Source organism: Macaca fascicularis, chromosome 17 (genome assembly GCF_037993035.2).
Source record: "Macaca fascicularis isolate 582-1 chromosome 17, T2T-MFA8v1.1".
NCBI classification, from domain to species: domain Eukaryota; kingdom Metazoa; phylum Chordata; class Mammalia; order Primates; family Cercopithecidae; genus Macaca; species Macaca fascicularis.
This window is the reverse complement of record NC_088391.1, coordinates 25498250-25621842: the sequence shown is the minus strand read 5'-3', so window position 1 is coordinate 25621842 and position 123593 is coordinate 25498250. Positions and strand designations below refer to the sequence as shown.

Genomic DNA, 123593 nt, shown 5'->3' with positions numbered 1-123593 from the left:
AACTCCGTCTCAAGAAAAAAAAAAAAAATCTTTGGCTCAGGTGGGGTGGCTCACGTCCGTAATCCTAGCACACTGGGAGGCCAAGGTAAGCAGATCACTTGAAGTCAGGAGTTCAAGACCAAACTGGCCAACATGGTGAAACCCCGTCTCTATGAAAAATACAAAAAAATTAGCCAGACATGGTGGCGGGTGCCTGTAGTCCCAGCAACTCAGGAGGCTGAGGCAGGAGAATTGCTTGAACCTGGGAGGCAGAGGTTGCAGTGAGCCGAGATTATGCCACTGCACTCCAGCCTGGGTGACAGAGCGAGACTGTGTCTTAATAAACAAACAAACAAACAAACAAACAAACCTTTGTAGCTATTTTATTTAGGAATAAAATGGGAGGTAGGTTTGCCTGACAGAGTTCCCAGCTTGACTTTTTCCTTTGGCTTAGTGATGTTGGGATTCCAAGATTTATTTTCCTTTCACAAAGCCAAAGTTTAAAGGTCAAGATAGAAATGGAGACTAAAGTTATTTGCTGTCATTCTTTGTACATCTGACACTTCTGGTATCTAAACCATTAATGTATCCCTTGGTCTCCAACTATATAAATAGAGCTTGGCCCACTCTTTTGTATAAAAAGTGAATTATACCCGGGAGTATGTGGTGGAATGATAATTTTATTTTTGAAGCAATGAGCATTGGTTAAATAAATTGTGGATCAGTCATATAATGGACTATTACACAGTCATTCAAAATCAGGTTTTCTGAAAAACATTTAATGATTTTAAAACTGCTTATGCTATAATGTTGTTTTTAAAAGCTAGATATTTGATAAGATGATTTTTTAAATATGCGCATGTGTAACTTATATAGTATGCACTCATATATGCAAAAAAGACTGAAAGAAAATATGCCAAAGGATTAATAATGATTATAAGTTTTAGGATTATATATGATTTAGACATTTTGAATATTTTTCCATTCCAACTATTGTACAATGAACATTTTATTTAATGTCAGAAAAAAAATATTTTTGTTTAAGAATTGCTATCACTCCCAAAGTGTCTAATCTATTTTCTGGAACGTTACCAAAAGATGAACATTAGATGTTGGTAATGTCAGGAAGACATATTAGATCATTTTGCAAACTATTTACTTTGGTTCCTTGGCCACATGCTACCCCAAATCTGCAGAGCTGTCTCTAAAACAAGAGATAGAAGAGACACTGATAACTGCTGGTGAAGCAGCTTGAAGTCCTTGTCTTTTTTTTTTTTTTCTTTTCTTTTTTTTTTGAGACAGAGTCTCACTTTGTTGCCCAGGCTGGAGTGCAGTGGTGTGATCTTGGCTCACTGCAGTCTCCACCTCCAAGCTTCAAGCAATTATCCTGCCTCAGCTTCCCAAGTAGTTGGGATTACAGGTGCCACCACCACACCTGGCTAATTTTTGTATTTTTAGTGGAGACAGGGTTTCACCATGTTGGCAATCTGGTCTCAAACTCTGGACCTCAGGTGATCCAGCAACCTTGGCTTCCCAAAGTACTGAGATTACAGGCACGAGCCACCATGCCTGGGCTGAAGCCCTTGTCTTTTCTTGTGTTTTGTTTTGTTTTGTTTTTTTGAGACGGAGTCTCGCTCTGTTGCCCAGGCTGGAGTGCAGTGGCGCGATCTCAGCTCACTGCAACCTCTGCCTCCTGGGTTCAAGCGATTCTCCTGCCTCAGCCTCATGAGTAGCTGGGATTACAGGCACCCACCACCACGCTCCGCTAATTTTTTTTGTATTTTTAGTAGAGACGGGGTTTCACCGCGTTAAGCAGGATGGTCTCAATCACCTGACCTTGTGATCTGCCTGCCTTGGCCTCCCAAAGTGCTGGGATTACAGGCCCAGCCCAAGCCCTTGTCTTTTAATGGGTCAACTGCATCATCCTCACCTATGAATGACAGCACTGGAAATGGTGACTCCATGGGTATATACTTGGTTTTATTTTTCCTTTTCTTTCCTTTTTGTTGAGATGGCGTCTCTGTGTTGCCTAGCCTGGTCTTGAACTCCTGGGCTCAAGTGATCCTCCTGCCTCAGCCTCCCAAAGTGCTAACATTACTGGCGTGAGCCACCATGGTTCCATATAGGTGAATAGGAAGAATTTCTTTCTCATTATTTAGATGTCTTTGAAAGATCATCAGTTGTTTAAAGCAAAATTAGCTCCATACTAAATATTCATACTAGTTATTTTAATTTTTATAATTATACTAATGAAGTGGATACTCTTATGCAGACTTTACAGATGAGCAAACTGAAGTTTAGAGATTCTAAATATCTTGCCCAAGGTCAAATAGGCGTATCATTATACTGTCTATTGCTCAATGCCCTAGACAGTGCACAGTTCCTTGGCTAAAAGTATGTGGAAGCAGGGAAAAATGAATCCAGCAATTACTATATTTAGCTGCTTTTACAAATGTCTCTTTGTTAAACAACAAAAAAAGACATTCATTGGTAGACATTACCACATGGCCGAGTTACTCATAAATCTAAGTACGAAAGTCAGTACAAAAGGATGATGTTATCTGATTCACTGAAAGGGAAATAAGCTGAAATCTGATGGGTTAGGACAAAGGCCAGCTGGGCTTTATGAGAATTCAGATGGCAAGGAATAAGCTTTTTATGGCAGTGACAGAGGAAGAGGAGAACAATACTATAAGGAAGAATCTTCATGGTTCAAACAGATTATGTGGTTTATTATTTTCTTTTACATTAGGGGAAAAAAATGAGTGGGCACAGAATAAATAGCAATCGCCTTTTTCACCCTCCCCAGCAAGCAGAATATTCATTTCCTCTTTGAGGAAAGGATATATTAAAAAGAATACTCTTGAGATGATAAATATGCTAATTACCCTGATCTAATCCCTATACATTATATATATGGAAACATCACTATGTACCCCATGAATGTGTACAATTATTGTCAATTTAAAAATACAATTTTAGAAACACTCATTTTATTTTTTAAATTAATTGTTTTTATTTAAAAAATTATTATTATTTTTTAGGGATGGGATCTCACTGCATTGCTCAGGCTGGTCTCGAACTCCTGGGCTCAAGCCATCTTCCTGCCTTAGCTTCCTAAAGTGCTGAGATTACAGGCATGAGCCACCACTCCCAGTCAAAAAAAAAAAATACTCATTTAAATCTGCACAAGTTTGATGGCAGAAGTCTATATAACTAGATCTGTGCCTTTCTAAAACCTCAAACACTGCAAAGGTTCATGAAACAATGTATAGATTTTCTTTTTTTTTTTTTTTTTTTTTTTGAGACGGAGTCTCGCTCTGTCGCCTGGGCTGGAGTGCAGTGGCCGGATCTCAGCTCACTGCAAGCTCCGCCTCCGGGGTTTACGCCATTCTCCTGCCTCAGCCTCCCGAGTAGCTGGGATTACAGGCGCCCGCCACCTCGCCCGGCTAGTTTTTTGTATTTTTTAGTAGAGATAGGGTTTCACCGTGTTAGCCAGGATGGTCTCGATCTCCTGACCTCGTGATCCACCCATCTCGGCCTCCCAAAGTGCTGGGATTACAGGCTTGAGCCACCGCGCCCGGCCTAGATTTTCTTCTTATTCACTGTCATCAGTGGTGACCAGGGAAAATTGCACAGGTGCATGTGTGTGTGTGTGTGTCTGTGTATGTCTGTGTGTGTAGGGCTAGTGAAGCAGGCAACTACCAGAGATATATTTTTAAAAAGCTAACATTTATTGGCCAGGCGCTGTGGCTTATGCCTGTAATCCCAGCACTTTGAGAGGCCAAGGTGGGAGGATCACCTGAGTTCGGGAGTTCGAGACCAGCCTGACCAACAAGGTGAAACCCCGTCTCTACTAAAAATACAAAAATTAGCCAAGCATGGTGGTGTGCGCCTGTAATCCCAGCTACTCAGGAGGCTGAGGGAGGAGAATTGCTTGAACCTGGGAGGTGGAGGTTGCAGTGAGCCGAGATCGTGCCACTGCACTCCAGCCTGGGAGAAAGAGCAAGACTCCATCTCAAATAAATAAACAAATAAATAAAATTAAAAAAAAAAAGTTTTTAATTAAAAAGCTATCATTATTAAGCTCTTACCATGTATCAGAGAGTGTACCACACATAATTTAAATATGATCTCATTTAATCTTCATAAAAACCTATACAAATAGGTTTTATTATCCTCTTTCAAAAACAGAGAAATTAAGTTATAGCTAATCATTAACATTACTAACAGATAGTATGTTTTTGTTTATATATCTGCCATGTTGACCTCTGATTAGCCCCAGTCCAATGAATGTCTCCTGATTCCTACTTTATTTACTGTCCTCAGGATAGGAACATGTCAACCTTGATGTTAGCTCACAGATTATAAGCACATGTAACATTTTGCCTATTCTGGAGGGTTGCCTTTAATCATCTTGCACAAAGCACATATACCCTTTCCCTATGGTATATAGGCCCTGGGTCTGGGGAGTAACAGTGCAGAGATCTGCCTATCTTGCAGCCACCTAAGACCATGCTTCTGTCTGTAAATTACCCCAATAAACCACTCTTTACCTACAAACTGATTTGTCTGTCGGAGGCCAAAAGAATGAGGATCGTGATCAACTCAGTACACCACTGGAGGCTATATGAGTAAACAGCAAACTGTTCTCATGAAAGCGGGATGTTGACAAACTGACAAACTGTGTCTGCTGCCCAGAAGGAATGCTGAGGGCAGTCATGACCCAGGCACAGTGTTTCTTGTAATTATCTGCAGGCACAACTGAAGCCTGTTAGGGATCGTGTGAACCTGTGATAAATTAAGCAGCTGACCAACTGATAGCACCTCCTCCCTGCTCTTTCTACCCAATAAATACAAAGCACTGTGGAAGCTCAAGCCCTCCCTGGCCCCTTCTTTAAAACCATTTCTTTTGTCTTAAGTTTTCATTTCTGTATTCGTCCCCCTTTGTTCAGTCCTGTAGTGACCACCTCATTTGTCTGCCTTGTCCTTTGGCTTGTTGGCTCCTTTGGCGTTTGAGAGCCACTTTGCACACACAGCCTTTTCACGAAACAGTCCCCATTATTGCTTAGCATATCTCTGAGAGATCCATCCCAATACCAGATAGAGAAATTTGGGCCAGTTACATCTTTCATTTATGATAATCCATGAGATATTGAAATAAAAAAGATTCCATGTCTTCAAACCTGCACCTCAGTCTATGAAATATGTCTATTTTTCATTAGTTTTCATAATAATGTGTGATGTACACTAGTGTGTGGAGCACTGGACAGCTGACTTATAGTCATTGCACCCAAAGTTGGCAGCTATGGACTGTTGGCAACTCTATTTATATCCACTTTCAATTATATGCAAATTAAGAGGTGGGCTAATGCAAATTTAGGGGCAGGTTATTCATAACTTTCTAGGAAAGGGGAAGTAACTTCTGGGTGGTTGTCATGGCATTTGTGAACTGTCATGGTGCTGGTAGGAGTGACTTATGCTAATGAGCAGCTAGGGATCACTTTTCTGGCCATCTGCTGGTTCCTGCCAGTTTCTTTACTTTATCCATGGGCACCAAGAAATAAGTCCTGCCAGTGGTCTCCTACCTCAACTGAATGCAGTGAAGTAGGGTAGAGAGTTATGATCACCTCTGATGATCCTTAAGAAATGCAAAGAAAGGGCCGGGCGCGGTAGTTCAAGCCTGTAATCCCAGCACTTTGCGAGGCGGAGACCAGCGGATCACGAGGTCAGGAGATCGAGACCATCCTGGCTAACATGGTGAAACCCCGTCTCTACTAAAAACATACAAAAAAAAAAATCTAGCCGGGTGAAGTGGCGGGCGCCTGTAGTCCCAGCTACTCGGGAGGCTGAGGCAGGAGAATGGCGTGAACCCGGGAGGCGGAGCTTGCAGTGAACTGAGATCCGGCCACTGCACTCCAGCCTGGGCAACAGAGCGAGACTCTATCTCAAAAAAAAAAAAAAAAAAAAAAAAGGAATGCAAAGAAAGAGTTTTGGTTGCATTATATTTATTGGTGGGGTTTTTTGTTTTGTTGATGTTTTTTTCTTTTATTGAGACATGACCTTGCTCTGTCACTGAAGCTGAAGTATAGTGACACAATCATGGCCTACTGCAGCCTTAATATTGTTGGTTTTTGAAATGTGTTTAAGGCCGGGCGCGGTGGCTCAAGCCTGTAATCCCAGCACTTTGGGAGGCCCAGACGGGCGGATCACGAGGTCAGGAGATCGAGACCATCCTGGCGAACACGGTGAAACCCCGTCTCTACTGAAAAATACAAAAAACTAGACGGGCGCGGTGGCAGGCGCCTGTTGTCCCAGCTACTCGGGAGGCTGAGGCAGGAGAATGGCATGAACCCGGGAGGCGGAGCTTGCAGTGAGCTGAGATCCTGCCACTGCACTCCAGCCTGGGCGACAGAGCGAGACTCCGTCTCAAAAAAAAAAAAGAAAAAGAAAAAAAAAAGAAATGTGTTTAAGTAGATTTGATGCCATTTCAATTTCATAAGAAAGCATAAGATAGAGTCACAGGAATAGGAACTGTGCTGGAAAATTGTGCTGCTTTCAGAATTATGTCCATTGGCACTTCATCCAATCCACATAGGCAAAATAATCGGATCTCATGAATTTTTCAGACAAACATGATTACATTAAATTGTTTTCTTTCCAATAAAGGCTAATTAATACATGTTTTCAAGTAAATTTAGCACAATTTTAATTACTTTATGAATTGTGTAATTAAAAATCAGAAAATGTCATTCATCAGGCTATATCCTCAGTTTTGGTTCTGGAAACATTACTGCTATATATAAAGAAACTGTGAGCCTCTCTTGAACTCCACAATAAGCTGAATAAGCTCCTTCCTCTTTCCTTCCTTCCTTCCTTCCTCCCTCTCTTCCTTTTCTCCCTTCTTCCTTCACTCCTTCCCTCCCTTTCCTCCTTCCCTTCCTCCTTTCCTGCCTTCCTTCTTTCCTTTTCCTTCTTTTTTGATATTACTTTTATCCAGTAACTACTATAGTGACCTTAGAGACTGTGAGACTCAGGATATGCCTCTGTGGACTCTGCTGCTGGAGTGTGAACCAAAGAAGCAATGACGGGAATCTTCTGTTATCAGAACAGCAATAGTGGATGTAAATTGGACCTGGGTTGATAGAGGAGAAGAAAAATGTTTAATTTATACGACATGATCCCATTCCTCTTGGAGGTGAACTGAAGAAATAATTGTGGTGAGCTAGGAAAAGTATGCCGAGGGCTTCTGAAGAAGAACATCTGATTACATCCTAAGGAGAGTTAGCAGCACTTCAGAGGTGGAGAGAAGCACACAGCACCCTCCTTTTGATTGCAGTCACTCCCTGGTCACTTCCCTAACAAATTAAACTGATGGTCTGGATAGGGATGCTGAAAGAAATGCCACATCATGTTCCAGATGCCCTTTCTGCCCTGGGGCAGTGATGGGGGTACGAGGGGGAAGGGAATGAGGTTTGCAGTGAGAGAGGTAACTGAGGTTGAACTTCTTTTTTTTTTTAGAAGAAAAAGTTATTTACTCTAGTTTTTTTGCGGTAAGATCTCTGTATTCTGATAAAACTCCATTCAGTTTCACAAATGTTTGTGGAGCCCTCATTATGTGGTAGGCTCTGTGTCAGTTGCTGTGGAAGATATAGACACAAACACAAGCTACTGTGTGTGTTGAGTAACTTCCTGTAAGAAGTGGCATTTGGAGAGTGACAGACACTTGGGAGGAGGCTCTGGGTATCAATGAAGCAGAGGGGAGGGGAAATGGAATGCAATGACGTAGGTTGGCGAGTTATGAGTGCGATTGCCTTTGATGGTCCTGAAGAAGTGCAAAGAGGCTGGGCACGGTGGCTCATGCCTGTAACCTAGCACTTTGGGAGGCTTAGCTAGGCAGATCACCTGAGGTCAGGAGTTCGAGACCAGCCTGACCAACATGATGAAACCCCATCTCTACAAAAAATACAAAAGTTAGCTGGGTGTGGTGGCAGGCACCAGCTATTCAGGAGGCTGAGGCAGTAGAATTGCTTGAACCCAGAGACAGAGGTTGCAGTGAGCTGAGACTGCACCACTGCACTCCAGCCTGGGCAACAGAGTGAGACTCTGCTTCAAAAAGAAAAAAAGAAAAGAAAAAAGTGCAAATAAAGAGTTTTGGTTGCACTGGTTGCATGATAATCGTTGTTGGTTGTTGACGTATGTTTAAGTAAATTACTTTACCTCCCTAATCCCCTCACCAAGTCTTACCATAGGAAGGTAATTCTATTGACAGAAGAGGGAAGGAAAGCTCATCCAACTTTAATACATTATTCAAAGTGGAGCCAAGATGTGATACAAGATTTTCAGATTTCAGATTGAATGCATCTGCTTCAATCACTAAAAGACAGAAAAAGACCTTACCATAACTAACAGGAATATAACCTGGAGAAGTAGGAGTGCTGGGAATGCAGGTGTGGGGCACAGGAAAATGAATATTTTGAGTCTCCTTCCTGGAAAGAAAGTGTTTGGGGGAAGTTTCTAATTTCCAGAGGCTTAGAAGAGCACAGATAAGGGAATGGTGACTGCCGGGAGAAATTGACCATTGCCTGGCCGCCTGCTCAAACTAGGGCGAGCTCAGCAAAGACGCAGGCCCCACAGAGAGCCCTTGGTGAGGCACCACTCTCAGGACTGGCAAACTTAAGGGGCGATTCAGGTGATGAACAGGAGGAAAAAGAGAGAACAGTTAGAAACTGAAGAAGATGGAGAGGTTCTTGAAGATGAATGCTTCACGTTACAGTGGCTTGACTTCTCCATTCTGTCTTAATTCCAAACAAGGTTATCATGAGGATCTCTCAGGGGTTTTGTTTAACTATTAAACAATTGAATTTATTTTGATCTCAGCAGTTTTCTTGTTAATGTTATTTTTAACTAAAAATATTTGATTATAGTAAAATATACATAACATAAAATTTATCATTTTAAACCATAAAGATACACCCAGTCTTAATTGTGGAATGAGTGTCATTGCAATGGCAGGAAGGAAGGGAGAATCCCAAAGCTCCATGAGCTCCTGCCATACCTCCTCACACTCCCATTCATGCTGTCACCACCAAAACCAGCCTTGGAGTCTCTTGGAACTAATCTTAACCTACCGCTTATGCAGTGGTGTGCTGAAGGCCAGTTGTTAAAGATTTATCAGCACACCACTGTTGTTATTCCTGTTTAAGTCAAACTTTATATTCTCCTCCCCTCCAGTTCCCCACCAACCACCACCTCCTCTCCCTCCCCTTTCTTCTCTTCCCCCTCTCTGCCCTTTTCTTAATCTCTTGCTTCTCCTCCTCCCATCCTCTCCTCCTCCTCCCATCCTCTCCTCCTCCTCCTTGTCCTCCTCCTCATTATCTCCATCATCATCACCATCGTGAAAGCTATGGTGTATTCAACATCTATCATGTGCCAGGCACTATCCTAAAGTGCTTTACACATGTTACTTAACTTTCACATCATTTCTGTAAAGCATGTATTTCCCACTCCCCTCTTTTTTCTCTTTTTTGAAATAGGGTCTCACTGTGTTGCCCTGGCTGCAGTGCAGTGGCTCGATTATGGCTCACTGCAGCCTCGAGCTTCTGGGCACAAGCAATCCTCCCACCTTAGCCTCTCAAATAACTGGGACTACAGGTGTATGCCACCATGGCTGACTAATGTTTTAAAATTTTTGTAGAGACAAAGTCTCACTGTGTTGCCCTGGCCGCAAGTGATCCTTGGGAGGCCAAGGCCTCCCAAAGTGCTGAGATTACAGGTGTGAGCCATGGCATTCAGACTTAAAGTAGGTATTTTGATCACAATAGCTACCATATACTGGATATGTAGGGGCCAAAAGAAAACTTCCCCTTTGCCCTCTGAAGTTTCACTGAAAACTCAACTTGCAAAACACAGATTAATTGCGGAAAATGCTTACAATTTTTTTAATATGTACATTGGGAGAATCACAGAATAATTACCCAACCCCCAGTGGAGTACAGAAGGTTACAGAACGCACAGGGGCTCAGAGTATGGCCAGAAACAGGTTCTGGTAATAAACCAGGTTATAGTGGCAAGGTAAGTTACATGAGAGAGAGAAAAAGAGAAAAGAGGAGCTCTGGCTAGTAAACATGGTCTTTTTCATGTAAATAAAACCTCACTGGTAGCAGCCCTCAGAGAAAACAGATGGTAAATGTTTCTTTCAGATGTTTAAAGGTGGCAGCCTCTCAGTTCACCTTTCCCACATGTAGCCCAGGGAAGTCCTGGTTGCATCAATGCAGATTTTCTGCAGATGCAAATCTCCCCCACAAGACAGCTTTCTGTCTCCCTGAGCAGTCATCTCAAAATATATCAAAGAAATTTATTTTGCGGTAAAATACTTTAATTTCCTTCAGATGCTTCCTGTGTGCTAGACACTGTGCTAAGTACTTTACATTTTATCATTTTATTTATACTATAAAAGGGTGTGTGTGTGTGTGTGTGTGTGTGTGTGTGTGTATCTATCTATGCTATGCTGACCAAAACAAAGGCTAGAGGAGTCCTGTGTTTCTCTGCAACATCAATTTAAAATATTCTCTCAGATCTAGTCTTTTTAGTCTAAAAAGAAAAGAAAATTTTTAAAAAGAGTGAAATTTATGACTCTGCAACCTCCCTTCACATCACAAGATTATTTGAAGAAAGGCAAAGTGGTCACATTTGGAGAATCTGATATTCTTGGCTTGATGTCAATCTCAAGGAATGGGGAAGTTAATCCTGCTGCAGATGGCAGGAAAATTGCATTTTTTTTTTTTTAGACAGAGCCTTGCTCTGGTGGCCCAGGCTGGAGTGCAGTGGTGTGATCTCGGCTCATTGAAACCTCCACCTCCTGAGTTCAAGTGATTCTTGTGCCTCAGCCTCCCAAGTAGCTGGGATTACAGGTGCGTGCCACCATGCCCAGCTAATGTTTTGTATTTTTAGTACAGACAGGGTTTCACCATGTTGGCCAGGCTGGTCTGATCTCCTGGCCTCAGATGATCTGCCCGCCTCAGCCTCCCAAATTGTTGGGATTACAGGCATGAGCCACAGCTCCTGGCCAAATGGAATTTCAAAGTCCATTTGGTAACTAAGCACATGGAGAGCAAGATGAGACACAAAGTTCTGAGCTGAAAGAGCAGAGTCTAAGTAACGGTGCAGAACACAAAATGCTCAGAAGGAATGACTAATGACATTGCCACAATGTTCTCTGCCTGAGCAATTAGGTCACCCCAGGAAAACATGTAGCCATTTGAGGATGGAAAGGAGCTTTGTCTATGCCTTACAGCTACTCGCTTTCTTGCAGGCTCTGAAAAAGCCAATGAGGGAGGTTCACAAATGATTCTGTCTAGGACTTTGCTACTCAAAGAGCAGTCTAGGGCTCAGCAGCCCTGTCATCACCTAGGAGCTTTTCACAGCATCTGGAGCCTCACGTGAGACTAAATCAGAATCTGCACTTTCCCAAGATTCCAGGTAATTCCTGTGCACGTTAAAGTTTGGAAAGCACTGCCTTAAGGAATATTAGATCACCAAGGAAGGAAAATGCAAATATAGGCTTCCAACCTGATCATGCCCCACTTTTCAAAGCCCTTAAGTAGCTCCTACTGCCCTTGCAATGAAGTCTACAGCTCCTTAAAGTGGTTTTAGACTCCCACCTCCAGACTTTGCTGCTCCCTCTTCCTTCTCATAGTCCAGCCAAGTTCAACTTAGAGCAGCAACACAAACCAGTCAGGCTTTCTTTTTGTTCCATGTGTTGCACATCTTTCTGCCAACGCTTACGCTTTTTAACACTTTAACAAATAGGACTGAACAGGCGTGGTGTCTCAGGCCTGTAATCTCAGCACTTTGGGAGGCATGAGGTCAGGAGTTTGAGACCAGTCTGGCCAACATAGTGAAACCCCATCTCTACTGAAAATACAAAAATTAGCCAGGCATGGTGGTACACACCTGTAGTCCCAGCTACTCGGGAGACTGAGGCAGGAGAATCACCTGAACCTGGGAAGCGGAGGTTGTGGTGATCCAAGATGGCGCCACTGCACTCTAGCCTGGGTGACAGAGCGAGACTCTGTCTCAGGAAAAGAAAAAGAAAAAGAAAAAAAAAATAATAGAACTGCTTTAAAGCCACAGAAATACAACACTAATTAGGGACAATGAACTTTTTTCTTTTTCTTTTTTTTAAGACGGAGTTTCACTCTTGTTGCCCAGGCTGGTGTGCAACGACGAGACCTCAGCTCACGGCAACCTCTGCCTCCTGGGTTCAAGCGATTCTCCTGCCTCAGCCTCCCAAGTAGCTGGGATTACAGGTATGTGCCACCACACCCAGCTAATTTTGTATTTTTAGTAAAGACAGGGTTTCTCTATTTGGTCAGGCAGGTCTTGAGCTCCCAACCTCAGGTGATCCACCGGCCTCAGCCTCCCAAAGTGCTGAGATTACAGGCATGAGCCACCGCACCCCGCCGAACTTTTTTCTTTAAAGTCCCCAAGCCCACACAGGCCCAGTGAGTGTGGCTAGTCTCAATACAAGAAGCACATCTCTTCCCAGGAGGGTTCTCAAGCCAGCAACTTCCAACTGATGGCATTTTTCAAGGGACTTTTTTATTTACACTTGGTTTGACATTGTCACAGCAGCTCTAGCACCAGACAATAACAACTGGTCTCTTGGGAGCCCTTTGTAGCTGACCAAATGTTGTAATGGCTCATTGAAACGCCCTACTTGTCTTTTCTTCTTCAGACAGGCTCAGTGTTTAGTGTTGGACATGATACGCTGTCAGCGGTGTTGATCAGAATGTCACTAGCTTCCTAAATTGCCTAAACTTCCTAGACTGCCTAAAGAGCTTCCACACACCTCTAAATAGAAATAAAGCTTCCTGGGCCAGGCGCAGTGGCTCACACCTGTATTTCCAACACTTTGGAAGGCCGAGGTGGGCAGATCACCTGAGGTCAGGAGGTCCAGACCAGCCTGGCCAACATGGTGAAACCTCGTCTCTACTAAAATACAAAAAAGTAGCCAGGCTTGGTGGTGTGCCCCTGTAGTCCCAACTATTTGGGAGACTAAGTCATGAGAATCGCTTGAACCCGGGAGGCAGAGGTTGCAGTGAGCCAAAATGGTGCTACTGCACTCCAGCCTGGGTGACAGGGTGAGACTCTGTCTAAAAATAAAATAAAATAAAATAAAGTTTCCTCTGGGGAAAGTCACTACTGTATGCTAAGACTAGGCATTGATTTTCAAAGGAATTCACATTTTCCCTGTAAGAAGAAAAAAGAGCTAGGTATTATCACAAATTTGCTGTTAAGTCCATATAATTTAACTACAGTTTCTTGATTTTTAGGGTTCTCCAGAGAAATAGAACCAATAGGATATTGAAATTGAGGGCTTTTGCTCATTTTGCTTTTGTGTATACATCTGTGTACATGTGTATGTATATATACACAAAAGCGTATGTATATGTATACATATTATGTATATATATACACGATAATTCTTTGTGTATATATACACATATATATAATATACACATATGTATACATGCGTATGTACATTTGTATATATAGCTATATATTATATATATGAGGGAGAGAGAAATTTACTTATTTATTTGCTTATTATTTTATTTTATTTTTTGAGATGGAGTCTCCCTCTGTCGCCAGGCTGGAGTGCGGTGGCACGATCTCAGTTCACTGCAACCTCCGCCTCCTGGGTTCAAGCGATTCTCCTGCCTCAGGCTCCCGAATAGCTGGAATTACAGGGGCCCACCACCACACCTGGCTAATTTTTGCATTTTTAGTAGACACAGGGTTTCACCATGTTGGCCAGGATGGTCTCGAACTCCTGACCTTAGGTGATCCACCCGCCTTGGCCTCTCAAAGTGCTGGGATTACAGGCATGAGCCACTGCGTCTGGCTGAGAAGTTGATTTATTATGAGAAATTGGCTCACATGATTATGGAGGTTACAGGGGCTGAGAAATCCACAATATGCTGTCTGCTAGTTGGAGACCCAGGAAGGTCGATGGAATAATGAAATCCAAGTCTGAAGGGCTGAGAACCAAGGGCACAGTAGGAGATGAGATGAGATGTTCTAGCTCAGGCAGTGGGACGGAGAAAAAGGGGCGAATTCTTCCTTCCTTTGTCTTTTGTTCTCTTCAGGCCCTCAAGGGATTGAATGATGCCCCCAACACTGGGGAGGGCCAACCTACTTTACTGAGTTCACAGATTCAAATGCTGCTCATCTTATCCAGAAACACCCTCACAGACACACCCAGAAATAATGTTTGACCAGCTATCTGGGCATCCTCTTATGCCGGTGACATGTAAAATGATACATCACATTGATATTAGAGGCATGTATTCACAACTCATTAGAGAGAGAAATGGTTAATCCTAAAAGTTTTCAGACTATCAAAAACACACCAGCCATGACTCACAGACTTTACAGTTAGCCAAAATTCACTGATTCAACAGATATTTTTAAGAGCCTATATTATGTTCAAAGCACTTGGATAATTAATTAGAGAAAGAAAAAAATTGAGATATTTCAGGTGAGTCCAGGAAACCACTTGGCAGGTATATGAAATCCAGAAACTGTATTTCGTCAGTGCAACCAAAATAATTCAGGCTCTCAGGGTCCCATGAGTTTCTTATTGCTGCTGTAACAACGAACTATAAATTTAGTGCTTAAAACAATAGAAATGGCCGGGGATGGTGACTCACGCCTGTAAACCAGCACTTTGGGAGGCTGAGGCAGGTGGATCACTTGAGGTCAGGAGTTTGAGACCAGCCCAGCCAACATGGTAAAACCCTGTCTCTACTAAAAATACAAAAAGTAGCCAGGCATCATGGCATGTGCCTGTAATCCCAGCCACTTGAGAGGCTCAGGCAGGAGAATCGGTTGAACCCAAGGAGGCGGAGGTTGCAGTGAGCTGAGATTGCACCACTGCACTCCAGCCTGAGTGACAGAGTGAGACTACCTCAAAAAAATCAAACAAACCAACCAACAAACAAAACCAATAGAAATGTATTATCATATAGCTCTGGAGGCCAGAAGTTTGAAATGAGCCTAACAGGGCTAAAATCAAGGTGTCTGTGGGGCTGTGTTCCTTTTGGAAAGCTCTGGGAGGATCTGTTTCCCAGTCTCTTCCACTTTCTAGAGGCTGCCCATATTCTTTGCCTCATGGATGGCCTCCTTCCATTTTTTTCAAAGGCAGCAATGGCTGGTCAAAATTTTGTCACAATGAATCACTCTGACTCTGTCTCTCTTTTACTATAAGGATCCTTGTCATGACATTGAACTCATATGGATAACCCAGGATAATCTCTTCATTTTAAAGCCAGCTGATTCACTAGCAACCTTAATTTAAAAAATAAAAAATAAAAAATATTTTGTTTTAAATTTTTGTTTATTTATTTTTAAGACCGCATTATGAGACTCGCTAATTTTTGTATTTTTGGTAGAGACAGGGTTTCGCCATATTGCCCAGGCTGGTCTTGAACTCCTGGCCTCAAGTGATTCACCCACCTCGGCCTCCCAAAGTGCTGGGATTACAGGCCTGAACCACTGTGCCCAGCCCAGCAATCTTAATTCTATCTGCGGTTTTAATTCCCCCTTACCATATAACATAATTATAAGCTCCTGGGATTAAAATGTGGACATCTTTGGGGGACCATTATTCCACTTATTACAGGTCTGATGTAATCGGACGAAACTCACTAGAGATTAATATATAAGTAAGAATGATAATTACTTACTATGTACTATAAAAATATAACATTAGGGGAGTGGAGTCGGTGGGAATGTCCATGCTGGTTGGTAAATGTCTTCTCTCTCCTTTTTTTTTTTTTTCTCGGTGTATTTTCTCTTTTATTCCAACGCTATATTTACTTTTACTATTTTTTTTTTTTTTTTAGTTGGAGTTTCACTCTTGTTGCCCAGGAGCACAATGGCATGATCTCAGCTCACTGCAACTTCTGCCTCCTGGGTTCAAGTGATGCTCCTGCCTCAGCCTCCTGAGTAACTGAGATTACAGATGCCCGCCACCACCTCCGGCTGCTTTACTAATATTTTATTTAGGGTCTTTGCAAACATGTTAATGAGAGAAATTGTTTTATTAATTATACTGTAAGTTCTGTGATACATGTGCAGAACGTGCAGGTTTGATACATTGGTATACGTGTACCATGGGGGTTTGCTGCAGCCATCAACCCCTCATCTAGGTTTTTTTTTTTTTTGAGACAGAGTCTTACTCTGTCACCCAGGCTGGAGTGCAGTGGCGCAATCTCGATTCACTGCAACCTCCACCCTCTGAGTTCAAGCAGTTCTCTGCCTCAGCCTCCCAAGTAGCCAGGATTACAGGCACATGCCACCACGCCCAACTAATTTTTGTATTTTTAGTAGAGACGGGTTTCACCATCTTGGCCAGGCTGGTCCTGAACTCCTGACCTCGTGATCCACCCACCTTGGCCTCCCAAAGTGCTGGGATTACAGGCATGAGCCACCATGCCTGGCCTGTCGTCTAGGTTTTAAGCCCCATGTGCATTAGGTATTTGTCCTAGTGCTCTCCCTCCCCTTGCCCCCCACCCCTCGACAGGCCCTGGTGTGTGATATTCCCCTCCCTGTGTCCATGTGGTCTCATTGTTCAACTCCCACTTTGCACATGAATGTTTATTGCAGCACTATTCACAATAGCAAAAACTTGGAACCAACCCAAATGCCCATCAAAGATAGACTGGATAAAGAAAATGTGGCACATATGCACCACGGAATACTATGCAGTCATAAAAAAGAATGAGTTAATGTCCTTTGCAGGGACATGGATGAAGCTGGAAACCATCATTCTCTGCAAACTAACACAAGAACAGAAAACCAAACACTGCATGTTCTCACTTATAAATTCCTTCTCTTTCTGTAGGCAAATTGGCATAGAAAATCCACTTTTAAGTAGATGGCTTGGTGAGCATAAAATCAGAGTATCACATTAAGCTGAATGAGTTTAATGGTTGGTGAAGTGAATTGATGCAAGAGATGCTGGATCTATAAACTTTATAGAGAGATGTAACCTCTGTTTAGGTCACAGACCAGTATCCATTGGTATTCATTGTACCAGTGCATTAAAATTTTTGAACCACTGTGACAGGATAATTTATTGAGAAGTTCATTTGCATTTTGTGGCTGCTGATAATTAAGAAATTGATTTGTTTTGTTCTTATTGCTTTGTGGAAAAATCTGAATCAATGAGACCTCTTTTCTCCCCGCTCCCAAAAGACAGCCAGCAGGGCTGGGAGTCCCAAAGGGTAGAGTTAAAGATTTTTGTCTTTAGTTTTTTTGTCTCTAGGATATGGTATGCAGAGAGGCGGGAGTTGCCTGACTGGGAGGTAGCTTCTTCAGGTAGGAGATAAGGGAGAGGGATTTTTTTGTTTGTTTGTTTTGTTGGGAAGATTGAAGAAGGTGTATGAATGAGGAAGAGACTCTCTGAAAGGGTAGCATTTCGATGCTGAGCCATTAAACCTCTAGGGGTTTGGCAAAGGATCCCTGTACCTACACTGGGCATAGATTGATAGAACTTCCTAATTAACACAGGCTTTGAAAATGGGAACTTCTGCAGTGATAATGATGGAACAAAGACCAGAAATCTTTCCCTGGATGTTCCATAAGCACCTGGGCTCTCTTGGCCGGGCGCGGTGGCTCAAGCCTGTAATCCCAGCACTTTGGGAGGCCGAGGCGGGTGGATCACGAGGTCAGGAGATCGAGACTATCCTGGCTAACATGGTGAAACCCCGTCTCTACTAAAAATACAAAAAACTAGCCGGGCGTGGTGGCGGGCGCCTGTAGTCCCAGCTACTCGGGAGGCTGAGGCGGGAGAATGGCGTGAACCCGGGGGGCGGAGCTTGCAGTGAGCCGAGATCACGCCACTGCACTCCAGCCTGGGAGACACAGCGAGACTCTGTCTCAAAAAAAAAAAAAAAAAAAAAAAAAAAAAGCACCTGGGCTCTCAAGAAGCTCTAGGGAGGCAAGAGTAAGGCTCTCCAACCCATGACAGACTCCATTGCTTGTCATTTACTCAAGTAGGAAATACCAGGTCAATTTAATTTGAGTTAGAAGAGATTTTAGAAAAATAAGGTAATGTCACTTTTTCTGATACCAGAGTTATGGAATAAAATTCATACCAGCCACCTAAGATTTTATCTAAATCTTTTAGCCTTTCCATATCAAACATTCCATGTGAAAATGACTTGGAGTTGTCTAAACTGGGCTACAAGGCTACCCCAAAAACAAAGGAAGTGTCAGGCACAAAACACGGAAGTATAGGGTCAACACCAGGAAGTACATGTGAAGAATATAAGATGTGGTCCATGACTTGGGGTACAAGGGTAGGAAAATGGAGAATGTTCTCAGAACAATTGGTGGCTATTGAGGATTTTACGGTATTTGAGGCAGGCTTGAAAGAAGAGACTGAAAATTAGGTTGAGATTACAGACAACACTATAAATGTTAGATGAAGGCTTTGAACTTTTGGACGTATTAACTGTTTCCAAGCATGGGATCTTAGTTTAATGTCTTCCTGTTTTGCAGGATGGCATTCAAATCATACCACACAAGCCATGTGAGCAGTTAAAAATATTTATGAAACACCTAAAGTATATAAAGTACGTGGCTAGGTTCTGGATAGGGGATGGGGAAGAAATTGAAGAATCAGTAACGTTTTCCTGGCTCCACAACCCAGTGGGCAAGACAGAGTACAAACAACTTAATGTTTTTCATTCTAACGGTAGATTGCCATTGCACTCATGTGGAACCACGGATTTTATCTATACACATTTTTAGTCATAAAAGTAGACCACAAGACAGGTGCAGCTTCTGGTTCTACTAGTCCAGCTAAGAGCATCTTCAAAGAGGAAAAGTGGCAACTGTGTACTGAAGACACAGGAGGAAGGACTAAAAGTCAAAGGTTACTTCTTGTTATCTGTCAGACCGAGAGCACATCCCCTCATCCAGTCATTTCCAGGAACAGGCCTACCATGGGGATAATGGTCAGCCTGAAGCTATGGGATGGTCCCATCTGGTCATCTTGGCTGCTGGAAGCAAATAGTCACTTGGGTCTACAATCCTTTTAATTTCTTCAATTTCTATCTCTCACTCTCTCTCATTCCCTCCCTCTCCTTCTCCCTCTCTCTTTGTAAGTAGTGCACAGATTTAATATCGAAGGTGTGGACGAGAAGAGTCAAACTCTATAAAATATTTGAAGAGATTTATTCTGAGTCAAATATGAGTGACCATGGCCCATGACACAGCCCTCAGGAGGTCCTGAGAACATGTGTCCAAGGCGGTCAGGGCCCAGCTTGGTTTTATACATTTTAGAGAGGCATGAGACATCCATCAAATACATTGAAGAAATAGTTGGTTTGGTCCAGAAAGGTGGGACAATGAAAAGCCGGCGGTGGTGGGGCTTCCAGGTTATAGGTGAATGGAAACATTTTCTGGTTGACAATTGGTTGAGTTTGTCTAAAAACCTGGGATTCATAGAAAGGGATTGTTCAGGTTAAGACAAAAATTGTGGTGACCAAAGTTGTTTTGAAGTCTTATAGTGTCTGCCCTTAGAGACAATAGATGACAAATGTTTCCTATTCAGATCTCAGTTAATCTCTTTAGGATTGGGAGTGTCTGGAAGAAAAAGATCTAGCTATTTTAATAGATTCTTTACAGATGTAAATTTTCCCCTACAAAGAACAGCTTTGTGGGGCCATTTCAAAATATGGCAAAGAAACATGTTTTGGGGTAAAATATTTTGAATTTCTTCCTTATCTTGTGATGTTAGGCCAGAGTCAGATTGAAAAGTAAGTCACGACATACAGGGTTAAATAAAACCCATCTAATGAGAATTTATGATTTGTAGGGCATGACTCCCCAAACCCCTTAGATAGGAATTTGGGCAATAAAAAAAAATCAGAATTTAATCTTCAAAGGTAAAGAGTCCCTTTTAGGGCCACATCTCTGAATATGCCACCACAAACCCCCAGCCACTTAACACCAGCTGGAGCAGAGAGTAAAACGACATAACTACTCTTCCTTCTGAATAAGGAGCTGCAACAACCCAAAAGCTGGGCCCTGGCACCCCTAAATGGAAAGAAAAATAAATTAAGATTTATTTATTTATTTGATTATTTTGAGACAGAGTCTTGCTCTGTTAACAGCTCAGGCTGGAGTGTAGTGGTGCTGTCCTGGCTCAATGCAACCTCTGCCTCCTGGGTTCAACGATTCTCCTGCCTTAGCCTCCCAAGTAGCTGGGATTACAGGCAACTGCCATCATGCCCAGCTAATTTTTGTATTTTAGTAGAGACGGAGTTTCTCCATGTTGGCCAGGCTGGTCTGGAACTCCTGACCTCAAGAGATCCACCCACCTCCACCTCCCAAAGTGCTTGGATTACAGGCATGAGCCACCACGCCTGGCAAAGATTTATTAACATTCACAGAGCCAGGTGTGGTGGTTCATGCCTGTAATCCCAGCACTCTGGGAGGCCAAGGCGGGAGGATCGTTTGAGCCCAGGAGTTCGAGACCAGCCTGAGAAACATAGGGAAACCCTCATCTCTACAAATAACTTAAAAAATTTGGCTGGGTGTGGTGCTGTTTGCCTGTAGTCCAAATTATTAGGGAGGCTGGGGTGGGAGGATCACCTGAGCCTGGGAGGTCAAGGCTGCAGTGAGTCATGATCATGCCACTGCACTCAGGCTGGGCAACACAGCAAGACCCTGTCTCAAAAAAAAAAAATTAAAAGCAAAAAGGCTGGGTGCGGTGGCTCACACCTGTAATCCCAGCACTTTGGGAGGCCAAGGCAGGCAGATCACCTGTGGTCAGGAGTTTGAGACCAGCCTGGCCAACACGGTGAAACCCCATCTCTACTACAAATACAAAAATTAGCTGAGTGTGGTGGTGACTGCCTGTAATCCTAGCTACTTGGGAGGCTGAGGCACAAGAATTACTTGAACCTGGGAGGTGGAGGTTGCATCGAGCCAAGATCATGCCACTGCACTCCAGCCTGGGTGACAGAGTGAGACTCCATCTCAAAAATAAATAAATAAAAATTAAAAAGAGAAACAAACAAACAAAAATTCAAGCAAAGAATTTCCATGTGTAGGGGCCATGTCAGCTGATTGCTTTCACCTGGGCTTTTACTCCAAAGAAGTATTACATCATGATAATACATTTATATTTTTTACATATATATGTATACATAAATTACATATACATATTTTACATAGACATATATATGTATGTGTAATTTTACATAAATGTATATGTAAAATATATAATATATACAAATATACATATGCCATACACATATGTGGTAAAATATAACAAAATGTATTATCATAACCGTTTTTCAGTGTACAATTCAGTGGCATTAAGTACATTTACAGCATTGTGCAACTATCACTACAATCTCTCTCCAGAACTTTTTCATCATCCAAACAGAAACTCTGTGTCCATTAAGCAGTAACTCTGGATTCCCCATCCTGCCAGGCCCGGCCAACGTCTGTTCTACTTTCTGTCTCTATGAATTTGTCTATTCTAGGTTCCTCATGTAAGTGGATTCATACAGATGTGTCCTTTTGCAGACAGTGACTGTTTAAGTCAGACAGGCAAGGAGGAAGAGAAACAGCCAAGCCAAATGCAGATTCTCTCGGTTCTCTCCTTCCCTGGTGCGTCTGGGATTCTCTCCCATGCGAAATCATCAGTCTTTCTTCCTGGGACTACTGTGTGGTGAGGATGCCATTAGGCACCCTCTGGTAGCTTACAATGCAGTTCATTTCATCTCATTTCCTTCCTGTTTTGTACAGGGACTGATTTCCCCTTTGCTGTCAGTTGAGTTCAAAACCAGGGTCAAAGCTCTGCTCACAGCACAAATCACTTCTTGTGAAGCCTGGCTGAGTTTTGGCCAGCAGCTGCTAGGCTTTCGGTCTTTTATGAGGCTGTCCTGGCCACAATGGAGCTTTGTGTGTGATCAAGGGGTGCTGGGCATGAGCCTGGCTGGGCTAGCTGACACGGTGAGTTGTCCCTGACACTCATGACTTTCAAGCCCTGTGTCCTGGAGGGCACTGTGATCTGGAAGTTCACCTTCCCCATGAAAAAACCCCAAACCAGCCTCTCCTTTTCCTGCATGGTGATCCATCTGTAATGATCAGTGACATTCTCAGAATTAACGATTCACGAAATTCTTGGAAAGCCCACACCTCAGCATTTAGTGCTTGGGAAATTCTACTGTCAGATCCCGGAGGGGACAGAGCAGATTTCCAGTGAGCATTCCTAACTTGAAAACCCTGTCCTCGAATGTTCCTCCTTAGTCCTAGAGATGCTCTTTCAGAATGTGAACCTCCTGCGTCTGTGATGAGATGTCGAGCGTCTATACTCAGATTTAGTAGGATGTCCATGTGATAGTGCCTAGGCCTGCCTTATGGCAGTTTTGATAAAGGTGATTTCAGAGTGGCTTCAGACAGGATGACTAAAGCCCACAATCTTGGTCCAAAATATCCTAATCTCCCTGCAAGAATGATTTTCTTGCCTTGGACTATGTCCAATCTGCCAACTAGTACAGCTGTTTTTAGTTTTTGACTCACTGATTTACCTGGCATGACATTTCCTCTTGTTTCAAGATTCTTTCTCTGAGTTCCTCCTTACTCCTCTTTCCCTTTAAATATTCCTGAAACTGGCTCTTGCCTGGTCCCTTTATTTCATTTTTCTTCCATCTTGCTGGTGGTACAGTAGAAATTGGACATAGGGTTTGGTGTTAGATACACCTGACTTCAAAGCCTAACTGTGCTACCTACTAGCTCTGTGACCTTGGGCAAGTTACTTAAACCTCTCTAAGTCATAGATTCCCCCTTGTGAGATGGGAACAATGATTTGTTATTCTCAGGGATGTTCACAGACTTCCTTAAAATAATAAGACAAAGCACCTGGCACATAGCCGATACTCAAAAAATGTTAGCATACACCCACAACTTTTTCTTTCTGATTCATTTAAGGTAAGCCCTTCCCAATCGGCCTTCACCTGACCTGAATTCCTAGGACACTGTATTTGGAATTTTAAATGTTCTAAATATCCAGAGTTCTTGCAGGTTGAAGCTGGTCTAGGCTCCAAACAGGCTGCCCCTAAGGGAAGCAGGGTGATTGGCAGCTAGTATTCATCTGACTTTTGTCATATTGATTCAAGGTTTTATCTGAAGATGGCAGCAACTAGTACATGGTGCCACCGTTTAGCCACTCCATGCCAGAGGTACCAGGCAAGTAAAACCCAAATTACCAGTGCCTTTGCTCCATCCTGGAAATGACAAAGGACAAAGTCAAGGAACCCAGGAAAGTGCAACGGGATTTGGTTTTATGCAGCAGGGAATCTTCTAAGAAAGCCAGGACCAGAAGGCCAGAAACGGTTCACCTACGTGTCATTACCAGCGCAGGCAGTTCAGAGGTCCTTCCCTGGGAGAAGTTAGGGTACGGCGAGAGAGGGGCTTAGCTTCCTCCCTCCCTCCCTCCTTCCCTCCCTCCCTCCCTTCCTCCCTTCCTTCCTTCCTTCCAGGACTTAGGTTCCTTCTTCCTTTCTTCCTTCCTGGGCTTAGGTTCCTTCCTTCCTTTGGCTTTGGTTCCTTCCTTCCTTCCTTCCTTTCCTTCCTGCCTTCCTTCCTCCCTCCCTCCCTTGGGTTCCTTCCTGCCTACCTGCCTGCCTTCCTCTCTCCTTCCCTCCCTCCCTCCTTCCCTTCTTCTCCTTTCTTTCTTTTTTCTTTTTCTTTTCTTTTTTTAGACAGAGTCTTGTTCTGTCGCCCAGGCTGGACTGCAATGGCGCCATCTCGGCTTACTGCAATCTCCGCCTCCCGGTTTGCTCCTGCTTCAGCCTCCCCAGTAGCCGGCATAACAGGCGCCCGCCACCACGCCCGGCTAATTTTTATACTTTTAGTAGAGACAGGTGTTCACCATGTTGGCCAGGCTGGTCTCGAACTCCTAACCTCAAGTGATCCGTCCGCCTCGGCCTCCCAAAGTAGGTGCTGGGATCACAGGCGTGAACCACCGCACCCGGCCAGAGCTTAGGTTTCTGTTCGTGACAACTTTCTGTACTGGTTGGCAGGTTCTCCTAGCACCACCATGATCTCAGGACTAACCGCTGCACACCCGTGATGGGATTCCAAACCTTCGCTGCAAGAAGACAAGGTGACGAGTTGCTGACAGTGAAGGCTGAACTAACACGGACAGTGAAGTGCTAAATGAGTCGGACTCCGACTCCAGGTGAAGCAGAGGTCAGAGCGAGGCAGCTCACGTTCTGGGTAAGCTGCAGTTCGATTTCAGGGCCGACTCATCCAGATTACTCAATCTTCATTTCAGGCAATTGTATGACTGCTAAATACAGCTGCTTGGGGCATCTGGGGTTGGGAACTCATTTCTGCCAGGTCTTTGACCCCTGAAAGCGTCGTTGCGTCTGGCCCCGTGGGTAGGGTAGGGCGGGATTTCTAGGAGGACCAGCAGAGGGGCGCATGGGTGCGCGATGCTGGGCCAGAGCGCCGCGGCACCGGTGTAGGAGCGCGCATGGCCAGAGCTCCTTCCATCTCAGCGGCGTCTCAGTGCTGCAGCGGGAACCGCTGTTTGCTTCCCTGAGGAGCTTCTAGAGAGCTACGGTGGCCCCCGTGTGGGAGGTGGGGCGGGGGGGCGTGGCGGCGTGGGCGTCTCTGTCCTCTCCTCGGTAGCTCTCCTCCCTCCCCTTTCTGCTGCTATGGGGAGCGCGGTGGCCACGGAACGCTGCCCCGAGCCGCGCGAGGAAGGACCTGACGCGCGGCGTTTACCCAGCGCAACGTTCCACCGGCGCAGCGTTCCACCGCCCGGGTTTGGCTGGGTGAGGCGGGCGGGGCCGGGGACGAGAGTGCAGCGGCGTGGGACGGAGAGGGTGGTTAGAGAAAGGGAAGGGAGGGCAGCGGGAGAGCTGGGATGGTGCAAGGGGCGCCGGGGAGGTTTGTGCTCAGCAGAGACACCCAGGTATCTTAGTGTCGGAGACCCCTTGGAGACAGTGGGAAAGGGCTCCTCGCGGGGTGGCGGATTTCAATCCTGTTGACTTTGTAGAGTGAGGTTGAGCCTGTGTTCGGCTTGGGCCGGGAAGGGCGCAGAAGCGGGACCTCAGGGCACTTTTACGCAGGGCGATTCTCGGTGACTACAAAGCCTGCGTCCTGCGTCCTCCCAGGCGCAGTGTTCCAGGATGTGGCTTTTCTCTGTTCTTGTCGTCAACACAGCCAAAGTCGTGGCTATCTGATGACAGAAAAACATTTTGCTACCTAACTGAGCTAGGCTGGAGTGTGAAATCGCGGCGTGTTATTTGGTCCGAGCGCCCTATGTAGCAACTCCCCGCCTCTCGCCCCCCCGCCCCGCCACGCAGGACACTGTCAGGCGGGCGTTCCCCCAACCCGCCCCTTGTGAAGTCCACCTGCTGCGACTGATATGGATCCCCTGCGAACTAGATGCTGTCCGCTTGGAGAACGTGGAGAACTTTCAGAGGAGGGGTTACTTCGCCTTGAGTGAAAATTAAGACTCAAAGGAAAAGGTATACTCAAGAGCTGCCCTTACTAGGTTATTTCTATGAAATTTGGAAGGATCTTTGAATTGAAGATGTGGGAGCGCGCAGAGGACAGAATCCGTAAGCTTGAGTTTCTTAGACCCAGTTTCTTAAAGCCAAAGTAGCGGGGAGATCTTGGCAAGTCAAGCAACCTCCTTGAACATCAGTTCCTTTGCCTTGGCGGGGAGAATACTCCAGCCGTACCCCACTGTGTGGTTTAGAAGGTTAATGGCCTGAAGGGAGGGAGGTGTTTTGAAGCCTATAAAGTATCCTATGAAGGTATCCCCACATTTGCTGCCAGCTCAAACGCTGCCGGCCACCGACAGAACCTTGTTTGGAGCCGAGTTAAGACAGCATGTTTATGGCAGTACTGGGGTTTTCATGATTACCAGTCCAGAGTGTCAGGACACATCTGTTTCTCAAACCCCAGTTTCTGCACTGCCACATGAAACTGCTCATTACTGAGTGACAGCACAGCACAGGAACTTTGCCTTTTTCATTAACTTCTTTAGGGCCTGTACAAAATGGGAGATGGTAGGAGCTTTGATGAAAATTGAGGGTCGTAGCCTCGGAGAGGGGTGGGTGGTTAGATTTGACTGGACATAGTCTTCATGCAACCGTTTAACTCCTAAAACATTGTTGGCTGAGTTCTTGTTTTTTGATACAGGGAACATTCTGTCAGAGCCAAGGTTAAACATCCAAGAGTAAACGTTTGTTGGTTTTTTTTTTTTTTTTTGCATGATTTTAGAGGATTATAAGTGAAAAACTAAAGAAAGGATACATTGCTTGCTGACATATTTTCCCCCCACCCATCTGAAGGCACACATAATAGCACTGGAAAATTTGAATAGTTTCCCTTGTTACCAAATCTACATTCATATTTCTAATATGGAACGATTATTTCTAGTATGGAGAGAAATACGGAATTTCTAACATGGAAGATTTAGCATGGTGTGTTATTGTAACAATTTAGGCAGTTCTTGGATAAGTATGTCCAGCCTTCCAGAGACTATAAGTGTAGTAATATTAGTGCCTGTTAGTCATATTGTGTGTCTTCCTGATACCCAATTAGATCTCTGATTGTTTTTTCTTTTTAATTAAAAGGAGCTGAAAGATGACACAGTTAAGAAGCTGGAAAATAAAACTAGGTCTCTTTAACTGTGCTGTCTTATTCTGAACTGAAAGTCTTTCTGCAATAATAATGATGGTGATAATAAAGCTAACCTTCATAGGACATTGTGTACCAGACTGATACACGTACTACAATTCTGTTCATTGTCACACTATCCTTCATGGGCAGGTTAAGAGCATTGCTCAAAATCACACAGCTAATAAGTCATTTTTCTCAGATTGGCATAAAAATTATATTGAATTGGGTCCTGTGTGTGCGAGTATTTTAACTTTTGCATTGTGTTTTATCCCACACACGGAGGCGACATGGATGGTGAAACTAGGGGCTCTGGACAAGGTTCCAGAGTTTGGACTGAGCATGCTGCTGAGTGGCTATGTGGTCATCACTTTACTTCCTTTTCTGACCCATAACATGGTGATAATAATTCTACATTGAATGAATCCTTTGTTTCTAGTGAGCATAAAATATGCTCTGTGAAAGTAAAATACTCAGAATGTAAAAAGAAGAGTTTCAGATTCAAGCCTTTTTGTCATCAGTAGGCTGGAAAATGAATAGAAGTTAAAATAAACTATACACTTAATGCGATTTTTCCAACAATTATGTTGAAAAAATATTGTTTAAAAATGCATTCATTCCAATGATCCTTAGCTTTATATTTATTAAAAGAAGTAAATGTAAATTAGACCTCAAAGTTTTTTTTTTAACAGGTAACGTTGAAAAAGCACCCACAGTCGACAGGTGCTGTTCACTGGTTGATTTTAGATGATGAAAATTGTAGGCCAGGTGCAGTGGCTCACGCCTGTAATCCCAGCACTTTGGGAGGCCGAGACGGGTGGATCACGAGGGCAGGAGATTGAGACCATCCTGGCTAACACGGTGAAGCCCCGTCTCTACTAAAAATACAAAAATTAGCCGGGCATGGTGGCGGGCACCTGTAGTCCCAGCTACTCGGGAGGCTGAGGCAGGAGAATGGTGTGAACCCGGGAGGCGGAGCTTGCAGTGAGTGGAGATCGCGCCACTGCACTCCAGCCTGGGCAACAGAGCAAGACTCTGTCTCAAAAAAAAAAAAAAAAGAAAATTGTAGAGTAAGTACAATCATAGAGTAAGTATAAGAAGAATTGTATTCAAAGGTATTGTATTATTCTTATAAAGAATTGTATTCTTCTTATACTCTTTTACATTCTTTTATTCCAACAAGCTACCGTTGATCAGAAAAGAACTGAATTCCAAAAATATACGTAGGGCACTTCCCTATTCTCTCTGTATTTACTTGGAAATGATTCTTAGTTTTTGGCATGGCCACTTTGTTAAGTGAAGAGACTTCCACTTATCTATATGCATATTTTGCAGGTATTTTTAAAAATATGGCTCAATTGTTAAATCATTTTGTTAGTCCCATGACTTATATAAAAATCTGGGGGTTTTTTGCTTGCTGACTCTCAGTTTAGGCTTGGTTTTATGGTGATCTGGGCTCAGGAAGGTAGACATATCAATGTCACTAGCATTGCCAAGGTATAGGCAGTCTGCTGCATGCTGGGTGAATATTAATATTCGGAAGAGATATTTGAGTCCGCAAGATTTAAAGATCTTCTCTCCACCCCTGTGCTTGTAGAATTAGGGCTAGATTAGTTTAGCCTGGGCGTCCTGGGTCTTGGTCATTTGAAAATAGCTCCTCAAGTAGGCTGGCTGTGTGTCTTAGTATGGCAGAAACAATTCATTATTCACTCCATGTATCTTCTATTGTATTGTGAAATTACAGATGATAGTTTTCTTGCTTTCTGTTTTTCCAAACAGTGCCACCTGGACTTGTGCGTTTTGCTCATATGTTGACTGTTTCTTAATCAAGATAGCTTTAATAGTCTTCACCCCACCCCCATCCTCCAGCTGCCCTTTGGATGTTGCTGTGTAGAAGCCAAGAGAGTTCGTTTTTGTTGGGGGTTGGGCTAGGTTGGTAATAATCTGAAGCACCTTGAAAGATTCTGACCTAATAGAGGCATAGGGAAATGATGTGTGTGTAGAAAATCTGGAACTGTGCCAGGCACAAAGCAAATGTCATGTAAACATTAGTTATGAATTGATGAGGAGGAAGGTGTCAGAAAATGAATGCTGTAGAGAAGGCTATAGGGCAGTACCTGGGGAGAGCAGTTACCTATAGAGATGTGGCTTTGTCAAAGGTGATGGGTAAGGTCTTCATTTGAATAAAGATCCACAAGAGGGTATGGGTAGAGGGATGTAGAGGTGTCCAGGTAGCAGAGAAGGAGGTCAGATAGGCAACCTAGGGACTCATGGACAGATGTAGCAAATTGAAGGTTTTTAGAAAACTTAGAGGAATTGTTTAATGGAAAATTTCAAACTTAAACATAGAGAGAATAGTACAATGAACAGCGTTCTCCCTTCGTCCAGCTTTGGCAGTTATCAACATGGCCAGTTGTGCTTCATCCATGTTGCCCACTGGCATTATTTTAAAGCAAATTCAAGCAATTCTACCAGTTATTTCTATTTATCATCCCCACTGACATTCTGTCAGTTATTTCTAAATACTTCTGTATATATTTCTTAAAAACAGGCACTTAAAACATAACCACAATACTTACCTTTTTTGACCTTGTTTATCATCTGTAAATCTTGGCCTGAGAGCCTTCTTGCAGCACTGGTTTAAAGATAAGCGTGGATAGGCCGGGTGCCGTGGCTCACCTGTAATCCCAGCACTTTGGGAGGCCAAGGCGGGTGGATCACTAGGTCAGGAGTTCGAGACTAGCCTGGCCAACATAGTGAAACCCCGTCTCTACTAAAAATACAAAAAAAAATTAGACGGTCATGGTGGCAGGTGCCTGTAATCCCAGCTACTTGGTAGGCTGAGGCAAGGAGAATTGCTTGAACCTGGGAGGCAGAGGTGGCAGTGAGCTGAGATTGTGCCACTGCACCCCAGCCTGGGTGAAAAGAGTGAAACTCCGTCTCAAAAAAAAAAAAAAAACTCTGTCTTTACCAGGTCTTGATGTTTTTTGTTTTTTCCTTTTCTAGATAGTTCTATCATGACAATTTCACTTTTACTTCCTCTTTCTTCTCCTTACCTATTTTTGACACATTTATTCAGTATTTCCTTTATCTACTCTCTACTTCTCCTTTTAACTTTCTCCTATCCTTTCAGTATTTTTGTTCACAGCCAGATGTGTAGCTTGTGCTCCTTGGATCCCTGTAGCCCATGAAATACAGCTCCCTTTAGTCCTAGATCTTTTTGAAGGGAGATGAGCATTTCCTACTCGTATTTTTAAAAAAATACTGTTATTGAGATTGAGATAGAATTTACATGCCAAACGCTTCACTGATTTAAAGTGTACAAGTCTAGCCCGGCATGGTGGCTCTTGCCTATAATCCCAGCACTTTGGGAGGCTGAACTAGGAGGATTGCTTGAGGCCAGGAGTTTGAGACCAACCTGAGCAACACAGTGAGGCCTTTCCTCTACAAAAATAAAAAAATTGGCCAGATGTGGTGGCACACCTGTGGTCCTAGCTGCTCTGAAGGCTGAGACAGTAGGATCACTTGAGCCAAGGAGGTCAAGGCTGCAGTGAGTCTTTGAGTAAGTCGCCTAATGGTCTCCATTTCAGTTCTCAAATTGGCATAATAACACCTGAAAATTTGCAAATTATTATTTTGCAGAATGAGACTGGGAAGGGTGTCATATGCAGTGACCACAGGGAGTTAGTCATTTGGGTGTTTTGGGCAACCCTGCAGTTCTTTTAGGTGAAATATTCAATTTTCCGTGAACTTTGCCTTTCCCTTCTTACTTACCCATTTCTCTTGATTGCTTTCTGCCTTCTTTTGTGTTCTTCTGACAGCAAACCTTCAAAATTAATGGTCATTGCCAAAGGCTAAATCAGAGTGGAGTCTTTTGTGACACCACCCAGCCACATCGCAGTATAGCACTGCTTCCTTTCTGTGGCTTTTATTACTACATAGTATATAGTATATAGATGAAATAGGAAAATTGTAGTTTACCACAATTCCTGGGCACTGTTTTGGAAGCTGTCGAGTTAAATTATCGGGCGTCTTGACAGTTTATATTTGATATGTGATAGTTTTAGACTCTGTTATTCTCTTGGGGATATGAATCTTTGCCTAACTTCAAAGTATGAAGAGAAGTAGATCCCGAGAAAGAAGGGAAGAAGTTCTGGGGAACTGTGGTGACCAAGCAGCTCACATGCTACAGTTTAAGATTTATTCGTGCTCCACTCAGCATTTGTTTATTACTAGCCAGGGAGATAGTGAATAGACACACATTTATACATTCAGACATACACACGTTTCAAGGATTGATAAGCAGAGGTAATACAGGTCTAAGCAATACTTAGCATCTTCTCAACATACTTCCTCCCACTGTCACAAAGGGGGTCACTATCTCCCTTCCACCAGCACATAAGCTGAGGAAGGGCAGGAAGCTCATTTTAGTCCCCTCTGTTACCCTAGTGCTACCAAAACACAAACAATGCCAGACCTATAGTAGATGCTCAGTAAATATTTCTTAACTGAATAACACACTACAAACAACATAGCAGCAAGGAACATAGCTGGCAATGGTATCATAGCACCTGTGCTTAGTAACGTAGCATAAAATTGATAAAAATCAATTTTACTTTTCACTCTAGACTCTTATTTGTGATTTCTATTCTCTGATATCCTTTATTCTAAGGAAATGGTTGATGAACATTTAGGTCATGATTTCTAATTTCTTCTAAAGGTGACATCCATTCTTGACTTCCTTTCTTGAGTGACGAAGAAATAACCAACATAACCATACCTAGGTATTGTTTGATAATTTGTTCATGATTTCATTCATAAGTGCAAAGAATATATTTATCAAACACCTATTATTGCCACTGTTCTGGGTTCTGGGGACAAAGCAGTGTCCAAAATACCTTATTTTAAAAAGTACCCTTGGCCACATGTGGTGGCTCATACCTGTAATCCCAACACTTTGGGAGGCCGAGGCGGGTGGATCACCAGAGGCCAGGAGTTCGAGACCAGCCTGGCCAACGTTGCGAAACCCCGTCTCTACTAAAAATACAAAAAAATTAGCCAAGCATGGTGGCGGGCACCTGTAATCCCAGCTACTTGGGAGGCTGAGGCAGGAGAATTGCTTGAACTTGGGAGGCAGAGGTCGCAGTGAGCTGAGATGGTGCCATTGCACTCCAGCCTGGGCAACAAGATGAAACCTCTGTCTCAAAAAAAAAAAAAAAAAAAAAGTGCCCTCATAGGTTTAACATTCTGGTGGGTGCTAGTCATTGAGGTTAAATATAATGAGATTTGTGCTAAAGAGAGAAACAGAGCTAAAAAGAGAGATAGGAACTGTTTGGGAGGGGCAATTGCTAGTTTTTATAGGCTGACCAGGGAGGCCTCACTGACAAGGTAAGATTTAAGATGTGTCTTTTGGCTGGGCGCAGTGGCTCACGCCTGTAATCCCAGCACTTTGGGAGGCCGAGGCGGGCAGATCACGAGGTCAGGAGATCGAGACCATCCTGGCTAACACGGTGAAACTCCGTCTGTACTAAAAATACAAAAAATTAGCCGGGTGTGGTGGTGAGCGCCTGTAGTCCCAGCTACTCGGAGGCTGAGGCAGGAGAATGGTGTGAACCCGGGAGGCGGAGCTTGCAGTGAGCCGAGATTGCTCCACTGCACTCCAGCCTGGGCAACAGAGCGAGACTCCGTCTCAAAAAAAAAAAAAAAAAAAAGATGTGTCTTTACTCTGATGTCCCCAGTTGTATATTCAATAGGCAGTTAGGGTTGGGGCATAGAAAATCCTAAATCTTAAATCTGATGTACTTTTGCCTGTTCATGAAATAACTTCAAGAGTGTTTTACGTTGTGGGAGCTAAAGCTGCTCTGCCCTCCAAGTGCTAACTGCTTATGATCTGAAAGACTTTTGTGAGGTCACTGTAGGTGTCATGGTGGCACTGAGGCATCTGTCCCTCCTGCAGAAGTTGCATCTTTGCTGTAAATACTGTGTCTGTGTGGTGGCTCTAGTGATGCAATCATTCTCGATGGGGCCACTGACTCTGATGTCACAATGACTTAGCTGGAGGAGTCCTGAAGTCTCTTGTTTGTCTAGGGCCTTTGCTGCAGCTTATATGTTCACTAGTAATCTGGCCTGTGCTTACCTTTTAATCCCAGCTGGAAAATCTCAGTAGGAATGATGGTAAGCTTTGAGATTGAGATCTCTTCCTTTAAATGTTTTTGGAAATTGATTTTATTTTTTGTACCTAAGTATCGCTGATTCAAAGGGCCCCCTTTGTGACAGTGGGAGGAAGTATGTTGAGAAGATGCTAAGTGTTGCTTAGACCTGTATTACCTCTGCTTATCAATCCTTGAAATGTATGTATATCTGAAGGTGTAAATGTGTGTCCATTCACTATCTCCCTTCCACCAGCACATAAGCTGAGGAAGGGCAGGAAGCTCATTTTAGTCCCCTCTGTTACCCCAGTGCTACCAAAACAAAAACAATGCCAGACCTGTAGTAGATGCTCAATAAATATTTCTTAACTGAATAACACACTACAAACAATATGGAAACAAGTGACATACCTGGCAATGGTATCATAGCACCTGGCAAATTGTTTTTTGCCTTAAAGGTAAAATAAAAAATGGGGATATTGACCTCCTGTCACTACTGCATGGACTTTGATGGTTTCCAATCATTACTTTCTCCTCTGTGTCAATCTGCCTCTTCGAGAAACTCATACTCCCGGTGAGTGTCCGACCTGGCCTTTTGTCCTCTCTCTGCCACTGTCCAGCTGTGACCTTAGACATGGTTGTGAATATATTATGGGCCTATTCTAACTCTCAATGCTTTGATATTATAACCTTGCAAAGCAGCACCTGCTGGTTATTTTTGTGAAGCAACAACACTTTTCTAGAAGGAAGTGAAGCAAGCACCTGCTTCTGACAGTTGCTTTTTATGAGGAAGTTGGTTTTTGCTCAATTCACTTAGGTCATTCCATGTATGGGAGGCTCCAAATAAGGTCATTCTCTTTGAACTATTGACTTTAACTTGTTTATAAAAAAAAAAACACTGGGATCGGCCAGGCACAGTGGCCCACACCGCAATCCAGCACTTTGGGAGGCCGAGTTGGGTGGATCACTTGATGTCAGGAGTTTGAGACCAGCCTGGCCGACATGGTGAAACCCTGTCTCTACTAAAAATACAAAAATTAGCCAGCGTGGTGCCCACCTGTAATCCCAGCTGCTGGGGAGGCTGAGGCATGAAAATTGCTTGAATCCGGGAGGTGGAGGTTGCAGTGAGCCGTGATCGCACTGCTGCACTCCAGCTTGGGCCACAGAGCGAGACTCGTCTCAAAAAAAAAAAAAAATTAAAAACAAAACCACCTGTAATCACTACTGCTTTACCATTTGAGACTCCATATTTTTTCATGTGGTTTCACATCTATAATCATCTCCCCTCACCAAACACACAAAAGATATGTGTAGAAAATTGAGAATAAACCATAACTTATATAGTTTTATTCTCTTGGAAATAATGAGGCTGTCATGAACTATGGACTCAGACTAAGAGTGGAACTAGTAAGAGAAAGGAACTAAAAAAGGAAAGTCAACCAAAAAAGGACACAAATAAGGATGTTCATTGTTATATACTTTATAACTGCAAAAAGTTATACATAAATTTCTATCAGTAGGGTCTGGCTAAGTAAGGTATGATGTATTTATACTATAGAAAGTGACAAGACAGTTTAGGAGAATCAGATACACCCTGAAGACATACTGTTGAGTGAAAAAGAAGGTAAGTTGTAGAATAACTCCAGTATGATCCCATGGATGTGTATAAAAAAGAAAACATATCTTCTGGTCTGAAATATGTACGTTAATTCATAGATAAAGGTCTAGAAATAATAGAATGGTTAACAATGTGATTCCTGAGAATAAAGTAGGATTGTGGGGCTTAGGGTGATGAGAGCTGTTCAGTTTTTACTCTAGGCTTCTATGTTTGGGCATTTTATAAAAACGTCATGGTTTCCTTTTGTAATTATAAAATCCAGAATTATTGGAGAGGAAAAGATGTGTGACAAAGAGAAATTGGTGCACAAGGTGGGATTTGAGGTCAGGAGAAGGAAGATAGGCATTTTGGCAGGTGAGTTCTGGCAGTTAACACAACCAGATATACTCTGTTGATATTTTGTGAATGGTGATTTGGGGCTTTTGTAGTGTTTTCAAGACGCATGTATACATTTATATATGTGTACTACAGACAAACGATGCATTTATGTATTAATATATGTTATATACAAAAGGTATATATATGTATATGTGTGTGTGTGTATATATATATGCCTCCAGAAACAGTATATGTCATTTGCAAAATGTGTGTATATATACACACCCCTACAGTTGACCCTTCAACAATGCAGGGGTTAGGGACGCTAACACCCTGTGCAGCTGAAAATCTGCACACAACTTTTGACTCCCCCAAACCCAACACTACTTATAACCTACTGTTAACCGCAGCCTTACTGATAACATAAACAGTTGATTAACACATATGTTGTATGTTAGTGTACAATACTATATACTGCATTCTTACAATAAAGCAGAGAAAAGAAAATGTCATTAAGAAAACCATAAGGGGCTGGGCGCGGTGGCTCAAGCCTGTAATTCCAGCACTTTGGGAGGCCGAGACGGGCGGATCACAAGGTCAGGAGATCAAGAATATCCTGGCTAACACAGTGAAACCCCGTCTCTACTAAAAAATACAAAAAACTAGCCGGGCGAGGTGGCGGGCGCCTGTAGTCCCAGCTACTCGGGAGGCTGAGCCAGGAGAATGGCGTAAACCCGGGAGGGGGAGCTTGCAGTGAGCTGAGATCCGGTCACTGCACTCCAGCCTGGGTGACAGAGCGAGACTCCGTCTCAAAAAAAAAAAAAAAAGAAAGAGAAAAAAAGAAAACCATAAGGAAGAGAAAATATATTTACTGTTCATTAAGTGGAAACAGATCATCATAAAGGTCTTCATCCTCGTCGTCTCATGTTGAGTAGACTGAAGAGGAGGAGGAAAAAGAGGCGTTAGTCTTGCTGCCTCATGGTGACAAATATGGAAGAAAAGCCACACGTTAGTGGGCCCACAAAGTTCAAATCCATGTTGTTCAAGGGTCAATCGTGTGTGCGCGCGCATGTATGTAAATTATACATATAATCTTTATTACTCGAAAAGGTATAAACTAGAATATAGGGCCCCCAAATAAAGAAGTCTCAAACACTCTTGAGACTCAAAGTCTCAAAAACAGTTTTCATATGTACCTTATTTTGGTCTACTGAACTTTTATTATTGGGTGAGAACAATTTCATGTTTTAGGAAACATGGATTCACTTCTATTCCTATATGAGTAATTCTGCCCCATTAATAGAACAGTTATATCTGCCACAGAAGTTTTTTCTCTAGCTCTTTTTTTTTTTTTTTTTTTTTGAGATGGAGTCTCGCTGTCTTCCAGGCTGGAGTGCAGTGGCACAATCTTGTCTCACTGCAACCTCCGCCTCCCAGGTTCAAGCGATTCTCCTGCCTCAGCCACCTGAGTAGCTGGGATTATAGGCGCCTGCCACCACGCTCAGCTAATTTTTGTATTTTTAGTAGAGATGGGGTTTCACCATGTTGGTCAGGCTGGTCTCGAACTCCTGACCTCAGGTTATCCACCCACCTCGGTCTCCCAAAGTACTGGGATTACAGGCGTAAGCCACTGCGCCTGGCCTTTTCTCTAGCTCTTAACTTTGTCTCCATTTTGTTGGATTTGTTCTTTCAATTTGTAAACATTTATTGCAACGTCGTATGCAGCTCTAGGTATGGGGCGTGCTACCCGGCAGGGAACAGACAAGGCCCCTCCTCTCATGAAGCTTATAGTTGGGTGGGAGTGGGGGGAGAATGGCGGTAATGAACTAAAAAATAGCAGGAAGTGAGCACCTCTGTGAAGAAAACTCAGTGTTTATGGTGATGTGAGAGGTAATGATGGGGGAACTACCTGAAGAAGAAAAGTGGTTAGGAAAGATATCTTTGAGGAAGTAATTTATAAATCAGGGCATTCACAACAGGAAAGAGCCAAATGTGTGATCATCTGGGGGAGGAGCATTTCAGAAAGAGGAAACAAAACAGCATTCCTAGGGTTAGAAGGAGTCTATAGGGCTCAAGAGCTTGCAGTGTGGTTGGGGCTTTTGGAGGCTGGATGAAGATAAGTGAGAGAGGTTTACAAGGACAGTATCATGTCAGGCCTTGAGGGCAAGGTAAGGAGTCTGGATTTTATTCCAGATTTGATGAGAAGCCTTTGGGGGATTTCGATTAGGGCAATGACATGATCTGATTTAGGTTTATAAAAGATCTCTCCGAATACCTCTTGATTGTAAATGGGCAAGAGTAATCGCTTCTCGGCCTTTTGGCTAAGATCAAGTGTAGTATCTGTTCTTACCAGTTTAGTATCTGATATGTCCTCTATCCGAGGACAATATATTAAATGGGTTTTTGGAGCAGGAACATGGACTAGGAGCTTGCTCTGTCCACTCCACACATCAACCTGGTATTGCCGTACCTCTAGGAACAGTGCACCCCTCTGGATGTTAAAACACGGTGTTACTGGCTGGGCACGTTGGGTCCCGCCTGTGATCCCAGCACTGGAAGGCTGAGGCAGGTGGATCACGAGGTCAGGAGTTGAAGACCAGCCTGGCCAACATGATGAAACCCCGTCTCTACTAAAAATACAAAAATTAGGTGGGTGTGGTGGCACACACCTGTAATCTCAGCTACTCAGGAGGCTGAGGCAGAGAATTGCTTGAACCTGGGAGGCAGAGGTTGGAGTGAGCCGAGATTGTGCCACTGCACTCCAGCCTGGGCAAAGAGTAACAGCAGGGAAAACTATTGGGAAGCTATGGCTGTACGTCCAGGTGTGAGAAGATGGTAACTCATACTAAGACGGCAGCTATAGCTATAAATTTGCTGATGGAATGAAGTTGGAGAGCTAAGGAAAGATAAAATCAGAAATGACTCCTAAGTTTCAGGCTTGGGCAATTGGGAGATGGGGGAAAAGCAGGGAAGGAGCAGTTTTCAGGAGAAATGAGTGACTGTTTTGGATGTATCAGGTTGCAATGCCTACTGGACAAATGTCAAATAGGCAGTAAGATATGATAGCCGGGAGATCGGAAATAGAGATACATGTAGGAGTTGCCTACATACACAGCGATGGTATTTATAGCCCTGTAATTGACTCCAAAGTCTCACGTTCACCACTGTGCAGGGTGAATGTGGCATAGGCCACCCTTCTATCTCTAGGCCTTCCCCTGGCTCTTCTTACTTTTGCTGTTGAAAGTTGCTTTTAGCTTCACAATGCAAAGGGCAGTGGGAGAACAGAAAAGCAAAACATTTCCCGAGCCTGTAATTACAGTGACAAAGAGTGCTTCTTGTTTGTGTAGCTCTCAACATTTTAATCATTACCTCCTCACTAAAGCTAAAATCTGAGCTTAGAAGTGAGTGGGTTTTAAAGATGGATTCTAGATTCATACGGTGTTCTTTAAATATTATGAACTGAGAATACATTGATATTGATAAGTATGAAAGGTAATATAAGTTACATGAAGCAAAGCCTTTAGTGCTATAGATCATCCCTCTGTTTTATGTACCACTTTGCCTACTTCATTGAAACACAAGAACAAATTAAATGAAAATAAGAACATATGGAAATGGCTGGGCACAGTGGCTCATGCCTATAATCCTAGCACTTTGAGAGGGCAAGGCGGGTGGATCACCTGAGGTCAGGAGTTCGAAACCAGCCTGGCTAACATGGTGAAACCCCCCTCCCTACTAAAAATACAGAAATCAGTCAGGCATGATGGTGGGCACCTGTAATCCTGGCTACTCGGGAGGCTGAGGCACGAGAATAGCTTAAACCTGGGGGGTGGAGGTTGCAGTGAGCTGAGATCACCCCACTGCACTCCAGCCTGGGTGACAGAGTAAGACTCTGTCTCCAAAAAAAAAAAAAAAAGTATGGAAATGTATCTTTACTTCCAGATAGTATTCCTATCTTGGATTTGACATTTAATTTTATTAAAATAATTTTGATGCATGGATGTTTTACATTTTTATGGGATTTATCAGTTGATCCTTTGTGATTTCTTAATTTTATGCTTTGAAAAATGTTTCCTATCCCAATGTCAAGCCTCTGTAGGTTTACTGCTAGTTTTATAGCTGATTTATTTACTTTTTGACTTATAAATCCAAGTGGACTTTACTGTGTTGGATAGAACCAAATACAGACTTCTAAATTTTGGGGTTTTGCCATCTCAAAATAACTTGTAGCCAAAATACAATTGAATTCTTACTTACTTTGAATGATTCTTTGCTCATTGCAGAATAGCTCTCCAGACCCCCAGCTGGCCATGTGGTGAGTTCGGAGCCCAAATCAAGTAGTACCAGCCGTCAGGGAACTCCCTCTATCTGTTTTGAATGGATTCACACCAGTCACAAGCCTGGAAAGATGGTGTCACAGTCTACAGTCAGGCAGGATTCTCCTGAGGACCCCTGGGAAAGGATCACCCATTACTCTGGCATTATTGATGGACCGCCTGGACTCCTGAACACTGACCATCCTCCTTGCCAATTAGACATCAGGCTCATGAGGCACAAAGCTGCCTGGATCAACCCCCAGGATGTGCAGCAACAGCTGCAGGACTTGCAACCTCAGGTGCCAGCAGCCGGGAACAGTGGGACCCATTTTGTGACAGATGCTGCCTCTCCCTCAGGCCCTTCATCTTCGTGCCTCAGGGACTCCCTGGCAGAGACAACATTGTCTGAGGCTACTACAGACTCCATTGGCAGCGCTTCTCCCCATGGCTCGAGGGAAAAGAGTAGCAGCTTCTCTCTGTCCTCAACAGAAGGACACATGGTCCACCCAGGATACTCTCATCAAGTGTCTCTGCCCACAAGCCCTAGGATTTTGGTCACCTCCCCATATCCTGAGACTGACAGTGCTTTTTTTGAGCCTTCCCATCTGACATCTGCTGCTGCTGAAGGTAATTTTAGTAGGTGACCCCCCTCATTCCTCTCTCTTCACACCCTTGCTTTACCTTGCTCTAAAGCCTGCTTTATTGTCTTCCCCATGGGAGAAAAGTTCGTGGGTTTCCACTTTGACCACATGCCAGTGCATTGCCTCATTTAATATTAGTCAGCAGCCCGGCCAGCTGGGTGGTCACAACAGGTGAAATCTAGTATTGGCTTTCTCCTTAGACTGCAGAGAATTGTTACCTTTTTAGCTTAACGTAGTTGATAATCAATGCCATGTGCCATCTTTAAGCTGGTGTCTGCCTTCAGGAACTTAGAGTTCATTAAATGGTCTGCAAGGGAGAGCATCAGAAGCACTCTCAAGTCAGTGTGGGGGTTGAAGGTGTTTTCAGACAGTCACAGAGAGCTCCATTTCACACCAGTACCTAGTGGGTGGTGAACTCACTTCACTTGTTATATTTATCTGTATAGAGTCTGACGGGAAAATAGGAAGATTTTAAAACAATAACTACAGTACCCCCCGACGACTATACCAAACCCCTTTTTATTAAAACAAGGGCTGTCACTGCTATGAAGTAATGTACATATGCCTAAGACCCTAAAATTCCTAAAACTTGGATAATCCATGCAAAGTGCTACTCAAGAGTCAATAAATTAGCTATCACTGTTATCTGTGACATGTTTATTTCATTTTTAAATATTTATGTTATAGTCACACTTGTCATTATTAATTTACATTTCTATTAGAACCCTAGTACAAATAATTAATGAAGCTTTTTCTTTCCAAGCAATTTAAAAAGTCATCAGTCTGCCTGCTGCCTGCCTATTTCTCTATATGTTTATTTCTCACTAGCAGGAGCTCAACTTTGTTATTCGTTCTTTTGGAATGTTCTTTGGAAATGTTGGGGCAATCAAAGATGATGACAGTCTGTAACACATTTATTCATTGCTTAAGAAGAACACATTTTGGATAATCTTTCAATGGTTAATTTTGAGATAAGGACCAAGTGTAAGCGAAATGACAAGACCGATGACAGGCCTTTGTTTTTTTGTTTTTTTTTTTTTCTATTTTTTTGCTCACTTGCTTCGATAGTTCTAAGATGTAAGAGTGACTTGCAAATTTAGTAATGGCTAAGTGAGAGATTAGTCTTAATAGACTGTCTCATAGAGGAAAGCCCTCTCCCCAACAGAGCACCACCATAACGACAAGTTATAATAAACTGAAGGTGATCTTTGGGGCCTAGGATGCCCTTGCCTGAAACCTTTTGTTCTATCACGGTACAGGAAGTCGTACTACAATTTAAAATTATCCTTTAGCTTTGTCTTTTTCTCAGAAAGAAAACAGGTACCCCAGCCCCTGTTGCCCAAAGACAAGGACTCCCAGCAGCTCCTGCCAGCGCCTTTAGAAACAACTCACAGAGCCGGGCGCGGTGGCTCACGCCTGTAATCCCAGCGCTTTGGGAGGCCGAGGCCGGCGGATCACGAGGTCAGGAGATCGAGACCATCCTGGCTAACACGGTGAAACCCCGTCTCTACTAAAAATACAAAAAATTAGCCGGGCGTGGTGTCGGGCGCCTGTAGTCCCAGCTACTCGGGAGGCTGAGGCAGGAGAATGGCGTGAACCCGGGAGGCGGAGCTTGCAGTGAGCCGAGATCGCTTCACTGCACTCCAGCCTGGGCGGCAGAGCGAGACTCCATCTGAAAAAACAAAACAAAACAAAACAAAAAACAACTCACAGAATGTTTTGAGAATATTTCTTAGACTCAGAGAGGGGATTCATTCTATAAGAGTAAGAAAAAGAAGCCCTGAGTGATCGGGTTTTCTTTCTGTGGTGTGGAGGCAGCAATAGGGAAAACAGCTATTGGCCACTAAGACGTGGATATTCCTATGACCGCTGCACCTCAGATGGCAGCAAAAGGGTTTTTTGTTTTTTTTTTTTTTGTTGGGGGGGGGAAATACTTTAAGGAAAGACTGTCTGCATCTGTAAGCATTTCTTGAGACTATAGGAAGGGATTCCACAGTTTCTTTGGTTTGCGTAGGAACTACACGTTCACAAGCGTTTTCACCTGCCTTTATCTCCTTAATGTCCTGATAAATATCCCAATTTCAGGGCTGAGAGCATTTTGATGCAGAGGCACAGCCGGTGAATGGACAGCTGGAACTGGAATCTACTCTGTTTCACTTCTTCTCTGTGTTCTTTCCTCTATACTCAGAGTCTGCAAACTATGACCTGTGGACCAAATCCTGCCAGCTTCCTGTTTTTATAAATGAATTTCTCTTTTGTCTATAGCTGCTTTCTCATTACAGTGGCAGAATAGAGTAGTTGAAACAGATACTGTATGGCCCTCAGATCCTCCAATATATACCACCTAGCCCTTTATAGAAAAGGTTTGCCAACCCATAGCTTCTGAAGCTAAGAAGTCCAAGTTTTTCCATGCAACAACTACTTTCTTGAACATGAAGCAGAGGATTTGAATGATCCTGCTTGCAACTCCATCACGCTGAGAGCTGTGTCACCACCATGTGCAGCATTTTGTTCTAATTTAGCAGGTTGGGACATCTCAGCTCTTGACACAGAAATTTTTGCTTTAAATGCTGCAGTAAGAAATCACATGACAGAAAAAATGTTTGTTTTGATGGTGGTCATTGCCAGTAATGGAGTGGCTAAGGGTGCAGGAATGGATGTGTCAGCAGAATGTGCCTTCTGCAGTTTGTTGGTTTTGACTGGAAGAAGACTGTCTTAGAGAAGCAATGCTGACCTTTTTTTGGATGGATTTTATTTCTCTAGACAGGAGGTTTAGGGCTGGGTGCAGTGGCTCATGCCTGTAATTTCAGCACTTTGGGAGGCTGAGGTGGAAGGATAACTTGAGCCCAGTAATTTGAGACCAGCCTGGGCAGCCTAATGAGACCCCCATCTCTGCAAACAAAATTTAGAAAATTAGCTGGGCATGGTGGCACCTGTAGTCTCAGCTGCTAGGGAGACTGAGGTGGAAGATTCACTTGAGCCCAGGAGGTTGAAGCTGCACTAAACTGTGATCACGCCACTGCACTCTAGCCTGGGTGACAGAGCGAGATATTGTCTCAAAAGAAGAAGAAAAAAAGGAAGTTTAAGGTCAATCACAATGAGTTAGAGAAGCGATCTCATAATCCTTAGGACCCTGCTTCTGGACTGTGGCTTCTCACCCTACCCCAGCCCCTGTTGGGATTTCCCAGGACCATATTCTCTTTCTACCCTTTTCCTCATTGGTCTCCTCCACTCTGGTGGCTGAGGATACCTCCTAGTTGCTCCAACAGCCTCTCCTAGAAATGACCATCATTAAAGCAGTATCTGCAAGACCTGCCATGTCTTTCTTTTTCTGTCATCTTAATTTATTCTAGAATTGTGCTTACTGTTTTTTTACATTATTTAAAAGCCGCTTCCTAGAATTGTTTTATTTTATTAGGTAATCTTTAAACTCCCTTTTCTCCATTTTTTAATAATTTGCTATATTGGCAGATGCTGTTCAAGTCAGTAGAAGAACCATTTCTTTGAATTCCTTCTCACCAGAAGTATTTGTGCTGCCTGTTGATGTAGAAAAGGTGAGTACTATCTTCTTTCTTTTTAACCATAGAGTCTTAATCCTTTAGATAATGTTGTTCTGATTTAATCTGGAAACTTCAATTTGATGAAGCATTACAAATAGGTTTCCTTTCAGCATTTCATTGATAGAGACTGCTAGAAACACTAAGCTAAGAAGGGTTCCAAGGCAGTGCCTGTGCTCAGCTGGAAAGTTTTCTGTGATTGATAAATGATGTCTGGCTTAGGCTTCCCCCAGCCTAAGGTTTTGTATAACAAGAAATCCAACTTGAGTTGTCCGTTGATTACAGTAAGCCAAATGTACGGCTCTGGACAATGTGTGCTATAAGTCATAGAGTGACCTATGACAACTCAGTTAAATAAATATTTATATTGATATGCATTAATTCCACTTAAATAGAACGCCTTGATTTTTCAAATCTCATCTACCCTCTATGAAAAAAAGTTGATTATGCGTGTATTTTAATTGATTTCTTTTTCTGCAGGAAAATGCCCACTTTCATGTTGCAGATATGATTATATCAGCAATGGAGAAAATGAAGTGTAACATTCTGAGTCAACAGCAGACAGAGAACTGGAGTAAAGAAGAAGCCAGTGGGTTACTTGGGAGTGATCAGCCTGACTCTGACGTGACTTTTGATACCAACATAAAGCAAGAGTCTGGGTCTTCCACTTCTTCATACAGTGGCTATGAAGGCAAGTTGGGCAAATACGAGAAAGCTGTATGTCATGTGTTTCACGTACATTTCCTCTGTAATTCCCCTTTATCCACGGGGCATATATTCCAGGACCCCCAGTGGAAGCCTGAAACCTCAAATAGTACCAAACCCTACATACACTACTTTTTTTTTTTGTTCTTGTAACCAAGAGGGTTACTAAGTGACTAGTGGGTGAGTAGTGTATACAGTGTGGTATGCTGGACAAAGGATGATTCATGTTCCAGAGGGGACATGGCAAGACGGTGTAGGACTTCATCATCCTACTCAGGGTGGTGCACAGTTTAAAACTTAAGAATTGTTCATTTCTGCAACTTTTCATTGAATATTTTTGGATCACTAGACTCTAGGTGACTAAAACCACGGGAAGCGAAACTGCAGATAAAGGAGGACGCATGTATGTCTTTAAATCCTTTGTCTAAAAATGTCTTGAGTAACCTCTGTAATCCTCACCATTTCTGCTGTCTTGGGTCAGGATTGGTTATCATGCTCCATTCAGTTGTCAAATCCTATGGGTTTTTTTTGTTGTTGTTGTTTTTGTTTTGTTTTTTGTTTTTTTTTTTTTTTTTGGAGACGGAGTCTCGCTCTGTTGCCCAGGCTGGAGTGCAGTGGCCGGATCTCAGCTCACTGCAAGCTCCGCCTCCCGGGTCTACGCCCTTCTCCTGCCTCAGCCTCCCGAGTAGCTGGGACTACAGGCGCCCGCCACCTCGCCCGGCTAGTTTTTTGTATTTTTAGTAGAGACGGGGTTTCACCGTGTTAGCCAGGATGGTCTCGATCTCCTGACCTCGTGATCCGCCCGTCTCGGCCTCCCAAAGTGCTGGGATTACAGGCTTGAGCCACCGCGCCCGGCCTGTTTTTTGTTTTAATCTTGGACTTCATCCTACTTTTCTTTTTCACTGGAAATAAAAGTGGCTGATGTCTCCTCTTCCTTTGTTTTCTGTCACATGGCATTCTCCTGGCCCTTCTTACACCATCTTTCCTTTTCCAACGAGTATTCTTTTTCATCGTTCAGTAATGAGCCTGTGTCATGCTAGGTGCTGAGCATCAGCAGTACACAGGGTGTGCTCCTTCCATCGAGGAGCCTGCATGCTAGAGCACGGGACCGGGAAGCCCTGTGGGGTAACTTGTAGAACAGAGGCGAGGACCCAGCACAGTGCATCACCATCACTGAGGAGGAACGGCTCGGCTCACTCTAGGACCCAGGGGTTCTTCCCCGAGGGACAAGTGCCTAAGCTATTAGCTCATGTTAGGGTTTGCTACTTTCTTACCATTTCCTAAGTCCTGCCTCCAGTCCTATATTCTTTTTTTAAATCTGTATTTGCTTCCTGGCATATTTAACCTACTATACACCTTCAATGATCACCTTCAATTATTCCTTCTCAGCTATTATCTCCCAAATCTATGTTTTCAGTCCTGGACATCTCTTATAAGTGCTTGCTGTCTATGGCTGGAGCCTTGTCCGTCTGGCTGACCCCGCAGGACCTCTGACTTAATACTTCATTTCTGGGTGACTTAAAATGCTTCATTTTATTCATTGTTCATATATGTTCACTGCAACATAAAGGTGGGCATAGTTAACCTATAACTTAATATGTCTAAACTAGTCATTTCTCCATCACTCCCTCACAATCCTCTTCCTTCCAAGGAAAACCACTAAAGCTTGCTTTTCTTCTTGACTTCCTTTGCTACACGTTAATCAGGAATATTCAATAACAGAGGAAGAACTCACTCCATATGTTGTGTAGCACAATGCCTGGCCCAGAATAGGTGTACAATCAAATGCCTGTTGAATGCACTAACTGGCTCAAATTAAAAGGGTTGTTTTGTCGTAAGATACAGAACATTCTCACTGAACCCAGTCGTGGGAAATATATCTGGAACATATATGACCAGTATAGACATAGCTCCAGTGTCTATCTTTTCGCGGACTTTAAGCCTCTCACCTCTTCTTTTTCTAGCAATTGCTTCATTCTTTTTCTGTAGCCTACCTACTTCTACCCACCCCTGGCATCTAGTTTCAGCTCTGTAGTCTTCCTGACTACTCAGCCAGGTCCTCACAGCTCAACAACTCAGTTTTGCAGGACCCTCAATCCAGATCCCAGGGCAGAGCACCTGATGGGCCTTGCCTTGGTTGGATGTCCATGACTGGTTGGTCCGATGCAGCCAAAGGGCTGGGGGAATGTCATATGGACAATCATGCCTTCTGAGGCTACCAGTAGGGAGAAAATGAATATGGGTGGAGAAGTAATTCTTGTTTTAGTACACTGGGCTCCATCTTGGACTCTTTCTTCTTCCTTGGTCTTGTGCTCCTGTCCCGTTTCTAGTTAGTGAACAAATCAATCCTGACTTCTCAGTCATAATCACTTCTCTTCCATCCATTTCCTGTTTCTATCCCTTACCTGGCCCGCTGCAGTAGCCTTCTGGCTAGTCATTTTGTAAGAACTACAATTTAGTTCTTCAATACTGATTTGGTTTAATTTTCCCTCTTTCCTTTCAACTTGTTTCCCCTAGTTTATCCTGCACTTATCTGTCTTCCTGAATCACAACTTCTTGTCCTCTATAATGGCTTGCCGACTTTGTGCCACATTTTATTCTGGAATTTTTAGTCTTGTGGCATCTGGCTGCTGCTTGCCTTTTAAACAGGAATCTCCTGCCATTCCCCTTGGCCGGATGGTGAGCTGTAGTTGAACTAGACTGTGTATAGTTGCTGGCAGACATGTCCCCCCATGGCTTTAGGAAGGATGTCCTGAAATGTGGGTTCCCCCAGTAACCACACATCAGGTCTTTCATCCTTCCCATCCTTCAGAAGCAATCTCCTGCCACTGTCACTGTGACATGCTCCCTGGTTTGTATCCCAGTGGAGGGGCACCATCCATGTGGAATGAAACACAGGTTGTGCTCCAGAATGCTCCAGTGCCATCTGCATGCATGGCTTTCCCTGGACTTGTGTAGTGCAGAGCCCTGCCTCAGAACTTCTCAAGGCCCATGCAATGCAACTGTGTTGTGTGTGTGTGTGTGGTTTAGGTCTGTTAGTATATCAGCTCCCTCATGGGATTTTTTTTCTTTTTTTGAGTTGGAGTCTTGCTCTGTTGCCCAGGCTGGAGTGGAGTGGTGTGATCTTGGCTCATGGCAACCTCCACCTCCCACATTCAAACCATTCTTCTGCCTCAGCCCCCCAAATAGCTGGGATTACAGGCACACACCATCACACCCAGCTGATTTTTGTATTTTTAGTAGAGACAAGCTTTCACCATGTTGGCCAGGCTGGTCTCGAACTCCTGACCTCAGGTGATCCACTTGCCTCGGCCTCCCAAAGTGCTGGGATTACAGGCGCGAGCCACCGCATCCAGCCCTTCGTGAGATTTTAAACTCTTAGATGGATGAGAAATTGTCTTGTTCGTATTTGTGTTTAGTATAATGCCTTGTCTGAAATAGGTATTTTTATAAATAGTGGTTGGGTAGAAATTGATGGTAGCTGAAACTTTAAGAAAATGTGAATAAATATGAATATGTTAAATGAAAATTAAGAACATTTCTATCCTCCAAATATAAATATTTATCTTGTATTAAGTATTTCTCTTGTGACATTTGTGGCAATAGATGTTCCTCCATGAGGTGGGTTGGTATTACTCAAACTGTCAGTTGGTCCTGAGAACATTAAAAAAGAAACAAACAAGAGTAGAAAGTATCAGAGTGCATCTTGCTGAGGGTGAGCAATGTTTCCCGAAAGTTTTTTGTTTTTTTAATCAGTTAAACATATTATTGTGTCTGTACTAAGTCACAATGTGAATTGTATGTTACTATGGGTGATGGGCAAAAGACAGTGAAAAACACAGATGGGCACTCTTACCCCCATTCTGCCCATGAGGAAACTGCAGCTGGAAGCAGTGGTTGTCCATAGTCACCCAGCTAGAATGGGTTCTTAAAGTCAGCCAGCCTACTGCAAAACCCTTCATATAACTTCTTTTTTTTTTTTTTTTTTTGAGACGGAGTCTCTCTCTGTCGCCTAGGCTGGAATGCAGTGGCGCAGTCTCAGCTCACTGCAACCTCTGCCTCCCAGGTTCAAGCGATTCTGCAGCCTCAGCCTTCTGAGTAGCTGGGACTACAGGTACCTGTAAACACGCCTGGCTAATTTTTTTTTTGTATTTTTAGTACAGACGGGATTTCACCATGTTGGCCAGGCTGGTCTCAAGAAACCTGCAGGCACAGCTACAGGTTTCTGTGATATCATTAAAATCTCCAAGCTCTGTGGGAAAATAAAAGAAAGAGTGGTGAGGTTGTTTAGTCTGTTTCATTTCATCGCAGTCCATTTTATAAGAACACTAAAATCACTCTCTGCATCTCAGAAAGAGCAAATTATTGATCCACCTGCCTCAGCCTCCCAAAGTGCTGGAATTACAGGCGTGAGCCCCCATGCCCAGCCCACATAACTTCTATGTAAACTATGGGCTAGACTATTTCCCTAAACAACTGTATTCATTTTTCTGTGTTTCTCTCCTATGTTTATTCAAATGAAGACAGTTTTACAAATTTATATTTACAATGATTATATAATTATATTAACAATATAATTAATCATAATATAATGATTATTAATGCTATTATCAGTATTAATAGTATTAATGCTATTCATACTAATAGTATTAATAATCATGTTGCTTTAGTTTTCACATTTTTTTTTTTTTGAGACAGGGTCTTACTCTGTCACCTAGGCTGGACTGCAGTGGCATGATCTCAGCACACTGCAATCTCCGCCTTGCAGGCTCAAGTGATTCTCCCACCTCAGTCTTTCGAGCAGCTGGGACTACAGGCACAGGCCGGGCCACCACACTGGGCTAATTTTTTTGTATTTTTTGTAGAGACAGTGTTCTGCCACGTTGCCCAGGCTGGACTTGAACTCCTGGGCTCAAGTGATTCTCCTACCGCAGCTTCCTGAGTAGCTGGGACTACAAGAACACGCCACTGCCCCTGGCAGATTTACATTTTTAAATGATAGTATTTAATCGTGTGATTTGCAAAATCAATTTCCTATTATTAAACGTTTAGGTGCTTTCAGTGTTTTAATATTTTAAAACATTGGATGTACTGCAAATAGCTTCTTTGTGATGAAAGGCTTCTGAGTAGCTGGGATTACAGGCACTTAATCATAGTGAATGCAAAAAGCACACACAAACAGTTCCCTAATTTTTTAATTCTTTAAGTTGAAGTGTTTAATTCTCTTAAACTTTTAGCCCTCTTCATTTCCCAGTTTCTATTTAGTTGGGTGTTGCAGGTTGCACAGTTTTTCTTCTTATTGGTAAAAACCTCCTTCCTTTCTTTGTCTAGGTTGTGCTGTGTTACAGGTCAGCCCAGTGACTGAAACACGTCCTTACCCTGATGTGAAAGAGATTTGCCAATGCGACATTGATGAATTTGTTATTTTAGGTAAGATTTGGAAACTGCTTGGATGTGACTGGCTGCCTCCCCAATCCCATCCGCATACACATACTAACATACATCACACACAATACTATGCTACAGTGGCATTCGAATCAACTTCTTCCAAAATCAGATTATGTCCCTGATATATATATTTATATATTTATATATATATTTATATATATTTATATATATATATGGGTGTTCTTGTTTCAAATGTCTGGATAGCTAATCTTCCATCTCACTTGTAGAGTTGAATGAAAAAGCAGATATTCATTGTGGTCTGATATCTCCTTGGCCTCTCAGTTATATTTTGGCGAAATTTCAGATGAAATCCCATCTTTGATCATTATCTGTACTCTCATTATCTGTTCTGTCCATTTCTCAGAACCTGAAACATGGAGATGCTGAATAATTTGCTCTTTCTGAGATGCAGGGAGTGATTTTAGTATTCTTATAAAATGGACTGCGATGAAATGAAACAGACTAAACGACCTCACCACTCTTTCTTTTATTTTCCCACAGAGCTTGGAGATTTTAATGATATCACAGAAACCTGTAGCTGTGCCTGCAACTCCTCTAAGAGGTATCTGTCTTCCGTGCGCAGTGCACATAGACCCTTGGGCTGTCACCTCTGAGGCAGTGTGAACACTAGGCCTCCGACATTCTGGGCCTACTTCAACTACTTCCAATAATTTGTTCCCACGAATCTAGGATATGAACACCTAGAATTGAAACAATCACCCCCGAAGTTTCTCTAGTGTTTTACAATATATAAAAGGCTTTTGTATGCATTTTCATTTAATCCTCATTTCAGTTAAACAGGCTGGGCGAATTTTGTATATGCACGTGTGTGTATATTTCTGATTTTTGTTCTTGTTGTTTTTGAGACCGAGTTTTGCTCTCGTCACCCAGGGTAGAGTGCAATGGCCTGATCTCGGCTCACTGCAACCTCCACCTCCTGGATTCAGGCAATTCTCCTGCCTCAGCCTCCTGAATAGCTGGGATTACAGACGCCTGTCACCACACCTGGTTACTTTTTTTTTGTATTTTTAGTAGAGACGTGGTTTCACTATGTTGACCAGGCTCATCTTGAACTCCTGACCTCAGGTGATCCGCCTGCCTCAGCCTCCCAAAGTTCTGGGATTACAGGCATGAGCCACCACACCCGACCATGTATTTATGAATTTTTAAACCTAATTTTATAGACATAAAAATTGAGACTCATACAGGATGTGCTTCAGGACGCGAAGGCTGTGAGGTAGAAGCAGGGCTCAAATGCAGGTCTTCTGACTCTAAAACCAGTGCTCCTTCACCACACCTCTAAGTCTTAGTGCCCTCAGTAAATAAAAGATGCTTTATTTATTGAACATGGAGGAGCTATGTTGAGTAAGATACCTGGTGAGTGATTGATGCATCATCTCATATGACAGCCTCTTCTGAGTTTTGGGGGCTGGGAAGAACAGTTGAAAACCTCAGGAAGACCCTGAACATACTCCTCATGAATATAATTTCCTGGTTTTTGCATCTCTTACATTTCAGTGTCACTTATGAGCCAGAGTTCAATTCTGCTGAACTATTAGCCAAAGAGCTGTACCGTGTGTTCCGGAAGTGCTGGATGCTGTCACTAGTTAACTCTCAGCTGGCAGGTTCCCTGAGTGCAGCTGGCTCAATAGTAAGTATCAAAAAAAATTGACCTTGGGCCGGGCGCGGTGGCTCACGCCTGTAATCCCAGCACTTTGGGAGGCCGAGGCGGGCGGATCACAAGGTCAGGAGATCGAGACCACGGTGAAACCCCGTCTCTACTAAAAATACAAAAAATTAGCCGGGCGCGGTTGTGGGCGCCTGTAGTCCCAGCTACTCGGGAGGCTGAGGCAGGAGAATGGCGTGAACCCGGGAGGCGGAGCTTGCAGTGAGCCGAGATCGCGCCACTGCACTCCAGCCTGGGCGACAGAGCGAGACTCCGTCTCAAAAAAAAAAAAAAAAAGAAAAAAAAAAAATTGACCTTGAATTGAAAGTTCCTAAATCCTCATTTTGCCTGCCCTGTTCAGTTTAAACATTTGTGTTTCCTTGTACGGTCATTGGATATTAGGGGAGACTCAAAATGAATGAGGAAACTGGCATGTATTGAGTACTTATTGTGCACCAGAGACTGCTCAGCAGTCCACATTATTTTATTTTATTTATAATTTTTTTTGAGATGGATTCTTGCTCTGTCACTCAGGCTGGAGTGCAGTGGCATGATCTCAGCTCACTGCAACCTCCGCCTCCTGGGTTCAAGCGATTTTCCTGCCTCAGCCTCCCAAGTAGCTGGGACTATAGGTGCCTGCTACCATGCCCAGCTAACTTTTTGTATTTTTAGTAGAGACAGGGTTTCACCATGCTGGCCAGGCTGGTTTCCAACACCTTACCTCAAGTGATCTGCCCACCTTGGCCTCTCAAAGAGCTAGGATTATAGGCCTGAGCCACTATGCCCAGCCAGCAGTCCACATTTTAATCCTCATAAGTATCCTATTAGGTAGAGGCTGTCCTTATTTTTATTTTTAAGTGCTGGGCCCAGTCTCCCAGCAGGGCTGGTCAGCTGTGAAGCAGGAGTCATGACCAGGCTGCCTCATTGGAAAGTACATGTTGGTTCCCTCATGGAACACACTGCTCACTGCTGTCAGAGAGCAGCCAGCCTTCTCGGGGTGGAGAATATTATGACAAAGGCTAAAATAGGGGTAGGGAAGATGCCCTCGAAGTGCAGAGGAGGGCGTGTTTAATTTTACTGGGGGAACGTAGGAAGGCTGATTGCAGATTTCAGAACTTGAGCTAAGTATTGGGCTGGCCAGAACTGTGGCAGGTAGAAAGGTTGGGGGAGGACATTCTTGGCAAAGGGGAGCTGCAGCAAAAGCAGAGGGGCATGCTATGCTCTTGAGCAGAGTGATTTGGCGCGGTTGGATAATACCCGTTTGTGACTATTTGTGTGCGAGAGGTTGTTCTTTATGGAAATAAGGTTTGAATGATGGTAGCCAAATTGCGGAGGAGGTAGAATGCTAATTTGAGAAGTTTGGATTTAATTAAATTAATTAATTAATTAATTTTTTGAGGTGGAGTCTCACTCTGTTGCCCAGGCTGGAGTGCAGTGGCACAAGCTCGGCTCACTGCAACCTCCACCTCCAGGGTTCAAGCAATTTCTGGCTAACTTTTGTATTTTTAGTAGAGATGGGTTTTCACTGTGTTGGCCAGGCTGGTCTCGAACTCCTGACCTCAAGTGATCCGCCCATCTTGGTCTCCCAAAGTGGTAGACTTACAGGCGTGAGCCACTGCACCGGCTGAGAAGTTTGGATTTTAAATGACAGTAGGAAGGTCCAGTGGTTTGAGGGGAGGCACTGAACATTTATAAGCAAGGAGAATGGTCTTAATAGAGCTGTTTCTGGGGAAGACTAATAATGATAGGGGTTCTGATTGGTAGCATTTGTCAGTCTGTTGACTAAGAGGGGTAAGACTTCTGCTATTCATAAATGCATTCCAGGTCAAAATGACCTACTTACAGTAAATTTGAAGTCTGGAAATAAATGAACTAAAAATACTAAGAAAAGTGATCTCATCTGGGTGGTGTTTAAAGCAATTCTTTTGCAGATGGCTTTAGAGATGTGGAGGGCTCTTGGTATGGCTCTTTAGTTCAGTTAAAAGCACTATTAATTTTTCGTGGTAAATTTTACTGTTGGAAATACATTTAGATGTTCCTTTAATTTAAATTCTTTGAAATATGCTTAAGTTGTTCCTAAATCATTTTATGTCTTATGCAGGTTGTAAATGAAGAGCGTGTCCGAGAAAACTTTGAATCCAGTATGAATGTTGTACAGGAAATTAAATTTAAGTCTAGGATCAGAGGGACTGAAGACTGGGCTCCTCCTAGATTTCAAATCATATTTAATATTCATCCACCACTCAAGTAAGTATGGGCTGCTGCTTGGGCCTCCAATCCATTTAAATCACATTGTAACGGATCCCACCTGACGCTCTATGGCAGTAGGTGAAAAAAATACATATGCTAAAGAACACAGGAAAATTTGTTTTAGGGAAAGGGAAGTTGGCTGTATTTTCTGGGTTAGGTTTTTTTTTTTTCCTCTTGTTTACCATGGACTTTTGGGGCCTCTATAAGTTTTCACAAGTTGAGAATTCAACTATGCAAGCCTAATGTAAATATTACATAGCAACTCACAATTAAATAGGCTTAAAGGAGATTTTTTAAAGTGGCTAATATCAAAACTTAAAAATTATATACAATAATTTTTTTTAAATTTGTTTCCTTTTTGAAAAAGTTAGAGATGGGGTTTCACCATGTTGCCCAGGCTGGTGTTGGACTCCTGGGCTCAAGTGATCCACCCACCTCAGCCTCCCAAAGTGCTGGAATTACAGGTGTGAGCCACCTCGCCCAGCCTATGATAATTTTAAAAGACTGGACCTCTTTATCTTCCAGAACAATCAGTGTGAAATAAAAATGAATGAATAAACTTCTAAAAAAGGAACATTTAATCTCAGGGAAAGCACTTATAGTTAAAAAATGTTACAGAGACCAGGCAGTGGCCTCCCAAGTAGCTGGGACCACAGGCGTCCACCAGCACGCCTGGCTAATTTTGTGTATTTTTAGTAGAGACGGAGTTTCACCGTGTTAGCCAGGATGGTCTAGATCTCCTGACCTCATGATCTGCCTGCCTTGGCCTCCCAAAGTGCTGGGATTACAGGCATGAGCCACTGCGCCCGGCCTAGCAGAAGCTTTTAAAGAGATGTAGCTTTGGCCGGGTGCGGTGGCTCACGCCTGTAATCCCAGCACTTTGGGAGGCCGAGGCGGGCGGATCACAAGGTCAGGAGATCGAGACCACGGTGAAACCCCGTCTCTACTAAAAATACAAAAAATTAGCCGGGCGCGGTTGTGGGCGCCTGTAGTCCCAGCTACTCGGGAGGCTGAGGCAGGAGAATGGCGTGAACCCGGGAGGCGGAGCTTGCAGTGAGCTGAGATCTGGCCACTGCACTCCAGCCTGGGCGACAGAGCGAGACTCCGTCTCAGAAAAAAAAAAAAAAAAAAAAAAGAGATGTAGCTTTAAGGATGGGCACAGTGGCTCATACCTGTAATTCCAGTACTTTGGGAGGCTGAAGTAGGAGGATGACTTGAGGCCAGGAGTTCGAGACCAGCGTGGGCAACATATAGAGACCCTATCTCTACAAAAATAAATAAATAAATAAAGCCAAAAAAAAGCTAGCTGGGGTTGGTGGCGTGTACCTATAGTCCTAGCTGTCTACACAGGAGGCTGAGGAGTACTTGAGCCAAGTCGAGGAGTTTGAGGCAGTAGTGAACTATGATCATGCCAGTGCCCTCCAGCCTGTGTGACAGAGCAAGACCCTGTCTCAGGAAAAAAAAATAAAAATTAGTTGTAGTTTTAAAAGACCCAGAGATTTCAACTAGAAATTGTATTTAATAAATCTATTTCTTTCCCAAATGAAAGGTGACAAAGTTAAGGCCCTTAGTTGAGAAAAGTGTCACGATGGCAATTTCTTTTCTAATTAGTGAAAAATATTCCATTGACCTCTGAAATGTAACTAGTATCATTTTTTGTATTCAGGAGGGACCTTGTGGTAGCAGCCCAGAATTTTTTCTGTGCCGGCTGTGGAACTCCAATAGAGCCTAGTAAGTATGGATAATGGATCACCTGCTTATTTTGTGATGGCAAGGTCAAGAATAGCAAAGTAGGGCAGTGCATTGCTTGTGTGAGAGACGCCTTTGATGAGAAGTTTTTATAATAACTTCACAGAAGTTGCCCTCTGTTTCATGAGGAGGCCATCATGACTGACAAGGCTGTGTGACCAACTAGGACCGAGGACACCAGGACCAGCCTCCTAGTTCTCTCCCTGTTGGGCAAAAGCTCCAACCACGTGGCCTCCTGCTGCCCCTTGAAAATGCCAGGCTCACTTCTGACATATTTGCATTTGTGGTTTTCTCTCCCCCAAATACTCTCCCCGTAGACACCCCCATGACTAATTCTTTTGCTTCTTTCACATTTTCACTCCAAAGTCATGAGGTCTTCCCTTGCTGCTCTATCTAAAATGCCTGTCTTGCCCCACTGCTGGTCACAAACAATCCCATGTACACTTTATATTACCCATCCTTATTTTTTTTCTTTATTTTCTTGCATAATATTTTCTTAGAAGCTCCTTCTTTTTATTCTTAGCACAGTCTTTCTAAAATAGTCTCTTACATGTTACTAATATGTCTTCTTATTATCTGTCTTCAACACTAGATTGTAAGTTCTGTGAGGCCAAATGTATTGTCTGTTATATTTATTACTTTAGTCCCAGCTTCTAGAAGAGTGCCTGGCATGTAGTAGGTCCTCGAAAGATATGTGTTGAGTAAAGGTATGACTTACCAAGGAGCTAGCCAAACTTCTCTGAGAGAATTTGAGGAGGTAGCCTGAGAGGATCATTCCTGGGCCAACTGAGGCCTAGAAGATTAGACTTTCCTGGGCCAGGCACGGTGTCTCCCACCTGTAATCCCAGCACTTTGGGAGGCCGAGGTGGGCAGATCACCTGAGGTCAGGAGTTTGAGACCAGCCTGGCCAACATGGTGAAACCACATCTCTACTAAAAATACAAAAAAAAAAAAAAAAAAAAATAGCCAGGCATGGTGGCAGTCACCTGTAATCCCAGCTACTCGGGAGGCTGAGACAGGAGAATTCCTTGAACCCAGGAGGCAGAAGTTGCAGTGAGTCAAGATCGCACTATTGCACTCCAGCCTGGGCGACAAAGTGAGACTCTGTCTCAAAAAAAAAAAAAAAAAAAAAAGTGCTCAGGCTTTCCTCAGTCAGAAATGCAAGTTGACCCCTTGAGACTGGGAATCACTTGTTTTGCTCTGATGGTACCTGTATGTCTGACCTGCAAAAGGTTGGAAAGAGGAGCCTTGTGGCATGAGTTCCCTTAGCCTTTGATAGTCAGTATTTGAAGGAAAGAGACTATGAGGAGCTCCTACTTCAAGAGATAAAAATAGGAAGCAGGAATCGATCTAGGCTTCCTCTCCCACACTGGATGATAATGCCTGACGGGCATCACCATTGTTGCTGATTTTCTTTGAATGAGTCATTTTCCCAGCACATCTAGTGGGGAACATGTCTCTTTGGTTAACCACTATGTCCTGGCACTTCCATAAATACCTAATGCATGAGTCAGAAACTGTACGCATATGACTATCATGCCACCAACTTTTTGTTACTTCCCTAAGCTTGTTCAGGTATGGAGGTGTGTGCCTGCACTTTTGTACGTTGGCCTTGCCCCCAGAGAGCTTGCTTATCTTTTAGGGAAGATACAACATCAGCCAAGTAAGTATATGTAACGAAAGAGTCAAGAGTGCTGTGGGATGTACAGCAGGGGAACTTCGTCTGAGCTTGAGAAGCTGGGAGTAAAAGGTTTCATCAGAAACTGATTGTCCACAGAAGTAGGGGTGTTTGTCATGTGCAAAGGGCCTGTGGCAAGTAAAAGAAACCCTGTGTGAGCAGAGAGTAAGAATAGGAGGAGAGAACATGCCACAGAGGTAGGCAGAGCACAGATTGCAGACAGCATAGAAATAATTTTGGGCTTTTCCCGTTAACTTCCTCTAGCTTCTAGGATAAATTTTTTTTAACTTTCGACTTTGAGTTAATTTTAGACTTAGAGAAGAGTTGCAAAAATAGTAGAGAGAGTTCCTGTACACCCTTCACCCAGCTTCCTCTACTGCTAACATCTTACATAATCATAGTATAATTATTCAACCTGAGAAATTAGCATTGGGTACAGTCCTATTAATGAAACCCCAGGCTTTATTCAGATTTCACCAGGTTTTCAACAACATCCTTTATCTGTTTCAGAATCCAATTCAGAATTCCATGTTGAATTTAGTTGTCATGTTTTCCTTAGTCTCCCTCAATTTCCACACACCGAACATGAGATTTTACCCTTTACTAGTTCAGTATGGCCCAACAATAAGGATAATAAACAAGTTATCATACCAAAAAAATTAAAACAATTCTCTATATTGTCTACTTCCTAGTCCTTGTTGTTCTTAAGGTATCATTTATGGCAATTTTTTCCATCTAGGTTGCAATCAAGTTTCACACATCACATTTAGTCATTGTTTCTCTTTAGTTAGCTTTGTTCTACTATGCAGTATGGTAGCCACTAGCCCATGTGGCTATTTAAAATTAAATTTAAATTAATTGAAATTAAGAATTCAGTTCCTCAGTCACACTAACTACATTTCAAGTACTCAATAGCCACATGTAACTCATGGCTACTGTATTGGACAGCACAGATATAGAATATTTTCATCCTCATGGAAAGTTATAGTGGACATCTCTGTCGTAGAATATTTCCCTTCCACCTTACCCCCTGGCGCTGACTTTTCATAAAATGAGAACAATTGTGTTTTAGAGCAGGATTTCTCAACTTCAGTACCATGGACTTTGTCGTGGGCGGTGTCCTGTGCACTATAGGATGTTTAGCAGCATCATTAGCTGCCAGAAGCAGCTCCCAGTGGCAACTGAAAATGGCTTCAGACATTTGCAAATGTCCCTTGGGAAGCAAAAATCACCCTTGGGCAAGAACCACTGGTTTAGGTCATTTTGTATTGTTCTCTTTTAGTTAAAGGACTTAGGAAACTAAAAAAGATAGGCATTAGTGTATTCTGTATTGATAGTATAACAGCATGTATTCAATAAAGTTTAATGAATGAGTGAATGGATATTGAGTGTGTGTTGAGGAGTAGATGAAACTGTTTCTACCAGAAGCTCACAGGTGCCTAACCCTGAATTTCCCCCAGGAGCAGTGGTTCAGTATTGACTAATTCAGTGTTCATGGCAACTCTGTAGAACATAACTATAATGAATAACAAAAAACAACTCTATTTGTTTGCTTGTAAACATCAACTGAGTGTGACCTGGGTCTGAGGGACAATTTGGGCGTGTGCAAAGGCATTAGCTCCCTCTCCCTTTCCCTCCATCGAATGCAGCAGAGGAGGAGTGGGACATGGTGGCTGTGGGCTGGAGTTTTGGCAGTCCGGGCTTGGGTTGGAATCCTGCGTGGCTACATACTGTTCGTGTGTCCCTACCTGTTGCCTAACTTCAGTGTCTTGTGCTTTCATCAATGAAATAGGGGAAATAACTGTCCCTTCTCACAGACTTTCGAGCACAGAATGACATAGTAAACATAAAACATTTAACAGATCTGTGGCACAGAGTAAGTATTCAGTAAGATTCCTTTCTCTGGTCACTCCCAGCCAGGCCCTGTTTTTTTTTTTAATTTTTATTTTTTTGAGATGGAGTTTCACTCTTGTTGCCCACCCAGGCTGGAGTGCAATGGCACAATCTCGGGTCACTGCAACCTCCACCTCCTGGGTTCAAGCAATTCTCCTGCCTCAGCCTCCCAAGTAGCAGGGATTACAAGCATGCACCACCACTCTAGTCTAATTTTGTATTTATAGTAGAGACGGGGTTTCTCCATGTTGGTCAAGCTGGTCTCGAATTTCCGACCTCAGATGATCCACCTGCCTTGGCCTCCCAAAGTGCTGGGATTACAGGCATGAGCCACCACGCCCGGCCAGGCCTTGTTTATTTTTAAAGCTGTTATTTGGAAATGATCTTCAGAATCTGCAGTGTACGGGTTCTACAGCAACTGCTTTCCCATTCATGATTTCACTAATCCTCCCAATATATGGCAACTAAGATTTGTGTTATGCTGTATGATATTTCAATTACAAAGACATACATGACTGAAACTATGAATGATAAATATCAAACTTGGTTCATGTCAGAACCTAGTGTTGAGGGAGGGGCACTTAGGAGACTTCAACTGACCTGTTTTCTTTCTGAAGCTGGGTGGTGAGCGCACAGGTATTTGTCACATTCGTTTCTATACCTTTTGTTTGTTAGTGTATTTTATTAGAGACATTTCAGAAAGTGGTCTGTGAGTGTTTATTTTAGTAGGTTAAAAAGTGCGCTGGGCGTGGTGGCTCACACCTGTAATCCCAGCACTTCAGGAGGCCAAGACGGGCGGATCACTTGAGGTCAGGAGTTTGAGACCAGCCTGGCCAACATGGTGAAACCCCATCTCTACTGAAAATACAAAAATTAGCTGGGCATGGTGGCGCGCCCTGTAGTCCCAGCTACTAGGGAGGCTGAGGCAGGAGAATCGCTTGAACCCAGGAGGGAGAGGTTGCAGTGAACCGAGATCATGCCACTGCACTCCAGCCTGGGCAACAGAGCGAGACTCCTTCTCAAAAAAAAAAAAAAAAAAAGAAGTATAAAGAGCAAAAATTCCTTCTTTCCCCTTCCCTCCAGAAATAGTCACTGTTGGCTTTTTGGTGGAGATCTAGACAGTGCATATGTGTTTATGTTTATATATACGTTCTTAAATAAAATTGAGATCACATTGTACCTACTTGTAACTGGATGTCCACTTCCCATCCTCTTCCATGTACTTTATGGGCTGTACGGCATTTCACGTTGAGTGCACCACACTTAATCAATTGCCTTTTGATGAACATTTTGGTTGCCACCCCCATTATAAATGTGCTGTAATGAATATCTTTTTATGTCACTGTGTGTACCTGTTAGCACTTCTGTCTGATGGAGTCACAGAAGCAGGATTACTGTTGTACATGTAAGAATTGAAGTCTATCACAAAAATGTCTTCCTATAAATTAGTTCTATCAGTGCTAGACATAAGTGCCCTCCTCTAGATACTGCACCAGTTCTGGGTCTTCTAAATTTATGACAGGCTGAGTCAAAACAGAGTATCTCACTTTTCTTTTCTTTCATTTCATTTCAATTTCATTTTATTATTTGTCATCAGTTTGTGACAGGATCTTACTCTGTTGCCCAGGCTGGAATGCAGTGGCTTGATGATGGCTTACTGTAGCCTCCACCTTCAAGCGATCCTCCTGCCTTAGCCTCTCAAGTAGCTAGGACTACAGGCACACACCACATTGCCTGGCTAATTTTGTGTGTGTGTGTGTGTGTGTGTGTGAAGATGGGGTCCCACTATGTTGCCCACGCTGGTCTTGAACTCCTGGGCTCAAGTGATCCTCCCGTCTTGGCCTCCCAAAGTGCTGGGATTACCGGTACAAGCCACTGTACTCAGCCTCACTTTTAAAATATGCATTTCTTTGTTTCTGAGATTGTTTTTCTCTGTTAGTTATCTGCATTTCTTCTTTCCATGAATTACCTATTCCCATCCTTTGTGCATTTTTGTGTTTTTTTCTCATTGATTTATCAAGGGATCTTTATGATGCTGCTTCCTAACATTGTATATATACTGCTTCACAATTTATAAAGCACTTTTCATATGTGTAATATCACTCAATCCAGTTCTGAGTCACATTCTGTGGTCTCAGAACAGTTAGCCTAAAGAGATTACAACCCGCCTTCAGTCTTCCTGCTCATGAGAGGAGTCTGGACTCCCACCCAGATTTCCAGATCCTAAAATGAATGTTCCTTTTGCTACACTGCAGTTTGCAATTTCCATCTTCCAAATCCAGGAGTATTTTGGGAAGGTTTTGTTTTTCCGACATCTGTTCCACAAGAGCAGAGCTCATGAATGGCCGTGATTTGATTCCCCGAGTCTCTGCCAGAGCCTTCCCAGCTGTCGTGAGGTTGAGTATGGCTTTATCATCATGAAACACGTCATCAGAGTCTTTGCATCTTGCATAGGAATTGGAAGTCGGGGGTAGACCAGGATAGGTTTTCAGCACCAGGTGCAGCACTCACCCTCTGGTATGCTTGGCAGAGTTTGTGAAGCGGCTCCGGTACTGCGAATACCTAGGGAAGTATTTCTGTGACTGCTGCCACTCATATGCAGAGTCCTGCATCCCTGCCCGAATCCTGATGATGTGGGACTTCAAGAAGTACTACGTCAGCAATTTCTCCAAACGGCTGCTGGACAGCATATGGAACCAGCCCATTTTCAATTTGCTGAGCATTGGCCAAAGCCTGTATGCGAAAGCCAAGGAGCTGGGCAGAATGAAGGTGAGCCGCAGGCCCAACCCCATCCCTCTCATTGGAAGTGTCCTGTGGCAGGAAATGCACATCACACTAGCTTAGGGAACCCACAGATACATGCTCTAAAAGGCAAATGGATCATAAAGCGAGTGAAGCGGCTGGGTGTGGTGGCTCATGCCCGTAATCCTGGCACTTTGAGAGGCCAAAGTGGGCGGATTGCCTGAGGTCGGGAGTTCGAGGCCAGCCTGGCCAACATGGTGAAATCCCATCTCTACTAGAAATACAAAAAAAACAAAAAAAAAATTAGTCGGGTATAGTAGCACATGCCTGTAATCCCAGCTACTCAGGGAGGCTGAGGCAGGAGAATCACTTGAACCCAGGAGGCAGAGGTTGCAGTGAGCTGAGATTGCACTACTGCACTCCAGCCTGGGTGACAGAGCAAGACCCTGTCTCAAAAAAAAAAAAAAAAAAAGTGAAGCTTACACTTTGAAACCCCTCTCCTGCACAGGCTCTTTCCAGGACCCCACACTGAATCTTATACTTAGTATTATGTTTTTCTTGAAGAAGACCCCAAAGTTCTGTAAGTTTCAGGTTCCACAAAACCTGGATCCATCCAGGACACAATCTGTGGATCAGTGGACTCGGTTATGAAGCCTTGCTGTATAGGCTGTTTGCTTTCAAGGTTTGTTTTATACAAATGCAGCATTTCAAGGTTAGAAATATTTAAATTTGACTAGCACTTTTCCTGTGTCATTTATTACATTTAACTTTCCTTGTGTTTGGTTTCTCCCATTAGGAAATTCAGGAACAGCTCTTCCATATCAAGAAGCTATTGAAGACCTGTAGGTTTGCTGACAGGTACTATTCTCAGCTGGGACAGGCTGCTTTCCCTCCATTCATCTGCTAATCCTATTAGTGCCTCCTGCATCTGGCTCCCCCATTACACAGGGCTTCTTAGCACAGTGATGACCTCATGGCTTTCCTTGGGAAATCAGCCGTCTCTTTGAATTACTAAGCCAATGGTGGAAAGCATTAGTCTGTTCTCAAGTAGCTAATAAAGACATACCAGAGACTGGGTAATTTATAAAGGAAGGAGGATTAATTGACTCACAGTTCCACATAGCTGGGGAGGCCTCACAATCATGGTGGAAGGTGAATGAGGAGCAAAAGCACGTCTTACATGGTGGCAGGCAAAGAGAGAGCATTTGCAGGGGAACTCTCTGTTATGAAGCCATCAGATAGGTCGGGCACGGTGGCTCATACCTGTAATCCCAGCACTTTGGGAGGCCGAGGTGGGTGGATCACGGGGTCAAGAGATCAAGACCATCCTGGCCAACATGGTGAAACCCCGTCTCTACTAAAATTACAAAAATTAGCTAGGCGTGGTGCCATGCCCCTGTAGTCCCAGCTACTCGGGAGACTGAGGTGGGAGAAATCGCTTGAACCTGGGAGGCAGAGGTTGCAGTGAGTCGAGATCACACCACTGAACTCCAGCCTAGAGACAGAACGAGACTCCGTCTCAAAACAAAAAAAAGAAAAATCAGATATCGTGAGACTTATTCACTACCATGAGAACAACACAGGAAAGACGTGCCTCATGATTCAGTTACCTCCCACCGGGCTCCTTCCATGACACATGGGAATTAATGGGAGCTATAATTCAAAATGAGATTTGGGTGGGGACACAGCCTAACCATATAATGGAGAATTTAACTCATTAAGAATGGTTTAGCTGGAGGATGAAACAACTCTAGCCAGTGACCTTTTTATTATTATTATTGTCATCATTAAATTGTGGTAAATACATATAAAATTTACCATCTTAACCATTTTTAGCATATACTTTGGTGGCTTTAAAGTATTAACATCCTTATGCAATCATCACCACCATCCAGCCCCCAAACTCTTTTTCATCTTGCAAAACTAAAACTCATTTTTAACAACTCCCCAATTCCCTCTTCCTCCTAGCCTAACTCCTGGCAGCCACTATTCTACTTTCTGTCTCCATGATTTTACCCACTCACATGCCTTATATAAGTGGAATCTTACAGTATGTGTCTTTTTGTGACTGGTTTGTTTGACTTAGCATAACGTCCTCAAGGTTCATTCATGTTGTAACGTGTCAGAATTTCCCTCCTTCTTAAGGTTGAGTAATATTTCATTGTATGTATATACATTTTTTTAATCCATCTATTCATCCATGGAAACTAGGGTTGCTTCTCCTCGGCTATTGTGAATAAGGGTGGATATGACCATGAGTATACCAGAGGCCTTTTAAAACCCCTTATAGAGAGGCGTGTCTAACCAAGTGGGACCATGGTCTTCAGAAATTCTACTTTTAGAAGTTTATCCTAAGGACATACTGATGGATATAGGCAGAGATTTAAAGTATAGTTTTTTTGTTTGTTTGTTTTTGTTTTTTTTAGACAGTCTCGCTCTGTCGCCCAGTCTAGCGTGCACTGGCACAATCTTGGCTCACTGCAACCTCTGCCTCCCAGGTTCAAGCCATTCTTGTGCCTCAGCCTGCCAAGTAGGTGGGATTACGGACATGTGCCATCACACCTGGCTAATTTTTGTATTTTCAGTAGAGACAGGATTTCACCATGTTGGGCAGGCTGGTCTTAAACTCCCAACCTCAGGTGAACTGTCTGCCTCAGCCTCCCAAAGTGCTGAAACTACTAGTTTTGTTTTTAAATAAGAAAAGGTATTAAAAGTCTATTAAGAGGTATTATGCTCTCTCCCTGGATGATGGGATCATTGGTACTCCAAACCTCAGTGTCATGCAGTATGCCTATGTAACAAACCTGCACACATACCCCCACATCTAAAATAATAGTTGAAATTATTTTAAAAATCTACTGGCGTTCATAATGGGGTAGTACCTACATTAATACCATGTCCATAGAATAGAATACTATGCAACCAGTAAAGATTTAGGCATGAATTCATTCAGAGAGAGATTTTTAAGTGGAAAAAGCATAGGTTACTCAAGGGAGTTAAGATTATTTATTGTAGTTGGTGAAATCATAGAGTTTTTAAATAAATGGTTTAGCTTAAAAGTGTTTTTTCAGTCTCTAATCTTTAATGATAATGTATTGCTTTTTAATTAAATTTGGGGGGAAGGAGCATGTATTCTTTTTTTTTTTTTTTTTTTTTGAGACGGAGTCTCGCTCTGTTGCCCAGGCTGGAGTGCAGTGGCCGGATCTCAGCTCACTGCAAGCTCCGCCTCCCGAGTTCACGCCATTCTCCTGCCTCAGCCTCCCGAGTAGCTGGGACTACAGGCGCCTGCCACCTCGCCCAGCTAGTTTTTTTTTTTTGTATTTTTTAATAGAGATGGGGTTTCACCGTGTTAGCCAGGATGGTCTCGATCTCCTGACCTTGTGATCCGCCCGTCTCAGCCTCCCAAACTGCTGGAATTACAGGCTTGAGCCACCGTGCCCGGCCAGGAGCATGTGTTCTATAGTCATTTAGTTTTGAGCCTTTGCTTCATGGCCTTGGCATGGCATTGGTCTCAGGGCCTCAGTTCTTTCATCCACAACATGTAACAATACCTATACTTCCTACCTTGTGCAAAAATTATTGAATATCCATTCTGGACTTCAGATAAAAAAAATTGGTAGATCTGTGTTAAGTCCAGGGGGATGGTCAGCACAAACCAATCATTGCTGGACTGAGTGCTAGACATGTGTCAGCGCACCGTGAGGATACAAACAGAGGCAGCATTTAGCTCAGGAGTGAGGTGGGGTAGAGAGCAAGCAAGGATTCCAGGAGAAAAAGGCTGAGCTTAAGAGTAAGGTGGAGCAAAGAAGAGGGATTGGGGATTCTCCAGGCAGAGGATGCCGCAGGAGTGGGCACCGCAGGCTGGGTGGAGACTTGAAGAGAATTTGGCATTGTAGCATGCCAAGTCCAGTGTAGGCCGTGGCTGTTTTGGAAGTGCAGGGAATAGTGCTTCTGCTAGCCATTTAGAGAATTCAGGTCGACACCTGCTGGCTTTGGAGAAGATTAAGTTTTGAATGCTCTAGGGACCATGACCACTGGCCGTTGGCTGCGTGAGCCTTAAGCTCAGTGCCTGACTCGTGCATTGGAAGTCAGGCTTGCCGGGTGAGTGAGAATTCTCCCAGCTGAGCCGATAGACCATAAGGCTGATAGACTTGAAATGTAGCTGGAAGAAATAAGGTGGGAATTTTGATTACTTGGTAATCAAAGGGTACTAGGTACACCTTCTTTAAGACTTAACAAACTAATGCTCAGTTTTCTTTTGCTCCATGTGTGCCTGGGCAGGCTGTAAGAGATGTGTGTCTCTGCTTAGTCAGCTTCTTGAAATCAGCTTTCATGGAATTTTAACTTCCTGGCTTCCAAGCAAACTTGCAAAATGTAGAATGCTGGCGAGCATGGCTCACTGTTGTTCTTGGAGCTATTTGTTTTTTAAATTGAGTTAAAAAAAATTAAGCGTGAGTGCCAAGAGAAAACAACTGGCCTCATTCTTCCCCAGTCTCTGTGTGGGTGGGTTTCTGAATTCCTCTTTGTTTCCTCTCTGGCAGTGCATTAAAGGAGTTTGAGCAGGTGCCGGGACACTTGACTGATGAGCTCCACCTGTTCTCCCTTGAGGACCTGGTCAGGATCAAGAAAGGGCTGCTGGCACCCTTACTCAAGGACATTCTGAAAGCTTCCCTTGCACACGTGGCCGGCTGCGAGGTGAGGGTGCACCCGGGGCAGATGCGTTCCCGACGCACAGGGCATGTGCTGGCTGTTCCGCCCTTCATTTCACTCTCACAAACCCTGAGGGAAGTGCCAGTGACCTAGTTAGAGATGAGAAAACTGAGGTCAGAGCCGTGAAGTAGCAGCTGAGATCGCCCTGCTGGTAAGTGGCAGAGCCGGGATGCAAGCCTGGACCAAGGGACTTCATCTAGGTGCCCAGTTCTGCTCAGGGCCCACTCTGCCCTGAAGCACCAAATACAGTCATGTGGAACCAGGATTCAATGGAACGGGAAGCTCTGTGTCTCCAAGGATTGAAGAACTGTAGGGCAGCAATGAGAAATGAAATTAGATCATCGCAGAGTGCATGTTTACAATTAGGCCCTTACCCTGGTACTTTAAAACTGCTTTGATGTGGAATTGGATGAACGTGTATTTTTTTCTTTTTTCTTTTGATTCTGATCCATTCGTTGCTGCAAAACACAACATCCTTTTCTTTCTAGAGGCTGGCATCATAGACATTCAAACACTAATGTTTATAAAGTTCTGTAATAGTGAAAACTCAGCTTCTCCATCAAGAGAAGGTTGTAACTTTTTGATGTCTTCTTTTACAGCTGTGTCAAGGAAAGGGCTTTATTTGTGAATTTTGCCAGAATACGACTGTCATCTTCCCATTTCAGACAGCAACATGTAGAAGATGTTCAGGTATCTTAATAACTTAATAGCATAAGCTTAATAATAGCTTAACTAATTAACTAAACTAAGTTTAGTAACTTAAGCACAAAATTAACTTAAGCTGAATAATAGCTTAATAATTCAAGCACAGTTATTTAAAGTACAGTCATGCTGGTGTGTGCTTGTGTGTTGGATTGGAGATAATGAAGTTTTGGGCACAGAAGGAGGAGTATTTGGGTGGGGCAGGGATAAAGGATAAAGGTTTGGATAGAGGAAATGTTCCCTTTGTTGCCTATGCCCACCTCTCTGTCTTGTAATTAGATCAGTCTTGCCCAGTGGTGACGTCTCTGACTGCTTTTGCACCACAGAGGCAGAGCTGAGTAGCTATTGTAGAGACCACGTGACCCACAAGGTCTAAAACATTTGCTATCTGGCTCTTTACAGAAAAGGTTGCCGACCCTTCTACGGTATTAGTGCCCGAGAGAATCCCGTGTTCTGTAAACTCTGTTTCATGGGAGAGATCCTGGTAATGCACTCTACCTTCACCCTTGATAGGGGCACATCCTCCTCTCAGGCCACTCCAGTGTTGTCTCCCCAACCCTTTAGGCAGTGTTGCAGGACTGGCTCCCCAGCAAGGAGACTCTGGGGCAGAGATTTGCCAGAAAAAGTTTCATGTTCCTCAACTTAATACCTGTGGCGGCATGCAGGCAGCAAGACTGGGAGAGGGAGAAGTTGAACAGTGGTGAGGTTGCAGTGGAGCCCTCAGCTCATCTCACGGGCAGCTCTGGAGTTTGGTGGCCTTTCAGCATTGTTCCAAACTGGGGACAAATTGGGGCCAGCCTTCTCACTACATAGTGATCAGTCACTGAATGCAGGCTGGTGCCAGGCACGGGGCATGAGCTTGGACAAAGCAGCTTTCTCGATGTAGGGCCATTTCTAGAGAAACAATGTGGCTTGCCAATAGTTATCAGCCACCAGCTGTCTTGGCAATTGGGGAAAGGCCTGCCTCGGTGCTTGGGCAGATCCAGAGGGCGCTGCGGCGTCCATTATGTCAGGCTCTCTGAGCCTCCTGTTCATGACCGGTTGGAAGAGTCCAACAGGTCTGCTGAAACGTGACCTGCTGAAATGTGAGTTTCAGCCTGGCTGGTTTCTTTTTAGAGACTCTGGGTTCTGGATTCAGACCCCCTCCCTCCCTAGGATGGAGATGAATGTCTGCAGAAATGTGAGAAAACAAGATAGCCTGTTTGCTAACAGCTGTCTTCCTTGCTTGCAGCGTGCAGAGCTTGCTTTCACAAACAGTGCTTCCAGTCCTCCGAGTGCCCCCGGTGTGTGAGGATCACAGCTAGGAGAAAACTTCTGGAAAGTGTGGCCTCTGCAGCAACATGATGCCCCTGAGTATTGTGAAAAAGACTGTTCAACCTGCCTTATGATAACATCGATTTGTGTCCATTATTGGTGACATTGTTTTAGATATCTGGTATTGTATATTAAGGAAAAAGATGGTCTATATTCTCTTTATTGCATATACTTAATGTTTCAAAAGATTGCAGAGTCTGTGATTAAGCACAGGGTTGATAGTGGTTTTGTTTACAAATGTTCTGTTTTGGCTGCTATTGGTTTTTTAAAGAGGTTTTTTTTATACTTTTGTATTTGAATAGTGATGTTTAACTGATGTTGAGCCAGTGTGTGTGTGTGTGTGTGTGTGTGTGTACATATGTGAATGGTAACTGACAAGATGAATTACTCAATTTCTCTCCCTCTAATGCTTGTTTGATGAAACTGCTTGGTTCTTTCAGTGAACAAGAATATGACCCCAAATCTGTTTGTCCTGGCTTTTATTTCTTCAAGAAACAGACTTCCACTTAAATGCCATTTTGTGATTGTGTCAATCATACACATTTTATTTACTCCAGAGTTTGAATAGAGAGTACACATTTCTTCTGCAGCTTTATTTCATGATGAGTTTGAGTTGCTTAGCAGGGCGTGTAGATCCAGTTGAAGTGCAGTTTGAAGCAGCTGCCTCTAGATGGCATTCTTTCAGGTGGCACAAATCAAACCTGTATTTGTCGTCTCTGTTCCACACGATGTAATGTCAAGGGACGCAGGAGTAGAACTCCATCCCTGCCCTTGAGGATCTTGCTTTATAGATGTAAAACTGAACATACGGTATTTGCAGATTTAAACAAATTGGGGGAAATAATGAACAGTGTAATTCTAGTAATAACATTAAAATCATAGACATTGACTAATAAGGTTAAATGAATCACAAAACCTTTATGAATTTCTTTTTCCTAGTAGTTCTTATATGTTTTCCTGAAACATGTGAGCCTATTCTTTTTTCTTCTTTCTACTTTCTATATACTTTCTCCTACTTGAAAAAGGGGCCTTGAGGCTGGGTCCCTTCATGGTATATCTTTAGACTGAACGGTTTTCAGCCTAGGGCTTGGATGTTATATTCCCTGGGATTCGCATGCCCTGACTAAACCTACCTTGATTTTCTCAGACAGCACAGGCAGGCAATAAAGCATCACAGATTGTCCCCTAACTCCATCCAGCCGTGTGTATGTGTGTGTGTTATTCAATGGGATAGTATTGAGCACATGAAAGAAATGAATGACTTCTGTCAGTCTCTTTTCATTCAGTCTTCTCATTCTGTCAGTGTTTTCTCATCCGTGATGCCTCTGCCAGAACTGTGCTCACATTCATCATTTAAGCCAGATCTTTTTTTTAACTATTATAGAAGGTAGGCACGGCCGGGCACGGTGGCTCAAGCCTGGAATCCCAGCACTTTGGGAGGCCGAGACGGGCGGATCACAAGGTCAGGAGATCAAGACCATCCTGGCTAACACGGTGAAATCCCGTCTCTACTAAAAATACAAAAAAATTAGTCGGGCGTGGTGGCGGGCGCCTGTAGTCCCAGCTACCCCGGAGGCTGAGGCGGGAGAATGGCGGGAACCTGGGAGGCGGAGCTTGCAGAGAGCCGAGATCGCGCCACTGCACTCCAGCCTGGGCGACAGAGCAAAGACTCCGTCTCAAAAAAAAAAAAAAAAAAGAAGGTAGGCACATAGAATAAATAAAACCAGATTTCAAACAATGTTTCATTCTTGCCCATTGCTCATATTCCCTGTTAGGAATCAAGGGTAAGAGGAGTGGTATGTTCACATTCCTTTCTGAGGTAAATGTCTTTATCTCCATTTACAGGCATGGAAACTGAGGCCTAGAGAAGAGAAATAACTTGCCTACGTTCCCACAGGAAGTGCATGACGGAGCTGGGGTTGGCATTCAAGTCCACCTGCCTCCAAAGCCCATGCTTAGCCCCTGCTTCTTTTGTGGCGTCTTTTCGAGACAAAGGAGTAAAAACAACCTTAACTGGTACGTGTTGCTCGAACCTGCGGAACTGGCATTGGGCGGAGCTTTTCTCACCTCAGTGTTGATGTAAGACAGTCGCTGTGGCCCGAGCCTTGCTTGAAGGGCTCTGTGCTCGGGGTTTGTGTGTTTGTAAGGCACGATGAGCCTGTGTGTGTTACGTATCTTTGGTATTAAGGAAGAGTGCACAGCAGTGGCTAGGAGGTGATGCTTTTGATTTTTTATTTTGAGGAAGAATGAGGTCATTTAAATCACTGCAATGTGGGATTTGTCTGAGACTTTGTTCCTCTCCAATGTGGTACCAGAGGCTTCTTCCCAGGGCGACACCTGTTATGGAAGTGATCTTCAGCCCACATGGAGCACCCCGTAGGGAAGTGATGAGTCATGGCATAGATAGCTGTTTAATGGGTCTTCCTGATCGTGAGGGTTTTCTGTTCCATTCTTCCTTGGCTGCCGGAAAGAAGACAAATGCCTGGTCAGACCATTCCCCGCTGTGAGGCATCAGCTGCAGTGCTGTGAAGGTCAGCGATTCATTTCCTGCCTCTACACTCTTCACATGGGCAATTCCAGCAGTGTGTCATTTACAGTCATGATTCTCAGCTGCAGAGAGGAAGTTACACCATCTCGAGGCGGAGGCTATAGGATGCGGAGGGGCGAGCCATCCCAAAGACGTCTGGTGTGTTGACCTGGGTGAGAATTCTTGGCCACAGCTTCAGATTAGATCCCAAATATGCCACTTTCTACCTACCTATGGTGACTCTGGGTGCTCTAGTTTGGTTTGTTTGACTCCTGCAAACCTCACGCTGAAATTTGGTCCCCAGTGTTGAAGGTGGGTCTAATAAGAGGTGTTTGGGTCGTGTGCGGGCAGATCCCTCATGAATAGCTTGGTGGTGTCTTTGTGGTAATGAGTGAGTTCTCACTCTTAGTTCCCGTGAGAGTTGGTTGTTATAAAGAGCCTGGCGCCTCCCTGCCCTCTCTTTGCCTCCTCTCTTTCCTTACAGTCTCTGCACACGCAGGCTCCTCTTCCCCTCAGCCACAAATCCTCACCAGAAGCAGATATGGGTGCCATGCTTGTACAGCCTGCAGAACCATGAGCCAAATTAACCTCTTTTCTTTATAAATCACCCAGCCTCAGGTGTTCCTTTACGGCAACACAAATAGACTCAGACACCGGAGAAGCCATTTAAACTATCTAAGCCTCTGTTTGTAAAATGAGGGATATGACTCTCTGCAGTTGAGATGAGGATTAGAAATGAAAATGAAGCACCCACGAAAAGGCCTGGTATAAGCAAGGGCAAATGGTAATAATGAGGTCTAGACAGATTACAAACTGAGTCATACCCCTTCTTTTCTGTATCTCAGGGTCAGTTACTCCCTGGGTCTCAGTTTATACTCTGTAATACAAGGATTAGAACAATAGCTACTGTTGTGGGTTGAATTGTGTCCTGTGAAAGAATACGTTAAAGGCCTAACTCCAGATGTCTGTGCTGTGTCCTGTTGGGATGAGGGTCTTTGCAGATGTGGTTAAGTTAGGATGAGGACATAGTGCATTAGGATGAGTTTGGATCTAGTGACTGGTGTCCTTATAAGAAAAGGGAAATTGAGAGAAGAGAGAAGATGGAGGGAAGAACAAAAGCAGAGGTTGGGGTGATGCATCTACAAGCCAAGGAGCACCAAGGATTGCTGGTGGCCACCAGAAGCCGGAGATAGGCAGGGGGCAGATTCTTCCTCAGAGCCTTAAAAAAAAAAAAAAAAAACAAAAAAAAAAAACCAACGTGGCTGACCCCTTGATTTCAAACTTCTGGCACTGAGAATTATGAGAGAATAAATTCCTGGTTTTTTTTTTTTTTTTTGAGGTGGAGTCTTGCTCTGTCACCCAGTCTGGAGTGCAGTGGTACGATCTCGGCTCACTGCAACCTTCGCCACCTGGGTTCAAGTGATTCTCCTGTCTCAGCCTCCTGGGTAGCTGGAATTGCAGGCGCACGCCACCACACCTGAATAATTTTTGTATTTTTAGTAGAGACGGGTTTTCACCATGTTGGCCAGGCTGGTCTCAAACTCCTGACCTCAGGTGATCTGCCTGCCCCGGCTTCTGAAAGTGCTGGGATTACAGGCCTGAGCCACTGCACTTGGCTCTGTTGTTTTAAACCACCCAGAGTGTGGTCATTTGTCTGAGACTTCAGAATTCAAACTGCTGGAAGGAGCATGGTAGACATGTTGGGAAGGGGTTTGACACTGAGTTTCTGCTCCCAGGTCTGAGCCTGCATGGCTGGCTTAGCCACTGTCAAACGCCACCTGCAGGAAGCCTTCCTGAGCTAATCCCCAAAGGAGGGTGAAGTGTGTCATTTGTCAACCTCCTTTACAAGCGTGCTTCCTTAAAACAAGCATTTAAGGATCTCTGTCTTTAAATAATTTCTCAACTGGTATGGGAAGGAAAACCGTAGTTCCCCTTTTTCACTTCACTAGAAACTAAAACAATACTTTTATGAGTAATGCTGAGGTAGCAGGCTGTAGGCACAATTGGGAAGCTTCAGCGCAAACATGAGAAAATGAGAACCTCTGCATCCTTGCACGTCTGGGCAGCTCTCCAAGCCAAGAGGACTAAGGATTGAAGAGCTTAACCACATAGGTTAAGCAAATTGTGTATTTTTCCTTGCACTTTTTTTTTTTTTTTTTTTTGAGACAGGGTCTCGCTCTGTCTCTCTGGCTGGAGTGCAGTTGGCGTGATCTTGGCTCACTGCAACCTCTGCCACCCAGTTCAAACGATTTTCCAGCCTCAGCTTCCCTAGTAGCTGGGACCACAGGCATGTGGCACCACGCCCAGCTAATTTTTTTCTGTTTTTGGTAGAGATGGAGTTTCGCCATGTTGGCCAGGCTGGTCTCAATCTCCTGACCTCGAGTGATCTGCCCGCCTCGGCCTCCCAAAGTGCTTGGATTACCGGCATGAGCCAGTGCGCCCAGCCCTTCCTTGCACATTTTGTGTCCTTTACCTGTGCTTCCAGCCTTCTGTCTCCCCAGAGCTGCCCCCTCTTTTTTTGTCTTGCCATGTTCCTGCCTCCATGGTCTTGTTCTTGCATCCCTTGCCTGGGATCAGGACTGCCCCTTCATCCTGAGAAAGAGGCCCTGCTCTGGCCTTCCTCGGGCTACGTACATCCCCACTGGTGAGGAGACAAAGGGCAAGGGCACTCAAAGCCCCCAGCCCTCCTGTTAGATCATGTACCTGGAGCCCCAGACAGAATCCCCTGCCCTGTCATCTCAAATCCACTTTTAGGGCTGCTCAGGTCTTTCCCCTGGTCCAGCCTCCGGAAAGTGAACTGTGCTGCTAAGACCAAGAGGCAGCTGTTTGTGGGACAGAGCCAAAGTGGGAAGAGACAGGGGCAGGGGTTGGCCCGATGCTAGCTATACCTGAGCCACCATGCTCCAGAGCAGAGCACTGAGGAGTCAAAGATTTCAAAACTCAAACCTGCTTTCTCGGGTCCTGATGAAGGAATATTCACCATGGCAGGAGGATAAAACATATTTCAGATTTTAAATACTTGGATACATGGCACGTGGACCTGTATGTGTACTCTTGCATAGGCTCTGCAGATGGGAGTGGTGGGCCCCTCCCCTTTCCATCTCCCTCCCGATCTTGCTCATCCTTCAGGGTACTGCACATGCACACACACGCTCCCTTCGCCTTAAACTCTGATATCTGCATTTACCTCATTATTCCACTGGGAACAGCTCTCAGAACTTTTGGCAACCTTTGATCCTTTCTATCTGCCCTTGAAAGTCTCTTGGAGACTATGAGAGAGACTTGATTCTCCCTTTGCTCCTGCAGCCCCCGAAGGTCCACGTTCCTGAGGGTCCTACCCAGCTCCCTGTGATTGTTTGAAATAGAACTACTCAGGAGTGTGGCTCCTGCATTGGACTTCGCACAAGCAAGAGTAAACCTTTATGGTGTTCAGTTCCTGAGATTCTGTGGGGCTGGCTCCTGCAGTGTGACCTAACCTACTCTGGCTAATATAAGATGTCCTGATGCCTGTTGTCCAGGGGATGAGTACTGAGGGAACAGGCTTGTCACTGTCCTAGTCTGTTTGGGCTGCTACAATAAAATACCTCACACTAGGTGGATAATAAACAACAGAAACTTACTGCTCACAGTTCTGGAAGCTAGGAAGTCCAAGATCAAGACAACAGCAGATGTGATGTCTATTGAGGGACCACGTCCTGGTTCATAGATGGCACCATCTCACTGTAACCTTACATGGTAGAAAGGAGAGGGAGCAGGCCGGATGTGGTGGCTCACGCTTGTAATCCCAGCACTTTGGGAGGCCGAGGCAGGCAGATCACGAGGTCAGGAGATCGAGACCATGCTGGCCTACATGGTGAAACCCTATGTCTACTAAAACTACAAAAAATTAGCTAGGCATGGTGGTGTGTGCCTGTAGTCCCAGCTACTCGGGAGGCTGAGGCAGAAAAATCTCTTGAACTGGGGAGTCAGAGGTTGCGGTGAGCCAAAATCACACCACTGCATTTCAGCCTGGCAACAGAGCGAGACTTGGTTCCCGGGCCCCCGCCCCCCCCCAAAAAAGAGAGAGAACTTCCTGGGGTCTCTTTTTATAAGGGCATTAATTCCCTTTATGAGGGTCCCACCATCATGAACTAATCGCCACCTGAAGACCCCACCTCCTAATACTGTCACAATTGGGGGTTAGGTCTTCAACACATGACTTTTGAGGAGATATAAATATTCAGTCCATAATGCTCATGCAGACATCAAAAACTATTCTATTCCTCTGAGTTATCCATATTATCTAGTATTCCTTATATTAAAAAATAAAGGAATATGCAGAGAGAAAAAAATTCTTTAACGTCACATTCCTTTCCAGTCCTACCTCTATGAACTTTTTCACAGCAACATTTTTGAAAGAACAGTTTTTAATGTTTGCCATCGCTTCCACACCTCTTTCTTCCTTTACCTACAACAATAGCATTTCCCTCTCAACCATTCTCCCCAAACTGTCAAGGTCACTAACAATATCTAAATGCAGTAGTCACTGTATTGTCTTCATCTACCTCTCTACCACAGTTGCTTGCATTCTTCTTAACAAAAGAGAAGAATATTTTATAATAAAATATAGCTAAAAAGCTAGACTATAATGAATTTTATCATATTGTAGTGGTGATTATCTCTGTATAGTGGGATTAGAATAATTTTCAAGAATTTTCTTTGTAAATGTTACCCTATAGACTAGATATCATATTAAATAAATGATAAATCAGATGATACTAATGACAAATTATGGATGATAAATCTGATCAGTACTATACAATTTTTAAGAGTGATGGTTACATTTCTGCTGTCCACACCCACAATGGAGAAATCAGATTAGCTGTTGGGGACCACCTGAAACTTCATCTTCATAGAGTCTGATGATGGAGTTGCTGCCTGGTACCCAAAGCTCCTGGTTTTCCTGGTTACTTAGTAAATTACTAAAGACCTTGTGAACAAAAAGGAACAGGGCCAGCTGTCAGATGGACCAGATGGATGGATGCAACCATTCACCTTCCCCCTGGAAGCTTTGGAACCCTGGAAACATCGTGACATTTGTGATTTGTCTCCTTCCTCTGCAGACAGTGGTCTCTTTTCTTGGTCTCCTTTGTGGGTTTTCCTCTTCTTTCTCTGTCCATCTCTAAATAAAGACAGAGATTCCAGGGCTCAGTTTTACCATCTCTTTTCTTCTCTTGGGATGGTCTTACCTAGTGAAATAGCTTTGAATGACTTCTAAGTTTGTAGCTTCAGCCCAGAGGCATGTACTCAGCAGCCCACTGATAGCTGTGTTTGTATTAATATTTCTTTACAGGCTTTTCCATCTCAGAAAATGTCACTACCATAGACCCAGTCGCTTAAGAAAACACCTAGGAGTCATCCTCTCCCTTTCCCTCACTCCCCAGATCCAGTCCATCAATAACTTCTGTCAGTTCTACCTACAAAACATGTCTTAGTTGATGGCTCACCACAGCCACTGACATTATTACAGTCCAAGCCACCATCTCTCTCCTGAACTTCTGTTAGGTTGAACTACGTAGCATTGCTGCTCTTTTATAATTGTTGAGCTACCAAATGGCAATTTCGTGTGTGGTTCAGCCTAATTAAAAGCCTCCTATCTCCTCTTTCCACACTTGCCCCTCTATAGTCCATTCTCCACAGAACACTAGAATGTTTATAAAGCGTAAATCAGATCATCTATCTCCTGGATTAAGCCCTCTGAAGACTTGATTTAAAATTAAGTTGACTGGGTGCTGGCTCATGCCTGTAATCCTAGCACTTTGGGGAGGCCTATGCAGGAGGATCACTTGAGCCCAGGAGTTTGTGACCAGCCTGTGCAACATAGCGAGACCCTGTCCCTTAAAAAAAAAAAAAAAAAAGTTAGCTGGGCACAATGGTGTGTGCTAGTGGTCCCAGCTACCCAGGAGGCTGAGGTGGGAGGATTGATTGAGCCCAGGAGTTTGAGGCTGTAGTGAAGCATGATGCCGCCACTGCATTCCAGCCTGGATGACAGAGTGAGACCCCATCTCAAAAAAAAAAAAAGGCCAAATTCTTTACCCAAGCAGGTTTCCTGTCGGGCTTGACCTGCACCACCTCCTGAGCTGTTCCTCTCTTCCCTCCACCAGGAACCTCTTTAAAAATTCCTCTTGCCCTTTCCATGATTTCACCTGAGTACACCCCAAAATCTTCCCCCACTTTCCCTTGGAGTACAGTGAGTCTAAGTGATCCAGAATTTAGAGCCAGAAGCACTTGGATCCTTTCACTTCTAGTCCTGTGATTTGTGAAAAGTTGCTCCAATTTCTTAAGACTCAGGTTTCCTATTTGTACAATGCTGATAATCTGTCTCACAAGGTGGTTGTACAGATTAAATGATGTAAGTTATGAAAAGTGTGTTTAGCACCTTGTCTATCACTTTGTGTATAAAATTCAGTGGTTTTTTTTTTCCTGGCCTCCAAGCACCCTTGCCTACCCTTAGTCCATCCCCTTTCCTCTCTAAATCATAACTTGTCTATAACCTCTTGATTCAGCCCTGGTATAATTCACACATCTGAATCATTATCCCTGCCTCCTACTTGTCTGACCCTCTGAGTCTTCCATAAAAATAACATCAACTTTCCTAAGGGACCCTTCCCATTCAGTCACTTAAGTGACGTGGGGAGGAAGGAGTGATGGTTTTGGCCCACGGGCATCATGAGAATGTAGAGTGGTCCGTTAACAGTCAGGAAAGCTACACGGAAAGGGTGGCTTAGACATTCAAGTGGAGTGACTTTGGACAGGTTGTTTCATTTCTGCATCTTGGCTCCCGTATCTGGAAAGTGGCGCATAACACCTACCTTGCAGGGTGATTGTGTGCATCTAACAAGATAATGGCAGTGGAAGTGCTATAATGTAAAGCACACGGAGATGGAGCTTAGAACAGTTACTCTCTTCTGGTGCTAGTGCTTATGAAAACCTCATGCCGGTGGTTTCCACCTTCAGAGCACATGTCAGTTGCCATTGGATTTCCTCAGAGTCACCTCCCTGCCAACCGTCTTTCACTGTCAGAGTCCAGATTGGCCACATTTCGACTGAGCTTCCTGGGGCCCTGTCTTTGGATGAGAGAAATGGTGTGGGAGTGGTACAACCCTAGTAGGGTTGTCAGATTTGGCACATAAAAATTCAGGCACCCAGTTAAACTGAACTTGAGATATACGAGTAAGTTTTTACATATATGGGTACGTTTTTACTGTATATATGTCCTGTGCGATATTTATGTTTCTCCAACCCTGAACTCTATAGAAAGCTGTGTGGACACCTTTCCTGCACTATGGCCATTCACGGTGACCTGTGAGCTAACGTGATATTCTGACCATGTCCTGACCAGTCCCAGAGCACGTGCCACCCTCTTGGCGAGTCATTTTACCCAGGGAGCTGCTATTGGTGGCCGTGGCCGACTGAGGATGCTGGTATATGTGCATCTGCACAAAGCTCTCCCGGTACTGGAAGACTGACCACAATTTTCAGGTCTCCGTCACCCACCTTCTGCATCTTTACTTCTTGGGTGATCTCATGTATCCAGCAATTCTGAGTTGAAGACAGTTTAAAAATCTATCACTGAGCATCAGCCTTCCTCCGGAAGCACAGGTGTGAACCTGATCCAGTGCATACTTTAGAGACCCTTGCAGCCTCCAAAGTTGAGAGTTTTAAACAGTCAGAATCGCCTTCTGATTCCAGCTCCTCCTCAGGCTCTCACTTGGTTCTAAAGCATGACCTATAAAAATGCTCGAGTAAGCCCATCTTCGTCACCATGGGGGCAGGAGAGTGGGTCAGGCTGCATACCACAAATGCCATCAGGCCCTCCTGTTCCCTTGCAGAGTAGTCGTAGGACCCCCTGGAGAAGTCTCCCAAAGATGCATGCTAGGGAACACTCTACATATACATACACATTACAAACACAAACACAAACACAGGCAGAATTTATTGCCTTTTTCTGACCAAACCTGATTCCAATTAGGTTAACTTCGTCTATTAACTACCTCCTCTCCTCCCCAACCTGAAGCTGTGACATGTTGTCTCTGCTGTAGTGTCCAGATGGCCAAAGCGTGGGGCAGGGCTGACCCTGATGGCCCCTGCCTCTAGCCCCTGCAGCCATCTGGGTCCATGTGGGTCCATGTGGGATCTCAGTACCTGCCCAATTCCAGTTCCCCACAGAGGAGGAAAAAAGGCAGAAAAGGGAAGTGGGGTTAAGATGCTGCAGTCAGTTACGGAATCTCCATTGACATTCTGGCTCCCCAAGTTTTGTTGCTGATGTGTCCTCTCTCATCCTTTCTGTTCTTGTAAGTTTATGTCTTTAAAATAATTCCTTGATTGTTGCTTTTGAGCAGTCTTTCTACCGTTGCTTTAGAGGGACTTGAGCAGTATGCAAAAGTAAACGTATGTTCAGGCTGCCATTTTTACAGGAAACTCAAGCTCACAGTCTTTTTATTTTATAATTATGGTTAAGCTTACACTCTTAACTGTTGTACTATGCCTCACCTCTATGTTTCACTGTCTCAGAAGCCCTTCTCTTTTTTTTTTTTTTTTTTGAGATGGAGTCTCGCTCTGTCGCCCAGGCTGGAGTGCAGTGGCACGAGCTCAGCTCACTGCAAGCTCCACCTCCCGGGTTAACGCCATTCTCCTGCCTCAGCCTCCCGAGTAGCTGGGACTACAGGCACCCGCCACCACGCCCGGCTAATTTTTTGTATTTTTAGTAGAGACGGGGTTTCACCGTGTTAGCCAGGATGGTCTCGATCTCCTGACCTCATGATCCGCCCACCTCAGCCTTCCAAAGTGCTGGGATTACAGGCGCGAGCTACCGCGCCCTGCCCAGAAGCACTTTTAACAGGGGACTACTATGTTTGTGGCTTTAGAAAGTTAACTGTGGTGATGGCATGGAAGATGGAGATATAATTGTGGTAGGGAAGCTGTTCTGAGGCTAGTATTGACAAACCTCTGTTACAAGAAGGAACACTGGACTCTCACCTTCCTGGGAGCATCACTCAGTGCTGCGGGATTGAAGTTCTGAAGTTGGATTAAAAATTCCTTACTAGAAAGCTCTGAAGCAGCAGCCACATGGGAGATAAACATGGAGAATTAATAAGTCCAGCAAAGCAAGGCTGTTCCTCACTTTGGAATACATTGCTGTTTTAACACTTGAACAACAGAAAAAGTAGTTGACTTGCATTTGTTGAATTAAAAAAAATTGTCTTCAGATATTATTTTCACACTCACGGTGGCATTGTACATGCAATGGGGACCAAGAGCCCCCAAGGGGACCACAGGCTGTCTGCCTCTCTCCACAGCACAGCCTCCTCTTTTGTTGTTTCTTTTTCCTTCTCTCTCTCTCTTTTTTTTTTCTGCAAGCTTTTGGTTAAATTGTGGTAAGTCAAATATGCAGATGATGAGATAGTAGTGTAATAACAAGAAAGGAAGCAGATAGCTGCGGGGAGGATAAAATGGTTTTGTGCCTACATAAATCGTGGCTATTTAAAAAATATTCCTCAATTCTTTCTCCTCTTAGTCTTGATTCCAAACATAACTGCAGATTTTTCTCTCATATTTTTACTTTACAATATTGTTGGGGGGTGAAGGAAATGATTATTTTCCCCTGCCTAGCATCTAAATTCCCTTCCTACCTTTGGGAAATTTCAATCTGGTGATTCTTGCTGGGAGCTAAGGCTACGTCCTGCCATAAATGCAAAAATTTCCAGTCTTCTTCCTTCTCTGACCTTTTTTTCAGCCAGGGCACTGGCAGGCGACCCAGGTACCACGGATTGGATGCATCCTGGCAGTTCTGAAATCAGGATCTTGTGATACAGGGAGGCGGGGCTGGGGAGCACCCATTCCAGGGGCATAGCCGTGGTGTGATGGTGCATGAGGTTCTGGCGACCGAAGGCTTCTCATTTCGGATTATTTCTAAGCATGGTTCTTTAACCTTCCTTGCTATTCTGGAAACTCCTGATGTCCTTTCTACAAATCTCTGTTCTGCTTAAAGCAACTGGAGCAGATGACTCTTGCTTTCAATTGTGAAGTCTGACAGATGTTTTAAAAAGGGAATTTTCCGGGAGCCTGGTCCCAGTCCACAGCCACCAGGGTAACATGCCTAGTGACAGAGCTGTGTGCACGCACATCCAAGTACACGCGCATCCAAGTACACGCATATCCAAGTACACGCACATCCAAGTACACGCACATCCAAGTACACGCATATCCAAGTACACGCACATCCAAGTGCACGCACATCCAAGTACATGCGCATCCAAGTACACACACACAGCCTCGTTTACGTAGGCTTTCTTTGCTGTCTGGGTTAGGTTTTGGGGGCTTAAGCATGTTTGACTCCCAGTGAGAAGGGCCAGGCCGCACTTGCTGCTCCGGTTCACAGCCTGGGGGAGTGGATAGAGTGTGAAGAAGGAAGTGGGGAGGAGGAAGCCCATGGCAGAGAGAGCCATGATTTTCACCCTTGCCTTGTCCCGGCCCAGGCAGTGTTGACCTCGGAGGGCCTCCCTTCCAGTTTTACCTCATGTCTGGTCTGGTGGGGACAAAACACATCTTTTTTGAATAGAAGTGAGTTTGCATTGGACACCTTTTCACTGTTTCTAGCTGCTACAATTAGCAGACAGTCATAAAGCTGCAGAGGTGCTTCTGCTGAATTTTTGTTGGTATTTGAAAGCATAAACCCAGAAGGACTGTGTCATTAAAATGAAGAAGAAAACATAAGGGGAAGTCTTTCCTCATTATTCACCTGGAAAACTCCTATTCACCCTTCATTGCCATCCTCTGTGAACTTAGCCTTGTTCTCCAACTCCTCTCAGTATCAGTTACTCTTTCTGCTTTATTATTTTTATACCTTGTATATATTTATACTGTTGCACATTTTTTTACTGATTATTAGTCTGGCTCACCTATGATACGCTAAGGTTTTTGAGGGTATCTTGAGTATCTCTGAATGTTTTACCCACAATGCTCCTGACAGCAAATATGTGGGGGTTTTCCACACCAATGACCAATTCTCCTTCTCTCAGGACACCAACTGGTTGTCCTACAGTTTAATTCAATTCTGGCACTAACTACCCGGAGTTAGTGTTGGACTGTACACATTTAATCACTCAGCCCCCAAAGACTGTCCTCACTTCAGATGCCGGACCCAAGTATTGTGTGCCCAGGCTACTCACATTGCTGTCTAATTTGGCTACAAAGTTGGAGGTTCTCACAAGCCTCCCCTCTTTAAGGTTCAATAATTTGCTAGGATGACTCAGAGCTCAGAAAAGTACCTGTATTTACCCGTTTATTATAAAAGATACAACTCAGGAGCAGCCAAATGGAAGAGATGCAGAGGGCGGACTATGGCGGAGGGCGCAGAGCTTCCACACTCTCTCTGGGTGCAGCACCCTCCCAGTGTCTTGACGTGTCCACCAACCTGAAAGCTCTGCAAACCCCGTGGGATTGCTATGTTCTACCCACACTGATTTTTCTATTTTCAGAAGGCGTTAAACTCCTAGCTCAGAAGACGCTGTTTACTGTTCCTTCCCAGGGCTTCCCATCTTCAAATGTTGGGCTTCATCCCAACCACAGACCTCAGCTCAGCTCCCCTACCCTCCCCCTCGACTCAGTGGGTCTTCTTCCTACATGTCTCCAAGTCAACACGGATATGTTTTCATTGTAGCATGTAACAGAAGTTACAGTTCTCTTGTCTGCTCCTTTCTGACAACTGCTGCCCTCAGTAGCCTCTAAACTGAGGGTACACACATTTCATTCGTTTTAGCCTCCTCTGGCACATACCAGCTACTCCATATACTTTATTGAATGAGTGAATCATTGATTAAGATAAAAATCAGTGAGAAAATCAGGATGAAGATAAAATAAGAGGAGAAAATATACCATGAATTCAGAGGAAATGTCAGAGTACAAAATGCAAGTGCAAGATGCTTTACCTTCGCTAAGGGAACATAAGTTTGGCCTTGAACTTTCTCACAGCTCATGTACAGAGCAGTACTCTCAGTTATGTGATTCAGGCCCCTGAGATAAAGATCAGACCTTTTACAATCAGGAGAGATGCAATTATTCCTAGAAATTGCCCCTGAGAGATATTTCTCTTGGGGGTCAGGTAGAGCCTCGGGACATCCTAAATCAATATATTAGCGCTTCAGTGAAATTTCTGCTTAATTGTAGCTGCTTTCTGCTGAAAGCATCTTCCCATGTAAGCCCCTTGAAGAAGGACCATATTTATTTGTTGTTATTTATTTTAATTTTTCCCTAAATGGAAAAGTAATGTATTACTATTTCTGATTATAAAAGTTATTCGTGTTCACTCTAAAAATCCCAAACCTTTGAAAATGTATGAGTTTTGTTAGCTATTCTCCTACACCTATTAAAAAGGGGATTATTCAGCAAATTCTGTTATGTGAACTACTTTTTTCTCCCAGTAATGTTTTTGGATATCTTTTCTTGCCAGTTCACATAGATCTCCATAGTTGTTTTAATGCCTGTATCGTATTCTATTCTGTGGTTCTACCATAATTCATATGACCAATCTAATTTTTGTCCAGATATTTTGCTCTTATAAATATCCTAATATTTTTTGCTTTTATAAAGGTATAATATTATACCTATAGCTTTATTCACGCGTCTAATTATTTTCTTAGGATGTGTTTTTCTTTCTTTTTTTTCTTCATTTTTTTGAGACAGAGTCTCGCTCTGTCACACAGGCTGAAGTGCGGTGGCACAATCTTGATGCACTGTAACCTCCGCCTCCCGGGTTCAAGTGACTCTCTGCCTCAGCCTCACAGATAGCTGGGACCACAGGTGCCCACCACCACACTCAGCTAATTTTTGTTGTATTTTTAGTAGTGGTGGGGCTTTGCCATGTTGGTCAGGCTGGTCTCGAACTCCTGGCCTCAAGTGATCTACCCACCTTGGCCCCTCAAAGTTCTGGGATTACAGGAGTGAACTATCATGCCTGGCCTCTTTTCTTTCTTTCTCCCTTCTTTACTTCTTATATTTCTTTCTAGCTACTCCTTTGGCACCAGTTTGAAAATTTTTCCTAAAATTAATTCTAGGAAAAGGAACTGGTAGGTCAAAATGTGAGTATAATTAACATTTTAATAAATATTTCCAAATTACCTTCCCTAATGATGAATCAGTTCATACACTCACTGGTTGTGACTGAGAATTTTCATTTTTCAGCAGTCTCCCAAACACCACGCTTTTTTTTTTTTTTTCATTTTGCTTTTTACAGCTTTATTGAGGTATAATTGACATATACTAAACCACACATATTTAGCGTCATTCTTTTAAACCTTTGCCTGGTTGATGACAAATGATATGTTCTTGATGTAATTCACATTTCTTTATTTACAAATGAGATTTAGCATCTTAGCATATGTTCATGGAACATTATTTTGAGTGTTGCCTGTTCTGTGGCCCATTTTTCACTTAATTTTTAGTCTTTTTCTTAAAGATTTATGATTGAAACTCAGATTTGGATTTGCCATTAAAATCAAGTTAAAGTTAAAATCTCAATTTGTCCCCCAGTGACTTGGCTGACGTCTGTGCCAGTGCCTGCCTTATCTGATGCTGTGACATCACTAACCACCAGATAAGTAAGGGTGGAAAAAAGGAAAATGACATCAGTTGCATAGAAGGCTACTCTTGGTCACTGGTTTGTGGTGTGCAGGTCTATGCAAACCAACCCGCAAAGGCCAAGGGAACTGAGAGGCTGAAGAAAGAGGCTGGGAAATCTAGTTTCTCAGAAGCATTTAATAGGGACTTATGAACAGAAACAATGTCTTGGGCAGCCGTGAGACAGTGAATCCCCGTGCCTGCCCTCCAAAAAATATCATTTATATAGCAATCTTTTAAGGTAGAGACACATGCAGCTGATCATATCTCAGACTTTCTTGCCAGGACTAATGACCACTAGGGAGGTTAGATGAGCATCTTTATGAGGAATTATCTACGCCGCAGGCATTGTTTAAAGACCTTGCTGAAGATCACCTTGGTCTGCAGGAGTCAAATATCTGCCATCATGGCAGTTCCACTTCAAGATGGCGTCACTCTTGTCATGCAACAGGCTGTTTTCCTAGAGTCAGTCAGGGTTCTATCAGAGAAACAGACCCAGTAGGACACACACATACACGTTCATTTGTTTGTTTGTTTGTTTCTTGACTGATTGCAAGGAATTGGGTTACATGCATGTGGGATTGACTAGCCAAATCTGAAATCTTTAGGACAGGCCATCAGTTCTTCTTCCTCAGGGAAATCCCAATTTTGCTCTTAAAGCCTTTCACTGGCCAGAGCAGGTCCACCAGACTATCCAAGATAATCTTCTTTCCTTAAAGTCAGTTGATTGTGGATGTTAATCACTTCTACAGAATACCTCCACAGAAACACCTACACTAATGTTGGATTAAATAGCAGGGTATTATAACCCAGCCATGATAATACATAAAACTGACCAGCAGAGTTGTCAATCCTCAATCATCTGAGAAAAGAAGCATGAGATTCTCAACTAAGGAGGAATCTGGGTAGGAGGGTAGGGTCAGGACCAAATGGTATGAAGATGAGAGGAGAAAACAGGGTTTTCATAGCTCTTGTAGAGACAGCAATTAAATCTGCAAACCACTGGGAAAATCTTGAATTTAAGATGTTTTCTGAATCACTCATCTTTCATCCAGGACATCAGAAAGCACCAAGCCACTGGAAGGAGTTATACTTTCCTGAAACACAGATATCTTTTATTTCTTCCTTCCACCTCTTTCTCATCTCTTCCTTCCCCACATTACTTCCTTCTTCTCAAGAATTTAATATCTTACGTGGACGGCTGGTTGATCTTAGAACCAGGGTAGCATCCTAGAAAAAAATAGAAGGAACCCAATGGAGCCAGCTCTGTGAGGACAAATACCATCATCTTCATCAGAATGTTCCATCATCTATCTACTGCTGGCAGTGTTTTTTCTTTTCTTTTTTAAAGTATAATAAGAATTGTAATACACTTTGTATCAGATTTTAAAATTTTGCATAGCATTTTTATATGCACACTTTATTATATATTTCATACACAGTTCACAACAGCTCTGTAAGATTAGATTTCACTATTTCCATTTTACTGTTGAGACAACTGAGGCACAGAGAGATGCCTGCTCAATGTCATCCAGCTAAAAAGTAGAAGAGGAAAAAGAGCACACACGCAGGTGATTTATCCCTTAATTGCCCTCCGTCTACTGTGTTTCGTGTTGGAATATTTATATGCTCTATAATTTACTTTTTAAGGCCTTTAGCTTATTCAAAATAAAGGGTTTAGCTCCTTGGATGAAAAGCCTTTTAGCTATTTTGACATAAAATAATTGAATAAGGCCTGGGTCAGTCCATTTTGTGTTGCTATAAAGGAATACCTAAGGCTGGGTAATTTATAAGGAAGAGAGGTTTATTTAGCTCATGGTTCTGCAGGCTGTACAAGAAGCATGGAGCCAGAATCTGCTTCTGGTGAGGCCTCAGGAAGCTTTCTTCATGGTGGAAGGTAAAGGGGGAGCAGGCACGTCATGTGGTGAGAGAGGGAGCAAGAAAGATCCCATGATCTTTGAAATAACCAGCTCTCCCATGAACTAATGGAGTGAGAACTCACTCATTACTACAGGGATAGCACTAAGGTAATCATGAGGGATCCACCCCTGTGACCCAGCCACCTCCCATTAGGCCCCACCTTCAACACTGAGGATCATATTTCATCATGGGATTTGGAAGGGCCACACAAACAAATCATATCCCCTGTCTATACACCATAATTTTATTGCATGCACAGGACACATTCTTCTACTGAGCAGGTATTCTAGGAAACCAACGTGTTAATCAGATAATTGCTTGCATTGTTGAAAATTGACTAGAAGGAATGGAATGATATTACATGATATATCCGTGGAGTTATAGAATCTTATGCAATTTTTTCTATTAGGGATATTTGTGTCTAAAATAGAGAACTGGTTATTTAGAAGCAAGGTTCTCCTCCCATAAATGGACCTGGGGTCCCACTGACAATAGTATTGGGTTTTTAGGGGTGCAAATTAGTTGTAGTCCTGCCTTCCACACTGAACTTGGAAATAATTGAGAGACACATGAATCAGACAGATATTACTGATGGAACACATTGCTGAGAAGGCTTAATCAATCTTCAGCCTTGAATTAAACAGACCCTTTGAGTTCCAGTCTCCTGCCAGCCTCCATCTCATGGCAGAGCCTGCCCAGTAACCTTTGGCGTATGGGAGAGGGAAGCAGGCAGGCTGACATCAGAGAGAAAGCCCAGGTGGCTCACTGCAGCCATCGAGTTCCTTCTCCCAAACTCACCCCAATGACAAGTCCTTCTTCTTCCTCCTGGGTCAGCCCCTACACATGAGTGTGGCTGTACCAGTGGTGACAATACTGGAATACTTCCATGCTGCTGAGAAACAGCATCCTGTGTCACCTCCAGCCCCTCCTTCCGACTCATAGACCTCCCAGCAACAGCACCTGGCAGGAGCACCAAAGACCCCCTCCAGGTGGCATCTTTTCTGATTGGTGGTGACCGTGCTTCACTGGTTGTTAAATGTCCTGACTGTCATATCCTAGGTGTGGAGAAAGGGGCCAGGAACATCCCCCGCCTCCTCTTTTCTATCAGGGAATCATGATTCCCTGCTTGGTATGAAAACCTGAGGTGTAGGAAAGTGTTTCCCCCAAATAATGTTACTTTCCAGCACTCCTTTTCCAAAATTCAACGATCAACCATTAAAAGCCTTTATTTGTGTAGCAGTGGCTCATTATAGAAATGATCGTACATTACAGAAATATTGTTTAGTTACAGCGTTTAGTAATCAAACTGCTATCTCTGAAAGCAATTCTAAACCCTTTAGAGACCTGGAGGAGACACCCAGTCTTAAGAGTTGTGTGTTATCTAGGCCAGGCACGGTGGCTCATGCCTGTAATCTTAATACTTTGGGAGGTCGAGGCAGATGGATCACCTAAGGTCAGGAGTTCGAGACCAGCCTGGCCAACATGGCAAAACCCCATCTCTACTAAAAATACAAAAATTAGCAGGGTGTGGTGGTGAACGCCTGTAATCCCAGCTACTCAGGAGGCTGAGGCAGGAGAATTGCTTGAACCCGGGAGGCGGAGGTTGCAGTGAGCCAAAATTGCACCACTGCACTCCAGCCTGCGCAATGGGAGCAAGACTCCATCTCAAAAAAAAAAAAAAGAGTTGTGTGTTATCTCCTGGAAGTGAAAGTTCTGGGGAGAATTTCCATAGTTGCTCTTTCTCCTGTCCATTAGTTGGGTTGATTCTCCTTATCTCAATCAGAATCCTTCCTGAACTTGCCCCAAGATATGGGATGAGCCATCAGTTGGGCCAGCAGCCCAGTGAAGACATCGCAAGTCCTTGATTCTCTCTCCCGGTCCAGACTGAGAAATTGTTGGAAATCCATTATTTTAGCTCAGCATAATGCAGACCATGGTAATACTCATCAGCTTAACCTGACTTTTATACGTTCTTGCATGTTTTCTTTCTACTTTTTAAGCTTCAAAGTTCTGCATGTGCTGCAATGAGATACCACTGTACACCCTCTCAAACGTTCACAACTTGAAAGACTGACAATACCAAATGCTGGCGAGGATCTGGAGCAATAGCAGCTCATGCATCACTGGTAGAAATATGAAATGGTACAAACACATTGGGAAACAGTTGGTCATACACTCACTACATGACCTAGAAATTCCACTCCTACATATTTATCCAAAAGAACTGGGAAAAAAACCCAAAGTCCATTAACAGAATGAATAAACCAATCTTGTTATATTCACACAATAGGATACTACTGGCAATAAAAAGAACAAACTGCTGATAAATCCAAAAGCCAGAAGCAAAAAAGAACATACTGTATGAATCCATCTACATGAAATTCTTTAATACGCAAATCAATAGTGAAGGCATATCTTGTAATCACACTCTAAACTCTCAAATTGGATACTCCAATTATATACAATTTATTCTCCAACAAATCTTCATGATGTCCATGTGGATTTCCAAGTGACTTTTTTTCAGAAATCACGTAGAGAACTTTAAAATCAACTGTATTGAAGTATAAGTTGTAGAACATTTAGAATCTGTGTGTGTGTGTGTGTGTGTGTGTGTGTGTGTGTGTGTGTGATGGAGTCTCACTCTGTTACCCAGGCTGGAGTGCAGTGGCGAGATCTTGGCTCACTGCAACCTCCACCTCCCAGGTTCAAGCAGTTCTCATGCCTGAGCCTCCCAAGTAGCTGGGATTACAGGTGCCTGCCACCATGCCCGGCTAATTTTTGTATTTTTAGTAGAGATGGGATTTCGCCGTGTTGGCCAGACTGATCACGAACTCCTGACCTCAAGTGATCCGCCTGCCTGAGCCTCCCAAAGTGCTGGGATTACAGGTGTAAGCCTCCGCACCCAGCAATATAGAACATTTCTGTCATCTAGCAAACAAAGTCCTAACTGGAACCCCAGAGGATCTCGTTAAAGAAGCAGGGTTAAACTAAGTTAGGCTGTGGGTTCCATCCATAGTGCCCTCTTTCTACACACACCCAGTTGCCCCTACAGTTACCCACACCCTGCATCCCTAATTTGTACCCACAAATGGCCGGGTGCAGTGGCTCACGCCTGTAATCCCAGTACTTTAGGAGGCCTAGGCGGGCGGATCACCTGAGGTCAGGAGTTCGAGACCAGTCTGGCCAACATGGTAAAAGCCCATCTGTACTAAAAATACAAAAATTAGCTGGGCTTGGTGGCAGGCACCTGTAATCTCAGCTACTCAGGAGGCTGAGGCAAGAGAATCGCTTGAACCCGGGAGGCGGAGTTTGCAGTGACTGGAGATCGCACCACTGCATTTCAGCCTGGTCGACAGAGAGCGCCTCCATCTCAGGGGGGAAAAAAAGGCAGTAGTAACCACACCACCTATTGCATAGGGATGTTGTGAGGGTTAAATTAGGTAACGTCTGAGATGTTTGTAGATCAGCACCCAACACTTAGGAAGCCCTCAATTAAACATTAATCATTATTATGAGTGTTGCTACAGTTTTGTAATTTCAAGGTATTGTGGGTTTCAGATCTGCCCACAAGAGGGCACTGGTGACACAGCTCTGCCTCAAAAGGTTTCCGGTTGAAAGACCAGGCAGCTTTGCTTGTGTCTAAGAACTAAGGGTCCGATTTCTCATGAACTGCTGAACCACAGATTTTAGAGCTGAAAGACACACTGCAAGTGATCTAATCCAATCATCAGATGTTGCAGTTATAAGCCACAGGGGGGTAAATGTGGACCAGGTGAGTACGACTTACAAAACCAACAGTCACAGGAAAAGCAACTTCACATGCGTTCTCTGTGGAGTTGAAAGGTAGGACAGAAACACCATCTTTCTGGGAATAAAAATGCACCAAAAGTGTTAACAGCAGTGCCAGGCTGAAATGAAAAGAAGGCAGTGAGGCGTATGTATATGTGTGTCTGTGTGTGTGAGAGAAAACCAGAGAGAGAAGAGAGAGGTCATGGAGATTTTTTTTTTTTTTTTTTTTTTTTTTTTTTTTTTTTGAGACGAAAACAACAGATACCGGTTCTTTCTTCTGGACTAGCTCAGGAGACCAAAATATTCAAGATTGTCTTTGACAGGCTAAGCCTGAGAATGTCTTCCACACCCTTTCTCTTCTAAGGGGGAACTGTCCCACTTGCAGCCCCTGCAACTCAGCACCTGTTGGATCCCTCCCGCTCCTCTTCAACCGCACCTGACCCCAGGGTTCCCTTTCCTTAACCTGGCCTGGGACATTCAGCTCATCACCTGGTCTGAAAGATGCGTTGGGCCAGTGAGATCCCTGCTTTTCAAGATCTAAAGGATCAGAAGATGGCGTGGTGAGCAGTGAGAGCACAAACTAAAACTTCAAGGAGCAGAAAGGCTGCAGGGTGACCTGGTGGCCTCACACAGGCCAGTGCATGAGGGAGCCGGCCTAGGTGTCAGCCATAGAGGAGAATAAGCCCACCGCAAGAAGCAGAAGGGCTGCGAGCCTAGTGCATCCCTCATTCCCCTTTTTGAAGCAACTTGTTTGGGTCTCTAGTTTCCCACAACTAAATTCCATACAGAGAAAGTTGTGAAAGCGTGATCCGATTGAAAACCACGTGGCAAAGGAACATTGTGTTTATGTAGAGACATCTCATTGTAAGAGAGCCTGCAGGGGTGTGTGTGGAGAGGGAAGAGAACAGGAGATGCTGCTGCTGCTCCTCCTTCCCCTCTTCCTTGTCCTTTTCCCTCCTTCTCTTCCTCCTCTTCCTTGTCTTCTTTCTCCTCCTCCTCCCCTCTTGTCTTTTTCTTCTTCCTTCTCTTCCTCCTGTTTCTCTCCCTCCCCCTCCTCTTTCTTGTCTTCCTCTCCTCCTGTTTCTTGTCTTTTTCTTTCTCCTCCTCTTTCTTATCTCCTTCCTTCTCTTCCTTAACTCCTTCTTCTTCCTCTTCCTCCTTCTCCTCCTCGTTTTTCTTTCTTTCTTTCTTTTTTTTTTTTTTTTTTTTTTGAGATGGAGTCTTGCTCTGTCTCCCAGGCTGGAGTGCAGTGGCGCGATCTCAGGTCACTGCAAGCTCCGCCTCCCGGGTTCACGCCATTCTCCTGCCTCAGCCTCCCGAGTAGCTGGGACCATCGGCTCCCGCCACCACGCCCGGCTAAATTTTTTTTTTTTAGTAGAGACAGGGTTACACCGTGTTAGCCAGGATGGTCTTCATCTCCTGACCTCGTGATCTGCCCACATTGGCCTTCCAAAGTGCTGGGATTATAGGCGAGAGCCACTGCCCCGGCCTCTTCCTCCTTTTTCTTCTGCCTCCCCTCTTCTTCTTCCTGAGCTCTAAGAGGAATTAGAAAAAAATTTTTTACTTTAAAATCATTTCATAATTAGAGAAAGTTGCAAAAGTAGTACAGAGAATTCCCATACCCTTTTGCTCAGATTCCCCAAATGTTGACATTTTTATGATTAAGGAAATTGTGAAATATTTGTACAATGCAATGCAAACCGTAATTGGCCACATTAGCTAATACAAACCCTAATGAGCATATGGCTAATTAGCATATGGCTAATTAGGGTTTGTATTCTATTGTACAAATTTTAACACTTGACAAAAGTTAAAAACAAAGTTGAGCAAAAGAGTTGAATCATGGAAGACATTCAATAGCGATCACTTAACATAAATTTCACAGACAAAGCCAAGCATTACGTTGTTTACACTAGAGATCTACCCATAGGTGGTAGAAACATTTTTTGTTTTTGTTTTTCAAAGCAAGTGAATGATGAACCTAATGCAACATAGTGGTTGTCACAGGTGGAGGGTGGAGGACAGGATCAGGGAGAGGCACTCCAGATCTTTGAAGGTACTGCTGATATTCTTTATTATTGACTGATTTGTTGGTAATTTAAAAAATTTACACATAGTAGTATATATTTTAGGGGTACATAATGATGTGATATGTGTAATATATAGTGATCAGATCAGGGTTAATTAGCATATCCATCATCTCAAACATTTATTATTTCTTTGTGTTGGGAACATTTAATATCATCCTAGCTATGTGAAGCAATATTGTTAGCTACAGTGATTCTACAATGGTATAGAACACTAGAGCTTGTTCTTCCTGTATAGCTGTAGTTTTGCATCCTTTAACAAATCTCTTCCCCTCCCTCCCTCACCTCTACCTCTCCCAACTGCTAGTATCCTCTGTTCTGCTTTCTACTTCTGTAAGATCAACATTTTAAGCTTCCACACATGAGTGAGAACATGTGGTCTTTAACTTTCTGTTTCTGGCTTATTTCACTTAACATAATGTCCTCCAGTTCCACCTATTGTTGCCACAAATGACAGGATTTCATTCCTTTTTATGGCTGGATAGTATTCCATTATGTATATGTGCCATGTTTTCTTTATCTGCCGTTGTCCACCTAGGTTGACTCCATATCTTGGCTGTTGTGAAAAGTGCTACAATAAACATGGAAATGCAGAAGTCTCATCAATATACTGATTTCCTTTCCTTTGAATAAATACCCAGTAGTGAGACTGCTGGAGCATATAGTAGTTCTATTTGTAGTTTTTTGAGGAACCTCTACACTGTTCTCCCCAGTGGTTGGACTAGTTTACACTCCCACCAACAGAGTGTATGAGTTCCCTTTTCACCTCATCCTCAACAGCATTTGTTATTTTCTGTCTTGTTAGTAATAGTTATCCTAACTGGAGGGAGATGATGCTTCATTGTGGGTTTGATATGCATTTCCCTCATCAGGGAAATTAGTGATGTTAAACATTTTTTCACATATTTGTTGGCCATTTGTATGCCTTTCGAGCAAATATCTGTTGAGATCATTTCCTCATTTATTAATTGAATTGTTTAGTTGAATTAGTTGAATTTTTGCTGTTGAGATGTTTGAGTTCCTTGTATATTCTGGATATTAACCCCTGTCAATGAATACTTTGCAAATATTATATCCCATTCTGTAGACTGTCTCTTCATTCTGTTGATTGTTTCCTTTTCTATGCAGAAGCTTTTTAGTGTAATATAATCTCAGGTGTTTATTCTTGCTTTTGTTGCCTGTGCTTTTGAGATCTTATTCATATAATCTTTTCCCAGATCAATGTCGTGAAGTGGTTCCCCATTGTTTTCTTCTAGTAGTTTTATAGTTTCATGTCTTCCATTTAGGTCTTTGATCCATTTTGAGTTGATATTTATATAGGGTGGGAGGTAGGATTCTAGGTTTTCTTCTGCATGTGGATATTCTCTTTTCCCAGCACAATTTGTTGAAGAGACTGTCCTTTCCTTAGTCAATGTTCTTGGTACCTTTGTCAAAAATCCAGTGGCTGTAGATACATGGATTGATTTCCAGGTTCTCTATTCTATTCCATTGGTCTATGTGTCTGTTGTTACACCAGTACGATGCTGTTTTGTTACTATAGCTTAGTAGCATAGTTTGAAATCTGGTAATGTGATGCCTCCAGCTTTGTTCATTTTGTTCAGGATTGTTTTGGTTATTCAGGGTCTTCTGTGGTTCCATACAAATTTTCGAATTTTTTTTCTATTTCTGTAAAGAATGTGACTGATATTTTGATAGGGATTGCATTGAATCTTTAGATTGCTTTGGGTAGTACAAATGTTCACATTTGTGTGAACTTCTTTCTCTCTGTGTTGTATATGTGCGTGTGCATATTGTACTTCTGAGATGTCTGAGTTGAGGATATGAAATGAAGTTTCTTTACCTCCAAATATTTTTATATTTCAATGAGTATTGCTGAAAGATAAGATATTCTTTTACATAATGAGACTTCAGTGATCAAAATCAGAAAATTAACACTGGTATGATAGTATTATCTTTTTAAAAATCTATACATTATTCAAAATTTGCCACTTGTGTTCTAATTCAAAATTTGCCACTTCTAATTCAAAATCAGACGTCGTATTTTTTGTCATAACCCTTTAATCTCCTTTAATGATCCCTCAGCGGTCCCCTTGTATTCTAAGAGTTTCTGGACCTGACTTCTCATGCTTTTATCTTCCACTAGGTTTCTACACCTGTGTGTGCCACTGTGCTTTGGCCTTGTATCAGATACAGGCATGAGGCTCATCTCTGTCACCATTCCCAAAAAAGGAATATGAACATACCATTTGTGAGTGTAGGAAGCTCACTGCAGATGTGAAATCCCATGAGAAGAGACCACATGGCCCATTGCCTGGCCTCCTGCCCATCTGGGTCCAGTGTGCTTGTCCCTTCACACAATGCTGCCTCTTGAAGTTTATGCATGCTACCATTCAGGCTTACTTACCTATATGAACTGTCATTCATTCGTGGAAGCTGAAGACTAGGAGTCGGAGTTGGATCAGGCAGCAGGTGTGGTGGGTGGTGGGAAAGGTGGCTCTGTGGTCAACCAACGTGACTGCTATACAAGCAACTTGTTAAGCTTGTCCAGACCCTGCACCCATGTGGGTGACCGCCCCTGCCCTGCCTTCTACTTTATCAACCTCATTGCCTGTAGTATTTTGTTTTTCCACATACCTCATCCATGCACTCCTGAAATCACACACTCCTGAAATCGTGATATCGTCATCACCAATCATTGCATCATCTCTGAAACCTCAACTCCAAGCCTCTCACCGTCTGAGCACTATCCTATTACCTCCAGCCCATTCACTCTTCTCGCCTCACTCAGGCGATTTGACATTTTGAGCCCTTGATATCTTGAAACTTGTGCTCTCTCACCATCAATAGCCCTATGTATTTCAGCCCCTCCAACCTCATTTTTCTCTACCCTGCCCTGCTTGCTTTGTTCCAGCCATGCTGGCCTCTCTTCTACCCTGGGAGGTGTCTAGCTTGTCCCATTTTATGGCCGTCGTACTTGATGTCTCCTCTGCCCAGAATGTTATCCTTGCATTGTTTTGGTTTTGGTTAAAAACACTTTTAAACATCTAGTTAATAATTAATCCATACATTAATGAACTAATTATTAATCCATAATTATAACTTATAATAATAAAATAATTTATATTCTTATTTATAATAATATAACATAAGCTAATCATATTATTATATATAAAGACAAAAAATAATTTATAATAAATATATTTATAATTAATGAATTATTAATCCGTTAATTTATGAACTAATGCTATATTTATAAATAATGCACATCACGTTTAGAGAACAACAACATATCTTACACTCATGGACCTGCTAACCATTTCAGTCATTTACCACAAACTCTGTGAGTTCCTTCCTGATCTCAGCCCCTCTCCTACTTAGTCTGAGACAAACATTAGCCTAAATTTTGTGTTGAGATTCTCTTGCTTTTCATTATAGTTTTACCACATCTGTTTCTATCTCTAAGCAATATGTTGTTTGGATTGAATGTTAGTGGAATCACAATACTTCTGCCACTTGCTTTTTCACTCTGCTTTATGTTCTTAAGATTCATCGTGTTTGTGTGTAAAGCTGTAATTCATCCATTTTCACTGCTGTGTAGTATTTCATTACATCAAAATACAATTATCTGTTCTACTGTTGATGGACATTTGAAGTTTTCCAGCTTTTTGCTATTACGATAAACTAAACTTTCTGAAACATATCTCCTAATACACATGTGCAAGGTTGATTCCGTGTAACTAGGTATAGACTTGTGGGTTCTAGGATGTAAGCATATTCCTTTTCTCTAAGTAACATAAAATTGATTTCAAAATGGTTATACCAATTTACAATCTTATCGTCAATGAGGAAGCATTCCTATTGCCCTATACTCTTGTCAATATTTGGTATCACCTAACTTTTCAAGTCTTGCCAGTCTGGTAGTTATAAATGATATCTTGTGGTGCTCTCACTTGCATTTTGCGATTATTTGTCATGACTTCTGCAGGGCTAGCTGCTTCTTGTCATTCAAATTTGAGCTTAAACACCTGGAGTCATCTTGTCCTTCTTAACTATGTCAACCTATTTTAATTCCTACTATCTGATATTTTCCTTCCTCTCTTTTTCAAAAAATGTTTGTTGGTCTATTTTAGTTCCTCCTCTACAAAGCTTGCAGATAGTGGCTTCTCGATAGATACTTATTGACTATTTATTGAATAAATAAAATGTGCTAACTTTAGTTCTGTTCAGATCAATACTTGCTTTCTTCCTGCTTGGTATATGTTCTTTCATCTTGCTTTCAGTTTCATCTTATACTTTCTCAATTGTCTTTTACTCTCCATTAATGTCTACTTTTGTGTTTATTCTCATTCTTGCTAACTTCTTTCTTCCTAGAGAGGTCTCTCTCTTGCTTCCATGCTTGTTGCCAGACTTGAAACTTCAGGAGAGCTTACTCATATTTTTCAAAGTCAGCTTTTCAATTTAATAACCCCTGTACCCAGCTCCCACCCCGCTACTTGCCACCCCTGGGCCTTGGTCAGTCAGAAGCAGCCTGACTCTAGAAGACACAGGAGACAAGAGCCAACAAAAATCATCAGTCATTCAAATCATCTGCCAAGGATCCTAAAAGAAAGAACCCTGAGGGTCCCTAACTTTTGTTAGAGGTGCTAAACTCTAGAAGCAAAAGGACGTCTTGTCTAGAGCTCATTTCAATGTAGCCTTCCCTCACATTTCCTGTCAAATTTCACAACTTTGATATTGCAATAGCAGCAAATTCGGGTAAATATGTGTGGAAGATAGAACCACATATCACCCAACAAAGTTTTAAAGATGAATGAGGCAAAAATATAACTTATCTTCTGAAATAGTGAAAGTAATCTTTTTTGTGATACCTTTTATGAAATATGATCTCGTGTTACTTCTATATTTGAAATTATGTAAGACAAAAATTCCATTTTCATCGTATATTTAAATATTTTTTTAAAAAGATTGTTTTATGTTGCATAAGCATGGCAAATTAACTAAATGTGCTTTCCCCCTCCCTCCTAGAACTTTAATAAAATATCTGTAAAGGAAGTAAAAAAAATACAAAAGTCCAAGAGGACAAAGTGGATTGAATATGAAACAGCATCTGGTGAGAAAATTTTCAACAAAAAATTTGATTGATGGAAGATTTGTAACAATGTTGGTGTCTATAGAGGGGAAGTTTGATGGGAAATGAGTGATTCCTCTTCAGAGGCACAAAAAGGCTTAAAACAGGTGTGAGATACCATGAGTCAAAGGTGGGAATGGGGGCATTTTCTGGAAAGCTGTATGTGGAGTGGTTAGACATCCCCCCCGTCCTCATGAAGCTAGGCAAGTGCCCTCTCAGAGCCCAGGCTGGAGTGCAGTGACACGATCTCAGCTCACTGCAACCTCCACCTCCCAGGTTCAAGCGATTCTCCTGCCTCAGCCTCCTGAGTAGCTGGGACTGCTGTTGCGTGCCACCACGCCTGGCTTTTTTTTTTTTTTTCTGAGACAGAGTCTCACTCTGTCACCTAGGCTGGAGTGCAGTGGTGTGATCTCAGCTCACTACAACCTCCATCTCCTGGATTCAAGTGATTCTCCTATCTCAGCCTCTTGAGTAGCTGGGATTACAGGCACATGCCACCACACCCGGCTAATTTTGTATTTTTAGTAGAGATGGGGTTTCACCATGTTGGCCAGGCTGGTCTCAAAGTCCTGACCTCAAGTGATCTGCCTGCCTCAGCCTCCCAAAGTGCTGGGGTTACAAGCAGGAGCCACGGCGCCTGGCCTGGAGGTTTATTCTCTATGGAAACTGAACTTGAGAAACTCAGGAGAATCTTGATGAACGTGAGTGAGAATAGATGGGTACAAGTTGAAAACAAGAAAATTAACTTACAATCTGCACATTGAATAGTAGACTCTCAATACCCTCCCACAACGCTCTGTTTTAAGGAAGCTAGCAGTCAGGCTTACAATTCTCCCCATCCCTGGGGAGATTGGAAGCATCTTCTCTAGACTATGTGAATAAATCTAGAGAAAACATCTCAGGCACCACCATTTGGAGGACCCTCTGGCGATGAAGAAGTTGATGTTCCAACTGATCTCCCTGTGGTGGGTCCTACAACCATGCACAAGCTGACCCTGCAATTCGTTTCAAGCTTGAATATGATTAATAGTCAAGACTGCCAGACATTTGTAGGTAGCTTCCAAAATGAAAGAGCACTAGAAAAAAAAAAAAAAAAGGACAGAAAAAAATAGAACATGAAGAAAAAATATCAGGCTGAAAACAGAAAAAAAATACATTGATTTTTACTGTGGTGGGGGGAGTGAGGGTGAGTCTGTTGAGGGATAGCATGAGGGAGATCTTTGTGGTGATGACACAGCCAGGTGGGAAGGGGTCCCCAAAGCAATCCCAACTGACTGGTGCACTGGAGTTCCGCCGTGTGCATTGGGGAGGAGCTTGGCCCCTCCTCTTCCTGGGTGGAATCTGGAATTCAATCTGCGAGGCGGGAAGCACACTAGCAGGGACTCTGGATTTGCGGAGAGGCCCTGTTTCCCTTTTTTCCTTTTTGCCCAATAAATTCCATTATTCTCACCCTTCAAATTGTCTGTAAGCCTAATTTTTCATGGCCATGTGACAGGGACCTCGTCTTTAGCTGAACTAAGGAGAGAGTCCTACAACAGTGATGTAACATAGAAATATACATGCGCATTGCCCCAGTATCAACTTCCTGATTTTGATATTGCATTATAAGTATGTAAGATGTAACCATTGGGGGAAACTGGGTGAAGGGTACTTGCAACCTCCCTGTTCTATCTTTGTAAATTTGAATCTATAATTATTTAAAGACAAAAAGCTAAAACAATAAATATCCCCAGTACATTAAGATATTGCATCTAGAATAAGAACCGCTGTTGGATGTGGTTTGTTAATACTTTGTTGAGGATTTTTGTATCTATGTTCATCAGGGATATTGGTCTGTAGCTTTCTTTTTTGTTATGTCTTTGTCAGATTTTGGTATCAGAGCGATGCTGGCTTTGTAGAATGAGTTAGGGAGGAGTCTCTCCTCTTGCATTTTTTGGGAATAATTTCAGTAGGATTGGTACCAGCTCTTTTTTGTATGTCTGGTACAATTCAGCTGTGAATCCAACTGGTCCAGGGCTCTTTTTGGTTGGTAGGTTTTTTTATTACTGATTCAATTTCAGAACTCAATATTCATCTGTTCTGGTTTTGATTTCTTCCTGCCTCAGTCTTGGGAGGTTGTGTGTTTACAGAAATCTAGAGATTTCCTCTAGATTTTCTAGTTTGTGTACATAGAGATGTTCATAATAGTCTCTGAAGAGTCTTGGTATTTCTATGGAGTTGGTTTTGATGTCACCTTTGTAATTTCTGATTGCACTTATCTAGATATTCTCTCTTTTTTTCTTTGTTAATCCAGCTAGTGGTCTATTGATCTTGTTTGTTCTTTAAAAGAACAAGCTTTTGGTTTTGTTGATCCTTTGTGTGGATTTTGGGATACATGAAAAATAAAAAGAAATATTTCTTTGAGATTAAAAATGAGACATTTCTAAATAATGAGAGGACTGAAAGATAATATTGAAGAAATCTCATGTAAAATAGAAGCAAAGTTAAAGTGATAGAAAATATAAAAGGAAAGAAAATTAGAGGATCAGTCTAAAAAGTCCTATAGGAGCTAATAGAAGTATCATAAGGAGAAGTAAAAAAATAGGAGGAGAAAATTATCAAACAATAAAATGAGATCATTTCCTGTAATTGAAGTCTTGAGTTCTAGGTGACAGGACTCACCAAGGGTCCAGCACAACAAATGACAAAAGACTGTCAAAACTTGCCATTATGAAATTACAAAACACAAAAGATAAAGATTCTAAAAGCTTCTAGAAACAACAACTCACAAAAGAGTGTGAGTCAGACCAATAGCAGACTGCTGACATCAAAAGTTAGGAGACAATGGAGGCCTTTCTTCAAATTCTGAGTGACAATGATCTTCAATCCAGAATTCTGGATTCTAATATACCACATACACTGATATTAGAATCAAGGCATTTTCTGACATACACGTCCTCAAAACAATGTTCTCCCATTTACAAGTTATTGATAAGTTACTGGAGGATGTGTTCCACTAAGACAAAAGAGTAAGCCAAGAAAGAGGAAGGTAAAATAAAAGATCTAACACAGGACAATGGCATAAGAAAAGTCCTGAGATGACAGTGAAGGAAAGTGACAGGATAAAACTTGTATAACCAACTTGGGAAGAAAACAGTCCAAGCTGAAGCAGGAGGACAGAGGACCCCAGAGAAAACACAAAAAGTAATTGATACAGTTGAGTATCTGGAAAATATTACCGATGAGTATATAACAATGATAAAAGAACATTAAGAAAAATTAGCCACCGGTGCATAAAGTATCACAGATGAAAACAAGCAAATGCTTATTCTTAGTAAAATGGAGGATTATATGATAAAGAGACCTAGTCATAGTTCACAAGTCGTGGACGGGGGATGATATTTGACTTCACCAAAAGCTGTGTCATAACTATACCAAGGTAATGTTAGGAGGGGAATTGGGAGTAGGAAATGTAATGGGTAAGTTTTTTTCTACCATGACAGAAAGTCAATAAATACTACCTAAACCAGATAGAACAGAACATTTATAGTTTAAGCATATCATTTGGAAATATCGAGGTAAATACCAGTAGAAAGAGCCAGAAAAGTCGAGAGTGGTTGCTGCTGGAACAGGATGTGGGGAGACAGGGCATATGGCTATGGATTTCATTATAAGACTTTTTTTTTTTTTTTTTTGAAGACAGAGTTTTGCTCTTATTGCCCAGGCTAGAGTACAATGGTGCTATCTTGGCTCACTGCAGCCTCTGCCTCCTGCATTCAGGCGATTCTCCTGCCTCAGCCTCCCAAGTAACTGGGATTACAGGTGTGTGCCACCAGGCCCAGCTAATTTTTGCATTTTTAGTAGAGACAGGGTTTCGCAATGTTGGTCAGGCTGGTCTTGAACTCCTGAGCTCAGGTGATCCACCCCTCTCATCCTCCCAAAGTGCTGGGATTAGAGGCGTGAGCCACCACGCCTGGCCAGCCTTTGAAATTTTTTTTTTTTTAAGTTTTAAAACTATGGATCTATATGTATTTTAAAAATTAATATTGATAATGTCACCAAAATCTGTATAAGTATTGTGTGTAATTAAAATTAATAAAATAAAAATTAAAATCACTTAAAATAAAAATGAGGTAAAACCTCATGTTTCTATTGCGTTGCTATAAAGAAATACTGGAGGCTTGGTAATTTATAATGAAAAGAGGTTTAATAGGCTTACACATCTGCAGGCTGTATAGGAAGCATGGTACCGGCATCTCCTCCTGGAGAGGGCTGCAAGAAGCTTCCAATCCTAGTTGAAGGTGAAGGGGCAGCAGGCATGTCACATGGCTAGAGAGTAAGCAAGAAAGGGAAAGGGAGGACATACCACATTCTTTTAAACAACCAGATCTTGCTTGAACTCAGAGCAAGAACATGCTCATTACTATGAGGAGAGCACCAAGCCATTCATGAGGAATCTTCCCCCATAACCCAAACACCTCCCACCAGGTCCCATCTTCAACATTGGGGACCACACTGCAACATGAGATTTGGAGAAGACAAACAGCCAAACCATATTCCCTCAATTACTCAAAATTAATTTTCACCGGAACTTCAATAAACATTCTTTTTATCTCTGTACGTGAAATATAAAGGAATGATAGAAATTAAAACCAAACAGCTAATCCAAGAGATTGTATTTTTAAACAGCAATTTCCTGAAGAACCTTGTGGGATCGTCAGCCCAGCTTCCCCTGTCTTCTTCTCTATTGTATTAAATCTATGTCTTCAATGAGATTAGTTTTAAAATTTTCAGTCATCAAGAAAACTCCAAGTATGTTCAATCTATTTACTTCAGAGAACAGACCAATACATTTAAGACTTTAAAAATATCAATAGTTGATATACTATTGATATTTTAGGGGCCACATCTATCTTATGTGTTTCTGTAATCCCAGGTCTAGAACTGTGCCTGGTGCATTGTAAACACTCAATAATTTCTCATTGGGTCAATGATTATTATGAACCAAGGAAGTCATTTGACCAGAAGATCCTATTCTCTTTGCATTCCACTTTCTCAGACTTTTAACAAATGCACCAAAGTGACATTCCATATTTCTGACTTTAATACAGGTTTGGTTTTTGCCAATTAAAGAAATTATTTCATTTTTAAAGATTACAACAAATAAACCACTAATCTGTCAATCTTCAAAGTCCTCCTGAAAATAAGACTAGTTTCTCTTGCACGTGCATTGCCCAAGTTTCATGCTACAGAAATCTGCCCTCCGCAGCCCTGCAAGTGTGAGTCAGTGGAGCACCAGCCGCATCCTATGGCATGCCACACTTATTTTCTGGCATCTGCTAATCTGATGAGAAAGGGAACCTGACCTGAGGGAAGGCAATCCATTGGCCAGCCAGCAACCTCTGGTACATTAAAATGAACTGAGCCAGTCGAGTGCTCTGTCTTAAAAACTTGGACTCAGATAAGGAGAAATGTAGTCAATTTGTGCTAGTGACAAACACGGAAAAGATCACAGGACAAACACGGAAAAGAATAGAGTAGGGACCATAAGAAGAAATGGCTGTGTTCCAGTCAAAGTTACAAAGAAGCGGAAACTAAGTAAGTAGAGCAGTTAGTACTAGGACAAGAATAAAAGAACCCAGATTGTAGATAAAGTCGCATCAAAATTAGAGCCCTAGAGAGTATGCCAAGGTGTAGGAATGTCTGAGTGGCAGCTCAAGTCCCTAGAGCAGCCACAGATCTAGAAACCCTCTCTCAATCTAGTCCCTATAACAGTTTTTGTTTTAAAATTTCAGAGACAGTTAATCTTTCCTATTTGTATCTTCATATAAATTCCCTTAACTTGAGCTATCTGGAAGAGTTTATGTTGCTTGCAACCAAATGAGTCTTATCAGAAGTAACTTGGGATACGTTATTGAGGCTGCGTCATTTTGATGTTGACAAATATATTTTTGTTATGGGTTTCATACAAATAAAAAAGGATAGCAAATGCAAATGCATATGCAGATAATACTGTAGTACAAAGAGGACAGCCAGTACAGAAAGTATTGATTTCCCTAGGCAAGTGAATGGTAGGTATTCTCTTTCTGTATCACAGGAAATCACATCGATTCTCTCCTAGGTTGAGGGATATATACTCTTTCACTGTTGACTCCAGGTACCTGGCATAATGCCTCACACGTATTAGTTGCTCAATAAATAGTTGGGGAATGAGTGAATTCTGGTGTGTCCTGACTTCATGTTATGAGAAAACAGGTGCAGCAATATTTTATTTGCTGAAAAGAAAGAAAGGGGGCCGGGCGTGGTGGCTCACGCCTGTAATCCCAGGACTTTGGGAGGCTGAGGCGAGTGGATCACCTGAGGTCAGGAGTTCAAGACCAGCCTGGCCAACACGGCAAAAACCCCCGTCTCTACTAAAAATACAAAAATAAAAATTAGCCAGATGTGGTGGCAGGTGCCTGTAATCCTAGCTACTTGGAAGACTGAGGCAGGAGAATCACTTGAACCCAGGAGACAGAGATTGCAGTGAGCTGAGATCACACCATTGCACTCTAGCCTGGGTGACAAGAGTGAAACTCCATCTCAAAGAAAAAAAAAAAGAAAGAAAGTAAAAATTCACATATAGGCCGGGTGTGGTAGCTCATGCCTGTACTCCCAACACTTTGGGAGGCCAAGGTGTGAGGATCGCTTGAGCCCAGGAGTTTGAGGCTGCAGAGAGCTATGATTCCACCACTGCGCTTTAACCTGGGTAATAGAACAAGATCCTGTCTCAAAAAAACCCCCAAAAACAAAAAAAGGACATTTGTCAGGAGACATTGCAATGGTTGCTCATTAACTCATTATTTATTTATGACACAGCTTAGGCTGGTACTGTGTTTGAGGCTAGGGCTAGAGAGCAAAAAAGCCACCAGTGGTCCTGGTCCTCAAGGAGCCTATGACCAGTAGGTATCACAGAAATTGAATAAATGATTACACGGGCTCTGAGTATGTAAAGGAATGAACAAGGTGCCACAGAAGCATCAAAAGGGGAAGTTCTAATCCAGTCAGGAGGCCAGGGAACTTTTTTCAAAAAAATTTTGTCGGTACACACCCCATAGCAAGTGTATATGTTTATGGGGTACATGAGATATCTTGGTACAGGCATAACAATGCATAATAATCACGCCACAGAAAATTGAGTATCCATCCCTTCAAGCATTGATCCTTGGTGTTACAAACAATCCAATTATATTCTTTCAGTTATTATTTAATATACAATTAAATTATTATCGACTATAGTCTCTCTGTTGTGCTGTCAAATACTAGGTTGTATTATTTCTATTTTTTTGCACCTATTAACTATCCCCACTTCTCTCCCCCTCCCCCTGCCACCTCCCCACAACCCTTCCCAGCCTCTGGTTACCTATGTCCATGAGTTCAGTTGTTTTCATTTTTATATACCACAAATAAATAAATGAGAATATGTGATGTTTGTCTTTCTGTGCCTGACTTATTTCACTTAACATAATGACCTCCTGTTCCATTCATGTTGTTGCAAATGACAGAGTCTCATTCTTTCTATGGCTGAATAGTACTCCATTCTTTTTTATGGCTGAATAGTACTTTATTTTCTTTATCAATTCATCTGCTGACAGATATGTAGGTTGCTTCCAAGTCGTGGCTATTGTGAACAGTGCTGCAGCAACACACGGGAATGCAGATGCGCCTTTGATATACTGATTTCCATTCTTCTGGGTATGTACCCAGCAGTAGGATTACTGGATTGTATGGTAGCTGTATTTTTAGTTTTTTGAAGAACCTCCAAACCGTTCTCCATAAGGGTTGTACTAATTTACATTCCCACCAACAGTGTACAAGCGTCACGGAATGTTTCTTTGAGGAAGTTATGTTTAAGCTGAATCGAACAAATTAGTTAACTGAAGTCAGGCATGGTGGTTCACACATGTAATCCCAGCAGTTGGGGAGGCCATGGTATGTAGATCACTCGAGCTCAGGAGTTAGAGACCGGCCTGGGCAAGATTGCAAATCTCCATCTCCATGGAAAAAAAAAAAAAATGTAGCTGAGTATGGTGCACACCTGTATTCCCAGCTACTCTGGAGACAGAGGTGAGAAGATAGCTTGAGCCCAGGAGATAGAGGTTGCAGTGAGCCGAGATCACACCACTGCACTCCACCCTGGGCAAAAAACAAACAAACAAACACACACCAACGAAAAAAGAAAATTAGTTAGCAGAGGCATGATTCCAGCATGTGTAAAGGCCTGGGAACTGGAAAAGTGTGGCCCATGTGAGGAAATGGAAGAAACGCAGAATGATGCAGTCATAGACTATGAGATGAGAGTGGCGTGAGATGAGGCCAGATGAGGCTGAGCTGGAGCCAGAACAATCATGCTGAGAAAAGGTGTTCGAAACCCACTGAATAACTTTTTACAACAGAAACTGTATTTTATTATGTATTTTAAAACATTTTATTCAAAAGACATGTTTATTTATTTTTAATTAACACATAATAATTGTACATATTTATGGAGTACCTAGTGATATTTTGATACATATGATGTGTAGTGATTCGATCAGAGTAGTTAGCACATCTGTTATTTCAAACATTTATGATTTATTTGCATTGGGAACATTCAAAATCCTGTCTTCTAGCTATTTGAAAATATATAATATATCATTGTTAACTAGAGTCATCCTATACTGCTATAAAACACTAGAACTTGTTCCTCCTATTTGGCTATAATTTCACGTTCTTTAACAAGTCTCTTCCTCTCCCCCTCTTCTCTTTCCTCTAGTAACCTCTGTTCTGCATTTTATATCTATGAGATCAACTTTTTTTCAGTTTCCACATATGAGTGAGAACATGTGGTATTTAACTTTCTGTTTCTGGCTTATTTTATTTAACACAATGTCCTCCAGTTCAATCCATGTTGCCAAAAAGGACTGGATCTCATTCTTCTTATGGCTGAATGTATTCCATTATGTATATATCCTACATTTTCTTTATCCATTCATCTGCTGTTGTACACCTAGGTTGATTCCATAGCTTGGCTACTGTGAATAGTGCTGCAATAAACATGGGGGTTCAGCTGTTTCATCAGTATACTAACTTCCTTTCCTTTGGTTAAATACCCCGTAGTGAGACTGCTGGATCATATGTTAGTTCAGTTTGAAGTTTTTTGAGGAATCTCCATACTGTTCTCCATAGTGGCCAGACTAGTTTGCATTCCTGCTGACCGTGTATATGAGTTCCCTTTTCTCCTCATTCTTACCAGCATTTGTTATTTTTTGTCTTTTTGATAATAGCTATTCTAACTGGGTGAGATGATACTTCACTGTGGGTTTGATTTGCATTTCCCTCATCAGAGGAATTAAACTAATTAAATTAAACTTTTTTAAAAAACAAATTTGTTGGCCATTTGTATGTCTTCTTTTGAGCAATGTCTGTTGAGATCATATGCTCATTTATTGATTAGATTGTTTAGGGGATTTTTGTTGTTGAGATGTTTGAGTTCCTTATATATTCTGGATATGAATCCCCTGTTGATGAATAGTTTGCAAATACTGTATCCCATTTTGTAGACTGTTTCTTCACTCTGTTGATTATTTCCTTTGCCATGTAGAAGATTTTTAGTATGATATAATCTCAGATGTTTATTCTTGCTTTTGTTGTCTGTGCTTTTGAAGTCTTATTTATAGAATCTTTATCCAGACCAATGTCCTGAAGTGTTTCCCTATTGTTTTCTTCTGTAAGTTTTATACTTTCAGGTCTTCCATTTAGGTCTTTGATCTATTTTGAGTTGATTTTTATATAGGGTGAGAGGTGGGACCCTGGTCTTTTTCCTTCTGCATATGGAAATTCTGTTCCCAGCACCATTTATTGAAGAGACTGTCTTTCTCCAGTGAATATTTTTGGCGCTTTGGTCAAAAATCAGTTGGTTGTAGATACATGGATTAATTTCTAGGTTGTCTATTCTGTTCCATTGGTCTCTCTGGTTTTATGCCAGTACCATGCTGTTTTGGTCACTATAGTTTTATAGTATATTTTAGTGTCTGGTAGTGTGATATCTCCACCTTTGTTCATTTTGTTAAGGATTGCTTTGGTTATTCAGAGTCTTTTGTGGTTCCATATACATTTTAGAATTATTTTTTCTATTTTTGTGAAGAATGTCATTGGCATTTTAACAGAGATTCCATTGCATCTGTATATTTGGGTAGTATGGTCATTTTAGCAATATTCTTCTAATCTATGAATATGGAATGTCTTCCCATTTTTTAAATGTTCTCTTCAATGTCTTTCATAAGTATTTTATAATTTTTCTTACAGAGATCTCTCATTTCCTTGGTTAAATTTATTCTGAGGTATTTGATTTTCTTTGTAGTTATTGAAAATGGGATTGCTGTCTTGATTACTTTTTCAGGTAGTTTGTTGTTTGTGTATAGAAGTACTAGTGGATTTTGTATGTTGATTTTGTATGCTACAATTTCACTGAATTTGCTTATCATTTCCAAAATTTGTTTTGGTAGATTCTCTAGGTTGTTAAATATATAAGACTATATCATCTAGAAATAAGGATAATTTGACTCTCTCATTTCCAGTCTGCATGCCTTTTATTTCCTTTTCTTGCCTAATTACTTTGGCTAGAACTTCCAGTACTATATTGAATAAGAGTGGTGAGAGTGAGCATCCTTGTCTTGTTCCAGTGCTTAGAGGAAAGCTTTCAGCTTTTCTCCATTCAGTATGATGTTAGCTGTGGGTATATCATATACAGCCTTTATTGTTTTGAGGTACTTTCGTTCTATACTTAATTTACTAAATATTTATTATGAAGGGAAGTTGAATTTTATCAAATGCTTTTTCTGCATCTATTGAGATAGAAATATGGTTTTTGCCCTTCATTCTGTTGCTGTAATGTATTACATTTATTGAGCTCAATCAACATTTGCATATGTTGATGAGGCACAGTGGCTCATGCCTGTAATTCCAGCACTTTGGGAGGCCAAGGCGGGTGGACCACTTTGAGGTCAGGAGTTTGAGACCAGCCTGGCCAACATAGTGAAACTCAACCCCATCTCTACCAAAAAATACAAAAATTAGCCAGGTGTGGTGGCAGGCACCTGTAGTCCCAGCTACTTGGGGGGCTGAGGTGGGAGGTTCCCTTGAATCCAGGAGGAAGAGATTTCAGTGAGCCAAGATCGTGCCACTGCACTCCAGACTGGGTGAACAGAATGAGATACTGTCTCAAAAAAAAAAAAAAAGGTTAACATTTACATATGTTGAACCATCCTTGCATCCCTGGAATGAATGCCCCACTTGGTCATGGCGTATGATGTTTTTTGACATGCTGCTGGATTCAGTTTGATAGTATTATGTTCAAAATTTTTGCATCTATGTTCATTATGGACACTGGTCTGTAGTTTTTATTGTGTCTTTATCTAGTTTTGGTATCAGAGTTAAGTTTGCCTTTTAGAATAAATTTGGAAGCATTTTCTGCCCTTCAATTTTTTAAAATAGTTTGACAAGAAGCAGTCTCATGTCTTCTTTGACAGTTTCGCAGAATTCAGCTGTGAAGCCATCCAGTCCTGGACTTTTCTTTTTAGGGAGACTTTTTATTGCTGATACAATATTGTGACTCATTATTGGTCTGTTTGGGCTTTCTATTTCTTCTTGGCTCAATTTTGATAGGTTATATATGTCCAGGACTTTCTATATTTCCTCTAGGTTTTAAAATTTATTGGCATATAGTTGTTCATAGTAGTCTTCAGTGACCATTTGTATTTCTGTGGTATCAGTTGTGACGTCTACTTTTTCATTTCTGATCTTGTTTATTTGGGTCTTCTCTCTTTTTTTCATAGTTTGTCTAGCTAATGGCTTGCCAATTTTATCTTTTTAAAAAATCAGATTTTTGTTTCATTGTTCTTTTCTGTTATTTTTAAGTCTCAATTTTATTTCTGCTCTGATCTTCATAATTTCTTTCCATATAATTTTAAGTTTGATTTGCTCTTGCTTTTCTTTGAGATGCATCATTAGGTTTTTTTTTATTTTTTTAATTTGAAATCTTTCTTTTTTTTTTTTTTTTTTTTTGAGAGAGTCTTGCTCTGTTGCCCAGGCTAGAGTGCAATGGTTCGATCTTGGCTCACTGCAACCTCTGCCTCCTGGGTTCAAGCAATTCTCCTGCCTCAGCCTCCTGGGTAGCTGGGATTACAGGCATGCACCACCACACTGACTAATTTTTGTATTTTTAGTAGAGACAAGGTTTTGTCATGTTGGCCAGGCTGGTCTCCATCTCCTGACCTCAGTTGATCCACCCACCTTGGCATCCCAAAGTGCTGGGATTATAGGCATGAACCACTGCACCTGGTTTCTTTCTACTTTTTTGATGTAGCTATTTAATGCTATAAACTTGCCTCTTAATCCTGCTTTTGTTGCCTCCCACATGTTTTGGTAGGTTATGTTACTATTTTCATTGATTGCAAGAATTTAAAAAGTTTTCTTTTTAATTTCTTTCATTACTCTTTGGTCATTCACAAGCATGTTGTTTCATTTTCATGTATTCATATAGTTTCAAATGTTCCTCTTGTTATTGATGTCTAGTTTTATTCCAGTACTCAGAAAAGATACTTGATATGACTTCAATTTTTTTTAAATTGAAACTTGTTTTGTTTCCAAACACATGGTTAATCCTGGAAAATATTCCATGTGCTGATGGAAAAAATGTGTATTATTTAGCTATTGGGTGAAATATTCTGTAAATGTCTGTTAGGTCCATTTGATCTATGATGCAATTTAAGCCCAATGTTTCTTTGTTAAATTTTGTCTAGATGATATGTCTAACACTGTGAGTGAGATGTTAAAATGCACAGCTACTGTTGTATTGGAGTCTGTATCTCCCTTTAGATCTAATAATTTGCTTTATATATCTAGACTATCCAGTATTGACTGCATATATATACAATTGTTATATGTTCTTTCTGAATTGATCCTTCTATTATTATATAATGTCCTTTGTTTCTGTGTATAGCTTTTGAATTAAAGTTTGTTTTATCTGATATAGGCATGGCTACTCCTCCTTGCTTTTGGTTTCCATTTTCATGACATATCTTTTTCTGTCCCTTCACATTAAGTTTGTATTTACAGGTGAAGTGAATGTCTTGTAGGCAGCATATAGTTGGGTCTTCTTTTTTTTTCAATTTGGCCAACCTATGAGTTTTAACTGAATAATTTAACACATTTACATTCAAAGTTATTATTGATAGGTGAAGACTTACTCTTATCACTTTATTGATTGTTTTCTGGTTGTTTTGCATATTACTTATTCCTTACTTCCTCTCACTGTTTATTTTTGCAGTTTAGTCATTTTCTGTAGTGATAAAGTTTGATTCCTTTTTTTTCTCCTTTGTGACTACTAAATGAGTTTTAAGCAGGGCAATAATGTGATTAACTTTACATTTTGGAAAACTGACTTTTGTTTGTTTGTTTGTTTTTGAGATGGAGTCTCGCTCTGTCGCCCAGGTTAGAGTGCAGTGGCACAATCTTGGCTCACTGAAAGCTCTGCCTCCCAGGTTCACACCATTCTCTTGCCTCAGCCTCCTGACTAGCTGGGACTACAGGTGCCCACCACCACACCCAGCTAATTTTTTGTATTTTTAGTAGAGACAGCGTTTCACCGTATTAGCCAGGATGGTCTCGATCTCCTGACCTTGTGATCCGCCCACCTCGGCCTCCCAAAGTGCTGGGATTACAGGCGTGAGCCACCATGCCTGGCTCTGACTTTTGTAAAATTATATAGAAAGTTAGCTAGAGTGGGGGAAGAGTTGACATATAAGGCCATACCACTTAGTAAATTATCACAATTGTCCAGATAAGAGATAATGATGGCCTGGAATGGAATAGTGGCAGTGGAATCAGAGACATTGGAAAGACATGTAAGAGGTAGAGGTAGAACTGACAGGACTTTGTAAGTTATTGGAAGTGGAGCATGGCTATGAAAACATGAAACACCTGAACCATTAAACTTAATCCAGGGTGTGTGTGTGTGTGTGTGTTGGAGGAGGTGGGTATACTCTCAGCAATAAAAAATATATTTGCTTGGGGGTAAACAATGCTACTTTCATTGACTTCATAATAGCTGTAGTTTCTGCTTTGCTTTTTGAGGTAAAGCAGTCCTGACTGGGCCATGAGGCTATTGAGGTAAAAGCTTTGTTGTACTTACTGATACAAAGAAGAATGCACTAGTAATTAGATAGATGCAAATCAAAACAACAATGAGATGCCATCTCACACTGGTCAGATTGGCTATTATCAATAAGTCAAAGAATAACAGATGCTGCTGAGGTTGCAGAGAAAAGCGAATGCTTATATACTCTCGGTGGGAGCGTTAATTAGTTCAACCATTGTGGAAATCAGTGTGGTGATTGCTCAAAAAGCTAAAAACAGAGCTACAATTTGACCCAGCAATTCCATTACTGGGTATAAAGCCAAATGAATATAAATTGTTCTACCATGAAAACACATGCACATGTATGTTTATTGCAGCACTATTCACAATAGCAAAGACATGGAATCAACCTAAATGCCCATAAATGGTACAGTGGATAAAGAAATGCAGTACCTATATACCATGGAATGCTATGCAGCCATAAAAAAGAATGAGATCATATCCTTTACAGAAACATGGATGAAGCTGTAGGCCACTTTTGTAAGTAAACTAATGCAGGAACAGAGAACCAAACACCACATGTTCTCACTTATAAGTGGGAGCTAAATGATGAGAACACATGGACACAAAAATGGGAACAACAGACACTGAAGCCTACTCAAGGGTGGAGGTTGGAAGGAGGGAGATAATCAGAAAAAGATAATGATTGGGTAGTAAGTTTAGTACCCAGGTAACAAAATAATCTGTACACCAAACGCCCACGACACAAGTTTACCTATATAAAAACTTGGACATGTAGCCCTAAAACAAAAGTTTTTTTTTTTTTTTAATAAAAGATGAATAGAAAATACAAACAAACAAACAAACAAACAAAACAATGATAGTGTAAGTTAGAGCCTGTAACAGATAACCTCCATTTACTCCTCCATATCTACTCACTGCCTCCTCTCCACTCTGCTGTCTGGCCGAGGAGGTAAAGGTGTAAGTTCTGTGTCGATAGATCCCTACCCTTATAGCTTTCAGGAGGGTCTGGATAATTAGAAACCCTGAAAGGAGACCTAAGAAAGGAAGGAGAGGGAAGTCATGACAATTGTTCACCCTGGTTTTTACTTGTGAGGCTGCCTTGGGATGGTCATGCTCCTTAACCGAAGGTCTCAGCATCTCTCAAGGTAGTTATTCTACATAGATCTCTCTACTTTTGGGTTTTGGAAACTTTCATTCCTCTCATCCCTTCAGGCTAGGGAGTAGTGAGAGTTCTGCTGCTGCTAGTCCAGGTTCCTCCAGCATCTCACGATCAACTGTTCCCTGTATATACCTTTGTGAGCACACGACATTTATGTCTGCCTCCCTACCTCTAAGTCTCCAATCCTGTTGCTATGGATGATTTGCAGAGAAGTGTGTGCTCCTGCTGTGGAGCTGTACTCATGCCACATACAGAATGTGGTGAAACTGAAGGAACAGTCCTGTGGGAGCTTGAGGAGCTGTGGACCCAGCCACTGCCCATACATGAAAGTGAGTCAGTGGATCCATGAAAATGTACATGAGAGGCAACAGGGTCTGACCTACATCAATCTTCAGAGAGGAAACATGGCTAATGCCTCATGCCAATATCTCTTCTGGCCATCCCTAACTAGAAATATACGGGAAGAGAATTCTGAAAAATAGAGTTCAGCTTAGCAAACTTGACACATAAAACCACCACAGGAGTGCTGCCATTATTCATTTTTAACTTTCCTCATAATATTTCTAAGACACCAAACTAAGATGATGAATTAAGGTTAAGAAAATGTTTGGTTTTAACAAAACCTTAGAACTGTGAAGGAAGTGACCGGAGGCTGCCAACTCTGGTGAGAGAACTTTGGGATAACAAATTTTCAAGCCTCAAACACAGCAGAATCTGGATTTTACCTTAAGAGAGAAAAATGTAGGAGCAAAATCCAATACACATTTGAAAAATTTTGTCCATTTGCTTGAAGAAGTTGTGAGAACTTTTACCATATCTTTGGGCACATGGGAAAAAAAAGTCATCTGTGAAAAGTAAAAACCCTGTACATTATATCGAAATATGTCCTGTTTGCATGCATTGGGAAACTCAAGCCAAGAGATGAACATGCATAATGAGCCACAGCCATTGATATTTTTAGAGTTCTGACCAAGTCATATGAAAGTTTTTCATCACTCAAGACTCATAGGACTACCATGGAAAAAAATCCCTACTAAATATGAGTACAATAAAAAAAATCGCTAGCCGAAACAGGAAATCATCCACTATGAAGGAGAGTCAGCATACATATCAAACAGGAGAGCAGCACATTGAGAATTTGAAATAACAGGATAATCTGAAAGGCACTATAAAAGAAGCATATTTATAATGATTAAATAATTTTAATAGGATTAGAAATCATAATAAAAGAATAAGTGCTCTGAAAAAGACAGGGTTGAGAAAGAATCAAATAGAAATTTGAGAAATAAAGTCATTAAAAAGAAGAATTCAGTGTGTGTATTAAACATCTTATTAGAAACAGCTGAAAAACTGGAAGATAAATATAAGGAAATTATCTTGAATCTAGCACACTAAAATAAATAGGTGGATATGTAAATGAGAAGGTAAAAGACATGGAAGACTAAAGAAAAGGCTTCAAATTACATCTAGCAGGAACTCTAGAAGGAGAGCATAGAGAGAATGGGGGAAAAACTAATGAAGAGCCATTAGCTAAGAATTTTCAGGAAAGAAACAGAATGCAGCTTTAATTTGAAGAAGCACACTAAATACCCAAGCATAATAAATAAAATTAAATTCACACTAAACACGTCATGGTGAAACTTTAGAATGTTAAAGACAAAGAGCAAATATTAAATGCAAGGAGAAGATACACAGGTTTCCAAGAAAGGAATAATAATGAAACAAAAAAAGACTTGTTATTAATAACAATAGATCCCAAAGATGAATGTCAAAGTACTGAAATGAAATAGCCATCAGCCTAGAATTCCATTCTCAGCTAAATTATAATTTTATAGGTGAAGTGAAATAAAGGCGTTTTGTACATAAACACCTGTCACATAAGATAACTTTTTCCTGTATTGAAAATATATTTGCTTTTTAAAATTAGTTTTCTCCCATAATATGCTTTATACATATTAGTATTGCTGATTTAATTCTCTGAAGAAAATAAAAGCTGAGATAAACAACACCAGCTTTCCCAAGTTTACCAAACAAATTGAAGATAAAAAACCTTGGATTATTATGTTCTGAACCACAGATATAAAAATATCAGAAAGAGCTTTCCTTATCACAGATATACAACCTGTATTAGTCAGCATTTGTTAGGTTAGGTTGCAGTAACAAAGAATTCCAAAATCTCAGGGACAATGACAAAGGATTATTTTTTGCTTACAATACATGTCAGCTAGGGTTGGCTGTAGCTCTGCTCTACATGTCTTCTTCATTCTGGTTTATAGGCTGAAAGATTCACCCCTACCTAGGAAACCCCCTTTCTTCCCCCCCAACCCCCACATTTTTTAAGAAAAGAAAAAAAGCCATCGCTGAACTATGCAATGATTTTGTTGTTGTTGTTGTTGTTATTATTATTGTTGTTGTTGTTGTTGAGATGGAGTCTTGCTCTGTCACCCAGGCTGGAGTGCAGTAGTGCAACCTCCACCCCCTGGATGCAAGCAATTCTCCTGCCTCAGTCTCCCTAGTAGCTGGGACTACAGGCACGTGCTACCACACCCTATTTACCACACAGCTAATTTTTGTACTTTTAGTAGAGACAGGGTTTCACCATATTGGCCAGGCTGGTCTTAAACTCCTGACCTCAAGTGATCTGCCCGCCTTGGCCTCCCAAAATGCTAGAACTACAGGTGTGAATGACTTCTAAAATTTCTGCTGAGACATGGTATAAGTTATCTGATCACATTCCATTAACCAAGGCAAGTCCTTGGACTCAAGTCTGATATAAATAGTGGGAAGAAATATATTCCACAGGAAGGCTCATGACAGTAGACCTGGATGTATAATTTTCTTACAGGGAGAGTGTAAATAATCTGGAAAAAATACTGCAGTCTATCACAGATCCCAAATATAGTTTCATCATTTGTATTTTTACAAATACTTACTGGATACTATTCCTGTCTGTGAGGCAACAACAACCAGCTGTCATTCTCTAAAATTTTTCTGATATTAAACACATATTCACCTCTGAACTTTGAAGTTTTTTCTACGTCAGCATTATTCGGAATCTCATCCAGGAACTACTTGCTAACAATCTGCAATGAGATGAGAAGATTGTGCCAGGAAGTCAATCAACACACTGCTTCCTTCATCACAAAAGCCTTGCTACAAAAAATCACGTGGCAGCAGAACTGAACAGCGCACTTACTGATGTAGTTGGTTAACATTTTGGTTTAAGCTCCTTATCTTGCCATGGACAGGTACCAAATACTCTGTCGACTGACAGAGGTCGACAAACTATGCTTTGAGTGGCACTGTTCTGCAGCACGATGGTTTTACCCATAAGACCATTCAATTACAGAATTTTAGAACTGAAAAGTGTCTTAGACACCATCTAGTCCAAGTTCCTGGTTTCACAGCTGAGGATCCTTAGAACCTGAAAGTTTTAGCAAACTTCCCAAAGTCACGTTGTGGTTGTGATGCAATAAGAAGTAGAGGCCAATTGTCCTTACTCTTTCCGATCACCAGCGTGCCCTGAAATTCCTGAAGGAAGAAGAATTTCCTCTGAGGTTCCTGCTGAGTCATATGCAGGTTCCATCTGATGTAGAGATTCAGTAGAAGGGGCCAGTTTGCCTCCTGATGGCGGCAGTGTGTGGAGGATGAGCCTGGGCTTACATGGCAGACAGATCTGGTCATGCTCCAGCTCTATCTCCTACTTGCAGAATGTCTTTGGGAAAATTACTTACATTCTCAAAGCCTCAGATTTTTACTTTGTCAACATTCCTTGAAGACTGCTGTGAGGATGAGATATGCTCAACTGAAGACTCTGGTGTTCCCTTTTGTGGTAGGGAGAATAATAGCCCCCCTAAGATATCGACATCCTAATCCTTGGAACCTGTAACTATGTTATGTCACATGGCAATGGGAGACTTGAGGTTCCAGACTGAATTAAGATTGGTAATCAGCTGACCTTGAGATGGGGAGACTATCTGGGATCATCTGGGTGGGTCCAGTGTTATCACAATGTTCCTTATAAGAGAGAGGCAGGAGAGAAAGAATCAGACAGACAGCAGCATGAGGAAGGCTCAGCCTGACATTGCTGGCTTAGAAGATGGAGGAGTGAGGCCATGAGCCAAGGAATGCAGGAAGCCTCTAGAAGCTGGAACATGTCCCTGCTGACACCTGGACTTGCACCAAGTGAAACCCATTTCAGACTTCAGACATCCAGAACTGTGCAGTAATAAAGCTGTATTGTTTTAAGCCACTGATTTGTGGTAATCTGTTAGAGCAGCAATAGGAAAGGAATTCACCATTCATCTGAACATTGTTATTGCCTCCCTAGAGCAATTGTTACATCATCTTTTGGAAGATACAGCTTTTTTGAGGACACATTTTATAGTGGTATTATTTGGCAGAATCTGCTCTAACACAGGCTAGCCAAGGTAGGAAGTCTGCTTCTTTAGAGGGCATAGTTTCTCTCTTGCTGTTTCTCAATCTTTTTTAGCTATTTTAGTCATAGCTGGTCAAAAACAATGGTTTGCTTTTAGGGGTCATTGCACTCGGGAATTTAAATGTACTCTAAAATAGCTGATAATCTGATTTTTTCATCTTGCTTGATCATCAATTTTAGTTAGAGCCGCAGTCTTTCTAAAAGTGCTGCTCTTTTGCACTGTGTCAGACACTATTTGCCAGGAAAGAATTGAGGTTACATGGTGCCTGGCAGTGGTGGCAGACAGTTTGTGGTCTCCATACCTTGCAACACTCATCATCCTGTTTGATGCAACTCTTTGACGCAGTGTGAAAAGGCACTGCAGCAGGAGGAGGCGTTTCTGTTTGACCTATTTCCTCATATTTGAGCAGAGGTATTAGGATTTGAATGCTTGATAATCACATATTCACTAAGTTGCATAAAATTCTCAGCATGCACTGACACAGTAACATCAGTGATGAGTCTGTTAGAAGAAGAGAAAAAGCACAGAGTGAGGCTCAAACCAGCTTTGACACATACATATCCACATGCTTCCCATCACGTGTTCTGGACTCTTAGCTTCTCTTGATAACACAGGTGCTAGCGCTGAAGCTCTGACAGTTGACAAGAGGAACAGAGCAAGCTTCTTTCTGGTTCCTCAGAGTAAAGAAGCTGTTCCTTTTTCTGGAACAAACCATAGAAGTGTGGGAGGGTCTGACACTGTTAGATTTTCCCTTTTCTAAGTTTTTCTTTCCTCTTTTTTTTTTTTTTTTTTTTTTTTGAGACGGAGTCTTGCTCTGTCACCCAGGCTGGAGTGCAGTGGCCGGATCTCAGCTCACTGCAAGCTCCGCCTCCCGGGTTTACGCCGTTCTCCTGCCTCAGCCTCCCGAGTAGCTGGGACTACAGGCGCCCGCCACCTCGCCCGGCTAGTTTTTTTTTTTTTTTTTTGTATTTTTTAGTAGAGACGGGGTTTCACCGTGTTAGCCGGGATCGTCTCTCGATCTCCTGGCCTCGTGATCCGCCCGTCTCGGCCTCCCAAAGTGCTGGGATTACAGGCTTGAGCCACCGCGCCCGGCCTTTCTTTCCTTTTAAAAATAAAATACCTATGTCCATTTCCAGGAAAAATAGTGAAGCATTTCCTCTTTTTATTTAGGGTTTATGCCATGCTTACTGCCTACAAGACTCAGAAGGACTAGAAAATCGAACAACTGGAAAACAGAGAATTTAAAACAAAGACCATTAAAATAACCACAAAAAGACACTACTTTCCCATATGAAGGCATTAAATATTTCGGAAGACAATCCTTGATGTCTTGCTTAGTATGTAGTGGGAAGAACAAGTAGGTAGCACGCTGGGAATGTACACTAGCAGGAACACAGTTTTCAAAAAACAAATTGGCTTCTCGTATGAAAAACCTTAAACATGCTTACATTTATAACCTTGAAATTACACTGTGTGGAATCCACTCTTTTTTTCTGAGATGGAGTTTTGCTCTTTTGCCCAGGCTGAGTGCAGTGGTGTGATCTTGGCTCACTGCAACTTCCACCTTTTCAAGCATTCTCCTACCTCAGCCTCCCAAGCAACTGGGATTATAGGCACCCCCCACCACACCCAGCTAATTTTTGTATTTTTAGTAGAGACGGGGTTTCACCATGTTGGCCAGGCTGGTCTCGAACTCCTGACCTTGTGATCCACCCGCCTTGACCTCCCAAAGTGCTGGGTTTACAGGCGTGAGCCACCGTGCCCAGCTGGAATCCACTTTTTCTTAACTCTACTTGCTTCAGTTTACTGACCTATAAAACAGAGATATTAATAGGAGCCATTTCATAAAGTGATGTGAGAATTAGATCATAGATAACTGGCACAGTGTGTGCCCGACAAATGTGAGACATCACTATTAATAAAAAAGTAAAAATATTCTTAGGCAAAAATGATTACAGCATCGTGGCATAGAAATTTAGGGCACTGATAGCTCCATGTTCTGGAGTGAACCTGCAGCCCAGGTTCCAGGGGTTTTGAGGTCCTTGGGTATACACTGTGAAAAAGTACCCACTTGTTACTGCTGCACCTTGAGTTCCTGTTTCAAAAAGTCCCAGAAAGAAGCTCAGCCTCTGCAAAACAAAAACCTGGTTGAATCGGGAGATGCCTGCTGTGTTGGAGATGAAATTTGGGGAACTCTCCTCATTCCCATACTTAAAAAACCTGCCCAGGGAGGAGCCTGTTTGCCATTTTCTGAACATGCAACATTATTTTATTTTATTTATTTTTTTGAGACGGAGTCTCGCTCTGTCACCCAGGCTGGAGTGCACTAGTGCGATCTCGGGTCACTGCAATGCCCACCTCCCAGGTTCAAGCGATTCTCCTGCCTCAGCCTCCCAAGTAGCTGGGACTATAGGCATGCCCAGCTTTAATAGAGACGAAGTTTCACCATGTTGACCAGGCTGGTCTCGAACTCCTGACCTCAAGTGGTCTGCCCGCCTCAGCCTCCCAAAGTGTTAGGATTACAGGCATGAGCCACCGTGTCCGGCCACATGCAATATATGGAGAAGCATTAACAGCGACTGTACCTGTGTGGCCTAGACTCCCCCTTTACTTACAGTAACTCAACTATCCAGCCCAATTAAAGCCCCGTTTTCACTTTTGTTATGAAAGGCACTGTTTTGGGGAACTATCCCGGCTGTCTTCCTTACCTGTTGCAAGTAATAAAATCCCCTTGTTAAATCCTCCATGGTTGTGGTCATTGGACGGCCACCCACCAAGAGATCATACGTGCCCATTGTGTGGGTAACAAACATAAAACCATTTGAAAAGAGCTCCGGCTGTCTTGTGAGCTTTCCACCCACCCACTTCCCACTAAGTTCTGGAATAGGTCTCTTAAGACGTCTGAAAGTTATGTAAATTGGTGATCACAATTTAATTCAGAGTTATAAAAACAGTTAAGGACATCTTTGATATAAGAAAACTACACATGTTATTTTTATGGATTGCTTTGGGGGCATACAGTGTGCTTCTGAGGGAACATTCTAGGGTGGACTCTGTTACCTGGAATTGTGTGGTTAGTGTGGGCTTATCAACCTTCACAGTGGGCTCTCTTGTAGAAGTCTATTTCTCTTGTATGAGTCTGAGTCTATTTGAAAGTTTTCAAGGGCTTTGAAAATGGAAGCTTCTTGGTTCTTAAGGAAAGGGGGTCCAGATTGTTTTGGGCTAGCCATGATTGGGCTGTGGTGATTGGGCTGTGGTGTAGACGAGCAACTCAAGCTCTGTTGTGAATGAAGGGAGAATACAGCTGTTTAGGAAAGCTGTGAGAAGGGCGTGCAATGGAACCCACAGGATAGAGAGGAGGGAGATGCACCAGTGGTTGTGGGATGGAGACCTAGTTTTCTGACACTTGAGTGAGAGGGAATTGTCGGAATGGGGAAAGAGGCTGTCCGTGCAGTGCGGGAGTGGGGCAGCATGTTGGGAAGGGTAGACTCACAAGAGGCCTAATGCAGGGTCCTCTTCTCACACGCTCAGGAGCTACTTTGAGTGGTGTCTTCGTCGCTGACCTCCCAGCCTTCATGCATGTGGAGGTCTCCCTCTCCTCCTCCTGACTACACACGGACCTCGGCTCCACCCACCCCTCTGCCTCACCAGTTAACTGACTAGCAAAAGTGACCCCAAGCAATGCCACAATCTTCGTCATATGGACAACTACCCAAGATATCTACAAACCCAAAGGGGACCCTCATAGCTTAGTGTTCTCAGAGTTCCCTGTCCTGTGCTTGGGCCAGAAGTCCTAGTGAATTGAGCAAAATTTAGACCCTCAAGTTGGGACAGTGCTTAACAGGATTCCATCACCTTTTTAAGGTAATGCTGTTTTTTTGGGGTTTTTTTTGTTTGTTTATTTGTTTGTTTTTTCTTTTTTAGAGCTAGGGTCTCCCTCTATCATGTAGGCACAATCACAGCTCACTACAGCCTCTACTTCCTGGGCTCAAGCAATCCTGCTGCCTCAGTCTCCCAAGTAGCTGGGACCACAGGAATGTACCACTACACCTGGCTACTTTTTTATAATTATTTTTTGTAGAGACAGGGTCTTGCTTTGTTGCTCAGGATGGTTTCAAACCCCTGGTCAAGCAATTCCCCGGCTTTGGCCTCTCAGAGTGCTGCGATTACAGGCTTAAACCACTGCAGCTGGCCTTGTTTTCATACTTTTAAACTTATTTGTCTTACACAGGACATCTTTTACACTTGTGTCCACTGAAGACTGCAAATAGCTGTAATTCCATTTGCCCTGTATAAAGTGGGGGACAAGGAGATAAACCTAATAGTTATGATGATAAACACCTCTAGCAACATCATGAGAGGAATTCAGGCAGAATCAAAATACAAGAAGAGTTAAGGGTTCTTTGAGCTTTGCTAAAAGGAATACCATAGATCTTTTCTTTTCTTTCTTTTTTTTTTTTTTTTTTTGAGACAGAGTCTTACTCTGTCACCCAGGCTGGAGTACAATGCTACGATCTCGGCTCACTGCAACCTCCGCCTCCCGGGTTCAAGCGATTCTCCTGCCTCAGCCTCCCGAGTAGCTGGGACTACAGGTGTGTGCCACCACACCTGGCTAATTTTTATATTTTTAGTAGAGACAGGGTTTCACCATGTTAGCCAGGATGGTCACGATCTCCTGACCTCGTGATCCGCCCGCCTTGGCCTCCCAAAGTGCCAGGATTACAGGCATGAGCCACTGCACCTGGCCCCGTAGATCATTTCTGAGTCTCTTTTTTGGTGTATTGCCAAACAGAAAAGGAAAATAAAATTGTAAAGTTCCAATTAGGCAATTTGTTCTGTGATGTATGACGTTACAGAGAAATGCCCTTGTCGGAATGCTGTTTCAAGGATAATCTATCATCATGCTTTCTGGGCTAAGAGAATGCCCAGTTAAGGTCGGCGGGAAATCTGATGTCCCAGCAGATATTTCCAATTAGATAATGACTTTGTGAAACTGTCTGTATCTGGCCCAGGCCTTACGGAGACTATTGATCTGCTCGTTGAGCCAAATTTTGCATTACTATAAATTACTTGGGCAATGCTTACATCTTATTACCTCACTCCTGAATTAAAAGTGTCTGACAGAAGCAAGAGTGACCCAGGGATCAAAAAGTATAATTGGTGAGCATCTCTTTTTAGTTAAAAAAAAAAAAAAAGAATACAACCCATAAGCTATATGCAATTGGGCGAGGGAAAAGTACAGGAAGAAAATCAAACTGACTATTATTTGTACAGTTTCGGGTAAGCCCATGGTTCTCACTAAGCTTTTTATAATTATGGCAAATGGCTTGTCTGAGTTCCCGCGGAGTATACCAATTGGCCTCATGAAGTTTCAGCTTTAAAGAAATCTAGTAGTAATAGTTTTCCGGAGACACCTCTGACTTCTGCAGAATTTCCTAACATCAGCTTTCTTTATTTGAAACATAGTGAAAATGTAACTTGTTTAGATTTTCCCAGTCATCAAACAAATGTATGTGGTGTTGTTGAAATGTTGTGAAGGGGGTCAGACATTCCAAAACTGATGTGGCACTGTTGAGTAGACTGATTCTTATTCTTCTCATGCTCCAGGCATCAGGAAATAGCCTTTCCCACATTGAGGGGCAATCGTGGAGGAATTTCCTCAAAACGGACAGGTAGCTCCAGTTCCTGGGCCCACACATTGCCTAGGGGCCACATGGGGACTGAGGGAGAACACAATGTGGCTGCTACTTTTTTTAGCAAGTAGGACCTAAACAGGGGTGAGGCATGGGAGGCAGAATGGAATAACTTGGTCCTTTGTCTCATGGCCTTTTATACCAAAGGCCAGTTCCTTCCCTGCCTCTGCATGAAATCTCTGGTAGAGCGCAATGCTCTACCTGCTTTTTTGTGTCATAAGAGCAGTATCATTGCAGCAACAAAATGTCCAGTCCAGTGTAATAATCACACTCCAAGCTCTTAAGCAGGTGAGACCAGTACTGAGTTGGACAGGAAACCTAGAGTGGGGTAGAAGTGGTGATCAGCTGCGTCTGTCCCCCCTCGCTCCCCAGTCCCATCTTGCTCACCCATTGGCTGGCTGTAGTTTCTGACCCTTTCAGAGTGGTGCTCCAGGGGCAAAGGAGATTAGGAGAAACTGGCACAATCTTGCGTCATGATCTGGCATTGTGTCATTTGGGTCTGGTGGATGCTCAAGGCCGATTGTCTCCGGACAATCCTGTGGGTTTCTTGAAGAGTCTCCTAAACTCACCCCACCAGGAATCTCCCACTGCAGCTCCCACCATCCTGGTGGTACTTCCTTCAATTGCCACTTTCTGTCCCCTCCATTAAGCCCTGCACCTCCAGTAGTAGATCCCCCTGTAACGTTTGGCTCAATCTCCAAGCAGACCTCCTAAAGAGAACCCTCTCAACGTGACCCCAGGCCTGATCCTCCCTCTGGTCCACCTGACTCAAGGGAAAGCTGACACATCCTTGCCTCTCTTTGGGGTCTTGCTGCTTGTGCCTAAGCTGACCTGGGTCTGTTCTTTTTAGTTGGCCATCTTAGGCC

At 42.6% G+C, this 123593-nt stretch overlaps 1 protein-coding gene, 1 long non-coding RNA gene and 1 other non-coding gene across 12 annotated transcripts; 2 read left to right on the top strand and 1 right to left on the bottom strand.

The window, feature by feature from the left end:
* Nucleotides 1-23774: 23774 nt before the first annotated feature.
* Nucleotides 23775-29655, bottom strand: LOC141408981 (uncharacterized). Its single transcript, XR_012426939.1, has 2 exons — nt 29292-29655; nt 23775-25261 (listed from the first exon to the last, which is right to left on the bottom strand). It is a non-coding gene; the product is annotated as an uncharacterized lncRNA (long non-coding RNA).
* Nucleotides 24082-68630, top strand: RUBCNL (rubicon like autophagy enhancer). Of its 10 annotated transcripts, none has more exons than XM_045377468.2 (16): nt 24727-24854; nt 25471-25553; nt 39081-39740; nt 43226-43308; nt 43792-44002; nt 49348-49446; nt 49966-50026; nt 50983-51115; nt 53232-53377; nt 55047-55111; nt 61231-61469; nt 62239-62300; nt 65984-66137; nt 66752-66842; nt 67257-67338; nt 68086-68630. In XM_045377468.2, exons 3-16 carry the CDS (start codon nt 39206-39208, stop codon nt 68156-68158), a joined length of 2034 nt encoding a protein of 677 aa, XP_045233403.1. In that variant the 5' UTR covers nt 24727-24854; nt 25471-25553; nt 39081-39205; the 3' UTR covers nt 68159-68630. The 10 variants fall into 10 exon arrangements, with proteins under 10 accessions (XP_065389297.1, XP_073878092.1, XP_045233403.1 ...); XM_045377465.2 differs by having other exon boundaries at nt 25389-25553; XM_065533225.1 differs by lacking the exons at nt 24727-24854; nt 25471-25553 and adding an exon at nt 24082-24291.
* LOC123569923 (U2 spliceosomal RNA) lies at nt 37099-37289 on the top strand. The gene has a single exon (XR_006693802.2). It is a non-coding gene; the product is annotated as a U2 spliceosomal RNA (small nuclear RNA).
* Nucleotides 68631-123593: the final 54963 nt, after the last annotated feature.

Excerpts from the sequence above, each read along its gene's own strand:
- RUBCNL (XM_065533225.1), top strand. The coding sequence starts at position 39,206 with ATGGTGTCACAGTCTACAGTCAGGCAGGATTCTCCTGAGGACCCCTGG. Across the intron at positions 43,309-43,791 it reads TGCCTGTTGATGTAGAAAAG|GAAAATGCCCACTTTCATGT; the intron begins GTGAGTACTATC and ends CTTTTTCTGCAG. Across the intron at positions 66,138-66,751 it reads CACACGTGGCCGGCTGCGAG|CTGTGTCAAGGAAAGGGCTT; the intron begins GTGAGGGTGCAC and ends CTTCTTTTACAG.